At 42.0% G+C, this 131,404-nt stretch overlaps 1 protein-coding gene across 4 annotated transcripts; it reads left to right on the forward strand.

The window, feature by feature from the left end:
* The first annotated feature begins 299 nt into the window (after nt 1-299).
* On the forward strand, nt 300-116,016 carry SCEL (sciellin). Of its 4 annotated transcripts, none has more exons than XM_068267894.1 (26): nt 300-407; nt 39,440-39,496; nt 41,790-41,916; nt 43,120-43,182; nt 47,967-48,035; nt 50,501-50,566; nt 55,029-55,052; nt 55,139-55,213; nt 61,875-61,952; nt 62,572-62,604; nt 64,848-64,922; nt 67,483-67,545; nt 69,340-69,396; nt 73,733-73,804; nt 77,235-77,294; nt 82,081-82,134; nt 84,315-84,371; nt 86,484-86,540; nt 87,266-87,313; nt 88,148-88,207; nt 92,247-92,297; nt 101,232-101,639; nt 103,050-103,124; nt 105,881-105,989; nt 112,641-112,743; nt 115,790-116,016. In XM_068267894.1, exons 2-26 carry the CDS (start codon nt 39,463-39,465, stop codon nt 115,804-115,806), a joined length of 1,935 nt encoding a protein of 644 aa, XP_068123995.1. In that variant the 5' UTR covers nt 300-407; nt 39,440-39,462; the 3' UTR covers nt 115,807-116,016. The 4 variants fall into 4 exon arrangements, with proteins under 4 accessions (XP_068123995.1, XP_068123996.1, XP_068123997.1 ...); XM_068267895.1 differs by having other exon boundaries at nt 55,142-55,213; XM_068267896.1 differs by lacking the exon at nt 84,315-84,371.
* Nucleotides 116,017-131,404: the final 15,388 nt, after the last annotated feature.

Genomic DNA, 131,404 nt, shown 5'->3' on the forward strand with positions numbered 1-131,404 from the left:
AGCATTCTTCAAGTTTTTCAGTATCTTCCCCTCCAGCAATGCTGCATGAATAGAGTCTAATGCTTAGAGGAGGAGTACTACGTGGTAAGGTGTAAATGGATTGCAAAATATTACATTAAAATACCAATAGTGACTGGTATTGGCCAGTGGTTGGCAATTTGCTGGAGTTATGACAAAAATGTAGAAGTGCTTTGACACACACACACACAAGCCCTTAATATGTTGAAAGAATTTGCAGGTGACACCCTCTTCCACACCCCTGCCTCTTCCAGGAGTGACTCACAACCTGTGAGGCTGTTTTTTTCTACAGTCATTGCCTTTTGTCTTTGCTTTCACAGCAGGTAACTGCGGTGTCTGCTTGATAAGAACACCTGTCTCTTCTCTGGCGTACTCTGGCGGTGCATAAGGTAGGTTGATACTGATAGTAGAGCTTCTCTTTGTAGAAATAGGGACAAGTTACAGAACTGAGGATCAAAAACAAAAAGAATAGCTTCCCATAGCATTTCATTACCCACACAAGAACAGTGACAGCTGGGATCTGATTGCCAGGGCTGATATGTCCACTTTTCATGTCTCTAAATTCTATTTATCAAGCGGAAAGAATTTACTTGAGGTATGGGTAATTTGCCAAGTAGGCTTAAGTTATTTTGCAGAGTAAGTAATTGAAGCAAAGGCCAGCAGTGTGTAAAGTGTAGCAAGTACTGAAATAAGCCTTTCACAGATCTGGTTGTCATCCTACTCTTCATAGCATTGTTTAGATATCAGGTTTAGAAATGTCAATGTCAATGCCAATACTTTATTTAGTGTTGCTAGATCTCTACAGATAGCAGTAGCTCATCCAAACGATTCTTAGAAACCTGAAACTCTTGATGTATGTGCATGTTTTCTTGTTAATACAAGACATTTTTATTATTTTGGTCATAGCATACTGTTACACCAAAGTAATAGGCTTACAAGCATTTATTGTATGTGTCCTATAATATAAACACATTTATGAACTATTTGACATATTTTATGTACTGCATGTGCATTCTGTCAAACATACATAAAAACCATGACCATGAATTATGTAAGCAAAGTTAATTAGTTTAATGGTGCATAAACAGACATATTAAAGCTCTAGTAAACTGAGGCCAGCCTATGAAATATGGACAGTACAAAATACTAGTGAGGAGTGTTTCTACATTTGCAGCAAAGGTGTTGGGTATGAAGCGCTTTGCTGCTCCATTGAGGGCCCGTTTCCACTATCGCGAATCCGCATGCGTTGTCCGCATGCGGATTCGCACAGCCAGTACAAGTGGATGGGCCTGTTTCCACTTGTCAGTTTTGCTGTGCGTTTTTCTGTGCAGGATTTTTCTGCACGGCAGAGCCCTCAGAATTCGCCTGTGTGTGGAATGCAGGCGAATCGCACACAATGTATTTAATAGGGAAATCGCATGCGTTTTCCCCATGCGTTTTTTGCCGCGAATTAGCATGCAAATTCGCATAGGTACCAATGTAAATTCACACAGGCAGTGACATGGTTAAAATCGCATATACACTCACCTATGCGAATTCGCATGCGAATTCGCGGCAAAAAACACATGCGGAATCGCATCCGCATTCGATTTCGTCAGCGGTGGAATCCAGGCGATTCTGCACCGCAATAGTGGAAACGAGCCTTGAGGGCTGAAATGTTGTTGACGCTTCATTCGGTAGCGGTGGAGCAATAAACTGCACAATCGCTATAGCAACCTAAGTGATACTATTGCTAATATAAGCATATTTCTGCACTGACAAGGTTTTTCCAAGAAAGGAGGCATCTGTGGAATCGCCTGTGTGACACGGGCCTCATATACAAATTATGCTTGAAAGAAGTGGGTGTGAAAAGTTATTTGTTACAAAATGTGAACTACTTAGAGACCAGCCTATTGTAAGTAGTTCTAGCTAAGCAGATAAACCTGCTTGGGTTCCACAGCCTCTGCTGGCAGTTACACTGTCAGCCAGGACATGTTGTATTGGTAAGAAACTAGTAAACAAATGAAAGCAGTGGTAGTCGCCTCCCCCCCTCCCCCCCCCCCCCCCCTCTAGATTGCAAGACTTTGGTAGGGCCCTCTCTCCTTGTGTATCATACTATACTTGAATGTGCACTCTACCCAGAATAATGTAAACTTGTGTTACTGGGACTACCACTCTAGTGTATGATCTGGCATTGTGTATCTTATTGATTATTACCTGTATTGTGTTGTCGGTCACCCCTGCTATCATCATCTGTAATCTTATTTATTGTACAGTGCTGCGTAATTTGTTGGCGCTATATACTGTACTGTAAATCCAATAAATGATACTAATATTAATTTATTGTATTAATTCTGATATTTTAAACATAGGCAAAATTGATAAGCCACCATTTAACATAAAAGAAAGGGAAATCGAGGCACAGGTAATGATTTTTGGAAGCATTACTCCCATTTTTTTTTAGATATGAAAGAGGGTTGAACTTAAGACACACCCCTGCCACACCCCTAATCAGGCATAACACAAAGTATTAATAAGAAAAAGTTTTATAATTCAAACCACATTGGTCCCTTCCGTTGTCACTAGTTTTCCTTCATATTACCATTTACAAATGAGAAAAATATAAATCCAAAGCATACCTGAACTGGGGGGAAAAAGCTGACTTTAATTTACCTGGGGCTTCTTCCAGCAGTGCATCCTACAGTGCAGCTTATTTGGCCTCAATTCACTAAGCTTATCTCCTGTCTTTAATAATGTTTCTGAGCTGTTTCTAGTGTTATCACCATGGTGATAAGGCATGTAGTATTCACTAAACAGTTCAAACCTCAGGCAAACCTAAAGGTGCGTACACACACACTATTGTAACAAACAACTGATCCGTGAGACTCTCCCGCGGCGCGGTCGTTCTGCCGACAGTAGTACGTGAGTACAGACTGTCTGCAGACTGATAAGACTGTTTTTGACTGATCAGCTGAGCGGTAGGGTCTGATGGACCCGTCGTTTGTTACAATAGTGCGTGTGTACGCACCTTAAACTTAACTCTTCTGTCTTTAAGTTAAGCAGAGATCTCTTAAGTTAACGTTTTAATCCTTAAAATAACTACAGAATTCTCAAGTTAAAGACAGGCTGTTAATTAACTGCATGTGAAAATAACTACAGAGGAGGTAACTTAAAGGGGCACTATGGCTAATTTCTTAGTTTTTTTTGTCACTATAATATTAATAATTGTATGTGTATCATACTTAGGAACATGTATTGTGGCAGATTAATTTTTTTTTTTACACAGCCAATATCCTTTTACAGCTGTAGAGTCACGTCGGCAGGTTTACCTTACTGACGCGACTCAGGCTAATCCATGTTGTAGTAGGAGGCATCTTTTTATGTTGTTGGAGCTGCCGTTATTGGCCACCCCTCTGGTCAGCTCACTTTGGATCAGTTACAGAGGTCATCCCAGTCAGCCGTAAAGTACTGGATGCGGCCGCCATGGAGAGTGGGATGCAACTGCCAAGCTGAGCAGGACGCAGCCGCAAGGATTACGCTGCCTTGCAAGGACCCCTGTAGCGAAGCTGAAACTGACACCTATTGTTGCTGCCTTGTGCAGTTCAAAAAGCGAAGTCTGGTAACCATAGAAACGGACAACAATAGGTGTTCCGTTTAATTGCCAGCTCCGCTACAGGGGTCCTTGCCTGGCAGCGTAATCCATGCAGATGCGTCCTGCTCAGCACGGAGGTTGCATCCCACTCTGGGCGGCGGATGCGTCCCACTCTCCACGGCAGCCGCGTCCAGCACTTTGCGGCTGATTGGGATGACCTCTGTAACTGCACAATAGTGCAGTTGGAAACGGGAAGGATCCAAAGTGAGCTGACCAGAGGGGTGGCCAATAACGGCAGCTCCAACAACATAAAAAGATGCCTCCTACTACAACATGGATTAGCCTGAGTCGCGTCAGTAAGGTAAACCTGCCGACGTGACTCTACAGCTGTAAAACGATATTGGCTGTGTAAAAAAAAAAAAAAATTTAATCTGCCACAATACATGTTCCTAAGTATGATACACATACAAATATTAATATTATAGTGACAAAAAACAAAGAAATTAGCCATAGTGCCCCTTTATCTACCTCAAGACCGCGTCACACCAATGGGCGTGACCGCGGCGGCAGCCCCAGGACGTCCTAACGCCAATTGGCATCAAGTCCTGGAGCTGGCTACTGCAGGAGATCGCGTGCAGACTGTGCACGCACCTCCTGCTTGGTGATTGCTACTCGGAGACTGTTTGACAGCAAAACCACCGTCTTTTTACTAAGTACAGCGCTGCGATCTGCAGCAGCCCTGGGACACTAGAGAACGATCAGCTCTCATAGGCAGAAGCCTATAACAGCTGATCACCAGGATCACCAGGATCGGCTGGCTGGGGGGAGGGAGGGGTTTGAAAATAAATAAATAGACAGTAAAAAATAATAAGAGAATAATGACACAAATATTTATAAAAAAAAAATAAACAATAGAGGGCGATCATACCCCACCAACAGAGAGCTTGGCCTTAAAGCTGCAGTGGCCTATTTTGAAAAAAGATCCTGGTCTTTAGGGGGGTTAAGGACTAAAGTGATAAGATAATGCTCTCACTGTGAAATCTTATCTCTACACCTTAACCTCCTTAGTGGTATGCCCGACACTGTGTCGGGCATACCCCTCGCTCATCTCAGGAGTACCCCCAGGATTAATCTAAGTGATTACATGGCTGCAAAAGGCTTAGCTAGCACTAGGCTAGCTAGTATAGATAGCCAGCACCCCCCGAGCGCCCCCGATCCAGCCCTCAATACATTATCCAGCCTGGCTCCAGTGTTAGGCGCAGCCTCTCCGCACAGCTCCGGTCTCTCTATGGGGAGGATCGGGTGTGCGCATGATATCATCAGCAGACCCAATCCTCCCCATAGAGAGACCGGAGCTGTGCGGGGAGGCTGTGCCGATCGCTGGAACCAGGCTGGATAATGTATTGAGTGGTTGGATCAGGGGCGATGGGGGGGGGGGGGGGGGCAGCTACCTATACTAGCTAGCCTAGTGCTAGCTAAGCCTTTTGCAGCCATGTAATCACTTAGATTAATCCTGGGGACTCAAAAGCTGCAAAACCTTCTGAGCGGTGTAACGCTCAGGAGGTTAATAAGGCAAGATCGATGTGTGGTGGTAAGTTTTCTCTTGCCTTATTATCTCCAGCATGATCTTAGTGAATTGAGGCCAATATAATCACATTGCAACATGATGCAATTGTGTTGTAATGGTACATTCACATCTGTGTGTTAGTGGTGCAGTGCAGCAGAGTCTCTCCTAATGACACTCAGCATGCTGTGTAGTTACAGGACGATTTGTTGTAGTAAAACATACTTGTAATTACTATATGCTTCACTGTACGTGTTGCATGACACTCATAACATGCAATACCACACCGTTGTTCCAACAGTGTGAAACCACTGGTGTTTCTCCCCTCCCCACTCCATAGAGAAAATCTGGGCTGGGAGCTGAGCAATGTGTCTGTGAACCAATTGTTCCCAAACTGCCACTTAAAACAATCTCTAAAGATCCTTTAGGGTGCCTGTTAGTCAAAGTATGTGCTTAGCTTGTTGCCACTTAAGCAGTTGTCACCAGTATTCTTTAATGCATTGGCTAAGAACTATGATACCCTAGAGCAGCAGCAACTAATGGCTGTCCTGTGCCATAGCTGTGAGCAGCTGCAACATTAGTAGCAGATGTTTAGCATCTTCAGCCCACAGCAAGTCAAAAGGTCAGATGAACAATGGTTCCAACCGACATAGCGGTATACGATGGTCACAGGAGGCCGATGTACGATGATGCTCGTGCATTTTGAAAGACCCTCATGATGGATCAAATTGGATCAATTTGTTCAAAATCCCCCATATGTACAGATCTTTAAACGATCTACCCGATAAAGTCTTTGTTTAACAATAGTATCTCTCTATTGCTCTATCTATTGCTGTTGTCCACTCTATAATGGCACTTTAGTGTTATTGTCAAATTGTAAAAGTGCCAATCACACTGTGTCCCATAAGAAACATGACCCTAAGTGGTCAGCCATACACAAGCAGTTAATATGGAGAGTCCCCCTTTGGGCATTTGAGTCATGTAATGGTCAAAGAAACACTGAAGCCAGTTTAAAAACGGCTTTTTACATTTTATTCATGTGAGGCATGTTTGCCCTTGTTAAAAGCTATCCCGTGACAGAACGAGGGGTCTTTACCCCCCAAATCCCCTGTGCAAAATCCACGGCTTTCTTGGTCGTGGATTTTGCTGCTCATGGAGGCAGAGCTTTTGGCTGCAGCTCTGCCTCCATGCACGTCAATCAGCTGCGGATCTCCGCCTCTCCCCCTCTCAGTGAAGGAAGACTGAGAGGGGCAGGGAGAGGTGCCAATCAGCGCTGATAGACGCGTGTGAGGCAGAACTGCAGCCAAAAGCTCTGCCTCTCACGGGAGCGCTCCCCGCAGTGTGTCCCAGGGGATTTGGGGGGTAAAGACCCCTCGTTCTGCAGCGGAATAGCAGGGTTTTAACAACATGCCTCACATAAATAAAAGGTAAAAAGCCGCTTTTAAACTGGCTTCAGTGTCTCTTTAAGGGCCTGAGCCCACTGACACAGTTGTTTCCGTTTTTCAGTTACACATCAATGTAGAGATGCTGAAAAGTGGACAGAAGCGGACACAACTGCATTAGTGGGCTCAGGCCCTAAAGGAAACCTATAATTAGTGGAATATGGGGGCTGCCATCTTTATTCCCCTTGCGTAAACCAGTTGCCTGGCTATGCTAAACTTCAGGTTTCAGCAGTGTCACACCTACAAGAAGAATGCAGTCAGTACAGTCAGTACAGCTAATCTAAAAACCTATCTGAGCCATTGGCCTCCAGTACCTACAACAGGCAGGCGGCTCCCTATTTTATATTAAGCAAGTCAGCAATTACAACAATATTCCTTTCTCTTCAGGTTTCCTTTAAAGTGGACCCAAATTAAAAATACAAGATTTCAGAAATAAAATCTATTTTTTAAATTATAATAATAAATAGCAGCCTTTTTCAGCTGCATGATGACAAATATAAAATATTTTACATTTATTGGAGGAACCCCTCCCTTCCTTTCATATTGCCGGGACAGAATCTGGCAGACTGGTGGAGTAGATGGTGTCTGGCAAAGGAGGAATTGCTAATGGCTGCCCCCAGTATAATCCTAGTTATGAACAGAGAAGGGTGAAAAGCATGCACTGAAATGCTCGTAGGCTTGAAGGAGTGTTTATTTATCTTTGTATGTGTCAGAGTGGTGCAACTAAATATTTTGAAGTAAAAAAATGTTTGGTTTAGGTCCGCTTTAAGTGCAGAACAATAATTTTTCTGAGCACTTTTGATTCATTGGTGTATATGCTGAACAATATTATGGAATATTTCTAAACTATCCTTTGGCAATAATTTCATTTAACCCTTTAATTGGCAAGCACGTACTAGGTATGTTTTGGCAGGAAAGGGCTTTAAAGAGAAACCGTGACCAAGAATTGAACTTCATCCCAATCAGTAGCTGATACCCCCTTTCCCATGAGAAACATTTTCCTTTTCCCAAACGGATTATCAGGATACTCTGTATGGCTGATATTGTGGTGAAACCCCTCCCACAGTGGGATGTCAGGACCTCATTGCATTGTGAGAAGTAACAGCTGTTTACAGCTGGGTCCAACTGCCAGCAGTAAAAAAGTCACCATGTAATAAATGTCAGAATGTAAATCAGGGATTTAAAAGATTTTACAATGAGCAAACACTGACTAAATCATTTATACACAATTATTGTAAAAATGAAGCACTTTTTTATTACATTTTTTTCACTGGCGTTCCTCTTTAACTGCCAACAACGTACCTAGTACGTAATTTGGTAGTTTGTCCCCCAGGAAGCAGCGGGGAACGGGCCAACATCATTCCTTCCTCCCTCCATATGGGCCCTTCTCCTCTGCCTCACTGAAGAGCTGGAGCAGCAGCCGATGTGTAATTACTCACCCAATCGCTTGCTCCATGCCACGTGTCCCCCGCCGGCAGCCATCTCCTCTCTTCTTACTGTTTCACTGTATGACGTGTGATTACATATGCGTCATACAGAGATTGGGTAGCAAGAGAGGATCCTGCTGCCAGAGGGGACACTGGTATGAAGCGAGCCATCGGGTGAGTAATTACACACCGCACCACTGCGCTCCAGCTCTGCAGGGGGCCAGAGGAGGGGGCCTATGTGAAGGGAGGATGATGTCGGCCCCCCTCCCCGCAGTAGCACCTATACCTGCTACATATACTGGTGGCACCTATACCTACTACCTATATTGGGGCAACTATATCTGCTACCTATACTGGCTGAAACTATATCTGGCTACCTGTACTGGCGGCACCTATACCTGGCTACCTGTACTGGGGGCATCTATTCCTGGCTACCTATACTGGCTGCACCTATATCTGGCTACCTGTATTGGTGGCACCTATTCCAGGACAGGAAAAGTGGAATACCAATACATATCAGGTTTCATTGGATTCAGCAGAATTAGGGCTTCTACAAACAGTAACATTTTTGTCAGTAAATGCAATTGTTCTTTGAAAAAAAAAAAAACACAGCAGAAAAATATTTTATTTCACTTTTTTTTTAACATATTTTAGTCAAAATGTTATATCTCCAGAAATTTTTTTTTCATTAAATTTTGTTTCAGTGTTCAAGCCCAATTCATTACGGAAAAAACAATATATAATATTACCTGTTTCACTATTTCATGTAGGTTTTCTTGTCAAAAATCCTAAGTAAACCTAATGAGTGCAAAAACTATTTGACAGTAGATGTTCGCGTTTCGGACAAATCGGTTGGCAGGGAAAGGGTTAAAAGTAACAACATCTTAGCTATGCAAGCCTTGTAACCACATATTGGACAAGGCAGGCAATTATAACTGTACCTTCTGATGCTGAAACCAGATTTATGAAAGCTTTTGTCACCTGTTCCTGAAGCATCTGCAGGAAGGTACACAACTGGCTGTTTTCACACAAATAAGAGTGTGTGATGGAAAATTAAGTGGAAATGTGCATATCAACCTTTATGATAACAGTAATGCGCAATTATGTACAAATGTGCACAATATTTACCTTGAGGGTACCAGTAGTAATGCACAACTGTGTGCATTTTTTTTAATTAACCCACAAAAAATAAATAAAACCCACAAAGTGATATACAGTATAGTATCAGTATTGGCAGTGACTGACTCCCTATGCCTGTATAGGGTATAGTGTAGGTACAACCAGAAAACTATTCACTACCAATGCCCCTATATGCTCAGTGACCCTGTCAATCCAATACAACTCTCTCTCGCTATCTCTCTCTCTCTCTCCAGCAAGCATAAAAGCATAAAACAGAATGTGATAACTACTGTATATCTCTCCCCTTTATAAATGGACGTCCTAATTCCTATTGGTAGCTATGGGCAGGCTCTGTATGGTCTGATTCCTTTGCAAGGATGCCTGGGAATACTCCAATTGGTGTAGAAAAGGAAGTAGGCAACCTTTCCCCCCAAAAATTGCCTTCAAGCAAATGTTGTCCCCAAGTTTGCATCGAATTTGGCTTTAGCCAACTGGCCAGATTAACAATGAATCTGACTTTTGCCTGCTCATCCTTCCCTGTTTCTTATGGGTACAATTGTTTGGGTAAGTTTGACAGCTTTGTTACCACATCTCATTTTTGGTGATGGATCTACATCTCAGCCGCAACAATTGCTTAAAGCAGACCAGAACATTTTTGAGCTAAAGTGAGCAATCAGTAATACTGCATTAGCAGTAGCCTTTCATGTCCACACAGGCTAATTATAATCACCTTGTTAGCCCAGGCATTCCTGTTTTTTGGGGCTAGAGGGATGTAGGCATGCTCTGCTCTGATTCCATACTTTACCATTTTCTTCAATGTAGAGGGTGGAGCCTGGCCATGATGGGGAGGTGCTTACAGGGCGTTTCCCTCTGCATGAGTCAGGATTCCGAGGAGGAACCGCCCACCACTGTGGAGGTGCTGGACCTGAGTAACAGTCAATGATAAATCCAGAAGGTCCGCACACTCATATGTAGACCAAGTCTGCTGTTTTATTCAAAAAACGTGACACAATTCCATTCCATAACCAACGATTCGTTTCGAGGCCCCGAGGGGTCCCCTTTGTCAACCCCGAAACGAATCGTTGGTTATGGAATGGAATTGTGTCACGTTTTTTGAATAAAACAGCAGACTTCTGGATTTATCCCTCTGCGTGAGGGTGCATCTAATGCGGCTATCACATTTTTAGAGTAATTGAAAAGAGTCCTGATTCACTTCTGCAATTTCATTTAAAAAGTATTCAGTTCTGAAATTCTCCTGAAAGGACTGCACAGATTTTGTTCTTTCCTCTGGATTATGGTGCAGTTATGCTCAAGATGTTGCACTTGATATGTGTGTCTTTTTTACAACCTACATAATTATGTGTAACTAACAATGTAATTAGATGACCATTGTGCACCAAAGTGTTACTTATTTTTACTGCCTGTTAAATTTGCCTTTCATTTTAAAAATAAAATGAATATTTTTTTATATTTTTAAAACTGGCATCTTAGCAGAAATGTAAATGAAACTTCTAGATAGTAATACTGGGACTGCACCTCAATTACTGCAGAAAATGTCCAAGCTTCCTGGTTTTTGTAAGTAATGCCCTCTTGACCAATTAAAAAAAGACTCAGCTTGTCCTATGTTGGCATTTTGTGCCATTGCTAACCAGAATCTCCACAGCTGCATCTCAGGCACAGAGAATGAACATTATATTTATTATGTCACCTTGTGCTTGTTATAATTCCATGTATTGCTTTTCCAAGAGGAAATGTACACCTGGGGGCAATGATGGAGCAAATCAGAAGATTAGTAAATACAGTACATGACTGCATCCATATACCATTTTCCTTCTCCCACTAGTGACAGCTCTGTTGGGAATTTGCTGAAGTTCTTCTTGAATGACACATTACAGTTTAGTAATCTCCCCTTCAATCGACACAGGCAACTTGTAACAAGTCAAGCTTACCCACCCTAACCTGGAAAAACTTGTTCTGTAAGTTTGCAATGTGCTGAACAGCCAGAGACTAAATATCACACATATCTGTGCGTTGTCACTTTTAAAGACTTTCCATTATCTTGTCACCCTTATTTTGGATTTAAGCGAATAGTAATTATCAGGTGGACTTTAACCTCCCTTGGTGGTATGATTCTTTATTGATTTTAGGGTCTTATGCTGGGAATACACGGTACGTTTTTGCCACTCGATTTCGCACCCGATCGTTTTCCACACTCGATTATGCGGGCGATTTTCTTATCTTCCATTCGTTTTTCTTATCTTTTCCCATTGTTCCCTATGCATTATCGAGCGCAGAATCGATCGGGCGGGAGATCGGACAAGTCGGAAATGATCAATCGAGCCATCTAAATGGCTCAATTGAGCGGCAAAAACGTACCGTGTATTCCCAGCATTAGGGCTGGTTCACACTAGGGCAATTCTTCAGCACTTTGCTGATCGCTGGCAATCAGGAAAGCACTGCTATAATGTATCCCTATGGATACATTCACACTGCAGCGGTTGTGCTTTCGATTCATCGCAAATGTGCTGCATGCAGTGTTTTGGGGATGATTGCTCTGTGATTCTCGTTCTACTGAAGGGGGATAACAAGCACAAATTGCGCTGAATCGTGGCAAATCGCGAGATTTGGGCTGCCGAATCGCGGATGCAAACGCTATTGCGGTAAAGCGCCCAATGTAAAACAGCTATAAAAGTGGTACAATTTTTCCTGTGCTTTTAGACCCTAAAAGCAGGAAAAAGACATACTGAAGAGAGGTCTACAGCAGCCCCTGCACAGACTCACCTCCCCGGGATTACCTCTCTCAGCAAATTTTTTTCTTTTACTCCGAGCGTGACTCGGGATTACCACCACGGAGGTTAAAGCAAACTTGAGGTGAAATAAAAACAAAGCCGAAAAAAAATTACCTAAGAGGAGGTAAGCCTCTGGATAGTCCAGAGTAGAGGCCTGCTTTGGGTCAGGTACCCAAGGGTTACCCAAAATGTGGGTTAGGTTTGGGTACCCGTTTAGATTTTTATCAGTTTGCGGCTCGGGTGTGGGTAGCGGGTCTGGGAGTGCGGGTACCAGATTCACCAGAAAGCAGGATGCTAATAGGGTGCGGGGTAGCAGGGCTGCGGGTCGGAAAAATTAGACCTGCACAGGGCATCAGGTCGGGTACCCTCGGGTCACCCGAAATGCGTGTCGGGTTCGCGTACCCGTTTTGATTTAATCTTGTTGCAGGTTGGGTGCGGGTAGCAGGTGTGCGAGTGTGGATGTGGGTACCAGATTCACCACAAAGTGGGTTGTGGGTCAGGTGCGGGTTGCGGGGCTGCGTGTGCAGGTCGGGTGCGGGTTTGAAAAATTAGATCTAGACCCATGCAGGCCTCTAGTCCAGAGGGTCCCGTGTCCTCCTTAACACTGCTGCCACTGCCGGGACCCTCTGAACATATTCGACAAGAGGTTGTCAGATATGTTCTTGTGGCTGCGTACAAGTGCAGTCATACTGCGCCTGTGCAAGTACAGCCTTGCATGCGCAGTAAGTGGAAGTGTCTCATTCACACAACTGCATGACTATACTTACGCAGGCACAAAACAGCTGTGCTTGTACAAGGCCTATTAGCCGAAAGCTTATTGTAGTCAAAACATGGTATCGTTCTGATTCAAAACATCCTGCTTTTATTGATTGCATATACAGTACAATACTCAGAAGACCCAGTGACTTTAAATAATTTGTGATAATAATGATTTTGTGATTTTGGACTTGTTACTTTATTCCGTGTTTGTCTTTTATAATTTGCTACTTAGAGGCATTGGAGTGGAGCATCATAAAATTCATCTAAAATTCATAATGAAAGGCTAAGCTTACCATACTCAGCTAGACCTAGCATTGGCGTCAAGGCTTACTGGGGGCATGCCGGTGCAAGTGGATTCCAGAAGCCTTCACAGTGGGCTGATCTATTGTTTAACAGTCACATTAGTGTTATATGGACAGGTTTTATTAGAAGTGTTTCTACAGTAATTACATACTCAGCAGCATTTCACTGTTAGCACTATGAAAAAGTACACACAACTGATGAAAATTACATCTCAAATTTACTCAATTGTTAACTGCAAGGATAATAGGCAGAACTTGCAAGTGCAATGACAGTAGGTATGAAGGGACAAAAATAATGCAAAAATACAAACATAAGAAACATCAGCAACATCAATATAACAGTAATCATCATCCTCATTATCTAGTACTCTCTCATGGTAGAGAGTAGGCAAGTATGGCGTATGGGTGGTTATACAGATAATTCCAACTGAAGAAGACCAGTATAAATCATACATTTCCATTTATTGCTTGAATACATTACATGCGATCACATGACATGCAATTTCGGGCCACTTTTCTTTTTCATATTTCTGAAAGATTCTAGATTTACCACTTGTATATAGAAAACAACCAGGGCCCTTTATTCAAATCACTTTTTCTCCTGAGTTTTCTCCTAGGAGATCATTTTTCACCTATACCTTTCACTACAAGTGAAAAGGTGCTGTCAGAATTATTTTGAGTATTTTCTTTCTTGCTGGTGGTTTAAAAAGCATTTTTTTGATAAGGGCAATCCACTTTTCTCTTGATTTCTCTATGTGATATTTTTATAACTCGTCAATAAAATGCTTTTTTACATCACTAGGAAGCAAAAAAAATACTCAAAATAATTTTATTAGTACATTTTCACCTACTTCTTAGTGTGTTTTCAATTGCAAAGTGCTGAAAAGTTTTTTCAAAAAGAAGTTAAAAAAAGATCTCCTGAGAGAAAACTCGGGAGAAAACGCTAATTGCATATGGGCCATTATGGTGTGAAAAAAACTTGGCCCTTATTTAATTCACTTTCTCTCCTAAGTTTTCTAAGTGATAATTTCACACCTTATCAATGAAATGCCTTTCAATTCACCAGCATGCAAAAAATTACTCAGAATGATCTACTCAGTACTTTTTCACCTACATTTTGGTTCATTTTCAAATCCTGTGTTCAAACAATGCACCGCATGCCAATAAGTTTTTGTGTTGTTTTTCTACACTTTGCGTTGAATCCATCTACCGTACTTCCATGATCCAACAGTAGCCAGATAAGCCTGCTGTTACACGGTCACCTCCACATATATGAGTCAAATCACAGGTATTTAAAGTGTACCAGAGCTGAACAATAACAAAAAAAAAAAAAAGATTTATACATGCCTGGGGCTTTCTCCAGCCCCATCCGCTTGGATCACTCCCACACTGCCGTCCTACACTGTTTGCAGCTTCGGGAACCGGATCCCGTCACTTACGTCAGTCGGCTCCAGTCTACCCAGGAGAAGTGTGCTGTTTGTGTATCTCTCCAGCAGCTGCTGGAGAAACACGTAGAGGGTGCACTTCTCCTGTGTAGACTGGAGCCAACTGACGGCAGTGACAGGATCCGGTTCCAGAAGCTGCAAACAGCGGAGGACGTCGGCGTGGGAGCAATCCGAGCGAATGGGGCTGGAGAAAGCCCCAGGTATGTATAAATATTTTTTTATCGCTCAGCTCTGAGTCCCTTTAATCCTATTACAAACAAGATGGTAGGGCTAGTTCACACTGGGCGCTTTGGCAGCGCTTTGCTGATTGTTAGCAATGCTGCTAATGTAAGCCAGTGGTAGTGCTCACACTGTAGCGATCACCAGTGATTAGTGATTTTCTGAAATCTCAAACATGGTGCATGCATAATTTTTGGAGCGATTTTGGAGTGATTGCAATGTTAAAGAATCACAAAATGCAATCATGCTAAAATCACTTTCCTGTGCAGAGGAAAACAGCATTTTGCTGGTCGCCGTTGTGTTCAGCAAAACGCTACCAAAGCACCCAATGTGATCTAGCCCTAATGCATTGGCAGCATTACTGTCAGGGAGATGTAAGGGTCCATTCATTCTAGGGTGATTAGCGGTTGATTCCCGCTAATAGCCGAAGCGATACCGCTTTTTAAAGCGCTAGCGTAATTGTAACTCTATGGCAGTGATCTCACTGCTGCGACTGCCACCGATCGCGGGCGTTTCGCGATTAATGGCATTCACAAAACGTGTTGCCTGCAGCATTTTCTCGTGATTCTGGAGCAATCGCGATACAGTGCTTATAAAAGTGCTGTTCGTGATCGCTCTGAATCACGAGAGTGTACAGTGATTTTACTGCGCTAATCGCGGTATAATCACCCATGCAAAGCGGTAGAGGTTTTGCCACTTTCAGGTGTGAATGGGTCCCAAGGGGTTAAGTATATCTACACTCTGTTAATCTGTTTATAGCAGCTAACACAACTGAACTTGTAATGCATAATTGCAGACCCTGTAAAGGTACTAATAACTTTTTTTGTATAACATATGCATTTACATGGTGTGTGGCTTATGAAGCAGGAATACCGCACAGCCCACTATTGTTTACACATCTGACCGGTGTGAGGTGTATGGTATTGAAAGGTTGGATAAGCACAAAAACATGAAAAGGTCATTTTCAGAAAGAAACTTTACACTTCCTAGCTATTAATGGGAAACAAAATCCTCAGCAGTAGCTACCGCTTCCTTTATTATGTTACTGTGTTATTCTTTATACATTGTTTATATTTTTAGATCTGCAGTATGAATGCTGGAAGTGGTGTTTAGAACACACACTGCATCCCTTTACATATTAACATATTATGTATTATTTATATTTACGCATCCTTAAAAGCTTGGGGTGCCATTTTTTCATTGCTTTAAGGTGCTCATACATTACTTAATTTTCCAAGCAAATTCAATCATTATGATCGAATCTGCCAAGGATTGATGCTGCAACATGACCAACCGATCGTTATGTTGATTTCCATCCAGAATCGATCGACATTATAACTTAGGCATGATGGAAAGATGTTGCTCTAAAGGGTGTGGTCACGTGCCTGTGGGTAGTGCCATTCAATATCTGGATGACCAGCAGACCCGCCAGACCACCAGCTGGCCTCCCCCAATTTATAATGTACCTCCCGAGCTGTGTAGAGTGTTGCTGCAGAGCATACACTAACCTATCCATCAGAGCTCCTCCTGTGCCTTCTCTCCATCACCGCTGGCATGCCTGCACCCATGGCCTGATGACATGTACGTAGTGATGTATGTGCCATGGGGTACAGGCACCCAGCAGCGACGGAGGGAAGACACAGGAGGATGTGGGCTGATGGATAGGTCAGGGTGAATGTTTAGACATAAGGTTAGAGGGGAGGGTTCAGTTTAGGCACTAGTAGGGGGGGTTAGGTTAGGGGGTTATTTGTTTAGGCCCTAGAAGAGTGGATTAGTTTTAGGCATTAGAGTGGAGGTTTCATTTTAGGCACCAGGGGGAGGGTTCAAGTGGGAATGAGCTCCGAGGTTGTCTATAATAAATATTTAAATTACAGATATTTTTACTTTCTGCAATTCGCGTGCGACCAAGTCATGCAGCGGCGGTGCTATACACATTGGGAAAAAAGTAGCTCCATTCAATTATATTGAACAGGGATGAGTGACCTCCTGACCTCATCTGACTCTTTCTAAATTACTAACCAAAATCAAACATAAACATCAAGGCATTCTGATACTCCTCTCTCTGTTTTGGATACTAATGATGGAGTTACTGTCAGCGCTAATTATGTATACATGTATGTGTTCTTATGTGATATTATGCATTTACGTTCTAAGTTGATAAATATAAGACTATGCTGTTGGGGGCTAGAATGGGTGCTGCAAACATGCACGCTCCATAATGAAAGCGAAAAAGTGAAATCATCCAAACTTCTGAAATGCAGCTTATAAAGTTAGTAAGATTCCTACATGTGCAGTGGCTGGATAGTGTAATGGTTAAGGGCTCTGCCTCTGATACAGGAGACCTGGGTTCAAATCTTGGTGCTGCATGTTCAGTAAGTCAGCAACTGTTCAGTAGGAGACCTTGGGCAAGTCTCCCTAACACTGCTACTGCCTACAGAGTTTGTCCTAGTGGCAGCAGCTCTGGCACTTTGAGTCCGCCAGGAGAAAAGCACAATATAAATGTTATAAAAAGAGGCACCGATGAATAAGGAGGGAGAGATAGAGAAATCATTTTGCTTCTAAGTACTATATTGGTATGACTACACTTTCCTTATGCAGATCAGTTTTGACCACAACACACGAAGATATCCTGGTAGTGGAATGGGTGCAAAGAGAGCAGATGTGTGGCTGCACAACATACAAGTTTCCCAGGTGCAGGACCAGTCATATGATATAGTGCATAGTACTATATACACATAGTACATGTAGTAAAGCAAATCCATGTGGTCCGCACACTGTTCAAGTCAACCAAATTTCTTTTATTGATACATCACCAAGTATCATCAATCACCAACAAGGATTTCAGGGCCATTGGCGTAGTAATAGGGGAGGCAGAGGTTTCGACCACACCAGGGCCCTTGGACCAGAGGGGCCCCAAGGACAGTATAAGCTCTTTATTAGTCCTGTGCTGGTAATGATCACTTCTATAGATGCTTTGAATAGTGGTAATCATTAACAAACTGCTCCCCATTCCCCAGCTTGCCCCTCTCACACTCTGGCAGTCCTTGGCAGGTTTTGGTGCGCCATATCAATTGTTATGTAGAAAGTGCTTGGGGGCGCAATGTAAAACTTGCACCAGGGCCTATAGCTCCTTAGCCACGCCACTGTTCAGGGCCATGCAGGGCCGTTCTATACCTTGACGAAGGAGACCCTGCGTGGTCCCCAAACGATCGTTGGTGAGTGCATGATACTTGAGGGTTAATGCACTAATTAATGCACTGCTGTGCGCAGGCAGCACAAGGCAATATTACTGTTACTACCGCCAGCAGTGTTCCATGCCTTTTAAGCGTGTTACATGATTATCGAAAGTGCTGTTACAGTGACTTGTATTACACAACTAGCGTAGCACATTTATCGTGTACCACGGGTTATGCTTATAGGGCAGTGTTCTCCCCAGAAATGTTTTCCAGCCAGGTGGGGCGAGACGGGGGAATGCGGTGCTGTTGCTGCTCTGCTTACAGGATTGAAGGAGAAGGAGGAGGAGAGCCAATGACAGCCAGGTGCTCCCCTAAATTAGCCGGGGGGAGCACCTGGCTAAAAGAGCCTGGGGAGAACACTGTAGGGTAATGTGTGGTACACTGCCAGAACATGACAATATTAGCGGGGGTTAGTACATCAACTCCCATGTGATGTATCAATAAAATACACTTGCTTGACTTGAACAGTGTGCAGACCTCATGGATTTGCTGGGTGCAAAGGAAGGTCATTCAGTTAGCTGAGTGAAACTTATGAACCCTGAAAAAGAAGCGGGATATACTGTAATTGCTTTGCATAAATAAACGAATGACCCATTCAGAAAATTCTGTTAGATTTTGTTCACTTTTAGGGTCACTGATAAAGTCTGAACACACCAACCCTTTCACACGTAGATTACACAATGTCATTTTGTAATTATGTAACAATGAACCGTTTGTTGAAACCAAATACTGTATTTATTAAGCAGTTTACAAAACCTATTTGTCTGCTGTTGTATTTGAACGTGTACATTTTTTATTGCTTGGATACTTATGATAACCTTGGTGAGGTGTAGGCAAGCAGCCTAAACTAAGCTGTAACAGTAACATATACACAGGGACGTATTTTTATTTTGCTAAGGATGGACGAGTATTACTGGAGAGAGAAACAAGAACAGGAACATCAGCCCAGGAAGCTATCCAAGTTCAATCTGTACAGGGCCATTGACAGAGTAGTAAGAGAGATAAAAAAAGAGAACTTGAGGAACATAAACAGTTGAATGAGGCATACAAGCCCTGCTCCAGATGAATGTTTGTAAAAATATAAACAACATAAAAAGAAGTATAAACAATACTATTTACTTGCTCTGTTTTTTACCAGTTTCCCCCTTCACTTTGCCTGAGGGCAGGGGCATAACTATAAGGGAGCAGCACCTGTGATCGTAGGGGGGCCCAGAGCAGTGAGGGGCCCCCAACTCACTCTGATACAGGAGTCCATCCTCTAGATCAGGGGTTTTGCGGGCTGCATGCAAATTATCATGGTGGGAGGGTCAAGTATTTGATAATTTGCATGCAAGCTATTAGGGAAACTAACATCCTCCAGTGGTAGTCAGGTGCATCTCATTTGAATGTAGGGTGTGTACTGTAATGCTGGGTCTAATGTACACACAGAAAATACAATAAATCAAGGTCAGGTCGAAGCTCGGGCCATACATGAAAAGTCAGAAATGCGCGGTACAGAAGGACTAATGTAGAGCTAGGTCAAAAACGGGCTAAGATCGTTACACAGGTAATCAGATGACTACAGTACAAGGGAGAGAGACAGGTGCTAGGTCAATATTCAGGCAGATGTCATACACATAGGATCAGATATATGAGGCACAGATAAGGATGAAACAGAGACAAAGTCATTAACCCCCCTGGCGGTATGACTCCCGCGGCTGCGCGGCCGCGGGAGGGTTTTTTTCACTTTTTTTTTTCAGCATGTAGCTAGCCTAGCGCTAGCTACATGCTTCCCCCCTCCCTGCGGCATCCCCCCGTATGCCCCGATCGCCGCCGGCGCCGCTTGCCCATAAGGAAATCCCGTTCTGAACGGGATTTCCTTGAGGGCTTCCCCCATCGCCATGGTGACGAACGGAGTGACGTCATCAACGTCATGGGGGGGGGGTGTTGGGGGGGGCTCAGCGCATCTTTGTTAGTATACCAATCATAGGCGGCCTGGTGATGCGCTGATCTACTTTCTAGTGAAGATCTTTAAGACCACAATTATTTGATGACCCTTGCAAGGCTGTGAGGGTCACTGAGGGAACATTGGAGGGACCCCATCAATGTTTTTCTGGGGCTCCATGATTTGTAGCTATGCCCCAGCTGGAGGGTATTACTTCTAGTGCAATCACCCTACCCAATATCACCACTGCACAACTACAAGATGCTACAACAATGCACAAGCTTACATGCTTCTCCTGACAACAGTACAGATGGCTTAAAGAGGAACTCCAGTGAAAGTAATGTAATAAAAAAAAGTGCTTCATTTTTACAATAATGATGTATAAATGATTTAGTCAGTGTTTGCCCATTGTAAAAGCTTTCCTCTCCCTGATTAACATTCTGACATTTATCACATGGTGACATTTATACTGCTGGCAGGTGATGTAGCTGCTGCTTGCTTTTTTAGCAGTTGGAAGCAGCTGTAAACAGCTATTTCCCACAATGCACCAAGGTTCACAGACAGGAAACTGCCAGGACCATGGTCCTCAGAGTTTGTTGTGGGAGGGGTTTCACCACAATATCAGCCATACAGAGCCCCCTAATGGTCCGTTTGTGAAAAGAAATATATTTCTCATGTAAATGGGGGTAGCAGCTACTGATTGTGATGAAGTTCAATTCTTGGTCACGGTTTCTCTTTAAACAGTATTTTCCTCATAGGATAACTGCAGCAAATTGTACACATTTCCTGTGTGTCTGCAGCAGCAACAATTGCAAAATAACGTGATCAGGTCCTTAATTGCCTACAGCATTGTTTAGGGGAGATTGTTTCCACCCCTCGCTAAGGATTACTGATAGACATATGGGGGATGGATGTTTTATTTATGCTTGGTAGTTAAAAATTACACCCCGCATTCTGGAAGTTTATGCTACTGACCACACCCAGATAGATTGATCTGGTAGATATCTGTCAGATCTGCCGATTCTGCTAGCACTGAAAGAGAATACTGACGTAAATAGGTAGTGAAGAGCAGTAAAGTTTCACTGTAATAATTTTAAATCGTGTTAGTGTTCAAATTTAGTATACCTGTAGTTGGAAACCTGAATTCTTCTGCACAATGCGTTTCAGCACCCGAGTAAGTGGACAGGGCCAGGGGAGGACACTCATACCGTGCGTCATGTGACTCCGACTTCCAGCTTGGAAGGAGGAAGCATCCGCGTCCGTGAAGCAGGCCATGGATTGCCACCCCGTGGCCCTGTCCGCTAGCTCAGGTGCTGAAGTGCAGTATTGCACATAATTCGGGTTTCAGAATGCAGGATCCTGAATTTGAACACCAACAAAATTTTAAACATTAAGCGAGCATTCTTATTTGTTTCCTCATCACCTGAAGCATTGTTACTTATTTGCTTCAGTAAATTGCCTGCAGTTTTTGTTTACAACTTTACAACACAATTCCAGTGAGTCACAAGTTTACTTATACTTTGTTAGCTGTGCCTTAACCTGGAACCAAGAGCCACTTTTGTTTCGCCTGGTTTCTAATAGCTATAGGAGCTGCCATTGTACCCCCTTCCCTTCTAGCTACATTTATTTATCCAGGGACAGGTGTGTAGATAGCATCTGTGACTTCTCTAAACTCTTTGAAGCACAATGTCCTATATCGCCCCCGCTGATGAAAGCTTTTGTTTGCTCTAATGCGTGCAATAAAATAATGACCTACATTAGCTGCCTGAAATTTCTGTGGTCAGACAGGCCTCGGAAGTAGGGTAATAAAATCCTCTACTAAATGTTTGTAAAAAGTAAAAAGAGGTAAAATTAAAGTTTGTTTTAATAAAAGGCCACATTGTTAGCATGCATTTTTAATGTGCTATTGAGATGCCCTGGGTGCTACAAATGGTGCTTAGTTCACTTTAAACAGCTTGGAACATTCCAGAAAATGATATCAAACCATTAGGCAATTAGCATCCCATAGCCATTTAGCCTAATTGGAGGTAACGTATGGATGGATTTTAAGGGCTACCATCAGGCCTGGATTTACATCACAGGAGTCTATAGGCACAGATGTCCTGGCACCCTAGACCTCACCCTTCATGAACCTACAAACACCCACTGAACCACACCACAAGTGTGCTGGCTTGCCCAGCTGTCACTTCTACCTTAGTTCACTTGCCCGTCATAGGTATAAGTAGCTACAGGTGTCCCTTAGTATTAGGTAGCCAGAAATATCCTCAGTATTAAGTAGCTAGAAGTGTCCCAAGTATTAGGTAGTTACAGGCAGAAATGGATTAAGATGAAATGGGATTCCTAGGCAAGATAGCAGCAGTTTTTGCCCACTGTTGATGGTCACCTGACTTTTTTTTTTGTTAAAATGTGGTGGGGGCTAGCATCCACCAGGCTCTAGGCTCTCTCCTTGCCCTAGGCAACTGCCTAGAATTTCCTAGGGGATGATCTAGGTCTGGCTAGAGGTGTCCCAACTGAAGAGAGATCTGGTCAGTGAAATGCCGAGACCCAGGTTAGTAACCTCTCATTTACACTCCGATCCGGACTCTGCATAGGTAAGGCAGGAGAGAGGCAGTTGGGGAGTGGAGTGAGACACCTTTTCATCATCAGGTGCCTGTAGGAACGTGTCTACAGTGCCTTATGGTAAATTCAGCCCTGGCTACCATCAAATTCACTGCCCTTTTATGTGACATGATGAAAACAATCAAACGCAATAAGACAAGACCTCAGAAAAAAAATTGTGTTCGTAACTCCCTGGTTTCCCTGCCTAATTTGATCTGTACATTTCCTGAGTTTGGTCGCATCTCTAATTTAAAGATTAACTATCATAAATCCCAAGCACTAAACATCTCGCTTGATTCAGAGACAGCGCTTACATATATGAATGCTTTTGCTTTTCAGTGAGCAACGGACTCTCTAAGATACCTAGGGATCGATATTTCTCGAGATCTGAAAGGTCTATTCTCGGCTAATTTTGTGAAGATTGGTGCTATCCTAACATCATATTTACAGAGGTGGGGTAAACAGACTCATATATCTCGGTTTGGCAGGATGGCCAGAGGAGCAAGAGACAGTGGGTTGTGCTGCGGCAGCTTTGGGTTGGGTTGACTGCCCTTGTATTGTCCAAGTGTCCTGGCAAAATTCTCTCTTAGAAGCCTCTGTGAAATGTATGAGGCGTTGTTTACCAGCACTGGGATTGACCTGCTTTCTGGGTCCACTTACTCCCCTCAGTGACAATCCATCTTTCCGGCATGCAGCTGACATCCCTTTCCTCTCTCGGGGGTGATCCAGAGAGTTAAAGATTTCCTTTTGCCAGTTCGGGTTAAGTCCTATCATGAAATGACTCTGTTACGAGATGATGTACCTTTAACCTTTAACTACCTGGCAATACTTCCAAATACAACATTTTCCACCTAGTGTCTGTTATACCAACTTCTTTTGTCAGCTTTAATACCATCCAAGATCAACTATCAGGAATCATGGGAGAGACATTTAGGGATGGAAATTAACGAGGAGCAGTGGCAGTACATTTTTACCTTAAACCACAAAGGATCCCTGAGTGTCAACATTCAGGAGCTTGGTTTCAAAATATTATCCAGCTGCCATAGGACTCCTCAAGTATTACACAAAATTTTCCTCTCAATTCCTGACTCTTGTTGGGGATGTGGGTCGGCGGGGGAGATATACTCCATGTTTTCTGGACATGTCCTAAAATAGCTCCTTTTTGGACGAAAGCACACCGTATTATGGAAAAAATGTAATGTGATAAGATTGCTTTTACTCCAAGTTGCTTGCTACTCCACGACATCCACGAGTCTGTCAGATCCTATACGAAATCAATTGTTATCCATCTTATCAATGCTGCTAGAGCTATGATTCCTCTGCACTGGAAGTCAACCCTGACGCCTTCCATCAAAAGCACGGTTGAAAATGGTTGAAGCCACTGAGGCAATGGAGCACTTGATACTCACATCTCAAGATAGGTCAGAACAATATACACTGACCTGGTCAGTTTAGAATGACTTCCAATGCTCAGATGAATATAAACAGCTCATGGACAGTGAATATGCCTGGCTTATAGTGATCGACCTTTCTTTTTTCTTTTTCCTCTATGCCTCTCTTTGCCTGTTTTTTGGGTGGCACTTGCTTCTCTAGCGGGGGGACCTGGTAGCAGTCACACTACGTTTGTTCTAAAAAATGTTCTGCTGTTTAAGATTACTGTGATTCTAGTTAGACATTTTTGCACAATGGTCTACTGAATAGTCTCATTTTTCTATTGTGCCATTATGTTTCTCTTGATGATGCTAATATTTAATGCATCTGGTCGTGCCATGTGCCAAGTTGCATTACTGATGTCTGTATGCTAAATATCTTATTGTATGTTTGTACTACTGGATTTATCTCTTCAATAAACTTTTAATAGTGAAAAAAAGAAAAAGAATTGTGGACCTCCTCAATTATAGTTCATCAATGAGAACAATTTCCAAAAACCTGAATGATCCATGTTCATTTATACAAACAATAATACTCATGGGACCACACAGAGTGCTCAGGAAGCAGATAAATTCTGCCTACTGGAGAATAATGTACATTGCCCTGAAAAGTGCAAATCAATCCCAGAACAAAAGCAAAGGATCTTTGACGATGCTGGAGGAGACAGGCAGCTATATATCTATACAGTAAAGCAAGCCCTATACGGATTTAACTTTAAAGGCTGCTCAGCAAGGAAGGAGTTGCTGCTCCAAAGTTGCCATAAAAAGACAACTGCAGTTTGCAAGGAAACATGAGGGCAAAGATTTGTTACCTTCTGGTGAAATGTCCTGTGATCTGATAAATGCAAGATCGAGAGGTTTGGCCTTAATGACTATCATTATGTTTTTAGGGGAAAAAATGTGGTTTGTGTGCCAAGAAACACCATTCCAGCCATGGGAGTACAAGCACCATGTGTGGGGTTGCTTTGTTCCATGAACAACTAGTGCACAGTGGCGTAGCTAAGGAGCTGTGGGCCCCGATGCAAGTTTTACATGGGGCCCCCCAAGCACTCTATACATTGATACGGAGCACCAAAATCTGCCAATGGCAACTACAGTGTCAGAGGTGCAAGAAAGGGGTGGGGAGCAGTTTGTTTATGATTACCACCATTCAAAGTATCTATAGAAGTGATAATTATGAGCACAGGACCAATAGAGAGCTAATACTGCAGTTGAGGGAGGGCCCTATGGGGCCCCTCTGGCCCAAGGGCCCCGTTGCGGTCGCTACCTCTGCACCCCCTATTGCTACGCCCCTGCTAGTGCACTTCACAATATTGATGGCATAAAGAGGAAGGGAAATTCTGTAGACATACTGTGAAGATCCTGATGGCCACACTTTTATGACACTTGTGAGATGGGCCCGAGGTCTGTGAAGGGCATCAAAGGGAGTCAAGGGAACATTTGGGGGGACCCCAACAAAGTTTCGCTGGAGGGCCCGATGAATTGCAGTTACGCTACTGGCAGCTTCCACCTTTAGATTCTCACAATGGTATTATGCTTAATGCCAGGCATAATTACATATAATTATGGCCAGGCCCGGATTTACATCACCGGAGTCCATAGGCACAGATGTCCTCGCACACTAGACTTTGCCCTCCATGGACCTACAAACCCCCACCAACCTGCACTGCAAGTGTGCTGGCTGTCCCAACTGTCACATCTCCCTTATTTCATTTGCTTGTCATAGCTACAGGTGTCCCTCAGCAATATGTAGCCAGAGGTACCCTTTGCATTAAGTAGCTAGTGGTGCCCCCCAACTGATGGGAGATCTCATCAGTGGAATGCAGAGAATTTGGTGAGTAACCTCTCATTTACGCTCTGCTTGGGACTCTACATAGGAAAGGAGGGAGGGAAGCACTAGGGGAGGGGAGTGAGCCGCCTTTCCATCATCAGGCGCCTGTAGGCACGTGCCTAAAGTGCCTTATGGCAAATCCGGCTCTGATTATGGCATGGTGTACACCTCTTATACTTCCTCTTATGGATACTGATTTTATCTGTTCCTCACTGTTGCTAGCTATATCATGTTGAGTCTTTTAGCAGTGTTGTGTTGCTGAGGTGTAGGGTTTGATGGACGTACATATCATACAACTGTGCAGTTGTCGCCCTCTCTAAAAATGTGCACATCCTATATAAAGATGAAGAATAAGCCACTATTTATGAGACTTCAAAATCTCCAAATACTCAGCCCTCTCAAATGCGCATGGTAATCAGCCTTGTATTTATCTTTTCAGACTGTTGTGACTGTAAATCAGGAACTGGTTAGGTACAACTTAGCACCATGCCTGAAGGGAGATAAAAAGCAATATACATAACATGTCACCATGTATTGGAAACAATACTCACATATTGACTCACCCCTACTGTTGCGTAGAACCATCCCTCATGTCCACCGTATAACATGTATCTATCATATCACTTCCCACAATTAACAAGCGCAGCAATAATGTTTTCCATATAACCAGTGCTGCCATAGTGTTCCTTCTGTTAAAAAGTATAGCCACCATCTCAAGTACTTGTGTCAATAATGGTGTATGAAGGCTTTTCAAACATTTCTTTATGATTTTAATTAACTGAATAAATACTTATTCAGGTGTGTTTATAAATGATTTATCATCTTTCTACCCTTTTAAACTTAATATAGTGATTCGACTAGGACATGTTGATGTACCCCCTGAGGCCAGTTAAAGTATCCCCAGGGGTATGCAAAACATGTGTTGGGAAACTAGGCTGTAGTGAATAGTTTTTGTAGGACAACATAGTGGAATAGGCATAATTACCTTTTCCTGCTCCAGACAAGTCTTCTTCAGCTTTTCAGTTCAATGCTCACATCCACCTGGCTCCTGTTCCTGGGGCTTGTTAACTGGAATCGCATAATGAGCTTGATTCACTGATAACTCATATCACGGCCACACTAGCATTTTCACACGCAATTTCGTGTTTTACGAAATCTTACGGCGCGGCCGTGATATGAGTTATCACGGTTTAGTGAATGAAGCCCCATGAGTGGAGATGCACAGGACTCGAGCTTTTGCAATCCAGTATACTTACCTGCTGACCTTTGCACAGCAATGGTAGGAGACGCAGGCTAATAAACTATATCCCTCAAGCTCAGTGGTGCCAACAGCACATGCCAGATAAGCCAAGACATGGCTCTGCAGGTGTGGGTACATTCACACTTCACCTTTCACTCAGCACTGTTTGCAAAGCAAGAGAACCTTGGATTGTATTACATGGCTAGGACAGTGCTGGGCCGAAATTACGCATGAGCGTAATTACGCATCGTAATTCAATGTAAATTTACGCGTAAGCGCTACGCGGAACTTACGGTCTTACGTGTAATTATTTACGTGTAAGCAGTAAAGTGGTATCGTAATTACACTGTCTACCGTAATTGCTAGGCATGCGTAATTTTACGAACACTTACGCGTAATTTTACGCGTAATTACTAACGTGAAAACTCCCCTTTTCTAAGAGTAGCCAATCAGTCAACATCCTAAGCAACCAATAGTATCTTCTCCTGCCCTTCAGTATAAGCGTACGTTTTGACGCATACGAATGATATGTACGCAATAACTGTCACATTGACGGCTATTGCGTACATATCGTTCGTATGCGTCAAAAAATACGCATTAATGGGTATTACAGCACTACGCGTAACATCGTAGTGTAAGCGCCTACATTACGGTATCCTTACGCGTAACTGCGTAAGTTTACGCGTAATTACAGTGATGTACCGTAGATCATTTCCTACGCCGTAACCGTAATTGCGTAATGCGTAATAGCATAAAATTACGCGTAATGATCCGTAAGCGTAGATTTTTCCATTACGACCAGCACTGGGCTAGGATGATAGCAATAAGAAAATGGGATATGGTTATATGTTATAGGTTTATCTGTGAGCAGCTTTCTCCTCCTCCTCTTCCTCATTTGTTTAGTCGACTCCGATTCTTCGTAAGCAAATGTAGGTCTGAATTTGGTCTTCCAGCCTATTTCAGTAGGGTGGATGGGATGAGGTTGCACACGAGTAGCTGTTTGGATATACAGCCCTATTTTTTTTATATATATTCTGCCTTTTTGCTTTTTTGAATCACTGTTGGGCTTTTCTTTGGGAAGTCTTTTATTACCAATGGTCCCTCTGTGATTCATTTTCTCTAGCTTTCTATAGAGTACAGAAGGAACAAGAGCTCTGCCTCCGATTGAGCTTCCACGTTTCTGAGAGATTGCCTCTTGTTTCTGATTGAAAGAAAATCTCTCCAGTGGGAGAACATATAGCAATATAAACCAATCAAATTTTCTAATGCTTTCTCACACTATCTGAGCGTTTACTATCAACTACATCCATTAAATACTATGTATTAGCCTAGCGGCTACTAGCTACATCAGGTGCCCAAATGACTGGCTGGAGTAGAAGGATGTGTGACTTTTGCTGCTTTGCAAAAGGAGAGATCAAAGTCAGTTATCTATAGGTAGGGTGTGTGGTTGGTGCCGCTCTGTGGTCCACTGGTGGCAAGGCCAGATTTACCATAAGGCACTGTAGGCACGTGCCTACAGGCGCCTGATGATGGAAAGGCGGCTCACTCTCCTCCACCAGCGCCTCCCTCCCTCCTTCCCTATGCAGTCCTGAGTGGAGTGTAAATGAGCTACCTAATACTAAGGGGCAAAAATATAAATGGGTCGGCACCACCAAGTAGTAAATATAGCTCTTTTATTCCAGCAGCACTGCTGGAATAAAAGAGCTATATTTACTACTTGGTGGTGCCGACCCATTTATATTTTTGACTGTGGTAATCCCAAGAGACACTGGGACGGGGTCGTGGCACACATCCTTTTGCCAAGGTGCTCCTCACTTCACCTTTTTAATACTAAGGGGCATCTGTAGCTACCTATGATGGGCAAGGGAGAAGTAACAGCTAGGCCAGCCAGCACAACTGCAGTACAGTTCAGCGGGGTTTGTAGGTTCATGGAGGGAGAAGTCTAAGATGCCAGGACAACTGTGCCTATAGGCTCCTGTGAGGTAAATCCAGGCCTGGGTGGTGGGTTGATCTGAGAAGAGCGCATTTAGTGGTGTCACTGGGGTTAACCTCCTTGGCGGTATGAAAAATACCGCCAGGAGGGAGCGCAGCAGTTTTAAAAAAAATTTTTTTTTTTTAATCATGTAGCGAGCCGAGGGCTCGCTACATGATAGCCGCTGCTGAGCGGCATCCCCCCGCCCGCTTCGATCGCCTTCGGCGATCTCCGATCAGGAAATCCCGTTCATAGAACGGGATTTCCTGGAGGGCTTCCCCCGTCGCCATGGCGACGGGGCGGGATGACGTCACCGACGTCACTGACGTCGGGACGTCATTGGGAGTCCCGGGCCACCCCTCGGCGCTGCCTGGCACTGATTGGCCAGGCAGCGCTGGGGTATGGAGGGGGGGGGGCCCGCGCCGCAGCAGATAGCGGCGATCGGGCAGGGGCCGGCGGCGATCAGAGTGCTGGCGCAGCTAGCAAAGTGCTAGCTGCGTCCAGCAAAACAAAAATTATGAAAATCGGCCCAGCAGGGCCTGAGCGGCACCCTCCGGCGGCTTACCCCGTGTCACACACGGGGTTACCGCCAAGGCCAGCCAGCTGTGGAGCAACCTCACCTGAATTTTTTTTTTTGCAAACATGGCTAGGACCGTGTTTGTAAAAAACAAAATAAAAAAATAAAATATATATATATATCGTATATACTGTACAAACACAGTCCTAGCCATGTCTTATTTCAACTCACACCCCACAGCAATTCCTTAACTCTTACTGGCTGCTTGCGACCTGCTCAGTGGTAAGTCGCATTGCAGCGCAGGGGAAGCCGTCCAGCTGCTAACATCACCTGCTGCTCACAGGGCCGCAGCGCACCCGCAGAGAGCAGGAGCTGTAGCCGCTAACATCACCTGCTGCTCACTGGGCCGCAGCGCACCCGCAGAGAGCAGGAGCTGTAGCCGCTAACATCACCTGCTGCTCACTGGGCCGCAGCGCACCCGCAGAGAGCAGGAGCTGTGTGCAGCAAGTTAGAGCAGCCACCAGTGTTGTGGGGACTTCCAGTGAAGTACAACAGCAGCCTTAAAGAGCCGGATGCCAGGTCCCAGGCTAGAGGGACAAAGCATTATTGCTGGGACCCCCATACGGGCTTACCAGCCACCAATTCAGGTGAGGTTACTCCTTGGCTGTCCGGGCGCTTAACCCCACTGGTCAGTGGCGTAGCTAAGAAGCTGTGGGCCCCGGTGCAAGCTTAGCATTGGGGCCCCCAAGCACTGTATTCATAACTATTGATACGGCGCACCAAAACCAATCAAGTACCACCACAGTGCCAGAGCTGCAAGAAGGGGATGGGAAACTGTGTGTTAATGATCACTACTATTCAAATCAACTATAGAAGTGAATATTATCAGCACAGGACCAATAAAGTGCTAATACTGTGTTAGAGAGATGGCCTCTCTAGCCCAAGGGCCCCAATGCGGTGGCTACCTCTGCACCCCCTATTGCTACGCCACTGCCACTGATACCTAAGTGCACTCTTTTTTATTTTTTTCTTGTCACCCTGTTGTCAAATGACTGGCTGGGCTCCTGATTACCAAAAAAGATCCAGCTGCAGACTGAAGTTAAAGGATTACACTTGTCTTGTGTGGTGATGACAATTGTTGTATAGATTTTTTTTTTAACATTAGAAAATAGTGAGAGCACAGATGCACTTAGAACAGTGGCAGCGACACTGTAGATTCTTCTGTATTATCATCCTGGTCTTCAAGTGTTGTCTTGGAACTCCTTCACCATCTATTTCATTTCTGAATTTTGGAGAAATATCCTTCTGCTTTATATACCAGAATTTACTACCAGTGCCTCTTCAGTAACAGCAAGCAGCAACATAAGAGTCAGCATGAGTTTCAGGGCTGCCTGAACATTTGCATTTCACAGCCAGCATTTCCTGTGAGCAATGAGTGATCGGCATTCACATTCAGGGCAACTTTCTAAAGTGTTTATTGTCTATCGTTCTGTATTAGTTTTGGACACTGAAGCACATGAACTCGCATCACAAAAACAACAGCTTTTTCATGGAGGGTTTTCCTTTTTACGATTTGCGCTTCCGATATCTTGATAAAGTACTGACTAACAAAATGTATCCTGATTAATACATGGTTTAATTAAGTGAGCTATTCTCAGTAGGACAGGGTGGATTATGGGAGGACACAGAGTAATTAGATGAGATGCTGGGTTCAGTAGAAGGGCAAGGACTTAGAATTTCCATTCAGGTACAGAAATGAGAAACTGGATGAAATATTTACATAAGGGAGAGGCACATTCACACGGACAGCTGTGGATAAATGAATTACTGCCACTGACATTTCTGAAGATGACCTGATAATGACATTTTATTCATATATATCTGTTCTCGCCGTTCAAAATCTTAGTATTCCTCTGTTACTTGATCAAACAACGTAATGTGTACACTCTCTTCCTTCAGAAGTCCGTCCCGAGGGCTATATGTGGCCCACCAAGCCTTTTCCTGTGGCACCCAAAGCTCTTGAGACATTTTAATTGCATATAGGCCATTGCTGTGGCTCCACATGCATTAATGTTTAGGGCCAACCTGTGTCACCACTCTGCCTCTCGTTCTTCTGATCTTCTGTAGTCTTATAGGAAGTGTATAGAACTACAAAGAAATGGTCACCTACTGTATATTCAGTATACACTGGAAAATGCCAGCCATTTTTTGTAGTCCTATAGTGATTACTATGGGACTACGGAAAATGGCCACAGAAATCCCAGTGGAGAGGGAGGAAAAATAGATACATGGACCTGGACTTGATGAGTGAAGGGCAGCCACTTATGTCAGCAGCAATCACTCTTTAGTAGCAGCCACTCATTAGCAGATGCCACTATGCTAGCAGCAGCCACTCGCTAGCAGCCACCACTGCACACTGAAGAGACATGCTGACTGCACACATGGTATATGGTTTATTTTCTGTGGAAATGTTTTATTTGACAAAACTATAATAGGCATACTGTACCTAGGGACAATCAGAAAAAAATGTGTTTAATTATACTAGTTCGGCCCCCTAGCTGGCTCATGGTCAAAAAAGGTTGCACACCCCTGGACTATGTAAAGCTTTTCTTATAAATCCCTATTGTACAGCAAATCACGTTTATTGTTTACTGATACCAATAATAAGATATTTTTAAACCTAGCCATTATAAACAAATGTTGTACAAGAGGCACCCTGAACAATATGTAGTATAAATAGGGAGCAATAGACTTGCCTCCTTTCCCAACAATTGGACAGGGAAGGGACTAAATCCAAAGGCTTTATTGAATAATGCATGTTGTTGAACTAGGCTATCTTTCTCAAGTACAAAATCTGGCTGAGTGGCAATTATAAAAATGAGCACCTCTAGGAGCCTCCTAGAAGCCAAAAGACGGATCTCCCTATGCTAGGCAATGTAGGGGGACATAACATATATTCCTCAAACGATAACCTAATTTCTCCCTTCGGCCATGTAATTCTAGGCCCATGATGACCTGACTCATTCTAGAAGCCTCCTAGAGAAGAAACTTTTTCAAAAAATCCATTCCAGGTTTTCTCAATATTTTAAGTTTTTCAATGTTTTCTGACCTTAGTAAATTTACTCTTATATGTGGAAGGTTTACCATAACCAGGACAGAGCATACAGAAGTATTTGTGGCTCTAAAGAAGTTGTCTAGACTTAAGTATCGTGCTCTGTCTACTTTCCAAAATGTTTTCTCAGTAAATTTGCTGTCCAAACATATCCTTGCCAAAAGTAGCAAACAAAGCGTAATAAAGGCAAGGATAACTGTAACCAAATTCTGCTGCCTTATGAATATAGATATTCATATTATATATTAAAGAAGAACCATAATGATATATAGAATATAGTACATTTTTCAGGATAGGGTATGATGTCAGGAAGTCTTCTTCTACCAGTGCACCCTGGGAGACCACAGCCCATATGCATGTGTTTTCTCCTAGGAGATGAGTTTTCAACTTTTTTCAGCACTTTGCAATTGAAAACTTATCAAAAAAGTTGAAAAAGTACTATAAAAATTATTTTGAGTATGGTAGTTTAAAAGGCATTTTATTGTCAAGGAGACAACTCAGGAGAAAAAGTTGATTGCATATGGGCCCAAGGACCATATGCAATTAACTTTTTATCCTGAGTTTTCTGCTAGGTGATAATTTTTCATCTTCTATTTAGAATAACTTATCAGCACTATGCAATGGAAAAAGTACCAAAAAAGTTAGTCAAAAACTACTATCAAAATTATTTTGTCTATTTTTCTTGATTGCTGGTGGTGTAAAAGGCATTTTATTGGCCCGTTTGAAAATATCACCAATGAGAAAACTCAGGAGAAAAAGTGAATTGCATTTGGGCCCAAGTGTTGTTTCTGCTCACTTCACAACAAACAAACATTCCACTGTGATGCACCTTGCCAGCAGTACAGATATGGCCATCTGTGATTAATTGATAAACTGAGAATGTAACTCAGGGTGAGGAATGGTTGGGCAAACGCTGACTAACTAATTTATAAATGAATATTGTAAAAAATAATCACTTTTATTCATTAAGCAATTTTCAGTAAAGTTCCTCTTTAAGTAAGGCCCTATTCAAAGTATTTTCTGATTTGACACAATGTGGAAATGCTTTAGAACTGAAATTCTATGGAAGTTAATGGGCTTATTCTGCCTCTGCCACGGGAGACTTGGGTTTGAATCTCGTTTCTGCCTGTTCAATAAGCCAGCACCTATTCAGCAAAAAGACTTTGGGCAAGACTCCCTAACACCGCTACTGCCTATAGAGCGCACCCTAGTTGCTGCAGCTCTGTTGCTATGAGTCCGCCTGGAGAAAAGCACAATATAATTGTTCTGTGTCTTGTCTTATTCACATCTAATGCTTTTTCCATCTGCAGAAAAAAACAAAACTTAAAGCTGTGTGCAAGGGCATAACTAGACTTAATAGGGCCCCTCCCCTGCAAAAATGATAGCATAAGTCCTCCTTGGTCCCTGAACCCCATGAGGGTCACGTGATCGAGAGCCAGCGAATGGCAGCAGGGAGTGTTGTGCTGTGTGAAACAGTGTCTGGAAGCAGGAAAAGGTTACAGATGCTCCCAATACTCACTACTGTGCATGGCGGGAGGAGGTGGCAGGGGTGTTTAGTTGAGATTTTTTTTTCTGACTGGCTGCACTTCTGGTTGGGGAGAGGGAGGAGGAGGGCCCCCCACAACTTAAGGCCCTCCTTGCGATGGTGGGGGTTGAAGGGGTGATTGTTATGCCCATGGCTGTGTGCTCTTTCCATACATCTCTCTAGGTTTTTGTATTACAGTACATGGATAAGCAACTATAAACATGTCTGGCATGTGTATGTGGCATGCATTGGAAACAAAAAGGTGGAAACCACACTCATGAATGCAGTTTATATAGCGAATGAGGCCTAAAAATATATCTTTGCTTCCAGCTGGCACTATCCCGTTTATTTACGCTTTATAATTCCTATTTAGAGTTGGCAATTCCAGGCTATAATTTTTAGTAGACATGGAATGCTAAGGCCCTAAGATACATCACAAATGTTTTTTATTACAGCAGTATAAACTTTATATGGTTTAATCAGGTAGAAAGTAAGGCAGAGATTAAGTGCCATGAAATAATTGCTTTCCAGTGCAAGGAAATAAAGTGTACGGAAACCCAAAGCAACCAAAATGAAAACAATGAAAGCATGTAGAATACTTTGAATTAGGATGATACGATTTCTTGGCTAATTTAAAAAAATTCAAAGTAAAAGCTTAGTACCGGTAGTAGTAGCCAGCAGCAGGATATACTGTATACTGCAGGCTTACCTCTTAGTTAGCCAAATAAATGTGATCATCTTTATTCAAAACTTTCTTCCTTAAAGTAAACCTGAGATGAAATAAAAAAAAAAAATCATACATATCTGGGATTTCCTCCTGCCCCCTTCAGCCTGATCGCTACCTCACCGCCGTCCTCCGCCTCCTGGATCCTCCATTATTGGTCCCAGTAACTTCGGCCAGCCAGGGCTTACTGCGTGTGCACGGTCGGGGCCACGCACACGTTCTGTCACCTGCACAGTACCACTGGCCGAACTTACCAGGACCAATAATGGAGGATCCAGGAAGCGGAGGACAGAGGTGAGAGACCAATCAGGCCGAAAGGGGCTGGAGGAAGCCCAAGGTATTTATGAATTTTCTTTTTATTTAATCTCAGTTGCACTTTAAGGTCTGGTGCACACCGAGCAAGTTTTTTTTTGGCGTTTTTGCAGCCGCTTGCGGCTGCGGATACGCTTGGTCAATGTATCTCAATGGGGTGGTTCACACCAGAGGTGTTTTGCTGAAACGCATACTCCCGGGGAGAGGCATTTTTTGGATTGCGGAGGCGTTTCTGCCTCAAATGTAAAGTATAGAAAAAACGCAAACCGCTCTGAAAAACAGCAGTTCAGAGTGGTTTTGTGGGCGTTTTTGTTACCGAAGCTGTTCAGTAACAGCTTTACTGTAACAATATATGAAATCTACTACATCAAAAACGCTTCCCAAAACCACAAAATGCTAGGTGAAACGCTACAGAAAAATAAGAAAAAGCGTTTCAAAATCTGCTAGCATTTTGCGGATCTGCTGGCGGGTTTTGGTGTGCACCGGGCCTTACTGATGGCTAGCACAATGCCATGCTCTATAACAATTGCAACAGTTCAGCAGTTAAGGGTGACTTCATAGAGGGTGGTAACACTTCATGCTATTCTTTCCTTTCTAAATACACATAATACCATTTTGAAATTGAATTGATTTTGTGTGATCCATTTGTAAATTGCTGTAGCGCACGTGTTCCAAGTTATTTATACTCTATACTAATTTTATAGAGGGCACCAGAGGTGGGGAAGAGCAACAAGGGGGAGAGGTGAAGGCTTTGCCACCCCTCTCTTCCAGAGCCCAACACATCATGGACTGTGCGGGCTTTGCCTTTACAAAGATAGATATGGATTTTCATAGTGACTGGTCATAGATTGTGGGTCTCCCAAACTTTTATACGTTTTAGATTGTACACTCATAAGGGCAGAGTTCTCTCTCTTGTAAGTTGCTGTAGATGGTTATCACTATACTATTGTCACTGCAGCAATTTTGTCTACCAACATCATATTATGCACAATTATCTGTATTTTTCTGTATACCAATGTCTATATGTTTATGTGTTTATCGTGTAAATATATATCATGTAAATATATATATATTCACCATGTTGCACAAGAAGTATAGCCAACCAATTGTAAACACTACCTATTGTATGTATTACTAGTAGGTAGTATTCGTAGTTTCCATCTAGAGTAGACTAGCCTGTTCTGGAGATTGCTCATAAATTGCTACCAATAAGAACAAATAAGTAATGGGTGAAGTTGTCAGACCTACCCACATTTCCTGAAGTCACATGACTGGATGAGGACAGAGAAATATTTGGCAAGGTGCTATGCAGGAGTAGCAGCAGAACCTGCCAGTTTCACTCTGTGTATCTGCATATTTTGTAGAGGCGTGGAGCCTGAGTCACTTTATGTAAACCATTTCCATGATCTAAAGAATGAAATATTTATTATCATATAAGAAAGAATGGTAGTTTACCATGTTATACTGGGAGCTTACATCACACTATACTATTCATGTTCTCTAGTGTCAAAGCTATACCAGAGAACATCATTTTTTTCTTTTGAAACTAGAATAAGCCAATGAAGAGAGTAAAATAAAAAACACTTTCCACTGAATATAAGCTGACAGATATGTAACTGAAAGGTAATGTCAGCACTGCCTTCAAATCATTTAACCATATGATATGGGCATATAATAAAACATACATTAATCAAAATGATGACTAGATCCTCAGGTATTGCTGAATTAAATGCATGAATTTTTTTTTCCAATAAAAGCAGAATGTGGCTCCATGGATTCGATCTTCCAAACCTATCCATTGGTCCTTGGTGCCATGGATGACTTCACCAACCAATAAGGAAGCTCCAAAACTCAACTTATTTTACTTTATTTCTTATAAAAAATGAATGTGGCTCCATGAGTTCAACCTTTCAATCCTACCTACTGACACCCTGGTGGGTTTCACTGACCAATGAGGGAGCCCTGAAACTCAACATCTGTGGATTTTCCTTCAATTTTCAATAGATGAGCCACCTATTCAATAGGACTATAGTTTTGTGTTTGTTTGTTTTTTACATTTTTAAATAAGACGACTTCTGACTGTATTTCGCCATCATTATTTAGTTGTCCAAATTTGCAACAGGTTTGCTGTATTAAATGTGCAGATCTACATCTGTTTTTTTTTAATCCTCACTAAAATCTTGCTGTTGATTAATAACAGAAATCAATAAATGACTAATTTTTGTCATAGAGGAAGAGCAGGCCCTTTCAAAGTGTTGGTTTGTTCAGCTTCCTAAATGGCATTTTTGTAGGAATGCAATGAATACCGCTAATATAGGTCACTTATTACATATGTGAGTGCACAAAACCCTGAGCAAATGATCTTGATTGCTAGAATTATGCAAGTATATGCTAATCACAAGGGGTGTTGCTAAAGCTATGCTAATATGCTATGTTATCTAATCCATACCTACATCAGATATTTCAGATCTTTGTCTGCAAATTTGCATCCCCAGACACACTTGACCAAATGATGATGATTATCTCACTATGTAATAAATATACAACTGATTGGATATACGAGGTCAGACTCTAACAAAATGATTGGATTGTGCAGCTTCCTAAATGGTTTTTAAATGGTATATATGTACAACTGATTGGTCATAGAAAGTCAGATACTGACAGAACGATTGGTCTGTGCAGTTTCCTAAATAGCATCCAAATAGGGACACAATGAACACTGCTAATATAGATCACTGGCTACATTTAAGCCCAATATACATGTATACAAAATATACAGCAGGTGAAATGACCTTCATTGCATTCTAGAACAATGCATGTATATGCAAATCTCAAGGCCAATTTATGTCCCCGGACACTTGACCAAATAAGGTGATCATCTCACTAGGCAATGAATATGTATGGACAACTAAACCCAATCCTTTAGGACCCAGGAGGGTCTGGATTAAACCATTTCCCACATTAGGCTAGCTGAATTGCACTCTGATTGTTTATAAGTGAACCGCCTGAATCAGTCTGGCTAGATGCTTCTGGCTGTGCATGCTGTTACTATGGTGCTATTTTACCCAATACACTAGTGCTGTTGCACTGTACACTGTTTAGGTCTAACACCTCTGAAGAAGCCTGCTTACGAGGTGAAACATGTATGATTTTCCAATGGTGTTTATAGTTATGTGTGTATTAGTTTACTGGTCTATTCAAGCTAGGAGAGAGGACTGACAGGGATTTATATATGCATAATCCTGTCTCCAATATCAAGTCATGAATATTCTTCCCAGTTTGTTCCTATCCTTTCACTTTTGTATCTGTTAACAAAAATCAATACAAGATTTTCAGTTTAACCTCTGCTTACCACATATATTTCCAGATAGGCAAAATATTGCAGTGTTTCCATCTTGTTTTTAAAAACAAATATGCAGAAGGCTCATAGGTAAAAATACTGTAGTCACTTCCTGGACAGGTATAGCAAGCAACATTTTCTGTTGCATTGTAGATGCCCCCTGCCTGCCCATAATTCAGCATCAGAATTGCAGTAGAGGCTAGCTAATAATAAGGTGGGTGGGCAGAGAGCATGGGCATGCCCCATGAAGTCACACCCCCATGTGCCTAAATGAGAAAACATGTATGAACAGTTGAGGGGTAGGGGTGAGCTTCCAAAGAAACAAAAACATACTTATAATCCCTTTTAACAGTCTCTAAATGATGTGATTGGTTCCTGTTGTGTTATATAGGTGGGCTACCACCTCATTACAACATTTGATGATTCCACCAATAGCATATAAGATATCTAAAATATGCTTCTAAACAGAAAATGGGTTAACACATTGTGCCTACTATACTGGACATGAACAATTAAGGGCAATAGATGAAAATGTTCTGGTATTCAATCATGAATCCATCACAGATATGCATAGGCAGTGTTTGTGTAGTAGATCACAGAGCTATTTTACATTTCCACACTCCCCTTCTACGTTTCCATACTCCCCTGCACACTTGCTCCAGTACTGTAAATATTAATTTAAATAGCAATACCAGATCACTGTAGAGAGATACTGTGCACAGAATGCAGATACTTCACTACACAGTGGTAACATCACAAGATAGAAGCTCTCATGCATTAAACACACAGTAGAAATCACCTATGGCTAAGATGTAATAGTGGAACCACTCTATATAGTAATGTCATGCAGGCAGCATTTGTTGAAGTATATATTCAGGAATGGTTTGCCTTACTAAAATGAATGTAAGACATGGAAAAAAAGATATACTGGGGGATAGGCAACATTTGTGTATGCTGTTGTCACACATAAAAGCGCAACCTACTATAATATTTTCAAAACTATTTATATATTTTGTATTGCAGACTTAAAAAAGCAGCTCAGCAAGATGTCTACTTACACCTTTAACAAGTCTGGAAATGGTAATAATAGAATTACATGTTAACTGGATTTTATGTAAAATGAAAAACTGTATAATTTAGCTAATGTGTAATAAAATGCATTAAATCAGAGAATCCTGGCAGCCACAGTACAATTCTGCTGTGACAGCTGATGATTGATGAAATGAATGCATTCTGCAGCAGCACCAAGTAGCGTTATTGCCTATAGCACGGGTGTCAGACTCAATCATATAAGTGGCCACTGGCTAAAATCTAAAACATAGTCTAAGTTGTGGGCCAAATTTTTCATCAGGATTTACCATTTATTGCAACTATAATGACTGTGGGGGCCTGCTCATCCCCCTTCTGCAGAGTAGCGTAGTAGAGCAGTTTTTATCTGCTCCAGCACTGCTTTGGGTCTCCCCTGGTCTTCCTGACTGCCACACGCGCTATGCTACATACCTCAGGCTCTTAATGCATGTCATGTGATTGGGAAAAGGCGGTAGGCAGCTTAGAGCACGCAACTTCCAAGAAGAACAGAAGAGACACAACACTTCGCTGGAGCAGGTAAATATTACACCGCTATGCTGCACTGCTCTGCTTTGTGGGGAGATGGTGTTGGGGGAAGGTGTGTGTGTTTTACCAGCCACATGGGGGGTTGAGAGGTTTGGATCCCCAGAGCGGACCCAATGCTAATTTTATGGGGGGGGGGGGGGTGTCTCATGGGTCCAACCCAAACTGACAATGTTTCAGTCAGAAATACTGTCACCGGTGTGCTCCTTTGGGTGGGAAGGCAGTGTGCTGTTGCTCTTTTACTGCTTACAATGATACACATTTGAAGCTTTCAAGGGCCACCTAAATTAGCAAGGAGGGCCGTATTCGGCCAGTGGGCCTTGTGTGTGACACCTCTGGCCTTTAGCAACCAATTACATGGACTTTTCTTCCTAATGCAGATTGCTGACTGTGGGAAACATCTTTAGTTTTGTATCATTTTTCATAAAGCTCAAATGGTAGTACTGAAGTGCAATTTATAGTAATCCTCAGCAGCCAATAATTTCATTAGAGTTGTCAGAATAATTAAAGATGTTTGCAAAGTGGATTCTGTGAATTACTGACATTTTGCACATTTACCTCATTATAGAAAAAAACATTCAAACCTTCTGGTGTTGCACCTAAATGTGAATATCCATAGTGGCAGGAAGTACAGAACTCCAGTCCCAGGTCCATGGCTCTCGGGAGTTCTGCTGCTGTGCACTGGTTCCCATTCTCTAAACCAGGGGTGTCAAACTCAATTACAATGTGGGCTGAAATTGAGCTCTGGGACCAAGTCACGGGCCAAAGTCAATGTGTAGTAGCCACCTCTCGCCGTTATAAAATTACCTGGGGTTTAACAGCACCCATCCATCCCCTTTACAGGTCCCTGATGTTTAGTGGTCCCCTCCCTCCTCTGTGTAATTCCCTGATGTTTAGTGGTCCTCCCTCCCCTGTACAGCTTCCTGGTGTATAGTGGCCCCCTTCCCTGTCCTATACAGTTCCCTGGTGTCCTGTGCTGTCCCCTCCCCATATGGCTTCCCTGGTGATCTAGGGCTTACTCTCCAATATAAGTTCTCCGGTGGTCTAGAGTGGGAAAAACATAATGTAAAGTGGGGAAATCACCAAAGGGCCAAATCTGATGGCTCCAAGGGCCAGATTTGGCCCACAGCCGGAGTTTGACATGTATGCTCTAAACCTACCAGAGGTCATCTTTGGCGTATGCAGTAAGGGCATATTCCCACTAAGGACAAATATGCATTTTGAAAATTCGCATTAATATTGAAAGCAATGCAATTTCAATGTAATAGGTTCCACTGAATGCATTTTTGTAGTCCGTTTCAATTCCAAAACAACAGCTACCTGACGATTTTCACCACATGCATATGTTTTCCATGCAATGAACTATGAAAATTTGCATAAAAATTTGCATACGATAATGCAAAAATGTGCTCATAGGAAAACACATGCAAAATGTAATATCCTTTATACATGTTGTCAGATTTGTATTGCAATGTTCATTGTAGAGAATTGTCACTAGTGATGAATGCATTTATTCACCAGATTTAAAATGCTGTAAATTAAAAACCTAGAGTACATGCTTGTCCCCAACCAACTAAACATAAATAAAATGCCTGATTTCTCTCATCTACCTGTTAAACCATCTCATATCCTGTAAATTATAGTTTTCTTCATTGAATAGTATTCACAACCTATACAGCAAGTGTTGGGTAGCCTACATGTCTTCTATCATGTAATGTAACATGTTATCTAAAGTGTATCTTACTTTGTGGTCCTCTAACAGACTCTAAAAGTAACACGCTGGGATCCATGACCAGGCAGAATGTAATTCAAGAGACAAGCAAGAGGAGATCCTTCCTCACTGACAATAGTTGGATAAAATCAAGACCTGAAGAGGAGGAGGAAAAAATGTAAGAAAATAAAAGTTGTGTACCTTAATGATTTGAAGGTACCTTTTCACCTAATTTTTTGTACTTTTTCAATTGCAAAGTGCTGAAAAGTTATTTTAAAAATAAGCTAAAAAATTGTCATAACAGAAAACTCAGGAGAAAAACTGAATTCCCCTCGGCCCTGGGCCCATATGTAAGTCTCTATTTTTCCTAGGTGAATTTTTCATACCTTGTTATAAAATGCCCTTTAAACCACCAGCAAACAAGAAAATACTCAAAAAATTTTAATAGTACTTTTTCAACAACTTTTGGGAACTTTTTCACCCGTGCTAAAAAAGTTATTTTAAAGAGAATTCAAAAATGATCTCCTAGGTGACAGTTCAGGAGAAGTTAATTGCATAAGGGTCCTAGACCGATATGTAATTCACCTTTTCATCTGAGTTTTCACCTAGGAGATAATTTTTCATCTTCGATTTAAAATAGTTTCCCATCACTTTTTAACTAAAAAAGTACCAAAAAGTAGGTGAAAAAGTAAAATTAAAATTACTTTGAGTATTTTCTTGCTTTCTGGTGGCTAAAAAGGCATTTTATTGACAAGTTTAAAAATATCACCTAGGAGAAAACTCAGGTGAAAAAGTGAATTGCATGTGGGCCCTGGGGCCATATGCAATTAACTTTTTCTCCTGACTTATCTCCTAGGTCCTAGGACCTAGGAGATAATTTTCATCTTCTCTTTAAAATAACTTTCAGCATTTTACAATTGAAAAAGTACTCAAATATTGGCGAACAACCACTATCAAAATCATTTTGGGTATTTTCTTGTTTACTGGTAGTTTAAAATGCATTTCATGTCAAGGTGTGAAAATATCACCTAGGAGAAAACTCAGGAGAAAACGTGAATTGCATATGGCCCGCTGCAGTTTAAAGGGTATTAAAAAGTAGGTGAAAAAGTACTATCAAAACTGTTCTGAGTATTTTCTTCCTTGCCAGTGGCTTAAAAAGGCATGTTAGTGATAAGATGTGAAAATATCACCTACAAGAAAACTTAGAAGAAAAGTGAATTGCATATGGCCCTGTTGTCACAAGGCAGATGTGTTGTGCGTCTGATGATATTATGTTCATCTTTCTGTCGTTTGCATTTATCTGTGTCTGGTAAAATTATGCTTTACTACATTTTCATATATGTTCTGCATTTATAAACTTTCTTTTCTTACATTTTTACAGAAAAGATGAAAACTTTGGGAGAGCTATACTAAACCGGTACAAGTCACAGGACGGCCTGGAGAGGTAGAATCACTTCACTCATGACACTGATGTACTGATGGACAGTCAGCTCTATGTAACATACAAGAGTACATCCATTTATTAACGTCTTTTGGAAAGCAAAATCACAAAAATCTAGAAAAGGGGGGAGTTCTCATTTCTGCTTTACCCATAGGAGTAGCACACCTCCTAATTGGTCCCTCATGTACTGTATATAATAAACTATACAACACTTTTGCCCCGGCCCACACGCCATTAACATTCCTGAAGAGAATAGATATGATTAATGAGATGCTATTAAATCTGGCTTGCTTGCAAATGTAATGCAAACTGTATGCAGCTTGGAAGTAGGCTAATCAAAATCGCCAAGAGCATTTGATTGGTCCAATGATGCCTAATAAAAGGACAAATAGCCGCGTAGACTGAAGCCTCATTTTCCCTTCTTTTTTACTTCCAACTTTTATTGATCACCAGGTGGCAACAAGGCTACAAGCATGCGCCCATTACACTTTTTTTGCATGGACAAGCCTCAGTTTATGAAGGCGCTGATTCTTTCCTGTTGCATCATATTAAAGAAGGACTCCACCTACTGCCATTCGAGGGCATGTGTGAAGTTAAAGCCCGAGATACACTACAGAACGCTTTGCTGACTGTCAGCGCTGCGTCTGTGGTTTTTAAAAATGCTCCCATTGACTTGCATTAAAATCGCGGCGATATTGCCACTATTTTTACTGCAATTTTTATGCAAGTCAATCGGAGCGTTTTTTTAAAAAACGCGATTGCAGCGTTGATGGTGAGCAAAGCGCTCTGCAGTGTATCTCAGGCCTAAGTGTGATTATGCCCATCACAGTGAAAAGAAGGCTGTGGTTAAACCTTCTAGGCTGAAATGACTGTGTCCTGATCTCCTGCAGCCATTGGACACTGAACCCTCCCCCCTCCCCCCTCCCGCATACCTATTAAATAGTCACTAGGAAATTTGGGCGCAGGATAAAGCAGATAATTGCATGATCATGCATCTTAAAACCCTGTTTGCATGTAAAATCTTGTGCTACGTTTTATGTTGTATAACCTTGTGCTACCTCTCTGTCTAACAATCCTTGTTAACATTGTATGTATCCCTGTATATTGTCCAGCACTACATAATACGTTGGTGCTTTATAAATACAATGCATACCGGTAATGATAATATATCATAAGTGATTTAATACACTATAAAAAAATGAATGAGGGTGATCTTGGTACATGTCACGTGGAATTATTGCAAACTCAGGAAAGAGCTTGTTTCCACTGATAACGTGTGATTGTGTATCATACATCTCCTGAATTTACAGGAACGGAGAGGCTTTTTTTCTGTATTTACATTTTTATTAAGTAAAAGGCAAGAATACAAACATTTTGTAGTGACAGTACAGAAATCAGTACAACAATACTGTACCAATCAATACAACAATATGGACATAAAACTGTTAGCTACAAAATATTAGACCAGGTTCCATTAGATGCCAAGCAAACCATTATAATCTCATAATGCCAATATATGCAAAATGATAGGCACCCTCTTGGGAATCTAGTAGCGTTACTATAAAAAAAAAATTATGACAGAAAATAAGAATGGGAAAAGATGAAAGGAAAGAAAGGGAGATAGAGATAGAGAGAGAGAGAGAGAGAGTAGGAAAGACGGAAAGTGCGCCAGCTGACTGAACTATTAGTCACTCAACGTATCAAATATACATTTTAAGAGGCTTGCTATTTTTTATATATACAGTATCTTTCATACATAGTGGGGCAATTGCAAGCTGAGTATCCACAATACTACTAAAAAAAAGTAAGTCCAACAGTCGGTAAGTCGGTAAAAAGACTACCTCAGTTACTTAAAGGGGTTCTTTCGCGAAAAAAGTAGGCAGTTAAAAAATGTGACAGATGACAGGTTTTGGGCCAGTCCATTTTTTTAAGGGGGATTCTCAGGGCTTTCTTTGTTTTCAACAGCATTTCCTGAACAGCAGTTTAACTGCCAAAATAGCAAGATACCAGCCGGCCTCCCTAATCACTTGCACACTATTATGTCAGTTAGATTTTGCAACTGTTGTTCAGGAAATGCTGTTGAAAACAAAGAAAGCCCTGAGAATCCCCCTTAAAAAGATGGACTGGCCCAAAACCTGTCATCTGTCACATTTTTTAACTGCTTACTTTTTTCGCGAAAGAACCCCTTTAAGGACCAGGGGATTTTCTTCTGATCGGTGCTGCGTGGACTCTCCAGCCCGCAGCACCAATCAGGAAATAGGCAGGGCGATCAGACTTACCCCCCTTTTTCCCCACTAGGGGGATGTCCTCCTGGGGGGGTCTGATCTCCGCCGGCTTGCTGCGCTTTGCGGGGGGGCTCTTCAAAGCCCCCCTCCGCAGCGTTTTCGGCGCTCTCTCCCTCTCCCTACCCCTGTGAGCAGCGCAGGACGGATATCCGTCCTGCGCATTGTAGGATAGGCTTCAGTCTATCAAATGACGGTGATCCCTGGCCAATCAGAGGCCGGGGATCGCCGATATGCTCTACGGCGATGCTGCGCAGCAGCGCCATATGATGTAAACAGCGAGGATTTCTTCCCCGCGTGTTTACATTTTGCCGGCGAGCCGCGATCGGCGGCTCTCCGGCTGTTCACGGAGACACCCTCCGTGAACTGACATGGAAAGGCCGTTTCCATGGTAACCCACTTAAGACCTGCTGACGCCTATGGGCGTTAGCTGGTCCTTAAAGAGACTCTGTAACATTAAAAAGATCCCCTGGGGGGTCCTCACCTCGGGTGGGGGAAGCCTCCGGATCCTAATGAGGCTTCCCACGCCGTCCTCTGTCCCACGGGGGTCTCGCCGCAGCCCTCCGAACAGCCGGCGACTGTGCCGACTGTCAGTTCAATATTTACCTTTGCTGGCTCCAGCTGGGGCGCTGTGGCGACTTTCTGCACGGAAATAGACGGAAATACCCGATCTCCGTCGGGTCCGCTCTACTGCGCAGGCGCCGGAAACTTGCGCCTGCGCAGTAGAGCAGACCCGACGGTGATCGGGTATTTCCACCTACTTCGGCGCCGAGAGGCATCAGAGCGCCTGCGCAGGAGCCAGGAAGGTAAATATTGCGTCACAGCTGTACGGAGGGCTACAGCGAGACCCCCGAGGGACGCAGGACGGCGTGGGAAGCCTCATTAGGATCCTGAGGCTTCCCCCACCCGAGGTGAGTACCCCCCAGGGGCCGTTTTGTCGTTACAGTTCCTCTTTAAGTGGTTAAAACAGACACAAAAAATAAATCAGTTAAATAGGGCACGTAAATAGTGATGATAAAATAGTGATGATAAATTGCATGCCAACTCCCAAGTTGATATGTGGTGCTGGTACCAGGGATTTGGCTATTATAAAGGCAAGCTCCAGATATTGGATTTTGCATACATTAATGAGGACCAAGATTCACATATTATATATCTGAGCTCCGGATACTGCGATAGAGTTATAAGTCAAGGTTATGATTGGTGTTAGGGGTGTTAAACCCGAATCATCAGAATACTCAGGTGAAACATACTACCCGATCGAGGGGGGGTGGGGGGGGGGGGGGGTAGCTAGCCAGATTTTATCCTTAAAGTGAACCTCCAGACTAAAAATCTACTCAGAAGCACTGAAAAGGCTTGGTGTGTCTTTAACAGTTTCACAGCATCAGAACTTTGTTTATCTTACATAAGCCTTATTTTTAGCTGCACAAAAGCTTAAGTTCCGCCCCATCAAAGAAAACTGCCCAAGCTTTTTTTCCCTGATGCTGTGCAAAGCATGATGGGATTTCCTATGTTGTTATTGACGTTGCATAACAACTGGGAGGGGTGATCAGTTGGAACTGTGTCTCATGCTCCCAGTCACCTCCTTTCAACCAAAAAGATGGCTACCCTCATGAAATCAAACATTTGCCTGTTCTTTTAAAACAAAGTGGGTAAGAGATTATATTACCTATCTATTTTAATTAACATAACTAATGTAACTTAATGACAGTATGTTTGTTTAGGCTGAAGTTCCTCTTTAATTTTTGTTTTAAAAAAAAAAAGAAAAAATGGAAATTACCCCGAGGTCACGACACTGCAGACTCGGCCCCGTGCTTCTCAGGTGATAGCACAGAGAGGATTGGGAGAGGCACGGGAGAGGCAGTGTAGGGGCGTTCCTAATGTCAGAGGGAGCATTTTGCAGGATTGCCTTTCCTGCAAAGGATGCCCCTTCCCCTGTTAGTCTGCCGACAAACCAATGTGGTTAGATTTCCAAAGGGGGTGGAGGGGGCTGTGTCAGTGGAGAGAAGCGTGGCACCGAGGGGACACAAAGGCATATTATTGAGCAGGGAACGTGCCTCTGTCTCCCATTTTAACAATTCAAATCCGCTTCAGGTACAATTTAAGGGATAAGTTATGGGTTGTGGATAGTGTTAATATTCAGGGAGAGGAGGTTAGAGAGGGTAAGGAAGGGGATGAAGTTACGGTAGCTTTGGGAGGGAGGTTAGGCATTTAGGAAAGGATTTTTCTTAGGGAGAGGGTCAAGCAAGCCCATAGTAGAATATTGGTAACACCCTGTTCCCAATCTAACATACAGCTACATTAGATGTACATCAGATTTTCAATCCACCAGAGCTATAAGACGTTTCAGTGAATGTGTGCTGTGATCCCTCTGCATATCCTGTTCCAATTAACATACATAAAGCAGACATTATTATTTTGTTCCTTGGTGTGCTATAAAGCAAATGATAATATATTAGTGATATATTTTATAAATTAATGTTGTGACCTATGTTGCTCTTTCAGGGATAATGATAATGATGAAGACAGGCAAACTATTCACAACAGGTTCAAGTCAGATGATGCTTTGGACAGGTATTGCTTGCTATCCCCTTTGCTGTGCTCATTAAGCATCTCTAACATGGGTGCAGCAAAACCCTGCAGCCTATTAGTTATATTAGTTAATTATAAGTATTTGTCATCATTTCAATCTCCTTTCTAAAAGAAATCAAACAATAAATGTCTCACATGCCTGAGATAGCTGTTTATCTTGTATATTTTCAGACCTCTATAAAGCTACCCACACAGTTGGGATAAATGTTGCCCCAAATGATCTTTATAATAACTTCAAATGACACTATATCCCTGATCAGTGTACAGATGAGCCATTGCACTCTTCCAAGCAGCCCATTCTGTCCTAGAGAGAGTAGTAGGGTAGAAGTTACAGGAGGTGTCTTGCAGCTATTCACAGCGGTAACTATAGTAGTGGTCTGCTAAGTTGTATTCATCTGGGTGGATATCTGAAGGGAAGGCTGCTGAAACAAGAGACACCTTTACCGACACTTGACTTCACCCAAAACTGTTACAAATGATCAGGAGTGCTGCCAAGGTTTTTGTGCCCCCAAGCAGCACGATTTGTGTCTCCAACCCCCTCCCAGTCAGAGGTCCTTCTCCCGCAATATAAAGGTAGCCAAAGCGCCTACGTCCCTCAAAAAAAAAAAAAAAATAGCGCTCCAGTATAGGTAGGTAGCCAAAGGTGCATCTCCAGTATAGGTAGCCACAACCAGTATAAGTAGCCAGGGTGTTCCCCCAGTACATATACACCCCAACACCTCCACTTCCCCCCTATAGGGCATTGATGTCAGTGGGGTATGTAGCTACCTGCTGCCTCCCCATCCCCAGTGACTGCATAAAGAGGATTGGCTGAAAGCACTTTTACATGTGGCAGTGTGGGAGGGGCCATGGAGCTCTTATGGTGCCCATACACGATACAATAAAAAGGTTAGATTTCCCATTTATCCAATCAAAACAATCGAATCGAATGAAGGTCAAAAGAATCCTTTTTTCGATCAAGGAAAACACATGATTATCCCGTTTTTTCGCTAAAAATCAGATCGGGAACATTTTGGAAAAATATTAATATTCAATGTAATTGAATAATTGAATGAAATAAAAAAAAAAAAGTAAAAATTGTACCGTGTATTGTTACCATTTAATTGGCCCGTATGCACAAAAGTGTGGCTGCAAGAAAGAGGGCCAGTCCAAATAAAGTTTTTTTTTTTTTTTCAGAGGTCCTAGTTGCATTATCTACAGTATATGTGCATTATAAACAGTGTGCACATACAGCATAAGCCAGTTTTAGGCTGCTTTCACAGTGAGACGTTACAGGCACACATTAGAGCAGCCTGTAGCGCAGCCCAACGCACAGCAATGAAAGATCAATGGGCTGTTCACAGTGCCCACGTTGCTTTACATTGTAACGCAGCAGCTAAAAACAAAGTGCTGCATGTTGTGCGTTCTACGCGGCTAAGCCGCTTAGACTGTTTGCACATGCTCAGTGATATTGGAGGAGGCGGTCTCCCCTCCTCCTCCTCGGCCAGGCACATGTCTAATTAATATTCACTGCACGGTGTGACGTGCAGTGTTTACTTCCTGGGGCGGCAATTGGCCGGCGGGACCACGTGATGCCGCATGCGTCCAAGAGTACGCATCACGGCATCACAGGACGTGTGAAGAGCTGCTCAACGTGGCTCAATGTAACGTCCAGCTACAACCCCACTATGCATTGCGTTAGGTGCACGTTATGCGACCTTAACGTAGCACCTAACGCAATGTCTTGGTGTGTAAGTAGCCTTAATGTGTGCCAAGCAAAGTAATTAAATCATACGTATAATAATAATATTAATAATGATAATCAGGAATTAAACTGAATGCATTTGATTATTATATTTATACATTTAACTGATATGTAAGAATTATATTTCTACATACAAACAGAATTCAATATATGTATATTTTATGTGTAACCCAATGATCTATGCATGCCGTTTATATTGTTTTATGTATCATTTTCCTTACAGCACTTAACATTGTAACATAACACTATTAATATATTAATATAAAGCAATGTAACACATTAATTCTGCTTTTATGTTACACTCACTATATATATATTCTTATGATTACAAGACTAATTAGACAACTTTCAACTGGCATTATTATTTTTTATCATTATTTACTTGTGGTAATTTGCAGGTACCATAACTAATATAATGCAGGTACCGTATTTAATATAATACATGCACCAAAGTGTGAATTTATGAAGCAGAAGGATAATTGCTTCTTCCCTTCCACTGTGTCCTTCTTTCTGTAGATAAATATTTGTCATACGGTCCAACAGTTTTGTATAGCTGCACACACAGGCAATCACTGCACAATATCAAGCCTGAGCAACCAAATCTCTCCAGTCTAGTCATTTACGGATTGCTTATTACACAGATTATTCATACAATAATCTGTATTTTGCATGTTCAAATGTATGGTTCGATATATCCCCACAGAATTCCATTGAGAAATACATCTGAAAGAGGAAGTAAAGCTGCAACACTGGAAAGAATGCCCATGAGGTAGCCTGGCAAAACCAGGAGCGCTTGGCAATGCAAATTAAATGGAGCTGTGGATATTCTATAATTCATGGGAAATGATGCTTAGCTTTGTGCACGTGGATATATAGCTTTGCAATGCTTCTTTGTTGATGATTAGCATGTGGAAACCACTGTATGGCCTTGGCTGGACTCCCAGATGATGTCATCAGCAGTGGCCAGTGGTCATGCAGGGGTCCTCTACTAGGAAGTTATATGAGGAGCTCCGTGTAACTACATACAATACTACGATAGGTTCACAAAATATTGCATATTACCTTCGAAATCCCCTTTAATCTGAATGATCAATTCTAGAGATGAATGAAACAGATCAGATGAACCTAATGCACACAGAACTAAGCAGTTTCTCTTTGGCTGGGAACACACTAGGCGTTATGTGAAAGGTTGGGTTTTGCTGCATATGCGTTTTAAGTGCATTTTGAGTGTATTTTGCATGCGTTTGCATTTTTCTTTCACGCATGTATTTTTCTTGCGTTTTAATGTGTTTGCTGTTCGCACATATAAATAGCAAGTGTATTTTGGATGTGTTTTTTATATAGGTGTTATGCAAATCACTGGGTATTCAACAGGAAGTGGAAATACATTATCAAACTTGTTGTTTTTTTTAAACGCATACAAAATGCAATACAACACTATACCTCTGTGTCCCCATTAACATACATTGGGTGCGTTTTAGATGCGTTTTAGAAAAATGTGCTTTTCTAAAAATGTACATTGCAGAATGCGAACACATGCGGTTTTTCATGCGCCCCATTGACTTGCATTCTGTGCGTTAACGCTAGCGTTTTCCACAATGCTAGCGTTTCTGCCTAGTGTGTTCCTTCCCTTTGGGGAAAAAGAATATATTTTTTCCATTTTGCATGCCTTTTATTCAGAAGAAATGTGGTTATTACTTCTGGTGTGCGGGAGCCTTCTCAGACTGCCTTATAGGATCACCCCTATACTCTCCCATTTGCCCACTGAGGGGCAATTAGGCCAATCCCCATAGACAGTATTAGGCCAGAGCAAAGATGGATTAACATGTAATGGGGCCCTAGGCAAGGTAGTAGAGTTGTTGCAATACTTTGCTTCCATGTCTTTTCTGGGGTGAGATAGGCAGTGTTCAGGAAAGCATTCTCATTCCATGGAGATCTTCATTCCATGGAGAGATTCACAGCTGCTGCAGTCATCCATATTTCTGGTTGTCACACCGGCATGTCTAGATAATACAGACAGTGCTGGAACATTAGTGGCACCAATTCAGAGGTACTGCAAGGGCTGATATAGGAGATCTGAGGCACAGATTGCTGGTCAATCTCTGTATAAACCAATACTTTCATGGAACCATTCATTTCTAAAGTTCACACATTTACCAAACAAATATTTGCTTATTTTGCAGTTTCCACACCAAAACACCTTTAAAAGCCCATCCAAAAACCTTTACAGTTTACCCTTTACAAACACATAGATCCACTCATTTTGTGTGAGCTAAATTTGGGTGTTCCATTCTTCAGTATAACCTTCCACGTAGTATGCTAAATCCAAACACACCCCTTGTGATATTTAATTAGCAGAGTGGAGAATGCTGAAGCGAATGCAAAATATTGAATAGATTCCTGTGCTGAATAGGGCAGACTATAAATTCTTGTTGATTGGGTCAGCGCCCACCTGAATGAGATTTTCAACTGAGCTACCTCCATCTAATGAGCGATTTCCAATTGTAATGCACAGCTGACAGCCGCAGAAGCCGCATTCTCACCTTCCATTACTTATTATTCATTACTGATTATTGCTTGCGTGATTAGCAACCACATTCCAAATTTACTGCTTACTCGCTTAGCAATACATATTAGCAAAATATATTCTTAATATGGCTGTACGTAAATGTGATTCTATGAGCCTTGCTTAGTCTGGTATAATATAAGATGGTATAATTTATTGAAAAAGATCATTTGTCCATTTAATTGGTAACTAGTAGTTTCTGAATTCCACCAGAAACAAACATGCATCAGTTGGTTGAAGTTAGTCAGTGAAACTCTCTTATTTATTATCAGTTCAGGATCCCTTTAAGAGTAGTTGCATAGTAACCTTCATAAGAAATACACTTCCAATCTATCCAACCTTGTATTAATCTATGGACTATTTATACATAATAATCCTCTTAGTGTTGTTTAATAACTTATCTTGTGTGCTTAATCTAAATGGAAAAGCTAACCAACACCATTCCCAACTGACATCATATTAACAATTCTACTAATTAGCATTAGTAAAATTATGACCATTTTGATGTATACCTTAATATATTAGAATACTTATGCTGCAGTCTTGATGTAAAATAGAATCACCTGATTATATTTCAACAAAATATTTATAAATTCAAAATGTTATTTTAACCTGCAGCTGAATGATAGTCTGTTCGGTAGAAAAACCTCTACTGACCAAAATCTGAAAATTCTTTGTCATGTTATTCACTGTTATTAACAATAGCTAAAAACGATCAGCTAAATCATAGCAGTAGCAATAATAACCTGTAGAGGACAGCAAGGCTTGCTATGACCCATGCAGAGCATCAATTGTTTAGCATTTGTACTGCACTGGCATTTTCCAGTGCTTTACAGAGTGTATTTTGTAAGTACTGTATTAGTACAGTTTGAAATGCATGCAAACATTGGTAACGGAAGCGACACACATACCCAAACATCAGGCCCGGATTTACATCACAGGAGCCTATAGGCACAAATGTCCTGTCACCCTAGACCTCACCGTCCATGAGCTGGCTGGTCCAGCTGTCACTTCTCCCTTACTTCCCTTGCCCGTCATAAGTAGCTATAGGTGCTCCTTAGTATTAGGTAGCCAGAGGTACCCTCAGTATTAAGTTGCATAGGGAAAAATGGAGGAAGGCGCTTGAGGAGCAGAATGAGCCACCTTTTTATCATCAGGCGCCTGTAGGCACGTACCTACAATTGGTAGAGCAGCAAGGAGAACGCCAGCGCATACCACTAAGGCTGCATCTGAAATGACCACCAGCTCAGTGTGTAGCACCTATACAGACTTTCAGCACACTTCGCATTCAATTCAGATGCAAATCATATGCTACTACTTATCATGCAAACAGGAAACTCAGGAGGAGGGGCTGGGAGCAGCTAACCTGACAGTTACATAGTTACAAAGTAAAGGAAAGGTGGGGGGGGGGGGGGGGGGGGGGGAAAGGCTGCGCATCCCTAAACACATGTTGCAATTGAATGGTTAATCGCACAGGCATACACCGCCTCTGCCAGACTGAAAAATGCATGCCCTGCATCCAAGACAAGTCCTAACATTTATTAAACTAGGAGGTGCTTTAGCTTCCAATATGGTTTGCATGCAAAGTATATTATACTAGACACTTGCGCCACGGTGAGGCAGACCTCCGGGCAAGTGACCTAACCTAAATTTAAAACTATGTAACTGTCAGGTTAGCTGCTCCCAGCCCCTCCTCCTAAGTTTCCTGTTTGCATGATAAGTAGTAGCAGTTTTGCATCTGGCAGAGGCGGTGTATGCCTGTGCGATTAACCATTCAATTGCAACATGTGTTTAGGGATGCGCAGCCTTCCCCCCCACCTTTCCTTAACGTACCTACAATGCCTTATGGTAAATTCGGCCCTGCCAAACATGGATGAGGGAGATCTTCATTGAGGCCTCTTGCACACTTGCGCACTGCGTCACCCTGTGTTACACTTCCCCACACATCCCCGCCATAAGGACCATTGAAGTCTACGGAAAATTGCACAGTTCAGCAATGCGGTGCGCAGGAAGTAGCAAAATTGCCGCAATCCCGAAACAAAGTCTGCAGAGTGTTACTGCATGATCCGTGCCTGCCGCATGGATTATGCAGCACTGCAAGTCAATGGGCTATGCAGCAAGTGTGCACAATGGGAACATGGTGTGGTGTGATGCGCATGCATGGACCAACAAGAATCCCAGTGACGTACCTCCTGCCCAGCAGGGAGAGCGTCACTAGCCGGGGAGCGGGTATATGCATATGACCCTGTTTCCGCACACTGGTGCAGGGTCATATCAAGCCTCATTTCTAATTTTTGTTAAATTGTGCAAAAGACTAATCCATTCTCTCTGATTGTTTGTTGAATATACAAGAGGTAAGTGTTTCTTGAAACAATGATGCTTCTTTGGCACTGCATGCATTCAAGATTGTAAGCAGCTATCACAATGCCGCTTCAATGCCACCCTGCACAACCTACACATTTGGTCCAAAACTGCCTTTTACTGCTGGTTTAAAACAGTTTGGTTGATCATTACAAAATTCCCATCAGCTATCAGGTCGATTACAATTGCAGCAACATTATGATGGCTAAATATAGTTTTGTTATCCAACAATGATCAGTTGGTCCAAATTTATAAGACAAGCTTTGGTACCTAATTCTGTTATACTTTTCATCTTTTTATGCAGTGGGCCGGATACCACCAACAAAAGGTATGAAATAATTTCTTTAAATTCTACTTTCTACAACATTGCTCTTCTTTGTTTGTTTGGATTATAAAATATTATTATGAATTCAGCAGGTATTCCATGGGTCCCGGTGACAAGTTGACAACCACTTCAACAACCACAACAACCACAGATGATTCAAAAAGGTATTTTAGAAAATGCTGCTAGTGTTATTGACACTATGGTACTGATAGATTTAATACCTTGTTTTCTGGCCAATATTATTTCACAGACATGCAATGTCCCATCCTACATGCTCTCTAAGACACACTGTAATAAAACAATAAGAAATTTGCCACAAATTCCATGTCGACAACAGCTGGCCATTAACCATACAATCTTGGTATTGCAAATCCTGCAGTAGATTTCTTGTTCACCTGATTGACTGTTTTACCCCATTCCTCTCCATAGCGCATGTGTTAGGTCTCTTTTCCATGGACAGCTGAACTACTCGTTTGTTGAGCAGTTCAGCTGCCTAGCTGGCGGCCACAAGCACCATTCAGTTGCAATTGCATTAAGCTGAATGGCAGCGTTTGGTAACATTAGGGGTGTCACTTTTGACATGCGGCGGCGTTAGCCTCTGATGAAAAACGTTTCTTGTCACGTCTGAGCAAGGCTACCACCAACTCCATGGGGGAGCTGCTTGTCCGTCACCCATGCCGAGTGCTAGCAAGCGCCCGTCCGGGTAGACAGGAGCAGCTGACAGGTGGTGAATTAACCTCCTGTCAGCTGCCTAAAATGAACCTCCACACTAAAAATCTACTCAGCAGAATTGAAAAGGCTTGGTGTTTCTTTAATAGTTTCACAGCCTCAGAACTTTGTTTTTATTGCCAAAGCCTCATTTTTAGCTGATTTTTAGCTAAGCTCCGCCCCATCAAAGAAAACTGCCCGGACATTTTTCCCTTGATGCTGTGCAAAGCATGATGGGATTTCTGATGTTGTTGTTCTCGTTGCCTAGCAACTGGGAGGGGTGATCAGGACACAGGACAGTTAGAACTGTGTCTCATTATCCCTGTCACCTCCTTTCAACCAAAAAGATGGCTGCCCTCATGAAATCACAAATATTTGCCTGTTCTTTTAAAACAGGGTGGGTAAGAGATTATTTTACCTATCTATTTTAATGAACATAACTAATGTAACTTAATGACAGTATATTTGTTTAGCCTGAAATTCCTCTTTAAAGGAAAAGAAGCCGTAAGGTGCGTACACATGTCGGATTTGCGCAAATGACCCGTTGTTTGGATGTCAAATCGGGCATGTGTACAGTCTGTCGTTCAACTGATAAGGCGCGACTTGAGCGACCCATATTACTTGATCTTACTATACTGTATATACAATTTTACTAATGTAGTGGGCAAATGTTGCAAATAAATACTTAAATCCTGCACTGTGGTCTTCAGAGAATTGAATCCTATGGGTAGTATTTGATAATGGGTTGCCCCTTCATTGCAGTCTTGTAATATGGAATGATTGGTGTTAGGACTCTGAGGAAGTGGCAGCAGTGCTGCTGAAAGTGCATTAGCATTTGTGAGGGTTTGCAATTCAATGTAAAGTTTTGAAGCGCTGGCAGATCGCTCATGAATCGCTACACATATCGATTTGTGTGCAATTTTAAATTACTGCAAACTGTAAAAAAAAAATATATAATAATTTTAAAGGACCAATCAGAATTGAAATCGCTAATCGTAAATCGCTATCACAATCGCTGGCAAAAAGCTTACACTTTTTAAAATTGCTACCAAAATCGCCAGAAAACGCTCATGGAATTGCTTGCAAAACGCTACTTAAAAATGCTAGCGATTGCACTAGCGATTTGTAGTGGGTTCCAGGCCTCATACGTTTAGCAATAGACCCTGGAGAAGCATGCAGAGCAGATGTTTGACTGTAGTCTGACTCCTTTTACCGCATGCTTGTTTCAGGTGTGTGATTCAGACACTACTGATGCATGAACGATCGACAGGACTGCCAGGCAACTGGTGTGGGTAGGGTGGCTGGATAGTGTAATGGTTAAGGGCTCTGCCTCTGACACAGGAAACCTGGGTTTGAATCTCAGCTCTGCCTGTTTAGTAAGCCAGCACCTATTCAGTAGGAGACCTTGGGCAAGTCTCCCTAACACTGCTACTGCCTATAGAGTGCGTCCCAGTGGCTGCAGCTCTGGCGTTTTGAGTCCGCCAGGAGAAAAGCGCAATATAAATGTTCTGTGTTTGTTTGTTGTTTGTTTGTGTTGTTTAAAAGGGATTGAATATGGCAGCCTCCATATCCCTTTCAGTTCAGTTCCTTTATCATCTTCTCTCATCATATATAATTAACTCCTTTAGTACGTATAATGCAACAGTGTAAATGCACCTTTCCATTTGTAATCTGACATTGCTTACTTCCCTGACTGCTGTATGTGCGAGGGGCATATGGGACCACTGCTGTTGTGTCACTAAATATCCAGCATTTATCTTCCTCTATTACACATCTCACCATCTGCTATCCTGTCTCCTAACATAGTGGACTAGCTAAAGTGCATCTGGATCTGCCCTTAAAGATTACTGTGACCTTTTCTGTCAGCACAAAGCAGTCAGCAAATCTCCTCAGCACTTATATTATTAATATTTTACTGAGAAACTGGAAGCCCATCATGGCGTATTGCTCCTTCCAGTTAGCATGATATATATATATATCAGGTTATACTAACATTACAACAGGTTTACACAAGAGCAGGCCTGTCACATTGGTACGTTGAACAATACCACTATAAGTGGAGAGTTTTTTTATGGGGTGGCTTTTGGTTTATGCCTCTGCATAAGTCACTGTTGAAGCACCCCTGAAGTGAGAAGGATATAGAGACTGAGTAATTAACAATGAAAATTGCCTGACTGTATTGCTGATCCTCTGCCACTATTTCTTTTAGCCATAGACCCTGAAAAAAGCATGCAGATCGGGTGCTCTGACTGAAGTCTCAATAGATTAGCAACATGCTTGTTTTAGGTGTGTGTTTCAGACACTATTGATACCAGAATGATCAGCAGAGGCGCCAAAAGGATAACATTCACTAAAATTGTTAAAATTGATTGGGAGGCGGTGGTGGAACAGCTCACCCAACACAGACCCGATGCTGTCGGTTAAAGCAATACCACATTTATTCGCATACTCCTAGAAACAACTGGCAACGCGTTTCGCAGGCAAATCCCTACTTCATCAGGCAGTAAACAACAGGAGTATCACACTGAAAAAATGACAGAAGCAAAAGCATAATCAGATAGCTGTGTGTGGCATTGTAGCATTCTGCATATATGTGGTGTCAGACAAAATTCACATGAAATGTGTTGAAAATGCTAACGATAATGTGCATGTGGGGGTATGAATATTATATAAATATACTGTGGTCCAATATCAAACATTTGGTCAATTGTTTTCTATACATAATCACTGGTAGACTATTCAGGCCAGTGTGCGCCGGTGAGTATGTAAACATCTGATGTCCTATTTGCCATGTTTTTCTCCCCCTGCTATTACCCCTTATCAATACCACCCCCCCCCCCCCCCATAGGCTAATATGTATATAAAACAATTGACCAAATGTTTGATATTGGACCACATTATATCTATATAATATTCATTCATACCCCCACATGCACATTATTGATAGCATTTTCAACACATTCCATGTGAATTTTGTCTGACACCACATATATGCAGAATGCTACAATGCCACACACAGCTATCTGATTATGCTTTTGCTTCTGTCATTTTTCCAGTGTGATACTCCTGTTGTTTATTGCCTGATGAAGTGGGGATTTGCCTGCGAAATGCGTTGCCAGTTGTTTCTAGGAGTATGCAAATAAATTTGGTATTGCTTTAACCGACAGCATCGGTCTGTGTTGGGTGAGCTGGTCCACCTCCGCCTTCAAATCGATTTTAACAATTTTAGTGAATGTTATCCTTTTGGCACCTCTGTACATCTCTACAATACTACAAGTCCACCTCAGGTGGAGGGGTGTAACCCCCCTTTTCTCCTATACACAGAGAGCAACTTCTTAGTCCTGAGTGGGGACAGGGCTAAACTCCTCACTTGCCTCAACAGTGGTTGCCTTAGCGGTAACCCTGGTTTGTAAGCATAAATACTTACGTTTCATATTTTCCGCCTTTTCCAATACATACTACACTAGATTGGGCTCTCGGTTTTCTGTTTTAGAAGGATCAGCAGGACTGCCAGGCAATTGGTATAGTTTAAAAGGAAACAGCAAAGTACTCCTTATTTGGAACCCAGGCAGCCAGAAGTCGTAACTATCCGGCATGCCTGAGGGTATAATGGGGACTGTTTTGAGGGGGTTTGCCAGACATAAAATACTCATCGAGCCTCCAGCTAGGTCCTATAGCTCCTACCAGTTTTCTGGCATCCATGGACAGCTCCCAGTGTGTCACGTGACCCGACATGCCAGGAGCTGTACACAGAGGACACCAGAAAGCCGGGAGGAGCTTGCTGGAGTATTTTCATCCTGCACCACCGGGGGGATCCAGTTGCTTTTTTTCATCTGGTTGCTTGAGCACATGTATTCAGCATCAGGCAATGCCCGCTGCTGCCGAATACAAGGGACTTTGCTGTAAATATGTCAGCTTCCATATCCCTTTCACTTCAGGTGTGCTTTAAAGGGAACCTAAAGATAGTTGGAAAAAAAAAAGAGTTTCACTTAACTGGGGCTGGGCTTCTGCCAGCCCCCTGCAGCTGCCCTGTGGCTTATGGCAAATCACGGATGGTGTTTGATGTGTGCCAATTTTGGGGACATTTTCCGATCCCGCGCTTTGGCGCAGTTTCGGTATCTCTGTCTTGCAAGTCGATGGCCACTGCGCCTGCACGGCCCTGGCAGCACGTCCTCGTTAGCACTCCTGGCGCCGGGATTGTCCTGCACAGGCACAGTAGGAGCTTTTCTCACACTGCGCCAGCACAGGACGGACCCGGCGCAAATGAGGATGTGCTACCAGGACCGTGCAGGCGCAGTGGCCATCAAGTTGCAAGTCTGCGATACCGAAACTGCACCGCAGCGGGGACTGGAGGATCGTTGAGGCCCCGCACGGGCACAGTGCGGCTGCAGGGAGCTGGCAGAAGCCTCAGGGAGGTGAAATTATTTTCAGGTTCCCTTTAAGCAGCTTTAAACTCCAGTCTTAAATTCAGTGTTCAGAAAAATAGCTTGACATTTCTGCATTTTGCATCTTAAGCATTGCAAAGCTATATTATTATTATTTAGTATTTATATAGCGCCGACATATTACGCAGCGCTGTACAGTGTATATATATATATATATATATATATATATATATATATATATATATATATATATATATATATATATATCTTGTCACTAACTGTCCCTCAAAGGAGCTCACAATCTAATCCCTACCATTGCCATATGTCTATATTATGTAGTGTAAGTACTGTAGTCTAGGGCCAATTTTTAGAGGGAGCCAATTAACTTATCCGTATGTTTTTGGAATGTGGGAGGAAACCGGAGTGCCCTGAGGAAACCCACGCAGACACGGAGAGAACATACAAACTCTTTGCAGATAGTGCCCTGGCTATATGTGCTTATCATGGTCACACTTCAATTCAAAAATCAGAAACACAAATAAGAAAATGTTACCCCCAAGAATGCAGGTTGTATAGAGCTTTATTACTGGCCTGTCATAATACAAATACACATTTCATGTGGGAATTGTTTGTCCATTTTTTGTTTGTAGAATAACTACATGAATCAGTGTTTGTACTGAACGAGCCGTGCTTACTTTGGCATTATTCACAGCATTGTACTCATTATGGAAAAAATCAGCATGAATGCTCTTAGTGTTCTTTGCAGCCTGGGAAATGATTGTTGCAAAATATTCTATCACCGTAATTTAGCAGGCGTCAGCGTAAATCCAAACATAGACAATAGATGACAGATAACATTTTTCTAATTAGATACATTTACATTGTGATTAATGCCTTACATTTCTCAAAAGAAATAAAGCTACATAAGAGCTAATGACAAATCATGGATGGTGTTTGATATGTGCCAACTTTAAAGGCAAGAAGGTGTGTGTGTGTGTGTGTCCCCTACCTTTCTTTTTACATTATCACCTTCTTCTCTCACAAAATACACCCTTATTTCCAAACAATATATGGTTGGCATATGTTGTACTAGGGACATAATTCAAACATTGTAATAACCCGTACAAATGGGGAAATAAAATGTGTGGGTTTTATTTACAGTAGTATTATTTATTTTAACACTATAGGGGAATAGCACTTTCAGCAGGTGCAGGGTGAGCTGTCTTTTGGCTTCACCCTGCACGGAAATATGGCCGTGACCATTCTAAATGTGTGCATCTGAGGGGGGAAAGACCAAAAGAAGAAGAATGCTCTGAAAAAAAACACACAAACTCCTAGAAAAAGACGGTCACAGGGATACCCCTTCTATAAGCTATCCACGGCTCCCAAACCTTTTCACATTGGGGAAATATATACATAATGATTTCTGTCTCACAGGACAGGAAGTGTTACAATAAAAGATGTTGTAGGTCAAACTAGCTTCTATTACCAGAGAGTATGTACTTGTATCTCTTAGCTAACTTCCTTTTGACTGGTAAAACCCCTTATGTTTACTGTGTGCCAATCAAACTCAGCATGACTGCTTAACAACTACCAATGCAGCATTATTGGTTTTGTTTTTTTATGCAGAGAAAATTAATTGATGAACCGTACCTTGCTTTTTAAATATATTTTTTTCAAATCATGTATAACAATGCAAAGAATAAAAGAAATCGCATCATTTTTCATACAGGAAGTCGTGGGGCCCAACCAACAGGGGAACATCCTCCACCACAACCACTACCACCACCACTACATCAGAAAATAAACCGTAAGAATAAAGTGGTATTGTACTATAAAAAGATCTGCCATGCAATTATCCCTTGAAACTTTCACTTTATGCTGACCACACAAAAATAGCTCCTGATTCACATATGCTCATGGCCAGGTTGATGCTTTTTGTTCCTCAAGGCAAATTTATTTTGGCATGACATCTTCCATGTATAGCAGCAGCTTTCCCCTTCCACGTTCTCGGTTTCATATGTAGCTCCTCCTCTAGGTGCTCCACACTCCCATGTTTAGTCCCTCATCTGCAGCCTTCATTTTTTATTTTCTCAGTCAGGTCTTCCATGTGCAGCAGCCACCTCTTCCATGCCTTGACTTCCCTTATGGACAACATTTCTCCATGGTGTGGCCAGTGATAAATCTAATGTTTCTCCACTATCCACCGATTTATGCCTAGAACCTATATCTTGTTCTTCTTCTGTTTCCTCTTCGAGTATAAATGCCTCCGTTACTGCTGTTTATCTTTCTCCATAGTTGTATGAGTGCCCAGCTCACATAGACCTCATTTATTTCCTATGTGTACATAAGTGTACATAAACATAGCTACAACTGAGACTGCAGCATTATATATGAAATAACTATGTTGTAATTTTATTTACCTACAGGGCGGTGCCTGGCAAACAAGAAACACAAAAAATGTAAGATCCTTCAATTTATAAAACGACTGTCTGTTAGGAACTCACCTAGTCAGTGTTCCAGCACTGCCTCTGTGTTTCCCTGGAGCAGCCAACTCCTTCCTCTTCTCGACCACGAGGGTGCATGTGCACGAACATGTGCACCTCTAGGCAGACATGCTTAAGTGTGCATGCTCCAGACTGGCAGGAGAGCTATTAGAGTGGCCAGTTGGCTGCTATATTTGCAGTGCAGCCAATGAGCTTCTAGGATTGGTCATTACCCTAATAAAGCTCTGCCCCCTCCAGTAAATCACTTGTGTACTACTCTGCTGGGTGCGATTATCAGACTTCTCCTTTGTAACAAACCTGTCACACCTTTGACCTCGTGCTCGACCTGTCTGGACTGGCCTTGATTGTGTACCTTGACCTGCTCTTGTCTAGCCATTTGAATACTGTGTACCTCTGACCTCCTTTGTATGACCCTGGCCTGTTGACTGCTCTTGCTCGATGGACTGGTGTTGTGCTTCCCTCTAAGATTTCTAGTTGCTAACCTGGATTGCTTGACTACCACTCTTGCCCGCACCTAGCCTAGTGGGGTTCTGGTGGACGTCACCCTATAATCCCTATACCTTACGTAAATAAAATCTGGGTGCTGAAACAAAGCATAAAGTCTCTTAAGGCTGAGTCAGGACACACCACATAAGGTGAAGACTGCAGTGGAGATTAGGGCATAGGGAGTGAAAAAAGGCAGGAGATCCACCAAGCCTTACGCTATCAAATAACTAGAAACATCTGTTTTGGAAGTCAACTTTTTTATTTGATATTGAAATATTCCACCTCTGACTTGATAATTAAACTGATATGAATTATGTATTTAATTGGAAAATATAATCTCACATTCATCTTTAGATGAAATATAATGCTTGGTAGAAGTGGCTTATTGTTATCTCAACAGGGAGTGTACCAAGAAGATATTCTACTTTCAGCAATGTTTGAATGCATATTATAAACTAAAAAAAAAAGACAGAACAATATTTGAAAATGACTACCACAACTGATATAACTAAGGGATTAATTTTATTTAGCACATCCTACAGTCCTTCTTAAGGTCTAAAAGCCATGCAATTTTGTCACAAGCATTTAGACCTTAAAAACAAGAGATCTGCAGCACCTCCGGCATATAACTCACTCAGCCACGGGATTAACGCTCTTAGCTGACTCGGGATTACCCCTAAGGATGTTAAAAGGAGCTGATGATACATGCTGCATTTCAATTTTTTTTTACCAGCTTTACGGACCTTTCCATTACATCTGTTTATTAAGACAAATAGGTAATTTCTGAGCCCCATCATGGACACGCAGGATGAGGAAGTGTTGCTTGAGTAAACAAAACCTTTGTCTGCTTTTGGAGACCCACCAGGGCACAGAAATGTTTAGAAAAAACGGACTCCGGAGGACAGTTAAATCCAGTTATGTGCCTATTTCCACGGGCCACATTGCCGCAATGTGATCATAGCAACACATAGTAGCCAGCCCTGGGTGGTTCCTTTTGCGGTGCGATGCGTGTGGCTCAATAATGCTACGGTGGGAATCAGATTTGTATGCAGCATGCTGTCCATTATTTTAGCCGTGTTGCATTGCACCGCACCGTGATCATAAATTCGCATCAATGGAATCTATTCTATTGACTTACATCGGGTGCAGTTTGGATACAGTGCAATGCAATGATCAATGCAATTGATCACATTGCACCAGCCCTATGCACACATATTCAATTTTTGTTGCCTGAAACAATTGTGATTGTTTTGTGTGAAACTCTCATGGGTATATAATTATCCCTATGTTATTTGTTGGTATACTCTCTAGCAATCAGCCAAGTTGGACAATCCTTGCTGAAGCAGCTGGGCTGCCTGAAAAAGGGCTAGCTCTGCCCTTACTATTTCATATAAAAAATGCAGACAGCTAGGCACATAGCCAAACAACATATTTGTACAACAGTCATTCCTCAACTTCCATCTGAAATGATCAGGAATGATTGTTTTTTGGGGGGACATCAATGATCCTAGGTGTTTACATAACTTAAGACTACTAAGACATTAGTTTTGTGTTTATTTGGAAAGTTGTTGATTAAAAGTAGGTCTGTTTTAGTCATTGTTTGATGAACAATTAACCCCATCCAAAGCTGATGCATTGTATATTTGCTTGGAGTTCAGTGCAATGTGTTCAGGTGGTTAGACTTATTCCTATATTTCTGTATGTTTATTTAGTACTATCTACTCATCAGACTCTAGGGCTGCTGATAAGCCTACAAGAACCAGTTTCATTGACACTGCAAGATCAAGGTACCGTATATATTACTGTCATGTCTGTATTATAATTTGTCTAAAATGTCATTAGGGTTTGTAATATCGTAGTTGATGTGACTTTACTGGTTCCCAGATTTACATACTTTACCATATCCCTGCCTTCTCTTTGTAAAGCAAAATCACATATTATAAAAGCAAACTCAAACTACATAGCGGTAATCCTTTAACAAACTGTTTTCTTACTCTGATTACACCTCTTGGACACTGCTGCTGACCCTGGCAAGTCGGCTTCAAAAACTCACTTGAGGCTTCTAAAACTCGCACTGGGACCCCAAGCTCCTTAGTTACGCCACTGAAAACACTGATACCTGAAATAAAACAATTACTTTCCGTTAGTATTATTTGCAGATTGACGCATAACAGAAAAATGATGGATGAGAAAAACAAAAACACTTGCTAAGGATTCATCCTAGCAAAAAAAAAAAAAAAAAAACAGAAAAGAAATCACCCCAATATGTTACTTCATTAGAACTGATACTGAAGAAGTTAGACTGCATTCACAGTGATGTGTTGTGGTGCATTGCGTCAGACAAAATAATTGCATTGTTTACGCCATGCAATTATACTGTAATGGTAAATGTGAAAGGGTTTACAGGTGCTTTCATTTTGCCTGTGAAATTTTTTCCAGAAAATGAACATGATATTAAATCGGTACCACTTTGTGATATTGATGACAAGGTATCTGACTGTAACCGAGGCAGGTAATTTGGGCACCGTGCAGAACCTGATAACCACCATAGACCCTAATGTTATTTACGGCTACAGTGGTGGCACTTGGTGCATAATTTGGGCACTAGACATAACGGGTGCCCAAATTTACAGCAAGAAGGGTCTACTGTAGGATTTACAGTAGACTACATTTAGGTAGAATATTGGCAGTATTGCTGATATTTTACTAGGAGCTATGTTCGGCACCCAAATTTACTCTGCACCATTTTTACATGCATGCTTTACAACAGCCGTGGGCAAACTACGGCCCACGGGCGCTAGGAAGCTGACCGTCAATAGAGTGCCAGCTTCTGCTCCTCTCCTCTTCTCCCTCCTGCTGCCCTTAGAACAATACATGTAGAGCATGTACAAGAACGCCAACTCACCCTATCACACTTTCCAGATGTGACCTTCATGGTATTGGCAGCATCATGTGACCTGCCGTCATTATGTAGCAGCGTGTCACATGACGCCACCTTTGCCATGGAGATCACTGTTGGCAAGTGTGATAGGGTGAGTTATACCCAATCATTCCCTGCCATTCTTTCACTGGGATGGGGGAGGGAGGTAGGGAGCAAGCGAGCAGGGGGCAGAGAGGAATGCAGCCCAATCCTTACAAAGTTTGCCTATTCCTGCTCTGTAACCTTCCATTGTTCTCCTTCTGCAATGCACACTACACTATGATATCAGATCACACAACAGTATAGGAGTAGGGGTGGGACCCAGCCTTTTCACCTCTGAGTCCCCCACCCATAATGACTGCCCAGTACTGCCTCCAGCCCAATCCCCAATCTCTGCCCATTTTGTTTTATACAGCTCCACCCATTCATCCCTGCATTGGTGTGGAGTGGGCAGGTGTCATTGCCATGACCCTTTGTATTACCCGATGAAATCCTGGAAGCAGTGGCATAGCTAAGTAGCTAGGGGCCCCACTGTGAGTTTTACATTCAACTGATATGGAGCACCAAAATATTCAAAGAACAGCTGCAGTAACAGAAAAGTATAAGCAGGAGAGAGAAACTGTTAATGATTACTGCTATTGAAAGCACATATAGAAGTGACCATTACCAGCATAGCAGCAATGAAATTCTAATGCAGCAGTTGAAGTTGGGCCCTCTAGTCCGGGAGCCCTAGTGCAGGCGCTACCTCTACATCTGCTTCCCCTATTGCTCATCCACTGTCTGGAAGTTTGTCAGCACAAGAGTTTGGTGACAGATTCCTCCCACAAAGCCAACTATGAGCAAGTGAAACGTGATTGCATCACTGGACTTCTTTAGTGACGTTATGGTACTTTGTGTATACAGTGACAAAGATTACTACTTGACATCTATTGAGGGAACTATGTGGGAGCAGTGGACAGTCTCTGAGCTGGAGTTCTGATGCTGCAGGCCTGGAATATCCAGGGTCTTCTTATTTACTAGACCTATATTACAGGTACAAAGAAGTCAGCAAAATAAAATGGTGTCAGACAGAGGATGTTACAGAAGTCATGCACAATAAGACTAGCACACAGCAACACATAACCACAACAGTAAAGAAACTGAGCATCCATGCGAGGAGATGAGAGGGTTAATATCACTCAGAGAGTTTTAATCTCCTCAATTGTGAAACCGATAGACATTTACATTTGAGTGTTACTATGGTAACTGCTCGCCCCTTTCAAGTGCACATAGAGCATATGAAAAACAATGTCACTGCCGGAAGCAATGCAGATTTAATTGACAAATTCTAACAAAAACACCAATCACTTGCATGCAATCACTGTAAGTGGTGTACACTGTACCATTTATATTAAAATTGAATTGTGCTGTGTATTTTGTCATTTTAGATTTGAAAAAGCTGATGAAAAACCCAGTGTCCCCACTTCACCGCCGCCTAAATTTGAAATCAGGTAAAATCTTCACTCAAAGGGATTTTTGTCACTTCCTTGCACATAGCTAAACTACATTTGCTACAGAAAAACTTTTGTTTAGGATAGCTGCAATTCTCATGTCAGCACATGTCAAACCTTTAAAGGGCCAAAATCTAAAACATAGTCTAAGTTGGGGGCCAAACTGTTAAAATGTATTGTCTCAAGCTAAGTGGCGTGGCCGGGGGCCTGCTCCTCTTCCCCCTTCTGCAGAGAAGCACACAGGGCCGAGTCTCTCATAAAGTAAGGTGAAACATTTGCATCAGGCGCAGAGATTTCAGGGCAGCATTTTTGTACTGTGTGTAACCTTTCTGAGGAGGAAGGAGTGGCTGAGGGTGAGCAGTTTGTCTGTCACAGACTCACAGGCAGCCAGCCAGTGTGCTATTGTGTTGAGCTGCAGCATGTCATGTGAGAACATTACAGGAAGCAGAGTAAATTGTCGGGTGCTGTGCAATCATTACAAATGGTGAGGGGGGGGGGGGGGGGGGGGGGGGGATTCTCACAAGTTTGCCTCAGGCAGCAAAAAAGTATAGAACCTTCCGTGGTAGCACACAGTGGTGCAGTTTAATATTTACCTGCTCCAGGACTGCTTTGGGACTCCTGCTTTGTTTGACACTTTATTATGCATACTTAACTGGGGCTTCCTCCAGGCCCATGACGTGTGTGGGCTCCCTTGCCCCTCCTCCCTGGCCACTCCATTCTCCAAGGTAGCCGCCAGTATTTTTGTCAGTCAGGGGCCAGTTGTCCTCTTCCGCATGCACGCCCCCCCCCCCCACCCCCCCCCCCTTCTCCATTGTGCTTCCATGGCTGGAAGTGTTCTGCACCTGCGCAGTACTACTGCGAGGGAGCTTGCACACCTCATGGGGCCGGAGGAAGCCCCCCTACCACTGCGCCCCCATGGCCGGGAGTGTTCTGCACCTGTGTGTACTGCGAGGGAACCCACACACATCATGGGGCTGGAGGAAGCCCCCCCCTACACTGCGCCCCACGGCCGGGAGTGTTCTGCACCTGTGTGTACTGCGAGGGAACCCACACACATCATGGGGCTGGAGGAAGCCCCCCCCCCCTACACTGCGCCCCCACGGCCGGGAGTGTTCTGCACCTGTGAGTGCTGTGAGGGAACCCACACACATCATGGGGCTGGAGGAAGCCCCCCCCCCTACACTGCGCCCCACGGCCGGGAGTGTTCTGCACCTGTGTGTGCTGTGAGGGAACCCACACACATCATGGGGCTGGAGGAAGCCCCCCCCCCTACACTGCGCCCCACGGCCGGGAGTGTTCTGCACCTGTGAGTGCTGTGAGGGAACCCACACACATCATGGGGCTGGAGGAAGCCCCCCCCCCCCTACACTGCGCCCCACGGCCGGGAGTGTTCTGCACCTGTGTGTGCTGTGAGGGAACCCACACACATCATGGGGCTGGAGGAAGCCCCCCCCTACACTGCGCCCCACGGCCGGGAGTGTTCTGCACCTGTGTGTACTGCGAGGGAACCCACACACATCATGGGGCTGGAGGAAGCCCCCCCCCTACACTGCGCCCCACGGCCGGGAGTGTTCTGCACCTGTGAGTGCTGTGAGGGAACCCACACACATCATGGGGCTGGAGGAAGCCTCAGCTGAGTATAAACAATGCCGTGTGTACCATCCCAGGTACACTTGGAAATCTTGTTGCTGTTGGTTGTTGCTAATTTCTCTTATTGAATGAGTTTTTCTCCAATGTCAGCTGCAGTTTTCACTCTTCAACTTTGTTTTTCTTCTAACTGTGTTAACTGTTTAGAACTGAGGAAAAGCCAAAGGTTACACCACTGTCACCAACTGCTAGAACTAATGATCGGTAATGTCCTTCTCTTTTCTTTTTTTTTTAATTATTTGTTATCCTTCTTAAAACAAACCTGAAATCACACTCTAAATGTAATGTGAAACTAACATTAAGGTGGGGTTCACACTTCGCATGCATTTTCAATGGGCTTGTTCACATCTAATGCAAATTTAAAGGACCACTATGGTGAAAAATTGTAAAATTGTAAAATTTAAAGTACATATAAACATACAGAAATAATAAGTATGTTTCTTCCAGAGTAAAATGAGCCATAAATTACTTTTCTCCTATGTTGCTGTCACTTACAGTAGGTAGTAGAAATCTGACAGAACCGACAGGTTTTGGGCTAGTCCATCTCTTCATGGGGGATTCTCAGCAAGTCTTTTCTTTTTTTATAAAGAGATTCCCTGAAAAGGATTTATACAATGATGCTGGCCAATCTCCCCGTTAACCATACACTTTTATGGCAGTTGGACGGAGCAGCAACTGCCATTCACTACATGCTTTTGAAACAAAAAATCCTAAGAATCCCCTATAAAGAGATGGACTAGTCCAAAACCTGTCGTCAGATTTCTACTTCCTACCGAAGTGACAGCAACATAGGAGAAAAGTAACTAATGGCTCATTTTGCTCTGTAAGAAATATACTTATTATTTGTATGTGTTCACATATTTAAATGTTTTTGATTTTCGTGATATTGGTCCTTTAAAGGGACTCCGAGCAGTGCAGAAACTATGGAAAGATGCATATCATTTTAAAGCTCTTTTTCTCCTCTTTCCAGTAATATATAAACCGCCGCCCTACGCCTTTTAGTTTTCACTATTTTCACGATTGAAATTGCCGAGGCCGCGATTTCAATAGCGAAAATAGAGAAAACTAAAAGGCGTAGGGCGACGATTTAGGTGTCGCCAGAAAGAGGAGAAAGAGAGCTTTAAAATGATATCCATCTTTCCATAGTTACATTGTATTACACAGGACGACACTTTCCCCAGTGTCAGCAGCTTTATTCAGCAGAATGGAGCTGCTGACTTTAGGAAAAAGTCGCCCTGTGTAATACAATGTAACTATGGAAAGATGGATATCATTTTAAAGCTCTCTTTCTCCTCTTTCTGGCGACACCTAAATCGTCACCCTACGCCTTTTAGTTTTCTCTATTTTCGCGATTGAAATCGCGGCCGCGGCAATTTCAATCGCGAAAATAGCGAAAACTAAAAGGCGTAGGGCGGCGGTTTATATATCATTGGAAAGAGGAGAAAGAGAGCTTTAAAATGATATGTATCTTTCCATAGTTTCTGCACTGCTCGGAGTCCCTTTAAGCATGCAGGAAAATACCTACAGCTTGCCTCACATTTTTTGCTCTATTTCTTTTTTCTTCATGAATTCAGGTCTGCTTCAAAGGGAACATAAAGTGTAAATAAAATGAGATACAAAATTGTGCAGAATCATTCTAAACAGTTGTAAAAAGAGAGCAGAGGGGGGCTTAATGTCTGCACAATATTAATTTATTGGAAAAAATTATACACAGAGAAAATGACAGCAATACAATCACTGAAAACAAAACAAAAACATCAAAAAGTGGGACTATACCAGTGGAAAAATACATATGTGGGTCTGATAATACAAATATTTGCTGGGACCACAGTACCAGCATCAATATATAGCTCAACATATTGTTAATAATGAATCACTACAGAAAATGCATGAAAAGGCAATCCCTTATCAAATAATAATGATGCGTTCTGTCAGGAAGAATAATACATATATGTAGGTCTATAAATATACAGATACAATATATCACAATAATAAAACTTTAAGGCAATTAAAGAGATATAAATATATGTATAGGAGTCTGAAAATTTTCATAACCCAAACAATCAATATATAAACCTAAACAGTCTGACCTAAAGAGTCCGCTAGTGCAAATGTAACAAAAAGAATCACTATAATGAGCAAATAATAATGGGGTTTTTTTTCGCTATAAATTAGGCTTTCTTTGAGTGGTACTTTTTGCTAAGAATAATTTTATTTTATATGCATTTTATAGGGAAGAATAAGAAAAAAATTTAAAACATTAAGAGTTTCTTACTTTTCATCTATTATAGTTTTTAAATAAAACCTTCTACAATAGATTAAACCCACAAATTGTATTTGCCCATTTGTCCCGGTTTCTACAACTCTTAAATTATCTTCTCAGTACATTGTATGGCAACAATATTTTATTTGGAAATAAAGGTGTTTTTTCTGTTTTGTGTTTCTTTACACTATATAAATAATTACGAGTTTATTTGCAAAAATAACAGAAATAACTGCTTTATTTTGATGAAAATGGGGAGGAGGGAATAAAGGGCTAATTATTAATGGGGATTTTATATATTTATGTTATTTATATGTAGTGTACTTGTATTTTATTTTTTGTCCACTAGATGTCCTCACACTTGCCTGTGTACTGAATAGTACACAGGAAGTAGCTCAATACACAGGAAGTAATGCATTTCTGTGTGTCATCTTGCTGATGCTGGTGATCATTTATTACAGGCATTTTAATTGGCTTTGGGAACACATGTTTCCATCCAATGATCAGTACCCTCCTGGGAAGGGGGGAGGGGGGGTATCTATGCCCCTGTTTTTTAAATTAAGTCCAGAGGGGCGTAGGTACATGATACAGCAGGGCGTACGCAGTTAATATGGCTCATTAAAAGAATAATTGACTTCCTCTAAGGGCACAGGAATAGGTGTTAAGTACAGTATAGCCTAAAAGGTGCGCTACTTCCACAATATGATACTGCACTAGTGTTTAATAATGGTCATCAGCAATATTATCCAATATAACAGTTCAGTCCACCAAAATGATATGCCATAGACAATCTTGATTTTCCTTCTTGAATTCCCAATGCACCTCAGGAATAAAAATAAAAGACCACCATCGCGTAGGCCATTGTGTGAACCAGGACTGTGTGAGCAAAGCGTTTTGGGCTGTCTGTGAATCTGGGCAGAAACTTGATCAGGTGAGAACAGTTCCTGAGGGTGGAGGGCACTATCTGAGGAGGTGGGCCCCTAAAAATAACACACTTGGAATAAGCCAGTTTTAAGGGTGATTGGAATTTGGAATCCAAGGTTGGTTAAGATTCCAGCAGCCTGCGCAATGATTGCTTTTCGCTTTGTTTGAGCAATTGGTGAGATTGCTGAGTCACTGCAAGGAGGCCATCAAGCCTGGGCTGTGGTTGATGCTAACGCTGGTGGTGCTGTCTGTGGGTCAGGGCAGCTACCACACAAGGTGAGCAAGGTCCTATTGGTGGAGGGCTCACGGTCTGGCCAGGTGGACCCATCTGATTTAGCATGGTGCAATATATATATATATATATATATACATATATATATATATATATATATATATATATATATATATATATATATATATATATATATATACCGTATATATATATATATATATATATATATATATATATATATATTCCTCTGGAAGGTGGCTGGACTGTCTGTGTGCAATTCACACGATGAGGGTCTTTTATTTTTATTTTTATTCCTGAGGTGCATTGGGAATTCAAGAAGGAAAATCAAGATTGTCTATGGCATATCGTTTTGGTGGACTGAACTGTTATATTGGATAATATTGCTGATGACATTATTGACCACTAGTGCAGTATCATATTGTGGAAGTAGCGCACCTTTTAGACTATATTATATATTGTATTGGATGTTTTAAGTGGCATTAACAGGGTGAAGCAAGCTTGGACCGTTAGTGAGAGGGGAAGTGAGGGGGAGCGCACCATGTCCATTTCTGAATAGGTGTTAAGTGTTCATTATTTTATTGCAAAAAGTGAGTAGGGACACCACAAGACACATAACATTGTGACAAGGAAAACTCTTGGCAGACCATTGCCATAATGCAGGCAATAACAGTTGTCAGGTTAAAGCAAACTATATACAGTACAGCAGAACAGAGTGTGGGAAGGTCTGTCATAGAAGAAGAATGATAGGGCAAGGCTTCTGGTCTACTGTATGTAGACAGATAGACAGACTTCAGGACAGTAACAGACTGGGCCACAAACTGGCTAAAATGACTGGATGCAACAGCAATGTATTTTACATTTGAATGGGATATTCATTTTCCATACAATCAGTTGCAGGTAAAGCATAACTGCAGAGGAAGACACTTACTGGTGGCCAGTGGAACTACATGCAATACAGTAGAAATAGCTCAGTGTCACCGCCACATGAAAGTACTTAGATATATAAATATAAATATAAAAACTGAATGTAGCTGTCTACTAAATAAAAACTACACATATGTAACTATAGTGCACATTAATGATCCTCTATTTTTTTAAAGGCCTCCATTCCCTGCTAAACCTGTAGTTACAGACAATGGAGAAAGGAGAACCACAGTGGACCGAAAACAAAGGTATTCCAGACTTGTTTTGAAGGAATCTGATCAGTTTGCCCTGATCAGTGCACAGATTCGGCAAAGAAAACCTATTGAGTCTGCATAGGTTTGGCTTTCATGCAGATCAGTCATTTGGGGTAATGCATTGACTGCATTACATATATTAACCACTTCAGCCCTCAGTTGTTTTCACTTTATGCATCCGAGCAATGTTCACCTCCCATTCATTAGCCTATAACTTTATCACTACATATCACAATGAACTGATCTACATCTTGTTTTTTCCACCACCAATTAGGCTTTCTTTGGGTGGTACATTTTGCTAAGAGCTACCTTACTGTAAATGCATTTTAACAGTAAGAATAAGAAAAAACGGAAAAAAATTCATAATTTCTCAGTTTTCGGCCATTATAGTTTTAAAATAATACATGCCTCCATAATTAAAACCCACGTATTGTATTTGCCCATTTGTCCCGGTTATTACACCATTTAAATTATGCCCCCATCACAATGTATGGCGACAATATTTTATTTGGAAATAAAAGTGCATTTTTTCCATTTTGCATCCATCACTATTTACAAGCTTATAATAAAAAAATTGAAATATTTCATCTTTACATAGATATTTAAAAAGTTTAGACCCTTAGGTAAATATTTATGTGCTTTTTTTATTGTAATTTTTTTTTTTTATTATTAAACATTTTTTGGGAGGGTGGGATGTAAATAGTAATTATTTAAATGTAAATATATGTCTATTTTTATTTAACCACTTTACCCCCGCGCGTACGTATTTCTCCGCCCCTTTTTCCATCCTTTAAAAACCAGGGACGGAGAAACACGTACTTTCCGCGTTCCCGACGCTGCCCGCGCTCCCGCTCGTAAACACGCCGCCCGCCGCTAGTAAACACGCCGCCGCCCGCTCGCCCAGAGATCAATGAACGGGAAAATCCATTCCCGTTCGTTGATCTAAGCCCCGCAATGATCAGCTGCTCTCCTATGGGCAGCGCGATCATTGTGAGAAAAAACTCACGTGTCCAGCCTCCTTATTCTTCCTCCAAGCTTCCGGAAGGAAGCTTGGAGGTCGCATTAAAACAAAAAGTTACTGTGGCCATCTTGTGGGCAAATAGTAAACTACACCCTACACATTTTTCACATACAAATAAATGACTTTTACACATAAAATTAACTCATTACCTCCCACACTCCCCATTTTTTTTTTTTTTGTAATTAAAAAAAAATTAAAAAATTTACAATTAAAAAAAATACATAAATAGTTACCTTAGGGACTGAACTTTTTAAATATTTATGTCAAGAGGGTATAACACTGTTACTTTATAAACTATGGGCTTGTAATTAGGGATGGACGCAAAACTGAAAAAAATGCACCTTTATTTCCAAATAAAATATTGGCGCCAAACATTGTGATAGGGACATAATTTAAATGGTTTTATAACCGGGACAAAAGGGCAAATACGTTTCATGGGTTTTAATTACAGTAGCATGCATTATTTAAAAACTATAATGGCCGAAAACTGAAAAATAATTATTTTTTTCCCCACATTTTTCCTATTTTCCCATTAAAACACATTTAGAAAAAAATAATTCTTGGCATAATGTCCCACCTAAAGAAAGCCTAATTGGTGGCGAAAAAAACAAGATATAGTTCATTTCATTGCGATAAGTAATAATAAAGTTATAGACGAATGAATGGAAGGAGCGCTGAAAGGTGAAAATTGCTCTGGTGCTCAGGGGGTAAAACCCCTCAGTGGTGAAGTGGTTAATGTAGATGTAGTTTTACTTTTTGGCCACAAGGTTTGTTTACATGACGTCACTCTAAGCGTAACATGTACGCTTAGAGGGATATAGAGGGACGTAGGAGGCAGAAAAAGCAAGGCTTCCGAGAGAAGCTGTCACTTTTTCTGCGGGGGAGAGGAATCAGTGATCGGGCACCATGGCCCGATTGATTGATTCCTGGGCTAACGATCCACGACCAGGAGCGCGCGTGCACGTGTGCGATCGGCCTTGGGAGCGCGCGGGAGCGCACATGGCTTCCTGGACGTAGCTCTACGTCCAGGAGGAGAAAGTGTTAACTACTTCACGACTGCTCCTCGCCGATTGGCGTGAGTAGCACGGCAGCGCCAGGACCACTCCATGCCGATTGGCATGAATGGCTGCGGGCGGAGATAGCAGGGAACCCCGCTGGAATGACGGAGCTCCAGTCCGCCATCAGTATCCCAGCGGCGATTGCCACTAGGAGACTGTTAGATTGCGAAACCGTCTATTTACTATGTACAGCGCTGCGATCTACGGCAGCGCTGTACTGGGGACAGCCGTGTGACACGGCTCTCCCCCTGGGCTGCACAAAAGTGATCCGCTTTCCTAGGCTGAAGCCTATGACAGCCGATCACACTGATTGGCTGGCTCGGGGAGGGAGGGAGGGGTAAAAAAATAGACATTTATTAGTAAAATAAAGATATAAATATAAAAAAAATAAATAAACATTGGGGAGAGATCAGAGAAAGCTCTGTTGGTGGGGAGAAAGGGGGGGGGGAATCACTTGTGTGCCAAGTTTTGCGGCCCTGCAGCGAGGCTTTAAAGCTGCAGTGGCCCATTTAGTAAAAAATGGCCTGGTCACTAGGAGGGGTTTAACACCCCGGTCCTCAAATGGTTAAATGAGGTAAATAATCAAGATCTATCTGTTGATGATCATTTACCACCTTGCTACAGTGTCCCATAAGATATTAAATCAGCTGAGATCAAGGCTAATATTCGTCATTCCTCTCCCTGCTGCAGCTGCAAGCTTTCTATTGGTCACTGCAGTACAGGTCCCTCTGCTGCTCCTTCCTATGGTCTGCACTGCTACAGTCCTGCCTGCTCAGTATTCAAAGAAGAACAGCTTTTCCTGATCAATGTTTACTAAACATCTAATCTATTGGAGAATAGGATAATGTATACCTTCCTTAAAGTAGATGGGCAGTGAAGAGAAGTTTCACTATGTTCATTTCCAACATCCAGCCAGATACAGAGAGATGAAACAAATGAACTTCTAAGCGCGAGATTTGATGTTTGATGTAAACACACTGAAATTACCACTTCGGTCTCCTCATTGAAAATCTACTTTAGTAAATCACCCCATGACCCCAATTAACATTAGAATAAAAATTAACCTTCAGCTTCCATATGCATGCTAAGGATGATTGTGCACAACATGTAACATATCTTATTGTCTCTGAAAGCATTTATTGCCTCAAGATGGCCAAACACTTACCTGTATTATTGCCCTGCTAGATCAAGGAAAAATGGACTTTCAGGAATACCTCAGTTTTTATTAGATTTTCATTCAGTTCCATGTTGTTTAACCAATGAATGTGTCATCTTTAAAAAGCATCTAATAATGTATTGAAGCAAGCTAATAATGAACAAATGGGCAATTATGTTTTGTCTACAGAAGTAAAGATCTGGAGAATCTCATTGAAGTTTCAAGTTCTAAAGTTGTGAGCAACAAAGGGTAGGTTATTGCTGAATATAACAGAAATGGTCAAATAGTGTGAATCCAACTTGTTATAAAAAATGCTTGATAAACTAGATAAAAGAAAAGTAGATCCACAAAACTGCACCAGACCATTTGATAATCAAAAAATATATTATAAGCTTTATTGGTCCATCACATGCAAACTAAAAACAACTAAAAACCCAGAACATCAACAGTGGAGTGAAATACTGGCATAAATGCTGAAATAGCAAATGAGATAATACAGGGCTCAGGGTAATACAAATGGGAGTAGGATGCTTTATTTTGTCATGGTTGTTTAGCTATTATGTAGCCTATATCAATGGCAGACAATGAAGACCATATGAGGTGAGTTTTAATCAGAGTTATCATTTGAAATTAGGTATGTTTAGCAGGGTTGCTGTTAGGGGTAGGGTTATGGGAAATAGTTTATGGGTTAGGCATAGGCATCATGAAGTTGCTAACATGGGGGAGAAGGGGGAGGGGGAGGTGATAAGGTTAGGGTTAGGCATCAGAATGGTATGGCATTGGGAACCAGGGATGAGCAGAAACTACGCCAGTGCGAATTTACGCATCGTAGTTCGCATCTACGCATCATAGTTTGTAGGTGAAGTTTCAAAACTACGCTTACGAACTTACGCTTAGCGAAGTACCGATACGCGTAGCTTACGCCCTCTATGCGTAGTTAACATGTATATTGCGTAGTGAACTACGAATGCGTTACTCGCGTCTAATTTTCCGCGTGCTTGTCTGCTTACAAATTTACGCATTGGAAAGTGGAATGTACGCATAGAAGAGTTCCCGGTATAAGCTTTTAAAGAGGAATTAATGCGTAAAATTTTCTGACGCGTAATTGCGTATTTTAACGCGTAGTCTACTAAATGCATAAGAAGCAAATATTTTATTTCGAAGCCGCAGTTTGGCGAAGCGTAATTGCGTAAAACTATGCGTATTTCCAGAGTAGCGAAGTTGGCTGACTACGACCATCCCTGTTGGGAACCACATTTTATCATTTACTTATAAGAGCATTGGTTAGGGCTAGATGATTAACAAAGGTCAAGCACTGAAATCACCAACAGAACCGCAACAAAAATCTGAAACATTAAAGTATCACTACTATACATTAATACTTATCTGTAGGCTTATCTTTAGAATACGAAAATAATTGGCACTAAGATTAGCCCGTATCCTTCAAGTGCTCCCCTTACTTATCCTGTTAGCATCCATGGCTAACACCAGTCTCTAAACTTTTGAGAAGCTCTAAACAGGTAGATCGATGGTTTATTGCTGAGGAGTTTTGTTTGGCACCTATATTTTTTGTAACGTTTTATGATGTATGGTAAAAAAGTACATTGTTATGCTTATTTATCTGATAAAGTACTTATAATTTTACAATGAGAACAAGGCTAATGATAATACTGATTAAAAGTGGGAGGTTTAAATTAAACGATTTAAAGAGAACTTGAACTGAAAATAAAAAGTCAAAATAACCATACACAGGTCATACTTGTCTCCTGTTTAGTCTACTACTAAATCTCTTTCTCTTCTCCTGCGTCCCATTTGTCCACTGTGATCAATGGATTTCTCCGTCCTCCATTTTAAAAATGGTCATTACCCCCTAACAGCTTCCTGGTCAATATACTGTTAAACTGTAATATCACCCACTTGAGCCATAGGGAAATGGACATTACCTTGCACATTCAGTTATAACTGACAGCCGCTGATATTTAACTGTCGGCAACTGGTATATTTCAGTTCTGACAAAATATTGTCAGAATTGGAAGGGATCACTGTAAGAAGAAAATGGTGAGCTTCTGAGAGGAACTGACGGTGAGGTTAGTATGTAATATTCATTTGCAGCTACATCATGTGTTTATTTTAAATAATTTTCCTCGCTTCAGGTTCCTTTTAAAGAACAAGCGACATCCATGCTAACCTAGAAATAAAAAACACATATATAAGTAGATAAATACTACTTCTACTTACATAACAGATGTATTGTGCTATCCACATAAGGATTCCTGTGAATTTTACAAAGGAAAAGCAGAAAATCCTATTCTAGGCAGTGGCCATCTTGCCAAACTAATGCTGACATCATATCCTCCCTGACCCTTGCTTTCCCCCCTCCTTTCTCTTGCTCATTGCGTATTCATTAGCTGCTCCCAGAGTCTTCAGACACTCCCACTGAGGTGTATACTAACAACTGCACTGTCTATTTTTATTTACACATCCAATCACTGAGTCACCTCAGCCTTGCTTGTAAACACAAGTGATCAGAGGGTGTTTCTGATAAGCAGCTAGGCAGGGAAATACTATAGATAAAAAGAACTCCCAGCATTCAACTGTTTGGCACTGTTTGGCACTAGGGCCAGTGCTCCTAAAGTATGTGATAACTCCAAACCATAACAGCAGAAACAGTTTTGCAAGTTTTTAATGCAGGATTAACATCTTTATCACTTAATACACTCAGACCAGTTGCTGTTGAAATTTGATTATGGTGACAATACCGCTTTAAGTTAATTTTGAAAGTTGGTGCTTGTCAACTGGAATTATTATCACTGCAATACTCACAATGTTCCTACCACTGAGAAGGGCCAACTTTGTAGTTCTGTGTAGATGTTACAGTAAGCTTTGTTCTTGAACAACATATAGGCAGAAGAAGTACCATGCCAAAATTGTAGGGCCAAAATCTAACAAACCTGTCAAGAGGTGACCATTTCCCTGGATATGATCTGCTGTATACTTTTCCTATTATTGTTATTAATGATTTACAGTGGGATGCAAAAGTTTGGGCAACCTTGTTAACAGTGATATTTGAGAAGTGAAATGAAGTTGTATTGTAGTTGTAATGTATTGGATTTACAGAAAGAGTACAATAATTATTTAAAACAAAATTAGGCAGGTGCATACATTTTGGCACCACAAAAAAGAAATGAAATAAATAGTTAGTAGTTTCTCCTTTTGCAGAAATTACAGCCTCTAAACGCTTCCTGTAGGTTCCAATGAGATTCTGGATTCTGGTTGAAGGTATTTTGGACCATTCCTCGTTACAAAACATCTCTAGTTCATACAGGTTTGATGGCTTCCGAGCACGGACAGCTCTCTTTAACTCACACCACAGATTTTCAATTGTATTCAGGTCTGGGGACTGAGATGGCCATTCCAGAACATTGTACTTGTTCCTCTGCATGAATGCCTTAGTGGATTTTGAGCAGTGTTTAGGGTCGTTGTCTTGTTGAAATATCCAGCCGGGGCCCAGCTTCAGCTTTGTCACTGATTCCTGGACATTGGTCTCCAGAATCTGCTGATACTGAGTGGAATACATTCATCCCTCAACTTTGACAAGATTCCCAGTCCCTGCACTGGCCACACAGCCCCACAGAATGATGGAATCACCACCATATTTTACTGTAGGTAGCAGGTGTTTTTCTTGAAATGCTGTGTTGTTTTTCCTCCATGCATAACACCCCTTGTTATTCCCAAATAACTCAATTTTAGTTTCAGCAGTCCACAGCACCTTATTCCAAAATGAAGCTGGCTTGTCCAAATGTGCTTTAGCATACTTCAATTGGCTCGGTTTGTGCTGTTGGCGGAGAAAAGGCTTCCTCTGCATACAGCATCTCCTTGTGTAAAGTGCGCTGAATGGTTGAACGATGCACAGTGACTCCATCTGCAGCAAGATGATGTTGTAGGTCTTTGGAGCTGGTCTGTGGGTTGACTCTGACTGTTCTCACCATCTCAGAGCGCCCCTTCTTTTCTCCTATTTCCACAGTGGTCATATCGGGAGCAGCCGAGACCAAGACTGCGGGGGTCAGATCGCATTAAAGGGGCACACACTAGCCCCACATTGCCTTTGTTCTCACCATTTGTCACTTCTGTTTATCCCAGATTTTTCTTGGTCTGCCACTTTGAGCCATAAACTGAACTGAACCTGTGGTCTTCCATTTCCTCAATATGTTCCTAACTGTGGAAACAGATAGCTGAAATCTCTGAGACAGCTTTCTGTATCCTTCCCCCTAAACCATGATGGTGAACAATCTTTGTCATCAGGGCATTTGAGTTATTTTAAGACTCCCATGTTGCAACTCTTCAGAGAAATCTAACAAAAGAGGGAAACTTACAATTGACACCCCTAAATACACTTTCTCATAATTGGATTCACATGTGTATGTAGGTCAGGGGTCACTGAGCTTACCAAGCCAATTTGAGTTCCAATAATTAGTTCTACAGGTTTTGGAATCAATAAAATGACAACAGTGCCCACATTTATGCAGCTGCCTAATTTTATTTAAACAATTATTGCACACTTTCTGTAAATGCAATAAACTTCATTTCACTTCTCTAATATCACTGTGTGTGTGTGTCCTATATAATATATTTAACTGACATTTTATATCGTAACCACCAACGATGTATACGGGAAAATCATGACGATTAACAACGTTGCCCAAACTTTCTCATCCCACTGTACATAAAGCAATTTTCTTTTGTGGTGCTATACTAATCGTGAATTGCCTAACTGATTTAATCCTATTTGTAATATAAATATTGAGGTTCACTTAGAACCATAGTTTTGTGTTATATAGTCAATAAGGCTCATGAATAGACATGACAGTTTTGTTTTCAGGCTGCTGTGACTATGTCTAAGATTCAAATAAAACATTGTTACTTGTGATGTATTGTGAAAATGCAGCACACAGTTCATAAGTGGGTACATTAATGATACATGTATTCTAATATATTAATAATAATAACAATAGTAATAATAGTATATATTATACAGGACTCAGGATATGGGCAACCTGATAGAAGTCAAACCTCCAGTAGAGAAAAAAAGGTATGAAATGATGACATGTTAAGCAATTGCTACAGAAAGAGTCCACCTTTCTTACACCACAACAGAATGTGTATTTTTTCTAAGCTATATTGTCCAGTCAACAATTGTCATCTGTCCATGAGCAGCATATATAGCTGTGGTCCATGCATTGGTCCAAGCTACATTTCTTTGTTATAGGCCTGTCCAAAAACACATTTCAGGTCTTAAAACAATGGAAAACTGGTGGTACTTTAATAATGTACAACTTTAAATTGCACCTGAACTGAAAAAAATGTGTATAAGGATGTATTTAGAACCTATTACCACTCCCTGGGTCATCCCCCATCATCCCGGTTGCCTGTCTTCATGTATTTTATTATGTGACTGTCTGGCAGTCACACCCTCACTTCTAGGAATTCTCACAGCTGTGAACGAGCTTTCATGTGCAATTTCCTTAACCACACATCTGCACTGGGCATGTGCAAATTAGTTTCTACAGGTCTTCTTTCTTTTGTGTACAAGTAGGTTACTTTCAATGAGCATGCACGGTTTGGGAACTCACACATGCCAAGTTTAGAAAGCACTTGTCCGTGTCTATGAGCACTTCCGATAAAGAGGATTTATCAAAGCTCCCCAAATATGCCACTGAGGCAAAAAAGGAAACAGGTAGCGGTAAGAACTGCCAATTATATGTAAAAAGTTAGGGAATTATTTTAACTTGCTGTAAAGTTTAAGGGGCCTAAAACGGGAAAACTGCTAATTAATTGCCACGTCTGTGATCATTATTTAAAAAAAAAAATCAGATTGCCCCATTGAGAATACCATGTTTATCGTATTTATAAAAGGGAGATCAGATTTTTTTTTTTATGGTGGTGACCAGTACTATAATTGCCCACCATAATTACACTAAAGTGACAACCTGCAGCCCCATCCACTTGAATGGACAAGTGGAATATCAGCGGTGACTGTTGTTTCTCTTAAGAAGAAGTAGCGATAAGCACTACATTCTATAATCTACAGATTGAGTAGATCGGGATGTGTGGAAAACACTGTTTTCCAGTCTAGTCTAATGGAGCATATGTTGCTCTCCACAATGAGGGAACGCTGTGGCAATTTATACGGTGGAGTCTTGCGGATATCTTCTTTACAAATATGGCAATCATGTAAGCACTTTTTTTTTAAATAAATTTGGTAATCTTTGGATCTCCATCAAACAGAAAATAATGTAGGAACAGGGGTGTGGTTATGCAGAAATGGTGCACTGTGCAAGGTAAACCAGTGGAAGCCCACCCTCATCCTTTCCCTCCTGTGCTTTGTGCTCTCCAGGGGATGCAGAGACAATATAAGCAGGCTGGACAGCAGGAATCTGAATATTTATTGACTGCAAATGCAAATTTTGTAATGGTGTTCAAAGTAAACAGTAATTAAGACGCTTTATAGACAGTGGGTTCTACTCTCTTTAGCTAGAACTACCGATGGCAGATTTACATTTAAAGAGACTCTGTAACAAAATTTTCAGCCTTATTTCTTCTATCCTATAAGTTCCTATACCTGTTCTAATGTGGTCTGTCTAACTGCAGCCTTTCCTAGTTCCACAGTGGCTGTATTATCTCTGTTATATAATCTATTCTTCTTTCCTTTGTCAGCTTTGTCGGCTCAGGCCGGAATGTGCTGCTCTGCTGTGATAGGTAGAAGTTATACACACCCTCTCCACGCCCCCTCCAGGCTCTGTATGAGTCACAGACTGAGCTTCTTTCAGCCTATCACATGCTGGTTAGCAGCCATGTTTTTTGTTTGTAAACACTGCCTAAAACTGGCAATTACAAGCCAGGATTGCAGCAGGGAGTGGCAGAAACAGCAACGAGGGCCCAGGAGAACATAATGAATAGAATGGTATGCTTTTTATCGTAAGAATTTTAGAGAACAGATTCTCTTTAAATTACCAATCTAAGTATGAGTGTGCTATTTTACTACTGCTGCTGCTGCTACTACTACTACTACTGCTGCTGCTGCTGCTACTACTACTACCTCTGCTACTACCACTGCTACTATCTTTGTGTTGTTGTAACTACACTTGTAAATGTGATTTGCTGGTTACTTAATCTGCAAATGTAAATGTTTATAAGTAATTTTGACAGAATTCTATTGGCTGCATTATATTAATTTCATGTTGCTTTCTCTGTGTCATTTTCTAAATGAAGAGATCAGCTGGATGACCTTATTCACATATCAGACACCTCAAAGAGCACTAACAAAAGGTGGAGCCAAATACATTTTTATAATGTTTTAATTTAAATATGCAAAAAAAAAATGTTAATAAGCTTTAAAGAGTATGGCTAGGAGGATCTACTGTACTTTTTGTCAGAACTAAAAACCAGACATGCCTTTAATTTTGGACAAATAATATATTTGGATGGATTTATGCAGCAGCCAACAAGCAAGACATCCCACATTTCAGAAACCAATCTAAGGGTCCCATTCATAAAGGCTAGGCCTTAGATTCAGTTATTCCATCCTTGCATACTGCAGTATACCTGCAAGAGTACATTGTACATTTATTTGTAATTGTCTGGTGAAACTTTTCTGATGGGACTTGCTAATGGTGGCGACCTGTATCTATCTAATAGAAGTAGTAACAATGGCCATTTTTTCAGCTATAAAATTAACAGACATGGATTGAAACCAGTTGTTTGACTGGACCCTTTTATAAACATTTTATTTTAATGAAAACTAATTTCTTATGTTTGAAATATTAGATTTTTACTATTGCAGTAAAAGTGTGTGTGTGTGTGTGTGTGTGTGTGGGGGGGGGTCCAGAGTGTGCAAGTGACCCCGTTTTACCAGTCCGTGCATACCTATGGCTTACAGCAACCTTAGCAGTACCTGTAAGCAGGACAGTTAGGCTCGGTTCACACAATCTGTACATTTCTAGTCCAGTCCTGTCAGTTATGCATCAGTTTTCTATCAGTTTTACCTGACTGGCCAGGAAATGTACCTATTTTATGTGTGAACACACCTCTAGAAAAACATACAAAACCGACAGGACTGGACTGGACCTGTGTGAACACATCCATAGAAACACATACAAAACTGATGCCAACTGTCAAAAACTGACAGGAGAAGACTGGACACCTTTTTATGTGTGAACCAACCTTTAATGATTTCCTGCTGCAGGTTTTTTCAGCACCTATATTTTTGGTATCTTATGTGACTTAATGTGACTCTGAGATTGGGCCACAGCAATAAAATATACATACCTGGGGCTTCCTCTAGCCCCCTCCTGTCTGATCACTCCCATGCCGTCCTCTTTCGACTCCCTGGGCTCCAGAAAGTCCTCCAGCCTGGGGCCATCTGTGCATGCGCGCTCGCATTCATGTGGCAGTGTTTAAGTCAGCTAGAATGTTCTGCACCTGGGCAGTAGTACTGAGAGGTGGGGAGCGCGCATGGCTGGACTGCGCATGCGCCTGGTCGGATTGCGTATTCTCCCACTGGCCCCGACCGGAGGATTTTTCGGGGTCAGTTGCGGGCGAAAAAGAAGGTGACTGAGGACGAGGGAGCAATCAGGCTGGAGGAAGCCCCAGGTAGGTATACATTTTTTAACCTGATGGGCGTTCTGATTCCCACGGCCGTGCCGCCGCGGGAGGGTTTTTGAGCCCAATTTTTTTTTATCATGTAGCTAGCCTATCATGTAGCTAGCCTATTGCTAGCTACATGATTCCCCCACTCCCTGCTCCCTCCATCCCACCCTTCCGATCGCCCCCGGCGATCATGCCCATCAGGAAATCCCGTTATGAACGGGATTTCCTTTAGTGCTTCCCCCATCGCTATGGCGACGAACGGAGCGACGTCATCGACGTTGTGACGTCACAGGGAGTCCCGATCCACCCCATAGCGCAGCCTGGCGGTGATTGGCCAGGCTGCGTAAGGGGTCTGCGGGGGAGGGCCCTCTTTCGCGGTGGGTAGCGGCGGATCGGTGGCGAGCAGTCGCAATCAAAACAAATACGCAGCTAGCAAAGTGCTAGCTGTGTGTTTGAAGAAAAAATTGTGCAAATGGGCCCACCAGGGCCGGAGAGGTGGACAGCGGCGTTACTGGATGAGCTCAGCTCGTCCAGAACGCTAAGGAGGTTAAGGAGCCCCATCTCAGGTACACTTTAAGAGATACATTTGGTTTTGTTCAAATGTATTAGGTTGATAAGGTACTAATGTTAAAGTGAGAGCAGGGTTAAAGTCATGGAAAGTTAGGGCAGGATTTATGTTAAAGGTTAGTATTAGTTATGTAAAGGTTAATGTTAGTGTAAGGTTATATTTTAAAGGTTATTTTTACAACTTCAATCTCATTTTTTTATTTCTCTGTCAATTTCTTATTCAAGAGATCAGCTGGATGTCCTTGTTGAGATATCAGACACGACAAAGAATGCGCGTAAAAGGTGGAACCAAATATATTGTTATTATTATTATTAGTATAATTAACATTAATATATAAAAAATAAAATAAATTAGCATTATAAGTATCTACCATTTGTCAGAATGTAAAATCAATAAAGGTTGAACCGCCAGGGGGCATCGGGGACCGCTGTCCTCATGGTGTATTCTCAGCGGAGGCGGTCGTTATGGAGTTTCATCTAGCATGTGTACAGAACTTGAGAGGCACCCTGATCTCCCACTCCTGTGTGTCCCAGAAGTCTGTGTGCTGAGTCTGTCTATCTATGTATGTTATCACAATGCAAGCATGATCTAATCTTGCTGTTATTGCATAGGTTGCAATATATATTACTATACTGCATGCACTAAACTTATGACTATTATTACTAAACTCGAGATAAATTAGCTGCAGTGTGGCAGGGTGTGATGATGCAGATTCAGATGCCACTATTGCCTTTTCCATGCACATTTGCTATCTGACTGTCACTGACTGTTATATGAAGGAATACACAGCTCATGGTGGCCCAGAACCACCTTGCTATCAAAGGGCATAAAGAGATGATTTGCATATTTGGGGGTGATGCATCATGGGAAACTACATTTGCTCACTTACAGTTAAATTATGGTAGATACCTTCTGTTTTAGGAAGGCAAAATTACATTTAGTGTTGTTATATGATTGATTCTGGATACAGTGGTGGGTTTAACTCATAGAAATGAATATATTTTAGGGACGAGGAACTTAACAAGCTGATTGAAATAAAGCCTGAAAAGTCCAGGTAACTATTTTTCCATATAAATTATATATTTCTGTTTATTGCCCATTTCATACTTTTTTATGATAGCTAACCCATCTCTAGTTGCACTCTTAAAGAGGAACTGCACTGAAGTTAACGTAAGGAAAAAGGTGCTTAATTTTTACAATAATTATTTATAAATGAGTCCATCAGTGTTTGCCCATTGTAAAATCTTTCCTCTCCCTGATTTACATTTACATTATCACATGGCGACATCTTTACTGCTGGCAGGTGGAAAGCTTACCGACCCATTGGCGGGTCGGCACTTCTGCGCGTGCATGTGTGGACAGCAGCGTGTGAGCACGCCTACGTCATTGGGTGCGTACTGTGCCTGCGTACTTTTGGTGGACGCAGGCTCAGTATGCACCTGGTGGGTCCGTGAGCTTTACGGGCGGCCAGTGGAAAAGTGCCCGTAGCTGCGGTGGGGCATCCAGAACACTTGTAGGGGCTGGAAGAAGCCCCAGGTAAGTAAAGATGGCATCACTTTTTCACCTCGAGAGTCATTTAAGTCTGTAAAGCAAACTATGAGAGAGATCTAGGAACATGCTTTTGATGTTTATACATCTGGCCTGTTAATGCCACTGTTCTACTTGCTTTTACTGTATAAGATTATCTAAACTGTTGTGGGTCATTGATTCCTGTTCTGTCTGGCTGACGACAGGAATCCTGATTACTGTGCTAGTATTAGAGGGCATTTTAACAATTGATAAATGTATGCTTCTGCTAATATCCTGAGTGATGGGTTTAGTTTTTATAAGTGTGAGTAACTTCCAAATAATACCCGTATGAACATTAATACATATATATTTATTTCAGGAGTCAAAATCTTGACAACCTAATAGAAATTAAAAATACTACTACTCGACAAACCAGAAGGTAAGTGTGGCATATAAACCAGTGCATTGAACTGGTCCTGTCATTGTATGTAAATGTTCCATAAAATAAAGGCATGGATCGCAAGTGAGAAACTCCCAGTACTAACGTTGGTTACTTTTGGTGGGGTGAGAGGTGATCCAATGCAGGAATGTTTCTACCTGAGTTTTCAGCCAACGCTTAAAGGTCACCTAAAGTGTGAGGGATATGGAGACTGCCGTATTTATTTCCTTTTAACAATACCAGTTACGTGGCATCCTGCTGATCTCTTTAGCTGCAGCAATGTCTGAATCCCACAAAGAAACAAGCATGCGGCTAATCCAGACAGACTTCAGTCAGAAACATCTGACCTGCATGCTTGTTCAAAGTCTATGGTTAAAAGCATTAGATATAGAAGCTCAGCAGGCCAATCAGGCCCTGTGAATTGTTTCAAAGGAAATAAATATGTCATCTTCCATATTGGTCTCAGTTCAGGTATGCTTATTAAAAAGTGGCTGAAGGGGAAAAAAGTGCCCCTACGGGGTACTTACCACAGGAGGGGGAAGCCTCTGGATACTAAAGAGGCTTTCCTCGTCCCCCTCTAACGTTCCAATGGTGGGACACCTTGTCTTGTGCGGGCACAGTAGTCATCGGGCTCCAGAACAATATTAATCCAATGGCGTGCCATGCAGATGCACTATGGGCTTACCATTCAGGCGTTGACAGAAATAGCCAAGTCCTGATTGGGTCTGCTCTACTGCCCATAAGTGAGCCGTCTGCACAGTAGAGCAGACCCAATCGGGCTTGGCTAATCCTGCCAGAGCCTGAATAGTAAGCCATCAGTGATGTCACTGAATTATTATTGTTGTGGTCTGTTTGTACGTCCCACTCCCACCACTGGATCGTGAAGGCAAAGGAGGACGGGGGCAGCCTCATTAGGATCCAGAGGCTTTCCCCTCCCGAGGTAAGCATCTGTTTTTGTAGTATGTTAAACTTAAGGCGCATACACACATCTGATTTCTTCAAACGACGGGTCGGCAGGCTGATAAGACTGATCTGTCGAGCGTATCAGTCGAAACCAGCCTTATCAGCCTGCCAACAGACTGTACACACGGGGAAACTGTCGTCAGAATGGCCACCCCACGGGCGGGTCTGACGACCCGTCGTTTAAAGAGATCAGGCGTGTTCACATACCTTTCCAGATCCTCTTTAAAAATCTCTTGACTTGTCCTTCTGTGCTTCTGAGTAGGTACTTTAAAGGTGGATTCTTTGATACGAGCTAAACCCTATACATATTTTTTAAAAAATCTCTGCCTATACAAGTATTGGAAAACGCGTGGCTGAAATTGTTTTTTAAAGAAGAATACTTGGCTTATATAGTTAACATTACTCATAAATATTTCATTTAAAATGTTTTAGTGTATTAGTCTCTGGAACAAAATGAATTGTCTGGGTTTACTAATGGAAAATGAACAGATGATTATTAATTGAAAATTGCAATGTTAAGAGCACTAGGGAGCTTTTAAATCCATTAAAGTTTAAAAAGAAAACCCTTGTGCAAGATAAGCCAGGCTGATAGACATGTTTCAAAACCAGAAAAAAAGTATCCCTTGCACATGAAATGATCTATGATATGCCCCAAGCAACACAAATGAAGAGCAGCCTTCTTATCCAAGTTGCTCTTACAGCTAGGAAAACACTCTAATACATGAAAAATTGCACCCCAGATTACATTACCATATATGATAACGTCATGACAACATGTAGAAATATTACAGCCAACATAGTCACAAAACTGTGAGGACGTATGAACCAGCAAATACATAACAGGGAAAATATTTCATGCAATCTATGCAGATTATTCATTTTATGTTTTGAGTGTTGTAAAGAACTTTATCATCACCACTCATAGTGACAAGGTGGTGACTAGTGACTAGCTCATAGCAAAAGGGAGGCCTGGATTCCAGCTTCAGTGTCAGGATTATCTTGGCTAAGGATATTAGTCTTCATATTTTTCTCACTACATGCTTCTCTTTAAGTACTAGATAGAAATGGATGCGGCCACTGCCAACCTCTTTCTTAAAAGTGTTATATTGTATGTTATTCTGGCGTACACTGACGAAAGGTGCTGCGGTAATTTGAGTGCTGGGTAACATTGGTAAAATTACCAACATCATACAATTGGGCACACACGCTAATACTAATAGGTGAATATGGGTAATTTTACTAATATTCTACTATCACTTTAACTAGCCCTCCTCTCACACTAACCCCCCCTCTACCTACTCTTAACACCAACCCCCCCCCCCATATCTGCTCCTCAATCTCCACCACTAAAATGTCCCTCCCCCGATATCTGTAACCACAAAATATTTCTTTGTAAATGGCACCCAAATTATGCACTGGATGTACTTATATTACCAGCTGCTCATCAGCACCCGAATTACCTTAGTTATTAGATTCAGTTATTCTAATATTCTGGTCATAATGTTTCTAAACTACTGTCCCAAGGAAGTTTGCAGAGCTGCATATTTGTTTCAGATGAGTGTCTTAGAAGGTATTGTAGCCAGAGGCTCAGCATTACAGCTTGAGGATTATCATTTTCAAAAGGAAGTCAGCAATGATTAAAAAATGAAGGTATACTTTAAGGGTCAAAATGTTTGCAGTATGTTATTATTATTATTTATTGTATTTATAAAGGGCAAACATATTGCGGAACAGTAGAAAATAAATACATACAATGATAAACGAAGCAGTTCATTTTGGCGCCCAGTGCCAAATGCTGAAGTTGGGGTCTGTCATAGCAGCAATGCTATGCTGTGGGACCCGCGTAACGGTAATTCGGGGATCCGGCACTTGACAGACCCCGAATCACATCTCCCTCCAAGTTGCTACAACTCAGAGGGTGAATAGTAACCCAGCGTCGCTGGGGAGTTTTGCGGCAGCAGGGAGAGCTGTCAGTCGGATTGTCCTGTGCTGAACTGAACTGCCCGGCGCCGTCATAACATGTACCCAATGATAAAGAATGACAGACGTAACAAGTTTATACAAACATAGGACAAAGCTATACAAGGCAAACGGTACAAAATTCATGATCATGTGATGGGCTGGTTAGGTAGGCCCAGTAATACAAGTACAATGCAGGAAGGAGCACACGACCATTTACAATACACTCGGGAAGGGAGGACCCTGCCAAAGGGAATGGGAGATGGACACACTAGGTAGAGCTGTAGAATAAGTTATCAGTAGAGAGTTATTGTGTGGTAGGGGGTGGGTAGGACATCTTGAAGAGGTGGGTTTTTGAGGGCTTGCTTTAATGTGCTGAAGGAGGGAGCAAGTCTGATGGGCGGTGGAAGGGAGTTTTAGAGTGTGGGACGGCTTTTAAGAAATCCTGCAGGCGTGCATGGGAGCGGTAAATGCACAGGGCATTAAGGCAAAGGTTGTTGGAGGACTGGATATGCAGTAAATAGTATTGAGGATTTACTGTACTCAGTTTTTATAAAGCAGATCTATTTTTTTTCCCCTGCACCGGATTAGGCATTTGGTGTGAACACGGTTAAACCCTGACAGAAATGCACTCAGTAATTACAAAAATACTCTCTGTGCTCCCACCTGGTTAGAGAGGGCTTATTGTGAACCTAAGTGCAAGATAACATGTATGAAACAACAATTTTCAACAACAATAACAATGCATTATTATAGTGGGCTCAGTAAGGTACTTTGACACAAGTTTATGCTTGGTCTACAAGCACTCTAGAGTTAGTAAGCAAATAATGACTCTCCTCTGGGTTGGTATTTGAATAGGCACCAGGTACCTGTATGACCTGGATGATTAGTTGGTCACATTGCAGTATGGGATGAGGTTAGGTGATGTGCCTAGGATCCTGTCATGAGACATCTGATGTATGTGTAGTAACTGCAGGTTGATAGCACAGCCACTTTGGTAGTTCACTTTAACAGTACTAGAGAACTTGTAAAAGTCACCTGCTGCTTACGTCAGTTTTAGTCAATAACTAATGTATGGATATGTTTCTCTTTCTTCTGTTTTAATGGATCAATGAAGAAGTGAAGATTTTGATGATCTCATAGCTATATCAGGAGAAGATAAGAAAGGGTAAGGACATCATTTGTGTTAAGAATTAATCAAAGTATCCCCATGATTGGAAACTTGAAGGTAAATTGATTGGATCTGGATAAACCTTATTATGGATTACACTTTGTTGTTAGCATATAACCATATATAAAGTGTAGAAAATGTGGAACTTTATTCCCACACAATACAACCAACTGTAGCTCCTGGTAGAACAACAATTAAGGAGGCACTCAAAAGGCATTTATAAACTTGCGTTTATCTAGATAGTTGCAGAACACAACATGTTTTGGGGTCTCCCACTTCTTCAGGTGTACATGTTTTGAGTGCCTCCTTCATTGTTGTTTTACCTGTTGCCAATTGTGGAGTGGTGATCCACAGAAGGACTGTGCACCAGTGAACCAGGTGTGATAAGCCTGGGGAGAGTGACCACTCCAGAATACCTTGTGCTCAACTGTAGCACCTCACAAGTAATGGCGTTTGCCATGAGGTAGTCAGTGCTGAAGGAACAAGGTGAGTACATAGCTCTCTATGAAAGCAGATTGCACACAGTGCCACACCCACTGCTGTGTGCTTCTTGAGCTGAAACAGTGCAGATTTTCTAGCAACCAGTACAGCGCTGCATGCACAAAAGGAGAGACTCACATTCCTTTGTATACACTGATGAACTGCTAGGTGATGGTAAAATATCTGAAGCATTTCAGCTTCAGAAGTACACAATCTGGAGCAATATTTATGCAATGTTTTCCTTTACAGATAAACTGTGAATTGCTGTGCCTTGTACCTGTGTTTGCAAGGCTGCATCTCTCAGAGCATAGGGGCTCGTAAGTGTCAATACATCAGACGTCATATAGTGAGGGCAAACATTCAGAGAGTTTAGGACCTCCCTGGTAATTTGAGAGTCAGGCTTTGTCTAGAGCTATGTACAAAAGTTAGATTTTGATTGTCGCCTCCTGTGTCCCACGTCTTTTTCCATGGCTGCCAGAGTGCGTGTGACACTGTCTCATGACATGGTACAGGCACCCTGGTGGCTATGGAAAAAGATGTGGGACATTGGAGGTAAGAGAGAGGCAAGCCTGCAACACTCACCACAGGCCCAGGGGGTACAGTACATGGGGGAGACCTGAAGCGCCTGGCAGGAGGAGGCGGCTGCAAAGATTTCCAAAAGATTTCAGCATGATATCTGTTGGAAATCTGTTTGCACTATGGAGGCAGCAATATAGCTCTCTCAGATTTGATCAGAGAGGGATCTATCTGATGATCAAATCTGCCAGTGTGTGGGCACCTTACCTGTAAACCTAGCCTAAAGGTGCCCATGTATCTAACGATGTATGGGGAGAATGACAAAGAGACAGATCTCTCTGATCAGTGAGAGAGATCTGTTGGCTGCCCATACACCACAGACTGATTTACGATTTTAGCATGAAATCTATCTATCACGGGGATGCCAATTCCAGCCCATCTCACCACCCCCCAAATGTAAATGTCTCCTCCGGTGCCGATGCATTGTAAATCTCAGCTGTCCAGCTGCTGCAACCTCCATCTCCCTCGATGTCTCCCCCGAGCGCCACCGCCACACGAAACTACCACCTGGTGATGCGTAAACCGTGTGTGACGTCACACATATGCTCCTGGTGCCACACAGGGGGGGGGGGGGGGGGGGAGACAGTGAAGTGACAGTGAAGGTGACCAGGAATCTCAGGTACTGGACAGGTGAGATTTTACACTACATGGGCCCCGGAGGGGGACAACGACTTTTACACTTGGGGGGCAGATAGGCACTGCACGACACATTTGTCGGTTGTTGCGTTTGTTGGTTGCTTAATCAGCATGCTACTTGCAACACTGATTGTGATTCAATTCAATAAAATTGGCTAAGCGGATGGTTGAACGGGCCGAACAATCGGGCACCTTAAAACTTGAAATAAAAGATGAGTTCTTCATTCTCTTTACTTAACCCATGAAAGAAAAAAATGCTTTGTCACCGTATGCCAACTTCTGCAGAAACGTCCAGATAACCGTAGTAGATGATTTCCAAATGGATGAATTGAGATGTGAATGTTACTGCTGTGAACAAATGACAACAGAGGTTTCAGTGTAAATGGAAATGATTACTAGGCATCAGAAAACAATTGAGGGATAGGCAGTTCTAAGTAATTTCAGTGTGTCGGAGCAGCTTATTCTAAATTTAGACTGTAAGAGTGATGTGCTGCTATGGTGCACAGCTGGTTCCATTCATACACTCAGAACCAGCTTTGTTACACTGCGAGAGAACGGAGGATAACATTCATTGTTAGATGAAATCATGCAGTATGCTTGACACTGTAAGTTCTAATGTATTTTATAAGTTAGCATTTGTTAAAACCTTCATACATTTTTGTTCTTTGTTCAATAAAGTGTCTTTCTTTAAATTAGCTGTTGCTTAAGGTAGGTTTAGTGTACATCTGCTCTCATTTCAAACTTAAATTGGCTAACTTAAAAGAAAAAGTTTAAGCTTTGGAGTGATATGCCTTTTTCAGACTCAGTACAAAAACTGAGTCTGTAGAAGGCTTATCAACCGAAAGTTTAAACTCTTTCTTTTAAGTTGGACAATAAACGGTATCATCCTGATTTAAAACTACTGGCATCTTGTACTACTAAGCGCACCTCCTGGAAATAGCTCTATAAGATCCTAGAGTATGACTTCATGTTCTGAAAAATACAGTTCTATAGAATTAGATAACTTTCAGCACAGTGACATGGGTGCCATATTTTCAATACAACACTGTTTAAGCACAGAGCAAAACTCAACTAGAACCTAAGCTAATAATATTTATTCTAGACCAGTCTTGTGCTGACTACTTTCACATTGGTTTTGTTAAAAAATCTGCATCAATGCAATGGCAAGCAAGCACCATAGTGACATATAGTAAAATGCAGTAAATTATTTAGGATACCCAATGTTACATTAATTGTCCTGCTTTCCGCATCAGGACCACTCACTATATTTATATATTGCTGTATATTGGTATGTAGTCCTGCTCTACCAGTGATGTCACAGCCTAGGCTGTTTAGCTATGCAGTATTCTCCTCCCAGAGCATTCAGAGAGATCAGGTATTTTTTAAAGATGTCGCCACTTGTGATAAATTTCAAAAAGTAAATAAGGGAGAGAAACGATTTTACAATAGGCAAACATCAACTGTAAAGTAATATTGTAAACATTAGGCAAATACATTAAGTTTGTTTCACTATAGTTTCTCTCTTACAACTGTTGATTTACTGAAACGGAATCTATCAAATGCAGTTGTTTTATCAGACGTGAGATCTGAAATGAAATAAACAGATTATTTGAAAATATTTGAAAAATGATTTTAGATTATTTTCAGATCATTTTCAAATCAATAGTTTTAAAAGATTGCCTTAAAGCAGGGGTGTCAAACTCAAATACAAAAGAACGCTGAAATTGTACACTGGGACCAAGTTGTGGGCTAACCTCAATGTCTACTGGCCACCTTCCTCCCTTATAAAGGTCCTTGGTGTTTAATGGCCCCCTCCAACCCCTATCCAGTTCCCTTGTGTCTAGTGGACATCCTTCCCCCATCCAGTTCCCTGGTGTCTAGCGGCCCCCACTCTCCCCATACAGTTCCCTAGTGTTTAGTACTTTCCCTCTACCTCCCCCATATGACTTCCCTGGTGTTCTATGGTTTTACTTTCAAAATAGCTTCCCTGGTGGTCTAGAGTGGGTCAAACATAATGCAAAATGGAAAACCACTTGAGGGCCAAATTTAATGGCTCTGAGGGCCAGATTTGGCCCGCGGGCCAGAGTTTGACATGCATGCCTTACAGTCTATACACTTACTTTGGAGCTCAAGCTAATCTTTAAGTTCTAGTTCACCTTTACTTTTGAATGCATTTCCTCTGTAAAGATTTTTTTGCAAAACAAAACAAAAATCACCTAACCTACAGCAGCCAATCACAGGTACTCATTCTCGACAGACTGATACCTCTTCCTCCTCTTCTGTTTCAATAAGCTGATAGTTACAATGGTGCCCACACACGGTACAATAAAAACTTTAGTTTTTCCCATTTATTTGACCAAAACGATCAAATCGAATGAAAGTTGAAAATAATCTTTTTTTCGATCAAGAAAAATTAATGATTATCCTGTTTTTTCGATACAAACCTGATCAGACATGTTGAAAAAAATCTTTATATTCGATCTAATGGAATAATCGAACAAAATTATCTAATAAAAAAAAAAAATGAAAAAAATTGTACCATGTATGGGCACCTTTAGGGCTGGTTCACACGGACGCTTGGTGGCGTTTACCGACAAGCTTTCGGGACTCATCGCCTAAATGCTCCCATTCAAGTGAATTGGAGCATTTAGCATTGCACGGTTACCTGCGATTACGCAAACGCGGCGTTCCGATCCCGATTTCAGCCAGCCCTAGAAGCCGCATGCGGCTTCTGGGGTTGCTTAGCCACCGCGTCTTTAAGAGAAACGCCAATCACAATGGGAAGCCGATGATTGCCGTACTGCCGCCCCCGAATGAGACATCACAGGACGACGCAGCATCCAGCCGCCCCGACGCTGCCAAGCGTCTGTGTGAAGCAGCCCGATAGGCATGACTGTAGCAAGGACTATTTTGGACTATACAAGCTCAAAGCCAAGGAATGTGTCACCATGGTTACTAGCTGACAGGAAGGGGCTGAGTTCCACCAGTGATAGGGCAGAAGGTGACCGGTAGTAATGCAAGGAGGCATCAGTCTGTCGGTGGTGAGGTCCCCAGAGCAACGGAGCGGATATTGTAACTACATTTCAACTGCATATTTTTCTAAAATCTATTCTAATTAAATACATTTTAAACAAAATTAATTGGGGAAGGTGACTCTTTTTGTTAATGCCCATGCAGTGTCTTCTAGGGTGAAGACAAATGTCCTTCCTGTAAAACTGTATATCTCTAACTAGAGTTTTTTTAATTAAATATTACAAACAAACACTGCAGCTTATTTACCAGGTACAATGTTTATTTTTCTTAAATCTCAGTCACTGGCTGCAAGCATTATAAACTCTGATGTTGACTCATAACTTGGAAATCGATGTTGTAGAACAGGTCTGCCCCGCCTCTATAATGAAGACCATATTAATCATTGGCAAAGGTTCTGAAACAACTAATAGTGTGGTGTCGGTGATGGTAAACCTAATCAGACTAACTTGAGTAGGATTGTACAATCATACAAACCCATTTCCAAAAAGCTTGGGATGCTGTATAAAATGATGAGTTCTGAATGTGATCGATTGTTTTAACATTTTGGGAACCCTATATTTGTACTGAAAATAGTACAGACAACGTTGCAAGATAAGGATTATTGTTTTTATTTAATATTCTCATTTTGAATTTGATGCTGGCAACATGTTTTAAAACGTTGGGACAGGAGAACAATCAACTAGAAAAGTTGCTTAATGTTAGAAATCGGGTGACTTAACTCACTGTAAAATTGTAAAGAACTGGTGCAATTTATCATTTAAAGGACACCTAAAGTGAGAGGGATATATAGGCTGACAAATTTATTTCCTTTTAAACAATACCAGTTGCCTGGCAGTCCTGCTGATGTATTTGGCTGCAGTAGTGTCTGAATAACACTAGAAACAAGCATGCAGCTAAACTTGTCAGGTCTCACAATAATATCAGAAACACCTGATCTGCTGCATGCTTGTTCAGGGTCTATGGCTGAAAGTATTGAAGGCAGAGGATCAGCAGGACAGCCAGACAACTTGTTTCAGCTGTACTTAACAGTATTTATATAATCAGAGAGTCTAGAAAAAGATCTGTATGATCTACCCTCTATCTCCCCATATGACTTCCTTGGTCTTCTAGGGTTTTACTTTCAATATAGCTTCCCTGGTGGTCTAGAGTAGCGCAAACATAATGCAAAATGGGAAAACCACTTGAGGACACATTTAATGGCTCTGAAAGCCAGATTTGGCCAGATTTGCATGAGACAAAGCCAAAAGCCAATATATGATGGAAGTTACCTTCTACCAGTAGCTTTTAGGCAACAATGCATTACAAAAGAGAAACCATTGTAAAGTGGAAGTCACTGCATTTTTCAATTACCCCATTTTATTTGAGCATCCCAAATTTTTTTTGAAAAAGGGATGTAGTTATGCCTCTTTAGATGGGGATTTAAAATCATAAAAGGACAGTATAGTCCCTAAACCACAAAAAAGTATGTTGCAAGCAAAAAGATGCTGCAACTTTTATTGCTTTGAGTAACATAATTAGTAGTCAAGCAACTACACCGGCATGTCTTCATCAGGCCCTTACAATAAAACTCTAAAACATACAAAAATGCAATCCAAAAATTACATTTATATCAAAACAAATTCCCAAATCAGATTTCACCGGAAAAAAAAGAAGTGAGAGGTCAGTGAGTATTACCTAAGGGGCAATAAAATAAGCCCCCAAATTCACAGACTTTGTACAGACAGACAATAAAAAAGAAGAATGAGTAAATGCAACAGAAGGGGTACATAAATGTGTCCCCAACACATGGGGGTTCCTATACCATATGTGGAATATGGACCCTGGGGGTGAGAAAATTACACTTTAATATGGGTGATTTAATATATTTTTCCAACTTGCTAGGTTTATAACTATGCCCCCGCAGAGGTCCAGCAGAGGTCTCCGGTAAGTGTGGAAGCTTGGCTGGTGCGGGCACGTGCTATAAGGAGCGCGCACGCCCCTAGCTCCTCTTTAGTCACAGCAAGGGGTGTAGCTTCAGCACTGGCACGGAAGTCAGGGTATTTAAACCCTGACCAAATAATGCTCAATGCTGTTATGTCTGTGTTTCAGCCGTGAGGTGTGTGTATGTTGTTCCTTGCACCTGTCTGCCTGTAAGTCTGTCCTGTCACATCAGTACTGTCATCAGTCCCGTCTTACCAGTAATTTCCTTTGCAAATATACTGTAAGTGTCATCCAGGTAGATTAATTACAAGGGATTTTGCAAGGACAAATAGATAAGACCCTTGGTTTACTTAACACCTGCATAGACTCAGGCTGACACGGAGAGTTTTTTTTTTACTGACTATGGCCTAGTGCACACCAATACCGCTAGCAGATGCACAAAGCGCTTGTGGTTTTGGGTGCGGATGACAGAGTTTAGTCCCAGTGCACACCAGGCGGATCTTGATGCGATCCGCCGGGTGTTTTTTAGCAAACCGTAAACGTGCAGCAAGAGGCACGTTTGCGGCTTGCTAAAAACCTCAAACCGCCGGTATGCACCAGCCCATAGAGATACATTAGCCATGCGGATTTTCAGGCGGATTCGGCCGGCGGATCCGCCCGGTGTGCACTGGGCCTATGACCTGGGCAGGCCCCATTTCGCGGCCTCCAGTACCAATAAAGAGACTGTGACACCCATTGGAATTAAAAAGGCCACAGGTTTGTTAGTACATTCATAATTCATAACAAACATAAAATATTAAACGCATACAAATGAAATTAAAAATATTTAAACGTACTACACTTTATATACATGATCTCATCCGAGTCCATGACAATGCCCCACCAATAGTTATGGATCACAATAAACCACCGTACCAGCCACCAGCCGCAGTTTTTCTAGTTCGGTGGATACACCAACTGCTTCTAAGCAAGGACACTAGTCCTGCCACTGCCATAATCAGTCCAACTGGTATTGTCAAGGACCCGCCATCCTTGCTGTGACAACCTGTTAGCAAAAGTTGACCAACAACTTAAAAAACACAAGGGCAGGTGGGTGGGTATTGCTCAGAGGTACAAATTCAAAGAGGAGGTTTCCCTCCATTGCCCCTTCTTTGTAATTCACCTGGCTGCCCCTCCCCCTGCCTCCTGTGTTTACCTTTACCTGAGCTAGCCTATCACCTCCTGCCCCAGACCTCTTTTGTTCCGCCCATGTCATGCCCCCTCATCGCTTAGCATCGCTTGCTCTGGGGGCTTCCTTATCCTGTTCAGTGTATGCTGCTGGAGCCTGGAAACAGTTAACTGTATGTTACTGAGCAGGGGGGCACACATTTTTCTGGGGTGGGCGGGACAGTGCCCAGCATGCCCCAGCGTGGCGCCACCACTGTCTATGTTGTTCAGCATTGCAGCGTTAACCCCATATAAAAACAATGAATGGGACAGTAAAGGGCTGCAGAACAAAATGTGTACAGCGGTGTGTTCTCTGGAGCCTGATAGCCGCTAAACCAGCATTTAAAACTGGAATAAAGAACACAAGTTCCATATTCCTAATTTTTAGGTTTCCTTTAAAGGGACTCCGAGCAGTGCAGTAACTATGGAAAGATGCATATCATTTTGAAGCTCTCTTTCTCCTCTTTCCAATGATATATAAGTCGATGCCCTACGCCTTTTAGTTTTCGCTATTTTTGCGATCAAGATCGCGATCGCAGCAATTTCGATCACGAAAATAGCGAAAACTAAAAGGAGTAGGGCATTGATTTATATATCATTGGAAAGAGGAGAAAGAGAGCTTCAAAATGATATGCATCCTTCCATAGTTTCTGCACTTTTTGGAGTCCAGCATTTTATTACACAGGACGACTTTTCCCCAAAGTCGGCAGCTCCATTCAGCACAATGCAATGAAATACAAGGAACCCAGGGGGATTTAATTACAAACATCATGCTGGTGGGTGTGAGGATATAATTTATTTGTTGTGGGTATGCTTAAAGGCATACCCACAGGCACTGCTCGGAGTCCCTTTAACGAGTTAAATGTCCAGTGAAAAGAATGTTTAATAATACAGCAAAACTGAATGGAAGAATTGCTTAAAGCAGCTGTATAAACAGATAAAATTGTAAGGAAAGATATTTTTCATGAAAAAACCTAGTTTGTGTTTACATTTGTCATGAATACCGAAGTGGCTCTTTGTAGTGATAAAATAGAAAATGTGCTCTTTCTGGTATTTAAAGTTTGTCTTTCTATTTTTTAGGATAACCAAACCTGCTGTTAATAACACCAGCAACACAACGCGAAGTTCGACCACAACCACTACCTACAATACTACACATGACTCCACTGATCTGCCAGGCAGACGTTCAACCACAACCAGAAGTTACAATGTTACCAATGACTTCCAGGATTTGCCAGGCAAGCGTTCCACCACCACAACTACCTACAAATCTTCAGATGACTCTGGGGATATTCCAGGCAGACGCTCTTCTTCTTCCACCTCTTACAAAGTAACTGACAACAGCAGTAATGTTCCAACTCGCTCTACAACAGGCCCTACAACAGTTACAACTTATAGAGACATCACTGATGGAAACACTAGAGGCAATGTCAGATATCTTGATGGACCTGCCTCTGGATCCATGCCCACCTTCACTCAGGAACAATGGTAACTAGAAATCTATTAGTAGCAAAGATGATTTATTTGATCACTGCCAGAGGCATATCTAGGTAATATGGTGCCTATGGCAAACAATAAGAGCTCTCTGTTGGTGGCATCTGATCGCTGCTTCCAGTTTTATTTTATTCTTTTAATTAATTTATAAAGATTTTTTTAAAATTAAATATATGCATTTTTTGTATTATTTAAATCCCCCCCCCCCTCGCAATCCAATTAGTGATCACCTCTCATAGGCATCAGCCTATGAAAGGGGGTCACATTGTGGGCCACTTGAGGGGACAGCTTTGTCACAATTTTTTTTCTTTTGACAGCATGCTAGCCGTGATCTAGCAGGCTGTTTATGGTGCGGAGCTCCGTGTATCGGCGCACGTGATCCCCTGCAATCTCCGCCCCCAGGACTTGACACCTATTGGAATTACGTGGTCCTGAGGGAACCACCTTGCGGCCACCGATCGGCGTTAGGTGGTCGTAAGGTGGTTAAGAACTCGCCAGAGCTTATGGCTTCCAAGTTGGGTAGTATGACATGGCCCTATGTGTGCTGTAGATGATCAATATGAATTAGATTCAGCTATAGCTGAACAGTTAGAAAATTTACTGCCGTGCTGAACAATAGTTCCTAGGAATGTAGGAGTGGGACTATAAAGAAAGGGATGACACAAGATTGGGGAGAAGAGTAAAGAGATAGAATACTTCGAAATCCCCCTGTTAAGTGTCCATGTGCTGTCACTCCAGAACACCCCATGCTTATCACAGCAAACTGCCACTTTCCATGATAAAAGTACTGATTCAGTTGGGGCTGACTGATGGCGATAGTGCACCCATAAGGCGATAGATAGTGCAACCATAATATTCTACTATATACTTTGCAACAGTGCTTTCATTAGGCATCAGGAAATTCGCAGCTTCCCCTTATTGATTGACTATCCCACTTCCAGCAGCCACCCACAAACTGTAAATTGCTAATCATGCATTGGCTACATGGCAGTGCCCAACTGTCCCAGTGCTGCAACTGGCAGCTTTGCACCCAGGGCACTCTGTGAAAATCTGCATGTTAGCTACACTGGTAGTTTGAAAATTTAAATAAAAAAAAAACCAAAAAAAAACGGATTATATTTTTTACTAAGTAGATATAAAACATGCAAACTGTGATGGTGTGCATTCAGACCCAACTACCAATTAGATTTTAGCATTTTAAAATAGTCTGATAAGTTAAAACTGATTTATGATTGGGTGCTAAGTGTACCTCACGCTTCCCTGCATTTGCACTTTGTGATTAAACTTTTTTTTCCCTTTGCTTATTTTAAGATTGTTTTCTACACATTTGAAAGTATCACAAACAATGTTCTATAGACACATGATCATCCATAACAGTCAAGTAATATGAATTTCTTTTATCAGGACAAAGTCACCTCATACATTTGAACAGAGCATCACAGCAAATCCAATCAAAACCGTCTATTCTACCTCTGATCGGTAAGTACAGAATTGAACTATTATTGGAGCACTCTGGAGAAGGACACAAAATGCAATAGTATATAACAATCTAGAAATGGCCCAGGGTTGGACTTCTCTGTCCATTGACAAATATCTCCATAACAGTGGACTTCCTGTCTACTACCTTAAAGAGGAACTACAGTAAAAATAATGTAATAAAAAATGCTTCATTTTTACAATAATTATGTATAAATGATTTAGTCAGTGTTTGCCCATTGTAAAAGCTTTCCTCTTCCTGATTTACATTTTGACATTTATCACATGGTGACATTTTTACTGCTGGCAGATTATGTCACTGGAAGTAGCTGCTGCTTGCTTTTTTGGCAGTTGGTAACAGCTGTAAACAGCTATTTCTCACAGTGCAGCAAGGTTCACAGACACAGGAAACTGCTAGGCGTACCATGGTCCTCACAGTCTCCTGTGGGAGGGGTTTCACCACAATATCAGCCATACAGAGCCCCCTGATGATCCGTTTGTGAAAAGGAATAGATTTCTCATGTAAAAGGGGGTAACAGCTACTGATTGGGATTAAGTTCAATTGTTTGTCACGGTTTCTTTTTAAATCCCCTATGACTTCCTAGATGGGGATTACAATGCTTAGAACTCATGGAGAAGCATGTGATCAGTTTGATCAGCTGATTTGTAAGGCTCTGATTTGTTGCGATGACTTCCTGGTTTAACACATGATCATGACCAGCAAATCAGAACCTTACAGATCTAGCAGCTGATCAAACTGATCACATGCTTCTCCATGAGTTATCCTAAGCATTGCCATCCCTATTCCTATATATATAACTGTTTTGTTCAATGGATGGCTGCCATACCCAAGATAGGGACAGAAAGCATGAGTAGCAGCATTTATCATTAAAAAAAACATTATAATTTACATCAATTGAAGTTGATGTGCATTTTTCCCAGAGTAGAATGCATTATATATTACTTTTTCCTATGTCATTGTCACTTACAGTAGGTAGTATAAAGGTGACAAATGCAACTGATTTTGGACTAGTCCATCTTCTATAGACAACACAGTTTCTTCACCAGAGTCAGAAAAACACTACACTAGACCGCCAGCCCATGCGTTCAGCAGGTACCCCAAGCCTGCACACTATATGCCTATTCACTGTCGGACACTACACAGAAGGATTCAGCAATATGGTTTGTATTTGGAGCTGCAGAGTCACAAACTCTACATACTTAGGGCGCCGTGGAGCCCTTCCCTGTGACCCTGGGCAATATAAGCACTGCTTAAAGAAAAAAAATGGATAATAAATAAAACATAATAAAACAATTAAAGGCAATGCACAGGATATAGACCTAAATAGAAGTGTTAAAAGACTTTTGCATATCTCAGCTCTTTAATCCTTACATAAGGCAAATATTTGCCAATCAGTTCTGGAAACTGTTCATATACTATGAAGGGTTACAATTAAGGCTTCCTTTTCACTTTCACCTTAGCTAGGCATACGCTTAACAATTTGTAATAGTAAATGGTTGATCATTTCCTGATATTGATTATTTTACCTGTTCTCACAGCTGTCTACAGCATACTGTATAGGTATTAGACAGGATTTCTGCAGACATCTTGTCTGACATTACTTGAATCACCACAACTTTTAGCTTTGTACTGCTCAATTGATTGCCTATTTCTTCCCCTCCCACTCCAGTTCATGTCTACCCAGCAATGACCATTTACAGAATGGACATATCTGGTCCAATAGGATGAGCCCAAGGATTTCACAGATTTTTGACAAAGATTAAAGTATCTTACTGAGTCTTTCCTCTAACCTAGGAAACACTTATAACAGTGTACTGTATTCTTACCTTTATATCCAGAGCATTGCTATAAGCTGCATCTTGTGTTTTCTCTTCTCTAGAGTATATTTGCTGTAAAGTCCTTTGGAGAGTCTCCTTGGTACTGTCGACAGCACAGTCCAACTGTTAATGGGCATATCTAGAGAATGCACTCCACAGTGAGAAAGGCACCTGATTGGCTAGTGCAATGTACAGTATATGTGTCTGCATGCGTTTTACAGTTTGCGCGATCTCTGTGGGTGTGAGCTACAGAAAATGGTCATAAACAATATCTGACGTAACCGCTTTCAGTGAGCGGTGATTGAAATCTACGCCCTGTTTGGAGGCTGCTATTCCTACCAGGGCGCAGATCTAACTCACTGGAGCCATGCGTTCTCGCCGCTCTCGTAGCTCCCGCAGATCGCACCGCTCTCTCCCGGCTGCAGCTCACTCGCCCTGCTGTCGGTATGAAAGCAGGGCTAACATTGATCACAAGGTCAGGAGCCAATGAAATCAGCTCATGGCTGGCTCACAGAGCTCTGCCGTCATTTAAACGGCAGAGTGAGTGGCCTGAGGCGACTGGCGTGCGGCATGAACGGCGGTAGCGTCGATTCATTGCGGCAGTTCGTCGGTATGTGCTGGTTTCTGGTACCAGCGGTCGCTGGTCCTAAGGGGCCAGAGACCCCTGGTACAAAAGGGGTTAAGGTGCCCACTAATGATACAATCTTGATTGTTTAATCTTATCACTTGTACAATCAAGGTTGAGTCATTTGTGGGCCCCTATAGGTAGATTTAATTCAGGCAGTAATGAGGAGCTAACTTATTCTCTTTTTAATTCTAGATTAATTATAGATTTATGGTTGTATTGGCTTTGTATACAATGCTTATCCTTTTTATATTATGGATAGGAGCATCATTATTTCATCTTCTTTATTAAACAGCTCTGTCATTGAAAAGGACATGTGTACTTATTGCCGGAAGCCACTTGGAATTGATGCCAAAATGATCCTTAATGATTTAAACATAAGTTGTCATGCAACCTGCTTCAAGGTAAGAGACACTTCCAATATATAAGCCCATTTCCAAAACAGTTAGGACACTGAGCAAAATGTAAATAAAAACTAAATGCAATTATCTCCAAACCATGAAAATACTATATTTAGAGCACACCAAAACTTAAAAAATATATACAAGTTGGACATATCAGGGGCTTCTTCAGAAACCCTATAAAATCTTTGGACTATCGGCTTTGCCAGCCTCATGTGTGTCTTGGAGATTTCCCCCCTCGTTCATTCCTGATTTTACGTGCCCTTTTTGTATGCGCTTTCCCACAGCTGCGAGCAGGATCCTTGGCCAAGAGTGTCTGAGTGTGCACAGTTAAAAATGTTTCTGGACTACACATACCCAGAATGCTCCTTGCCGCGGTTGCTGTGCACAGCCATTTGGAAGTGCCCTTCAAAGAGGGCGCATGAAGAGGATATCAGAACATGTGCCCTCCAACACATATAAATTACAAACAATCACGGATTATTGCCATGCACAGACATCGCACAGCAATATTACCCTTACTATTGGCATGGTGTACCGCAACTTACGCTATTAGCGTGACTCGCGGTACTCGACTACCGTGACAGTTACAAAGGTAATGTGCACTATTAATGGTAATGGTCAGTAGTAACATACTTTACCATAGCAATAGTCAGGCTACTAGAGTACCATGGGTCCCGCTTATAGCATAACTCGTGGTGCATAGTGCCGATAGTAAGGGTAATATTGTTGTGTGTTGTCCATACACAGCAATATTACTGCGATTTCATGCCTCAACCCCAATATGTCTAGATCAAGTCAGAGCGCTGCCTTACGCTAAACATACAGTATTGTGTGCTATATAATTTACAGTATATGTGTTTTATTGTTGCTTCCACTTCACGTGCAGCTTGCACTTGTTCCCTGAGGAAGCCCCGATATCTGGGGTGAAATATGTTGCATAATTATGTAACTTATTATATATTGCAATTGCACTTTAGACATCCAGACTTCTAATGAGATCTACTTAGATCCATCTCTCAATGACTAATGCTGGGTACACACTATTAGATTTTCTGGTCGATTTACTGTCAGATCGATTATTTCCAACATGTCCGATTTGCTTTTCGATTGATTTCCAAGCATTTTCCGATCGATTTCCGTGCACTTCAATAGGAAATCGATCAGAAAACGATCGAAAAGCAAATCGAACATGTTGGAAATAATCGATCTGACAGGAAATCGACCAGAAAATCTCCTAGTGTGTACCCAGCATAAGCAATTACCTTGCATTGGAGCACTTGCTGGCCAATTAGTCCGTTCAGCAGTTTGAGGTCCTTTAAACTAGTATCTTTAGATTACACTTTATTACCTATTGGTTTCATAACTATAATAGCAAAAACAGAGATATGTACAAACCTGGGTTGCTAGCCTAGAAGCCACGGTGCAGCTCATGTGGAGAAAACCCATCTACTTGGGGTTGTGGTATCTTCTGAATTCCAGATGGTATTTCTCCAAAAAACAAAAAAGCTAAAGAATAAAAGGTGGGGGGCGTGGCTTGACACCGTTCAGAGATGGCCGTCTAATTTAGAGCTCTCGCTCCTCGCTCACTAAAAGCTTCAATACCCGGCTCAAACTAAACCTGTCCTGGCTATGAGAAGCACGAGAAGCAACCAAGCCTCCACGGCAGACCCCAAGACTCCCCAGACACTCAACGGACGAGTAGTTCTGGAGATCTTCAAGTCTCAGAAGGGCAGCACGCAGGCCACTAAGAAGATGGCACCGACTAAAGAGGCCCTATCTGCGCACTCCCTAGGCAGCTCTCCGCCAACAACAACAAAGGTGGGTGACAAGCATGACAGACCCCCTACCCTTGCAGACATCAGGGCGATGGCAGATGACATCAAAAACTCCCTCCACTCAGCGATAGCTGAAGTCCGTAGTGATGTGGTCACCATCGGCTCGCGGCTTCACTCCCTTGAATCAGCAGGCGCCAAAAGAGACTTTCACATAACTACCCTGCACCGGACAGCTTCGGCACACAACCTGATGCTTGCAGAACGCTCCCGGCACCTAGAGGACCTAGATAACAGAGGTCGTCGCTGCAATATAAGGGTCAGGGGAGTTCCAGAATCCGTCACCACAGACCAGATTCCTAAGGCCTTTTCCACCATCTTTAACAACCTCCTAGATCAGGACCCGGAGAATGCTATAGAGCTGGTTAGGGCTCACCGTGCTCTGAAACCACGCACTGCTGACAGTGAACAACCCCGGGATATAATTTGTTGCCTGGCCTCATTTCCAACTAAAGAGGCCATTATGCGTGCTGCCAGAAGCCAGGATGAAATCTTATTCAATAAGACTCAAATCCACCTATATCAGGATCTCTCTAATATCACCCTAGCCAAACGGAGGGCCTTGAAGCCACTACTAAAAGCAATTAAAGATAAAGGCCTCACATACCGGTGGCATTTTTCATTCGCCTTAACAGTCCTCACTGGTGGCAAAATGTTCGCACTTTGAGACCATGCTGGCCTGAAAGATTTCTGCCTCGAACTGGGCATCCCAGTCCTTAACCACTTCACCACTGAGGGGTTTTACCCCCTGAGCACCAGAGCAATTTTCACCTTTCAGCGCTCCTTCCATTCATTCGTCTATAACTTTATCATTACTTATTGCAATGAAATGAACTATATCTTGTTTTTTCCGCCACCAATTAGGCTTTCTTTAGGTGGGACATTATGTCAAGAATTATTTTTTTCTAAATGTGTTTTAATGGGAAAATAGGAAAAATGTGGGGAAAAAAATAATTATTTTTCAGTTTTTGGCCATTATAGTTTTTAAATAATGCATGCTACTGTAATTAAAACCCATGAAATTTATTTGCCCTTTTGTCCCGGTTATAAAACCATTTAAATTATGTCCCTATCACAATGTTTGGCGCCAATATTTTATTTGGAAATAAAGGTGCATTTTTTTCAGTTTTGCGTCCATCCCTAATTACAAGCCCATAGTTTATAAAGTAACAGTGTTATACCCTCTTGACATAAATATTTAAAAAGTTCAGTCCCTAAGGTAACTATTTATGTATTTTTTTTAATTGTAAATTTTTGATTTTTTTTTAATTACAAAAAAAAAAAAAAATGGGGAGTGTGGGAGGTAATGAGTTAATTTTTTGTGTAAAAATCATTTATTTGTATGTGAAAAATTGTGTAGGGTGTAGTTTACTATTTGGCCACAAGATGGCCACAGTAACTTTTTGTTTTAATGCGACCTCCAAGCTTCCTTCCGGAAGCTTGGAGGAAGTATAAGGAGGCTGGACACGTGAGTTTTTTCTCACAATGATCGCGCTGCCCATAGGAGAGCAGCGGATCATTGTGGGGCTTAGATCAACGAACGGGAATGGATTTTCCCGTTCATTGATCTCCGGGGCGAGCGGGCGGCGGCGTGTTTACTAGGGGCGGGCGGCGTGTTTACGAGCGGGAGCGCGGACAGTACGGATTTCTCCGTCCCTGGGGGTTAAAGGATGGAAAAAGGGACGGAGAAATTCGTACGGGCGGGGGTAAAGTGGTTAAGATCCCTAATTGGGATGGCATGGTGGCGGTTCCAGCCCTAGAGACTAGGGGCATGCAAAGTCTGAAAAACCCGATGACGTCAGCTACTCTCTGCCGGACACCATAAAGGATGCTGACAATGATGCCATGTAAACCTCTGAGCAACACGCTTTCTGATGAAGACTGGCTGATCTGTGGGACCCATCGTTCACTTTAAACCCAATGAAGTCTGTCTCCCCTGGTCCTGATGCTTCCTTCCCTTGGGAACTGAGAATTAGTGGTAACTTTCCTCATCTACCGACTAACGTTTTATTTTTCCTGCTTTTTTTTTTTCTCCCCTACTTTGGACAAACTTGAAAATACTCACCCATGTCCATCCTGGTCGGCCATCGAGCCTGTGTTGCCGTGTTTTTTCCTAGGCTGGCCGCGGGAGGTTGTGCAATGGTTTTTGCTATACAGTGCTGGATTGTCTCGTTTCACTGTGTTCTTGGAGCCTTGGCGTGTGTCCCCAGAGGGCCTGGAGACAATTTTCCCAGCATAATGTGATGATTACAATGTATATTAGCCGAGGTGGGGGAGGGGAAGGGTAGAAACTCATCCTATCTGTTATAAGTATGTATCGTTATATCTGAGGTATTATGCACTGTCATGCTTTTTAATAGGTATCACCACCATACTTTATTATCCACGAGTGACATATTCTGATGGTTTAGTTGCGGGGTTTTCTCCCTTTCTGCCTTGTGCATGGGCTTATCGCTGGGTGGGGCAGATATGGAGAATACCTACCCATAACAATTTTATGCAATCTCATCTTATCACGTATGTGAGTGACTCTGGCTCTGTGGGGGAGGGGGCGGGGCATTGGGACAGGGAATAGGGGACAGAAGCTACTCTGGTTTACAATATTGCTTCTCTAAGTATATATGTTTGATAATCGTTATATGTTTCATGTTACATATTGTATCTTAGCCAGGATACTATAGTCATACTTAAACAGAGAAGAGTGGGCGGGGAGGGACTTTTCTGATGCCTAGTGGTTATCTCTAGCTGTTATCTTGCTAACCCTCACACAGTGTGATTATCCTCACACTGACGAGAAATTCCACATTGCACATAGCGTTCATGCAAGAGACACATTTACACACCAACCACATCCCTACCAGATTTTCTCGGGATTACCCTGTGGCGTTCCACTCTACGTCCCCGACGTCTAAGTCCAAGGGAGTATCTATCTTCCTTCATAGATGTGTTCCTTTTGTACTCGAGGATGTGGAGAGAGACACAGAGGGTAGGTACTTATTTGTGAGGGGCAATATTGGTGATCACCGTGTTACTTTTGCATCACTTTACGCTCCAAATAAGCAGCAGATGTCCTTTATTAGCTCAGTGATCTCTAGACTCGCAACATTGTGTAATGGCATATTGTTGCTGGGTGGTGACTTTAATGTCCCCCCCCCCCAATCCACTCTTGGATTGCTCTAATGGATCCTCCTCTCTCTCTTACAAGGCGCTGCGTAGTATAAAGACCAAGCTGAAAAGCCTGACATGTATGGATGTCTGGAAGGTGAATCACCCACGGGACAAAGACTACACTTTTTTCTCCCCCTTACACAACAAACACACCAGAATAGATTATTTCTTTGTCACCCAAAGGGATCCTGGTCTCGTGTGTGATTCATCTATTGGTTTTAAATCAATATCTGACCATGCCCCGGTCTTTCTCACCTTACGCTTCCCAGACAAAAAGTCCAAAACCTGGTGTTGGAGACTGAACCCAGGCTGCTAGCCAAAAAACATAGAGCTGTGGTAATCTCACGTGCCTAGATAACTATTTTTACAATAACAAAGACTCTGATGTCTCCAATCTCGCTATCTGGGAGGCGCACAAACCAGTTATCAGGGGATGTTTCATCCAAATGGGATCTAGACTAAAAAAAAAAGAGAGAGAGAGGAGGGCATAGTGGCGCTTTCCACAGAGATCATGAGGCTGGAGTCCCTTCACAAGCAATGCCTAGCCAGTCAGACCCTAGAGGAATTAACCACTGCTTGACACAAATTGGACTTCCTCCTGACCTCTGAGGCTAAAAGGAAAGTGATGGCAGGCAGAAAAATCTTTTGAGGCTCTATGGTGGTCTTCTTACCCGGCACATTTCTATTACATGATACCCATGAATCACTCAAATCTTGCAAAAAATCGTTAACAGTTCACCTCCTCAATGCTGCCAAAAGTATGGTTCCCCTTCAATGGAAGTCTTCCTCCCCGCCGTCGATTAAGTCATGGGTCAGGAAGGTTGACCTTATTGATAGGATGGAGCAATTAATACTCCTCTCACAAGACTGGTCTGAACAATATACTTTAACATGGTCACTTTGGTCGGAGTTTCAATGCTCTGATCAGTACAAATCTATCTTGAACACCTAAACGTTCATAGTCCCAAAAAAGGTCAGGGCGGTCTCTTCTCATCCTCTTCTTGTTCTTACTCTCTCTATGCTATTGTCCTTTCTTTCTTTCCCTCTCCCCCGGTTCCATGGAAATAAAGCTATTTACTTGGATAGCCTAAAACTTATCATCTTTATCCACAATAACCATGCTCATATTATACTGTAATGAGGAACTCTTTGGCTATTAGTGCTACTACACATTTTTAGCCATTGGTCCTATGCTTTATTTTATGCAACCTGTAGCTACTTCAACATTGTAACTGATTTTTTTCTAACTGACGGAACGTTATACTCTTTAATTGTAACTTCTACTACTTTATCCACAATAAATGTTGATGGTGGAAAAAAAAAGAGGCCCCGTTCAGACTGCACGCGTTTCCAGCCGCGTTTTGAAAACGCGTGCGGGAGGCCGGCACGCACGACATCAGACAGTGCATAGAGTGCACTGTCTGATGTTCACACTGCATGCGTTCCGGACCTGTGCGGTCCGGGAACGCATGCTGCACGCAGATTTTGCAAAAACGCGCGGCTGTCCCATTCACTTTCAGTGATAGGATCAGCCACGCATGCGTGGCCGTCCGCGTTTGTAATGTGAACGGGCCTTAAAAGGCAATAGTAGTTCTGTGGAACGTAATGTGTATCTACAGTATAATAATGTAGCTTTTCCTCTGTATTTCAGTGTGAAGCATGTTCTGATTCTTTGGAAAACCTAAAGGCCGGTGACAGTATGTGGATTTATAAGCAAACCATTCACTGCGAGCCTTGTTATTTTGCTGCAAGAGGTAAGCTATACATGATATAAACCTTATGCACTTGTGCTGTATTAACACATAACTGAGCCTTGCTTTTCTAGTCAACTTAGCCAGCCTGTAAATTGTTTTATAAAAGCACATATAAGACTTTCTTTTGATGCTCGCTGTTAATTGGTAACGTATATATTTTTTTCTGGAAATAGGAGAAAAATGAATAAAAATATCTAAATGTTTGTAAGATTAATTTTACCATTTCTCAAGAGTACTGCTTTACTAAATGTGTGTGAATAATACATTTGTATGGATTTTTGTAACCTAGAATCAATACTGGCTACTGCTGACAAAAGCAGCCTTTTTATCACACTTCCTCAGTGGTATAGAATGTGTGTGCCGTAATAAATACTGGCTGCAACACTTGGGGCCTGACCACAATGCTCTTCCCTCAGTGACGCAGGTGGTCATTATTTATTATTATTTAGTATTTATAGAGTGCCGACATATTACGCAGCGCTGTACAGAGTATATTGTCTTGTCTCTAGCTGTCCCTCAGAGGGGTTGACAGTCTAATCCCTACCATAGTCATATGTCTATGTATGTAGTGTATGTATCGTAGTTTAGGGCCAATTTTTAGAGGGAAGCCAACTAACTTATCTGTATGTTTTTGGGATGTGGGAGGAAACGGGATTGCCCGGAGGAAACTCACACTGAGACGGGGAGAACAAACTCTCTGCAGATATTGCCCTGGCAGGAATTTGAACAGGGGACCCACGTGCAATGTGTTATACACAAACGTAAGGCACCTGTGTTGCTCCCTGCTGCTGAATAGGAGACCTCTGCATTTCACTAAAATGCATGCAGCAATGTGTTATGACAATGCAATGTTGCACAGCGCATCAATGAGCCCATCAGACTATGCACTGACTGATGTCCTTGTGTATTGCACACTGAGCTGCATTGCTGAATTCTGATCAGCAACGTGGCAGTGTACTCAAGTCTAGCTGCTTTGCATCATGATGTGTTCCTATCATGTACTGTATTGCAGCACTATTTCTATTGTAAACAGTAAGTGATAGAATCTCTGACATGTTTGAGCTATTAAGAAGCTTAATTTGCTATAATCCTTAATAAGGCCAGCAACTAAATGAGAGAAGAGCTCTCAGTTGCATGCATTTCCAAATGATACTGTATATATAAAGGACTCTAACCAGACAAATGTGCCTCTGCAAAGTGTAAAAAAAAGTAGCAATGCTGGCTGTCATAGGTAGCTACAGGTGCACCTTAGTATTAGGTAGCCAGAGCTATCCTCGGTATTAACCACTTGCCGACCAGGGGATTTTTCACTGATCGGTGCTGCGTGGGCTCTACAGCCCGCAGCACCGATCAGCAGTGCAGCAGGGCGATCAGACTACCCCCCTTTTTTCCCCACTAGGGGGATGTCCTGCTGGGGGGGTCTGATCGCCGCCGGCCATTAGTGGGTAGCGGGGGGGCTCCTCAAAGCCCCCCTCCGCAGCGTTTTGTGCGCTCCCTCCCTCCCCTTATCTCCCTCTCCCTTGCTGGGCTGCGCAGGACGGATAACCGTCCTGCGCATTGTGGGATAGGCTTCAGCCTATCATATCGCGGCGATCCCCGGCCAATCAGAGGCCGGGGATCGCCGATCTGACTTACGGCGCTGCTGCGCAGCAGCGCCGTATGATGTAAACAGCGGGGATTTCTTCCCCGCCTGTTTACATTTTGCCGGCGAGCCGCTATCGGCGGCTCTCCGGCTGTTCACGGAGACACCCTCCGTGAACTGACATGGAAAGGCCGCTCGATCAAGCGGCCGTTTCCATGGTAACCCGCAGACGACCAGTTTACGCCAATCGGCGTTAGTTGGTCGTCAAGAGGTTAAGAGGTGCCTCCAAGTGTTGAGTAGCTAGAGCGGTGCCCTGACTGAAGGGAGATCTGGTCAGTGGAATGCCAAGAACAGGGTGAGTAAGCTCTCATTTACACTCTGCTCGGAACTCTGTATATGGAAGAAGGGAGGCACTAGGGGAGGGGAGTGAGTCGCCTCTCCATCATCAGGCACCTGTAGGCATGTGCCTACAGTGCCTTATGTTATATCCGGCCCTGGAAATGTAGTAGTTATTGTGGTTATTTTAGCTGCTAAAAACCCAGCTGCCGTGTGTGTGTGTGTTTGTGGGGTGGGGAGCTTACTGCCAACATAGAAACCAATGGAAAATGCCTAATATTGTAAACAACAGTGCTAGCAAATTTTACAAATAAATAACAGTGTTACTAAGGCTGAATTTCCACTTGAGGCCTGCAGTGTTCAGGTGCAAATTGTTATGCCAGTTTTTCGGGGCACTGTGCCTGTTTGTTCCCATTGTAAGCAAACTTTCACCATCTCCACACACGTTCATCCATAACCAAACACACAAGCAACACAACACACTGACAGTTTTTTTGCCCCGGACACGAATGCACATGCAAAACACATTATTGATTGACTCACAAATGGCACACAAACAAACCTAATGGAAATTTAGCCTAAGCATTTTATTTCTACTTATCTACAAATGTAAAATTGTGATTTATTCCATGGAAGGCTCATACGGTTTGGGAAATGTGGTTCAAAAACACAGATGATACACAGCTCGTGGGAAAAACTCCAGTCTGCATAGTAAAGCTTCAAGCAGGAAGCTGTTGATTGTCTGCTATGGTGGCAACTGTTCTAGACGCGGATGATTGGCCAATTCAGTCAACTAGAGTATCGTGTCTGTGGCAGCCATTTTCAAGAGAACTGTGATGAATAATTTGCTGCACAATAAGGGACTTTTTTCATTGTAATGCATCCTGTGTATCCAGTGGTAAATAAGTAAATGGCGTGGAAAAATATTAGACATATTTGCCAGCTTGTAAACTGTAGAGCACAGTGTAAGCATTTTACAAATGAGATGTGCTGTGCTTATTTTATATACAAGTCTTCTTTTATTAAACAGATCAGATAATTTATCCAGCTGTCTGTTGAGAACCGATGTGCTCTCTGTACGGCTATTTTATATGCATGTAGCCTAACAAACTGCATTTTCTGTTTCAGAGAAATGGATCATCTAAATTCAGGATCTCAGCTCCAACAGAAGATCTGGAAACTGTCAGCTCTGTGTAACTGGAATATAGTGGGGTTATATAGTATAACGGTTGTGCAATTCACTGGTTGTCTCTCTATTTTTAATGCTGCAAATATTTGTATAATAAAATTAAGTGTAATGTACAGAAGACACTTGTTCCCAATTAGTATTAAAGCCAAGAACAGTCTTATCTGTATCAGCGACTGAGTGTTTTACTCTATCCAATGTGCTCAGGACATCAATGTCATCCCAGGGATTTAGCTTTTAGCCTGCTACAGATGATAGATGCTAGTCAGTTGTACATGTGTGATCTGATTGACATACAAACATGGGAGGCTTTGCTCAGCTGAACTTACAGATCTCCCCTGTAGAGGGGGACAGTGACAGGAGCAGTTTCAGACCTCCATTGTTTTCCAGCTGGTCTTCCCAACCCATTCTCCTACTTCTGTGCTGTGTACCCCTATTATAAATCTTGGGTCCCCTTCCTTTGTGTACAACACTTCTAATGTTCTCCAGTTCCACAAATAGCCCCTTTCATATGTATAGACATCCATGTGCATCATCTTTTATGTAATGCTGCCCATGTACAGCCTTTTTATGTGCCCATATTCTGTGTGCAGACCATTCTACATGCCCCCTTTGTGTACAGTCCATTACAGGTAGACACAACTATGCTATTTGCAAAGTTCTGCGGAAAATGTCAGCTCTATATGAACACATAATAATAAGAATAATAATAATAATGAAATACCACCATTCTATGTGCAGCCTAATCCATGTTCCCCATTGTCATCGGCAGTTAAATCACATTTGATACCTTTATGTGCAGTCCCTTACACATGCCTCCTTCCATGTGCAGCCCATTATATATGCCCCCTTATTTGTGCAGCCCATTGTATATGCCTCCTTCCATGTGCAGCCCATTGTATATGCCTCCTTCCATGTGCAGCCCATTGTATATGCCTCCTTCCTTGTGCAGCCCATTATATATGCCTCCTTCCTTGTGCAGCCCATTATATATGCCTCCTTCCTTGTGCAGCCCATTATATATGCCTCTTTACATGTGCAACCCATTATATATACCCCCTTATACATACAGCCCATTGTTTATGTCTCCGTACATGTGCAGCCCAATCTATATGCACCCTTAACATGTGCAGCCCATTATATATGCCTCCTTACATGTGCAGCCCATTATATATGCCTCCTTCCTTGTGCAGCTTATTATATATGCCCCCTTACATGTGCAGCCCATTATATATGCCTTCTTACATGTGCAGTCCATTATATATGCCTCCTTACATATGCAGCCCATTATATATGCCTCCTTACATGTGCAGCCCATTATATATGCCTCCTTACATGTGCAGCCTATTGTATATGCCTCCTTACATGTGCAGCCCATTGTATATGCCTCCTTTCATGTGCAGCCCATTATAAATGCCTCCTTATATATGCAGCCTATTATATATGCCCCCTTACATATGCAGCCTATTATATATGCCCCCTTACATATGCAGCTTATTATATATGCCCCCTTACATATGCAGCCTATTATATATGCCCCCTTACATATGCAGCCTATTATATATGCCCCCTTACATGTGCAGCCTATTATATATGCCTCCTTACATGTGCAGCCCATTATATATGCCTCCTTACATGTGCAGCCCATTATATATATATATGCCTCCTTACATGTGCAGCCCATTATATATGCCTCTTTATATATGCAGCCCATTATATATGCCTCCTTATATGTGCAGCCTATTACATTTGTGCCCTTCGATGGGCAGTGGATTACCTATGCTTTCTTATTGTACATATGCAGTTTTTACTTTCATCCTTTGCATCTGTGCAGTTGGATGGCCACTCATATCATCCATATAACAATGAATCCAGGGTAGAAAAGGATGAGGTATAGTATTTGTATATGTACAGTATTTGCTTGGAGTTCTTGTTTAAACAAAAATGCAAAACAAAACACAGTCCCTACCTCATAATTATTTTGGCTCTCAGATCTTCATAACCAGGGGTGCTGCTTGGCCCAGGGGAGGGAGGGGGTCACAAATTATGTGCTGCTTGGGGCCACAAAACACCTGTTCATAACAGAATATATTCTATATCTCCCAGATTTTTGAGATAGGAAAGATAAGCCACACCCCTGGCACACCCCTAGTCATGCATAGCATAAAGATTTCACAAGAAAAAGTTTTTTTTTTTAAATTCAATTAGTTCATTTACCTTAATATTAACATTTGAAAATACAAATGTAAAGGATGGGAATAAAGTTAAGAGTCAAACACATTTTCTGTAGAAAAATACATATATTTACAATAGATCTGTACAACAGTCCTGAAAGAGGGAGGAATGAGGAAGAAAGAGGGACAGAGGGATTGGGTTCCCAAAGAGGCATTGTCCCTCCAAAAGAGGGACAGTTGGGAGCTATGTATATTCTACAAATCACACATTGGAAAATAGGAGCTATTATGACATTGGCAAACGCAGGGGGAGATTACAGCTGCCCAGAATCCCCCCTCAGACCAGGGCCGGTGCAGTGTCTGGGGACAGGCACAAGTTGAGATACCAGAATATCTGCACTTCTGCAGGCATCCTGCAGCTCACAGCACGGCTCCCTTTCTTTCCCTGTTACAGTTGACTTTGGATGTAGAAGCAGTGTGCGTACAGAGCATGGAGCAGCTCCGGGGAACTTAACGGCACAGAGCCAGGTATGAGCACAGCCCTGTGCCCTGCTGTGTGAATGCTTCACTTTCCCCTTCATTAGCAACGCTGATTGTCCTCGTTATTGTCTTCATCCAAACTGCTCCTGATTTGATCCCGTTGACGGTTGGTCAGACGGGAAATTGCATTATATGTATCTGGCAAGGTGTCCTACCATATTATTATACTGTATTGAGGAGACCTTTCAGAAATCCCCCCCTCCCCCTTGAAAATATTGAGTTTGCCCCTGTATGAGGTGATAAAACTGCCTTCTAGGTACTGGGGAGGAACTGGGTGTATGCTTACCACTAGTTTGACAGCTACATTTAGGAGGACTAAGCTTTATTTCACTACTATTGCGGGCACATGCAGTGTTAAGGGAGTATGTTCTTATTCAGCACAGAATTTCAGAATTCTGTGTTTTAATCACTAGGACACTATAATCAGCATTTTCAAGTGAAGAGCTCCACATTTACAGCAAGCCTTGTATGTCTGCTACTGGAAATCTGTGAGATTCTTGATTTCCCAGAACTCCTCACTGATGCACATCTCATATTTCTAAGTAGATTCTGTACTGGGGTTTATGCAAGAAGGTATTTTTTTTTTTTTTTTGCACTGTACATCTTTACCTAGAGATCTATGACCTGTCCCATCTTAATTTCTTTCTAAATATTGTTTTAGATGCTAACCTTAAAAAGAAACTGTAAGGAAAAAATATGCCTCTATTGGGTACTTACCTCGGGTTCCATCCTAATGCTGTCAGCTGCCAAAAATCAACCGACAAGCTGGGATCCAGGATCACAGCAATCCTGTGAGAGTTTCGCGCAGGCACAGTAGCTGGTAATATTCGTGCTCAGGCAAAAATAGCGGAGCATAATCAGATCCACTGTATTGCGCTGGAGCTCAGTGCCTGCGCCCACACAGTAGAGTGGATCTGATCGGGCTCAGCTAGTTCCACCTAAACCCGAACAAAAGCTGTTACTGTGGCTGTGCAAGGTTCTCATGGGATTGCTAAGATCCTGAAGCCTGCCACCACCGACAAGCTTGTCGGCAGATATTCGGAAGCTGATAGCACTGTGACGGAGGAGGTCAGAGGAAGCCTTATTAGGATCCAGAGGCTTCCCTCTCCCAAAGGTTAGTACCCTATAGGGGCATTTGTTTGCTTATAGATCCTTTTTAAAGAGACACTGAAGCGAAAAAAAATATATGATATAATGAATTGGTTGTGTACTATGAATAATTACTAGAAGATTAGCAGCAAAGAAAATATTCTCATACTTTTATTTTCAGGTATATAGTGTTTTTTCTAACATTGCATTATTCTATAATATGTGCAGATTACACAACACTCAGCATTCAAAATGAGTCTTTCAGAGCAGTCTGTGAAGTAATGAACTCTCCTCTAGCAGAGGAAAAGTAAACAGTTCAATTACAGTTGAGATAATAAAAGTCAGATAACAGCCCTCTCCACGACTAACTTGGTCGGAGAGCTTAATGGCTTGTTTGCATAGAGATAACAACTGGAGTTTCTCAACTCTTCCTGTACTGGAAACAATTACACTGATGTATCTGATCTTAATGTTTTATTTCTTAGCTGTGCTACACATACAAATCATGATATCATCATTTTTTTTTCGCTTCAGTGTCTCTTTAAATACAGTAGCTATTATGCCTAACCTTACCTAATTATAAATGTTATCAGAGGCGAACGAGCCATTAGGCAGCTATAAATTTTCGCCTAAGGCGACAGGAAGAGGCAAGGGCGCTTCTGCACTGAGTAGTGAGAGAAGAAATGCCTCTCAGCTGACTCAGGTGTCAGTTTACACAGCAGCAGCGGGGCTGACTGGACTTCAGCTCAATGATTCAAAGAACCACAGTAATGAATGAGTCAGTGAGAGAAGGCACTCATCCTAGTCAGGGATCCGAGGAGTACAGCATCATCAGCTCCTGAGTCCAACTCCTGAGAATTCAGTCCCTCTCTCTCTGCTACTGCTAACTGCGTGGATGTAGAGACTGTGTAGCAGCCAGGCATTGACTTCCCCCCAGGCCGCCTTTCATTCAATGATTTAGGGTTGGTCCTGTGTCTGCTGTATTCAGGTTTGTTGATGTAAGGCAATGTAAAATACTAGGCTAGCTGATAAAAGTGCAATTAGAGGGCAGGCTAGCTGGTAAATATACACAGCATGATGTAGAACTCGTCTGGAGGGTCAGTGGGAAAAAATCTGTCTGGTCTCTCTCCATTGTTATAATGACTGCATGTGCAGATAAGGTCTTAAACAGGTTGAAAAGTTTTGACAGTCCCTAGACTCCAGGAGGGCTGCTTGCTGACTTGTGTAAGAGATTGGCAGGGACAGCAGTCCTATTACCAGCAACTAGTCTCTGTGTAATGTGGGACTGCAATACAGATAAACTGCTCCATCTCAGGCTATTCTCAGTCTCACTCCACTCCTCCTATCTCTGTATGTGTATAGTGTATGTCTACTGTGTGCTGTGTATAGTGTGCTCTCTCTGTGTGTGTGTGTTGTGTGCAGTGTGTGTACTGTGTGTGTGTATGTTGTGTGCAGTGTGTGTACTGTGTGTGTGTGTGTGTACTGTGCTGTGCGTGTCTAAAGTGTGTGTGTGTGTGTGTACTGTGTATAGTGTGTATGTTGTGTGCAGTGTGTGTACTGTGTGTGTGAGTGTATGTTGTGTGCAGTGTGTGTACTGTGTGTGTGTGTGTATAGTGTGTGTACTGTGCTGTGCATGTCTAGTGTGTGTGTGTGTGTGAGTGTGTGTACTGTGTATAGTGTGTATGTTGTGTGCAGTGTGTGTACTGTGTGTGTGTGTGTGTGTGTACACTGTGTGTGTGTGTGTGTGTGTGTGTGTGTGTGTATAGTGTGTGTGTGTGTGTGTACTGTGTGTGGTGTGTGTGAGTGCATGCCGCAATAAGTATATTTTATGGTGAAACGCTCTGCTGCATAACAACTATTTTCTGGTGAACCCATGCCGCAATAAGTACATTTTCTGGTGAAACGCTGCTGCATTATGATTTTCGGGGGTCTTGGGGGTGGGGTTCACCACAGGAGTGGTGTTCACCATGAGGGGTGCGGGGTATGGGACTGGGGGCAATCACGGGGGGGGGGGGGGGGGGTGCCACAGGATTTCTCGCCTGGAGTGACAAAATGGCTAGAGACGCCCCTGAATGTTATAGTTGCTGTGCTGTAACAGTGCCCATTAATGGTACAATATTTTTCTCATATGCAATCTTTCAGATTTTTTTACATTTGAATTGTACAAAAAACCACACAGTATGAGGAGAAAATCGACATGAAATAATTCTATTGTTGATTAAAATGCAAAATTTGGTTGATTAGAATGCTGGATTTTGTGATTGTATCTGAAGAGAGAAAGTGCCATAATCATTGGGTTCATGCGAACAATCGATAATTACCTTCCGATTGCTTTCGATCCCACAAATGTAATCGAATGATCACAGCTGATAAAAATATTGTACTGCTAATTGGTACCTTAGGTTTTGTGTCCTAGTATTACAGCCAATTTTAGCAAAAGATGAACCCTGGTAGGACAAAGACAAAAATAAACACAATTGTGCCATTAGCAGTGAACTTTCAATTTTAATTTTGTAGGCAACACACATATTTTAGTTTTCTCTAAGTTTGATACATCGGTTGTGAGTTGTCTGTTTGATCAACTGTCATTATAAAGCTATATTTTCTTACATTGTTTTCACTTTATGTATCATGGTTTCTTTTCTGTTGCATCATGTATTTTCATAAGTGCATATAAATAAACTACGTGCCTGGTTGTTCTTTGTGTTTATCATTTAGTGCAAAGTGCTGAATGTGCAAATTTCAGAATCTACAATGTTTGTATCTGTTTGTAGTAGCCAATTCTGATTTATGATAACTGTACCCAACTGACTGGAATACATTCCGTAAAGTGGAGCTGTCAGGCATACTATCTCAGAAAAAAAATAACCACATATATAAGTAGATAAATACTTGCTCTAACATGTATTGCACTGTCCACATTTTGATTTTAGTGATTTTTTTTCTATGGTAAAAAAAGAGAAAATCCTTCTTTCTATTTTGTCTGTGTCTATCTTGAAGCCAATTCTGACATAATTTCCTCCCTTACTCTGTCTGTGTTTCCATTAAGACACTCCCACCCAGCTCTGCAATAGAAAGTGCATTGAGAAATATTGGCCAATCAGAGAGGAACAGAGGTGTGGGAGGGGAAACAAGGAGGGAAAGAGGCTTCAGCAGGCTGCATTATTTAAGTCTTAGGGGAAAGTTAAGAAGAAAAAAAGAAAACCCAGCATGCTCTGCAACTTCCTTTGTGTGGCAGATGTCCCAAATAAGAGACTGGGAAACTGGGGAATGATGTTTTATGGAGAAGAAATATAAGAGTGATTTTTAACTTTTAGATTGCCTGGTTAGCATCCTTATTACCGTACTTTTTTACCAGATAAAAATAAAGAATTGATTTTTAATTTTATGCTCGACAGTTACGCTTTAAAGAGACTCTGAAGCAACTTTTAAAACAGAGTTTTACCTTATATTCTACATGGTCATGTTTGTCCCTGCTAAAACGCCGCTCTCCCGCGGCAGAACGAGAGGTCTTTACCCATCAAATCCCCTCCGTAGTGCCCGGGGATTGCTTCCTGCTTGAGGCAGGGCTAACGGCCGCAGCCCTGCCTCTCAGCGCGTCTATCAGCGCTGATCGCCGCCTCTCCCCGCCCCTCTCAGTCTTCCTTCACCGAGAGGGTCGGGGAGAGGCGGAGATCCGCCGCTGATAGACGCCCATGGAGGCAGAGCTACAGCCGAAAGCTCTGTCTCCAGGAACAGCAAAATCTACGACCAAGTTGGTCCTGGATTTTGCAGGGGGGGATTTGGGGTGTAAAGACCTCTCGTTCTGCCGTGGGAGAGCGGCGTTTTAGCAGTGACAAACATGTCCATGTAGAATATAAGGTAAAAAGCTGTTTTAAAAGTCGCTTCAGAGTCTCTTTAAGGGAGAAAACGGCTCTTTAACAGCCATACAAGTTACTGAAAGCTATGTTATAGGATCTGGATAGTGTTCCATTTTTTTCCTATCATATACCATATAAAACAACTTGCCGAGAGCTTATTTTTAATTTGCTTTGCCTTTGTTCCTTCCAGTACAAGAGAGACCCTGAATGTGAGACTAAAATATACATGTTCAGAAATATCCCACTAATAAGAGTACCCTCGCCAAGCTAGGCTTCCAAGAAAGGTTGTGATCGGTTCCTCTACTCACATCAAGATAGGCTTCCAAGAGAGGTTGTGATCGGTTCCTCTACTCACATCAAGCTAGGCTTCCAAGAGAGGTTGTGATCGGTTCCTCTACTCTCATCAAACTAGGCTTCCAAGAGAGGTTGTGATCTGTTTCTCTACCCTCACCAAGCTAGGCTTCCAAGAGAGGTTGTCAGTGGCGTAGCTAAGGAGCTGTGGGCCTCGATACAAGTTTTAAATTGGGGCCCCCAAGCACTCTATACATAACAATTGATAAGGTGCACCAAAACCTGCCAATAGCACCTACAGTGTCAGATGTGCTAGAAGAGTATGGGTAGCAGTTTGTTAATAATTACCACGATTCAAAGTATCTATATAAGTGATTATTATGAGCACAGAACCAACAGAGAGCTAATTCTGCTGTTGAGGGAGGGCCCCTCTGGCCCAAGGGCCCCTATGCGGTTGCAACCTCTGTACCCCCTATTGCTACACCCCTGAAGGTTGTGATCTGTTGCTCAACCCTCACCAAGCTAGGCTTCCAAGAAAAGTTATGATCTGTTCCTCTACCCTCACCAAGCTAGGCTTCAAAGGGAGGTTGTGATCTGTTTCTCAACCCCCACAAAGCTAGGCTTTCAAGAGAAGTTGTGATCTGTTCCTCAACCCTCACCAAGCTAGGCTTCCAAGAGAGGTTGTGATCTGTTCCTCTACCCTCACCAAGCTAGGCTTCTAAGAGAAGTTGTGATCTGTTCCTCAACCCTCACCAAGCTAGGCTTCCAAAAGAGTTTGTGATCTGTTCCTCTACCCTCACCAAGCTAGGCTTCCAAGAGAGGTTGTGATCTGTTTCTCAACCCTCACAAGGCAAGGCTTCAAAGAGAGGTTGTCATCTGTCCCTCTACCCTCATCAAGCTAGGCTTCCAAGAGAAGTTGTAATCTGTTCCTCTACCCTCATCAAGCTAGGCTTCCAAGAGAAGTTGCGATCTGTTTCTCTACCCTCACCAAGCTAGACTCCCAAGAGAGGTTGTGATCTGTTCCTCTGTTTTCTAGGTTCAGGGGGTTGCTATGGTTTGTTAGGCCTCGTTCACATTGAGTTCCGTTTACCTTACCGTTCGCGTTTTGTCATTTTTTGAGGATTTTTTTTTCCCCTTCTGGCACTCGGGTGGGCGCTGAGGCTTTTTTTACCGGCCCCCACACACAAAATGTATAACTTATAGATGCGGTCAGCTACATCTTTAAATATTGGTGGTCCGCATATAGAGTAGCAGTGCTGGCACCACCCATCGACATGGAAGCCAGAAAGCAGTAATTCGCTTGTTTCCAATTAAATTCCACATCCAGTGACACTGCAGTCCAATTGGACTGCAGGTTGTCACTTTGGTATGCTTCACTGTCTGGACCGCAAAGAGTTCTACATCATTTTTTGTATACTCCGGGCCCCCAGCTGTCTGAAGTATGTTGACCCGGCCCTCGATCCAAAATGTTTGGGGACCTCTGCTACACTTTTATATTGTGAGTCAGTCCTAAATTTCTCGACTTATAACCAAGCATATACATGGTAGCTTAAAATGTACCAAGCAAGCTTATTTACATTAAAAAAAAACCCCAAAAAATGTAAACCACTTTTTTCAGCTGTGATAGCTATAGGAATGGATATATAAAGGTACAGCACACAGTTAATAATGTATATAGATGGGATACTATGAAGGTATTCATTAAGTGAATAAAATTTAACCTGTTATGGAAACTTTTTTGAATAGAGAAAAATAGAATGACAGTGCTACTAAGCCTCTTAAAAGGCACACACTGTGCTCACTGCAGCAGGTGCTGCAAACTAATGAAACTCTCACTACTACAGCGTTAAAGGGGACCTCACTTTTCACTGCTCAAAGGAATTCTGAGGTATAAAAAATCTTTTCTCACTTGTGGCTTCTTACAACCCTTTGAAGTCTACCAGGTCCCACGCTGAGGCTCTGCTTTTAGTTTCGGAAGCTCACCAACCCAAGCCAGGTTGGGAGCTACTGCTTCGGTGCGGGTGTGCTCCTGCCTGCCGCGATCAGGCTTCCGTCGCCAGGAGCATTCTGTACATGTGCATGTGCAGAACACACTCCCGGCAACGGGAGCATGATCCAAGAAACCCACGACCCGGCCTGTGTCACTGAGCTTCTGAAACTAAAATAAGCTTGCTAGAGGAGAATGGAGCCTCAGCGTGGAACCTGAAAGACTTCAAAGGGCTGGAAGAACCCTCAGAGTTTTTTGACCTTGGAATTCTTCTAGGAGAGACATCAGTTCCAAATGCTGTGATACACGTTAGCAGGGATGCCACATGTAGGCTTCTCTCAGGTCCCCACCCTAACCCAAGTTAAAATTGAATATAAAACATGCAAGCAAACAGTGTCCTGGGAGCACCCCAGCACAGCGTGGGCAGCGCCCCAGGTTCTCTCTCACTACCTGGGGACACTGCAAACAACTATAATAGAAACGCTTGGTTGCTACAAATGGTTTTTATTTGTTCATGTGACTTTCCAAATAGTGAAACCAAACAATCGACACAGCAATGAGCTGGCAAACTTTCCAAAGGTCAACAGTGGCAAGGTCACACTTATCACTGGTTCAAATTAAACCTAAGCGCAGAATGTTAAATTAAATTCCCTCACGTGTATTTTAAATAACCACTTATATGGTGCAATTTGTGAGATTACTACCGACAACATTAGCACCGCTGAAAGTAATCTATGCTTGGATCTTAATCAATATGGTGCAATGAATAAGTGTGGGCTGAGGTATGTATCAAACAGCAGAGCCTGGAAATGATGTGTCACCAGCCAGGTATCCCATTTATTATAATATTCATCAACAGAAATAGATGTACCTGCTATTCAAGCATTACTGTCATTCTACTACGCTATTTAAAAGATTAATGGGAAGGTGTTACATGATGATGATCTTGTATCATCATTCTCTACAGCATTATCAGTCATAGACAATTTCATTTTAATAAGTAGCCAGTAATTCAGAAACCAAAAAGAACTTTTAAAGCAGCTGAATAACGCAATCACATGCGACAAGAATACAACATGCAAAATAAAAGTCTGTCAACACTCATTAATACTGTGACTATGAAAACACAGACATGGAAAGGATGAGGCTTGGGTTAAAACTGGACTGCATTGGTACAGGCCATACAAACTACACATGCAAAGAAATCACTATGTGCCAAATGCAAGCACTTCAAGCTTTAGTTGAGAAAAAACTTTCATTTTAGCATTATGGCAAAGACTATTTCAGCTTGATTGCTGTGCTTTTAAATGCATATAAAATAATCAGTGCACACTGTTTCTAACAGGCAGATAGGAGAGGTAAAGCTTACTGCCAGCCAATGGATTAGCCCAGGTGTTAAAAATGACTAGCAAAAGTTAGGTTTGACTTTTAGAAGGGCTTGTTCACATCTAGGGTGTTTTCTGTCTTTTTTTAAGAGCAGGCGATTTTCAAAACGCTTGTGCAATGAATCTCTATGAAAAGGTTCATATCAGCGCGTTTCATCCATTTTGCACTCTGCAAAGCGGTGCCTGCCTGTACCATTTTTAGAGCGATTTTGGCCTAATGGAAGGTATAGGAAGAGCAGAGGCAAAACAAATGTCCGCAGCACTGGCAATATAAATATGGTATCAAGCGTGCTAGAGCTCAAACATATATACAGCCATATTTAAGAGGAACAATAGTATAAAGAAACTGCTGCGCTCTCCGGACCTGAAATAAAATCAGACTCCACATAGGGTAATAATGTTCAGATTAATCAAATAGTTCCACTACCAATGATGATATTTTGATTTCAGCAGAAACCGGTGCATGAACAGAACCTCCATGCCTATACTCTCACTCAGTGATCACTCAGTGCCAATCCCCAAGGAAATATACGCCAAAAGGCTCACCAGATGCTGCCCACCTCCGCTTGCAGGTGGAAACAATGCTTAGATTAGCTGTCAATCAATAGCCTAGAGCTGGTGTTGAAAATCTTCTTTTAATCCAATCAAGTTATCTCAATAAAAAAAATATAAAAAGATACATAGCGTAATCCTGTACAGTTAGCCTCTGGGCGCATATAAAAATTGCACTTGCGCGTCCCGGAGTTGATTCAGCACATAAAAATCCTTGCCGCTGCCCATCCGCTGGGTCTACGCAATGAAGGGAGGACTTCCGCGGTGTTCCGCTCCTGGTCCTACCCTCAGTCGCAGGGTCTATCACTCGTACGCGCTTGCTGCTCCCGACCGGCCGGTCCGTTCGTTTCCTGGTGCACGTAACGACGTCAGACGTTAGCTCCGCCCTGCAGCAGTTTCTTTATACTATTGTTCCCTATTCTGGACTTTTTGCAGCGATCCCAGGGACTGGTGAACAAATTGACTTTTCCTTTCTTTTGGAACTGTGGCGCAGTGTTTTTAATTAAATATTTAAGAGGAAAGAAAGCCTATGTAGAAAGCACCACTTGAAAAAATGCAAAACGTTTATTCAAAAAATCATCATCACATATATAGACACAAATGAGGTTCAATAATGGTTAAAAACAATTAAAACAAATGGCATGATCCAAACTCTACTGCAGATAATCTTATGCAAAAGTATATATTATTGCATATTATTATATGTATATATTTTATTGCATAATTATATATATTATTGCATAACAATGCAAACCGATTCAAATAGGAAAAAATGTAATTTTAGCATGTATAATTTTTGCATATATAATATGATCTTATGATAATAAGTGCCAACATGGTGGGCATCAATCAAGAGTCCACCAGTGGTTGAATCCGGGTTCAGTATCAAAATGTCATAGTGTAAAAGAGTAGGACTACCGACCTAAAGTGCAAATAAGCATAAATAAATCACAATATTGATGCAACAGTGACAGAAAAGATGTGCAAAACGACTGCAATACAATAAGAAGCCAAGGAGCAGCTTATAGTGCATGAAGAGGAATAGTGAGGTGCTGAACAAGGAGATACTTATGAAAGCAGCAGAGAATGGTCCGCTCCCCTCAGGACAGTCCCGCCTGGCGGTGTCCTCTCTCCTTCAAAGCGGGGTGACGCCCGCGGAGCTAGAGGGACTGTCCTGAGGGGAGCCGACCGTTCTCTGCTGCGTTCATGATTTTAAGAATATATACATTGTATTTATTATTTTCTGGTCAAAGAGTTCACTTCCTGACTTGCGTCAGGGAGGGAAGTACAAAAAATCCCTCTGAAAAAGCGATGCAGAAAAGAACTGCGTTTGCGATTTCAAAGTTTTAGATGTGAACAAGGCTGTTTGAAGCACAGCATCCTGTCCCCTTTCCCCCTCCCCACTGATGAAAGCTTTTGTTTGTACTGTGCAATACAGTAAATACTAATTACCACAGTCCTTATCTACCTGCAATTTCAGCAGGCCCTGCTGTCTGGTGGAAGTATGGGAATACAGCCTCTACTGAATGAACACTCAAACTTAAAAAGATGGGGTAAAATGGAAGAGTTTATTTTTTACTAATGCGCCACATTGTTAGCATGCATTGTTAGCTATGGAGGTGCCCTGGGAGTTAAAAATACTGCATGGTTCCCTTTAAATGGTTAAGCCAAGTTCCAAGATTATATATATATATATATATATATATATATATATATATATATATTTCGATTTTGATGATATAGGAAGGGATTACAGACTTTTTTTTTATTGATGTATTGCCATTGGAGACATTTTCCCTCACTTCTTGGGCTTGGTGCACTATATTGCAGTAAAGTTGCTATGCATTGCCATAGCAACGCACACAATTAATGCGATATTGCCTGGTGATAAGGGGTAACATGCACTAATCTCCTGACATTAGTAATGGTAAAATTGGCATGTGCTCCCTGTGCACAGCAACATTACTGCAATATAGCAAATCAGGGCCATTATCCCTAAAGCTACATACAGATTCTGGATTAAACTCAGCCAAGGCAACCATTAAGAACAAGTATCTAACATGTGTATGGGAGCCCTATCGCATGGTTATCTCAGCATGAGTACATGCACCCTTGATGTCTTTAGCCTTCCCTGTGGTGGTCTACCAAGTTGGATTGTACTCAGTAGACCTCTAGGGGGCAGAATAATATGGAGTAATAGACCTCTAGGGGGCAGAATAATATGGAGTAATGAAGAGTGCAGAGCTTTTATTGGGTCACATCACAGTAAAGTCAAAAATTAAGATATCTGGATGCTAAAATTACAATATTAATGGGGGGATAAAACACTGCAAGCGTGTCTTTCAAATGGTAGTGTACCGATAACCAAGTGTGTTTAAAAGAATATAAACTAGAAATGGGAAGACAAATTTGTTGAATCCCAAAATCTCAGGAATCGTTTCAAATATTCAGGATTTGAAGAATGAATGGCTTTGGCTTGCTGCTCAAGCATGGCTGCCGGCCCTTGTGAACGGGGAGGAGTGTGGCTGCGAGAACATATCAGGCAAGCTCAAGCTCCATGCGCAGCAACAGTTGAGTCGAGAAGGAGATGGGAAACATCTGGCCTGTCCAGTGGCTTCCCTCTACCTAGGAAAGTATTTAACTTTTTTACTTTGGGTCACTACAGGATCCCTTTAAAGAGGAACTTTAAACAAGGATTGAACTTCATCCCAATCAGTAGCTGATACCCCCTTTCCACAAGAAATCTTTACCTTTTCTAGAATAGATCATCAGGAGGGTCAGTATGGCTGATATTGTGGTGAAACCCTTCTTACAGTGTGATGTCATGACCATGGTCCTGACAGTTTGCTGTCTGTGAACCTCATTGCATTGTGGGAAATAACAGCTTTTTCCAACTGCAAAGAAAGTATCTCCCTCTGTGCATACAACTCTCAGTAAATGAACTTTCCGTACAGATCACCTGGCAGGACTAAAAATGTCACCATGTAATAAATGTCAGAATGTAAATCAGGGAGAGGAAAGCTTTTACAACGGGCAAACACTGACTAAATAAAAAATAAACAACTTTAGTCATTATGTTATTTTCACTACAGTTCCTTTTTGGGCTGATACACACCAAGAGCTCTTTTCGAATCACCAGCGCTTTGAAAAGCGCTTGGCTAATGTAACCCTATGAGGGTGTTCCCATAGCAGCTTTGTGATTTTTTTCAAAATCACAAACGTGCTGCATGAAGCATTTTTTTGGGAGTGATTTAGCTTGAATGAATGAGCAAAAACGCTCATACATTCAAAAATCGCTCTGAAAATTGCTTCACAAAATCTTTGTTTTTGGTGTGCACTAGCCCTTTAAGCGTTGCATTCACACTGTATCAGTTGCGTTGCAGAAAAAAATTCTGCATGTCATCTCACTGCCCATACAATTCTATGGGGCTGTTCACATCTCTGTGTTGTAAAGGATTACGTTATTCTAACTTGCTATATGAAGGCTTTGTATTTACTTGTATGGTATTAAAGTGCGCAATGACCTTTGCAGTTCACACACGTGTGTGTGTAATGCAATGCGCACAGTGTGTATGTAGCCTAAATATAACCATAGACATAATACTTTTATTCTGCAGATGGTAGGCTGGCAATCACATCTGGCTGTCTTGCCATCTGTTGTAGTGGATATTATAGTGAA

The sequence above is a fragment of the Hyperolius riggenbachi genome, chromosome 2 (assembly GCF_040937935.1).
Source record: "Hyperolius riggenbachi isolate aHypRig1 chromosome 2, aHypRig1.pri, whole genome shotgun sequence".
NCBI classification, from domain to species: Eukaryota; Metazoa; Chordata; class Amphibia; order Anura; family Hyperoliidae; genus Hyperolius; species Hyperolius riggenbachi.

Coding starts and splice junctions, on each gene's coding strand:
- SCEL (XM_068267894.1), top strand. CDS start 39,463: ATGTCTACTTACACCTTTAACAAGTCTGGAAATG. Junction 67,546..69,339: donor CCGCCTAAATTTGAAATCAG/GTAAAATCTTCA, acceptor TTAACTGTTTAG/AACTGAGGAAAAGCCAAAGG. Junction 103,125..105,880: donor GTCTATTCTACCTCTGATCG/GTAAGTACAGAA, acceptor TTTATTAAACAG/CTCTGTCATTGAAAAGGACA.